Source organism: Nuphar pumila, chromosome 8, assembly GCF_984573655.1.
Source record: "Nuphar pumila chromosome 8, dmNupPumi1.hap1.1, whole genome shotgun sequence".
NCBI lineage: Eukaryota > Viridiplantae > Streptophyta > Magnoliopsida > Nymphaeales > Nymphaeaceae > Nuphar > Nuphar pumila.
The window spans coordinates 123194729-123325156 of record NC_143256.1 but is presented as its reverse complement, the minus strand read 5'-3'; the positions used below and the strand labels follow the sequence as shown (position 1 = coordinate 123325156).

At 38.2% G+C, this 130428-nt stretch overlaps 7 protein-coding genes and 1 long non-coding RNA gene across 10 annotated transcripts; 4 read left to right on the top strand and 4 right to left on the bottom strand.

The window, feature by feature from the left end:
- The first annotated feature begins 8793 nt into the window (after nt 1–8793).
- LOC149830544 (BEL1-like homeodomain protein 7) lies at nt 8794–15970 on the top strand. Of its 2 annotated transcripts, none has more exons than XM_090016593.1 (6): nt 8794–9210; nt 10068–10313; nt 10657–11915; nt 14407–14783; nt 14874–14934; nt 15011–15970. In XM_090016593.1, the coding sequence occupies exons 3-6, from the start codon at nt 10788–10790 to the stop codon at nt 15617–15619; spliced, it is 2175 nt and encodes a 724-aa protein (XP_089872719.1). In that variant the 5' UTR covers nt 8794–9210; nt 10068–10313; nt 10657–10787; the 3' UTR covers nt 15620–15970. The 2 variants fall into 2 exon arrangements, with proteins under 2 accessions (XP_089872719.1, XP_089872720.1); XM_090016594.1 differs by having other exon boundaries at nt 8799–8855.
- A 2545-nt stretch (nt 15971–18515) lies between these two features.
- On the top strand, nt 18516–25000 carry LOC149830543 (BEL1-like homeodomain protein 3). Its single transcript, XM_090015482.1, has 6 exons — nt 18516–18597; nt 20232–20257; nt 20958–21893; nt 24196–24569; nt 24658–24718; nt 24890–25000. The coding sequence occupies exons 1-6, from the start codon at nt 18516–18518 to the stop codon at nt 24998–25000; spliced, it is 1590 nt and encodes a 529-aa protein (XP_089871608.1).
- Nucleotides 25001–26932: 1932 nt separating this feature from the next.
- On the bottom strand, nt 26933–44638 carry LOC149830542 (protein CHROMATIN REMODELING 35-like). Of its 2 annotated transcripts, XR_016433886.1 has the most exons (9): nt 44566–44638; nt 43750–43826; nt 40661–41223; nt 40390–40560; nt 39252–39404; nt 33946–35711; nt 33820–33866; nt 27262–27642; nt 26933–27106 (listed from the first exon to the last, which is right to left on the bottom strand). XR_016433886.1 is itself a non-coding variant. In XM_090016592.1 (8 exons), exons 2-7 carry the CDS (start codon nt 43772–43774, stop codon nt 33863–33865), a joined length of 2682 nt encoding a protein of 893 aa, XP_089872718.1. In that variant the 5' UTR covers nt 43775–43826; nt 44566–44638; the 3' UTR covers nt 28530–29436; nt 33820–33862. The 2 variants fall into 2 exon arrangements, 1 of the variants encoding a protein (XP_089872718.1); XM_090016592.1 differs by lacking the exons at nt 26933–27106; nt 27262–27642 and adding an exon at nt 28530–29436.
- A 5377-nt stretch (nt 44639–50015) lies between these two features.
- LOC149830541 (SUMO-activating enzyme subunit 2-like) lies at nt 50016–71822 on the top strand. Its single transcript, XM_090015849.1, has 11 exons — nt 50016–50175; nt 50302–50391; nt 51054–51137; nt 51233–51451; nt 53063–53164; nt 58907–59359; nt 59474–59703; nt 69444–69537; nt 69631–69813; nt 69900–69997; nt 71051–71822. Exons 1-11 carry the CDS (start codon nt 50143–50145, stop codon nt 71439–71441), a joined length of 1977 nt encoding a protein of 658 aa, XP_089871975.1. The 5' UTR covers nt 50016–50142; the 3' UTR covers nt 71442–71822.
- Nucleotides 71823–72622: 800 nt separating this feature from the next.
- LOC149830540 (uncharacterized) lies at nt 72623–73383 on the bottom strand. Its single transcript, XR_016433680.1, has 2 exons — nt 73258–73383; nt 72623–73133 (listed from the first exon to the last, which is right to left on the bottom strand). It is a non-coding gene; the product is annotated as an uncharacterized LOC149830540 (long non-coding RNA).
- Nucleotides 73384–85305: 11922 nt separating this feature from the next.
- Nucleotides 85306–90700, bottom strand: LOC149830539 (putative protein phosphatase 2C 6). The gene is made up of 5 exons (XM_090015481.1): nt 90592–90700; nt 88978–89135; nt 87689–88009; nt 85971–86076; nt 85306–85631 (listed from the first exon to the last, which is right to left on the bottom strand). The coding sequence occupies exons 1-5, from the start codon at nt 90698–90700 to the stop codon at nt 85306–85308; spliced, it is 1020 nt and encodes a 339-aa protein (XP_089871607.1).
- Nucleotides 90701–96992: 6292 nt separating this feature from the next.
- LOC149830538 (uncharacterized) lies at nt 96993–98864 on the bottom strand. The gene is made up of 3 exons (XM_090015480.1): nt 98760–98864; nt 97325–97495; nt 96993–97244 (listed from the first exon to the last, which is right to left on the bottom strand). Exons 1-3 carry the CDS (start codon nt 98862–98864, stop codon nt 96993–96995), a joined length of 528 nt encoding a protein of 175 aa, XP_089871606.1.
- A 442-nt stretch (nt 98865–99306) lies between these two features.
- LOC149830537 (endoplasmic reticulum oxidoreductin-2-like) lies at nt 99307–119244 on the top strand. The gene is made up of 11 exons (XM_090015479.1): nt 99307–99382; nt 103690–103808; nt 103944–104048; nt 104576–104778; nt 104859–104982; nt 105115–105260; nt 106583–106761; nt 106868–106931; nt 116963–117074; nt 119013–119082; nt 119192–119244. The coding sequence occupies exons 1-11, from the start codon at nt 99307–99309 to the stop codon at nt 119242–119244; spliced, it is 1251 nt and encodes a 416-aa protein (XP_089871605.1).
- Nucleotides 119245–130428: the final 11184 nt, after the last annotated feature.

Genomic DNA, 130428 nt, shown 5'->3' with positions numbered 1-130428 from the left:
CGCCAAGCTTCGGCTTATGCAGGGGGTGATGCCCATCTGGTTTGAACCTAGAGTACCCGTCAAACTGTCTAGGCCCAATCCTGCCGCATCAAACCCCTTGGGTGTTACAAATTTTGATGTCTTGAGGAGAGTCCCTGCTCCGCAGAATAGAGATCCAAGTAACAACAACAACTACTACTACGCCTTATCCCAAAACAATTGGGGTTGGCGAATTTAAAGGAAATACAGTGACGATCCATGAGGACAATTCTTGGCTACGCTTCTTAGGACGACGAAATTGCAAATCTTTAGATTGCCCTATGTCGCGACAAAAGATAAATATATATAATTTATTTGGCTTTAATGGAAATATGTACCATTGTAAAAAGACAAACTAAGAAAGGTTCTGCCTCTAAGAATGGTGTCAAAAGGTACTTTCTTTGAGCTTTGCAAAAAGTGTTATTGAGCATATATTGGTGATTGTGTGGGGGATGGGTCCCACCTGTGGGACCACCATTACTCCATCCTTACAATCCTACTAAACCTGCTAAGTGGTTAGTCATGGGCCTAGGACTTTGTTTGAATTCTAATTCTTGTCCTTTCTCTTCCTTTCATGTCGGTTGGATCGGTCTGCATCGGGTCCCCATTTGAGGATGTAAACCATCCCGATTAGGCTCCGATGCTGCTCATACCAAATCAGGTTAATTGGGTTCAGAGCCGGATTTGGATTTGAATTTAGATGAAAAAAAGTTGATAACCACTTCAACTAATTACCTGTAACCCTGATTTAGAAATCCGTCGGAATCAGATATCCATCGGATTTGGTAGTAATGAATTTGAATCCAATTATTAATTGGATTTTATTTCAGTTACCAAATATCCAACTATTCATACTTGAATTTCGGTCCCATATTAGATAACATCTGACGTGTTGACATCTCTACCCTCATTTCGTCCCCCCCACATTTAAAAGCTTTTTAATTTTTTGCTACGCAATTACAAAAGTATCTGAATTTGATGGATATCCGAATCTGTTTACATGTAAAAAATGAATCTGGTATGCAAATTCAAATCCATTTAGCCAACATCCTATTAATCAAATATGGTACTAGCCGCATCCAATCCGATTACAGGCTAGCAAACAAATTGAGCCTCACATTTCAGCTTGCTTAGCACTTGTTCATTCTGGATGAGCGAGTTGCAAGCAGCTCATACGGGCTAAAAAGGAGCCAAGCATGAAGAAAGGGTGTTTAATTCTAAATCAGTTCCAATGTGTTTTGGGTTGTGTTTGATGACATCAAAAGTTTATTTTGAGGGAGGATTCAGAGAGCGGCTAAGGGCACATTTGGAAGCGAGAAAGATGCAGAAAAAGTGATGCAAAATGGAAAATTCTTATGAATTTTCTGACCTTTCCAAACTAGTGAGACTTTTTAGCTGAGAGAATTTTTTGTAAAAAGTACATTTTTGGTAGAAAACATTTATCCATGAGAGGTGGTGGAGAAATGCTTCCTACCAAAAGAAAATTTAATTCTACACTCCCCACCACCCATCTCACCACATTTCACCATCACCACCACCCACCACTATCACCCTCCTCTCTTTCATTTTTCACATTTTTCATTCTGTTTTTGGCATGCTACATAGGAAAAAAAAACTTTCTTTTTTTGAAAACTTCTCATATCAAAAACTCTCATAGGCAAAACTTTCTTTTTTTGAAAACTTCTCATATCAAAAACTCTCATAGGCAAAACTTTCTTTTCCATGAAAGTTTTTCTCTCTTCCAAAGGTGCCCTAAGTGTCATGGTTATTTGACACATCCAATGACAACATTTCATGTGGGCCCCATGCAATGCTGTCATGTGATTGGCTAGTTTCACAAAGCGGTATCAACTCCTTTTTTGGGTAGTTATTCTCTTTTCACTTTACATGAAGAAAAAATAGAACTTTTCTCCATGTAACCTCATTGAAAAGAGTTGAAAAGAGTGATCAATGATAAATTGCACCGAGGAATGAAAATGGGTTGGATCCAAGATGAAGATTTTGCAACTTTGGGCTGTTTCAGATCCGACTCCCATGTATTTAGCTGTTCCAGACCCGACCTGTTTACATCCCTACTACTTATATCGATAGTCAAACAAGCCCTTTATGTATATTTTTGTAAATAATGTAATTATTGGACAATTGGTCACTTGTCATGCTTTCAATTGGGAGGTGGTGGATTCCATTCTCATCTTTATATAATGCTTTGAATATTAGAAAAAAATAAATTTTGAATAGGTTAGTAATAAAGCAGACAGTGCATCCAAAAACATGATTTTTGCTAATAATCCAAGAACTGGATCTAGTTGGTGTTAGGCATAACGCTTGACTTCTAAGGTCAAGTCTGTTGGAAGCTTGTGCATGATTGGTGAATGATAGGGATCAAAGAAGTCACTATGAGACAAGTGGTCTTTATCACATAATAATAGGTCGAAGGAGTAACCCGTAACAGTGGACGAGCAATTCGTCCACTGTTATCACACAAAGATCAGCGGCAGAGCGTCATTTTTTTCCATCAAAAAATGCATTTAGCGGCGGTTGTGACCACCGCTAAGTGCGCTTCTTCCACCAAGAACATTAGCCCCTAATGCTCTGACTTTTGCGCAAATCGGGCACGCAAGGCGAGTCAGACTTTTGTTCCATGGAAAACCCATAAAAGTCCATCCACTTTTATGGGTTTTCCTAATCAAAGTTGGGAAAGTTCTAGCTGCTATAATTCCCTTGAGAAACAAACTTCTACACGTTTAGGCGAGGTTATAAATGCAATACTCATAGTGACAAATATCATAAACTTTTTTAAAATCTCTCATTTGTACTGCCAGATTTTCAAAAACTAGTACAATCTTTAAAAAAAACCGGGATGTTTTCAAAATATCATATTTTATTGCAATATTATGGCGTTATTAAAGTGATATTTTAGCTTTTATATCTTTTTATTGTCATTTTCTTCTTATATTTTTATATTTTTCAAAAGTTAAATATAAAGATTCTTTCTCTATATATTTTTTTAATTAAGAAAACTTTTAATTTATTGCAAGAGTTTCCTTTCTCGCAAGAAAATCCTGATAACGAGATTTGTGACCATGGCAATGCCTATCCCTTGTGGGGTTTATGTGATAGGATCCATTGTAGAGTCAGGAAATTAAATGTCTAAGTTGCCACCAGATAGGGATGGCAGTGGACCGGGGGAAAGCGAGGCCCTGCCCCGCCTCGCCCCGTTTGGACCGGGGATGAAGGGTATGAAACGGGGATGGAGGCGGGGACGAAGGTTAAAATCCATCTCCGTCCGGGGGTGGAGGCAGGGGTGGACGTGCACTTTTCCCCGCCCCGCCCCGTCCCCACCCCAACCCCGCCCCGACCACTTTTCCCCGCAATATCCCCGCCCTGCCCCGCCCCGCCTCATCCCCGTTTGAACCGGGGATGGAGGACATGAAACGGGGATGAAGGCGGGGGTGGAGGATAAAATTTTGAGGTGGGGCGGGGGTGGAGACCTTGTCCCCCGCCCCGCACCGCCCCACTGCCATCCCTACCACCAGAGGCCAAAGGCTTGCTAGATATTCAATAGTTTTGTTATCCCCATGACTATCAATGCTTTTTCAGCTGATCAGTGGCTCATCAATTAAATCAGTGTGTGACTTTAGCATTATCTCTTAGTGACAACTAATAGTTAGATATAAATGGAAACCGCCCTATTGCCAGTAGTCCATTGACTGACCTTTCAGTTTTTTTTTTTTGTTTTTGAAAGGCAAGTTGAGGTTAGGTAGACCGATCAGTTATTATTCAACCTACCAATGGGATTTGAACCTGCAATTTTGCACCACAAGAAACGTGCAATGACAGCTCCTACCAATCACGTGGAGCCTCCTAGGTGACCGGCCTCCGGTTGGTAAAACCCTTGAGTAGCGGTGGCAAAATCTGACACGACTCGTCAACCCACTTCTTAGCCGGGCGCTTCTTAGCCGGGTTCGGGTTTGGCTTAAATGGGTTCGTGTCGTAAACGGATCGACACGCCTAACCCGTTTATTAAACGGGTCGGGTTTGTGTTAGGGGTATGCCAACCCGCCAACCCAACTGACCCGTTTAATAAACGGGTTAAGCGGGCAGGTCAACCCATTTACCCGAACCTGACCCACCAACCCGTTTACCCGACCGCCAACCCGTTTACTCGAACCCGACCCGACCCGCCAACCCGCCAACCCGTTTGCCCGACCCGGCCCGTTTATTAAATGGGTTAACCATGTTGTGTCAGGTTACCCGTTTAATGAACGGGTCGGGTTCGTATTGAGGTATGCTGACCCGCCAACCCGATCCGATTGCCACCCCTACCCTTGAGGTTCCCTGTCTATTCAAAATGACACCCAACATCAACTCTACCGCAAGAGACAGTTTTGAACCATAAACATCTCATGTTAAGTGACAAACCACACCCCCAAAGGGGTTTGACGTAGTGGGATGGTGCCTAGGCCGCTAGGCAGACAGTACTCTAGGTTCAAATCCTATGGGCGTCATCTCCTGCTCAAGCAGAAGCATGACGACGATTGCCCCTAACCTAGAGAAGGCTCCTTGTGGGTTTGACAAGCTTCCTTTAAATAATAAGATCATTTCAAAGCAGTCGTCTTGTGTGTCAACCAGATGCCCCATTTGAAACAATTAAATCTCACCTTAAGCAAAATTAAATTACCATTTAAAAACTAAAAAAGATTAAATGCAACAAAGTAGCTTTGGAGAGAAAGGGCTTGTAGCCTTCTCTTTTTCCCTTTCAGCAAGAAAATTTAAAAATAAAAAAAGCCTTTTACTTTTTAGACAAGTGTTTGGAGCAAACAAGGGAACTGAAAATCTCACTCTTTGTTTGGCAATATTTAGGATATCAACGGATCAGATATACGCGATATCTGACCTGATTCTGAATCCGATTAATCGGATTTGCTTAAGAAAAACATTAATTAGTAATGGGATTCAGATTTCAGTATAGGATTTCGTAACCAAAACAGAAAGATATTTGAATTCGATTACATGTATTTTCCCATATTAGTTTTTCCCATCCAAATCCGAACACCTTTTCCTTGTACACGATTTTTCCTATCATCGCCAATGTCATATATATTATAGCAGCCAATCACATGGCAGTATTTGTGTGGGCCCCACAGCTGCTGGCAAAATCCGAACACCTTTATGAACCGTGTCATGAGAATAGTGACAAAACTATTTACACGGCAAATAAACGGCACCCAATATCTCGTGATAAATTAATCAGTTTTTATATCTCTCGTTTTAGAGCGGCAAATTATATATAGTCTACAATAAATACGTCTAAAAATTCAAAAAAAAAATATGTAAAAGAAATAATATAATGAGTGTATAATATAAAAATGACCTTTAAAAAAATACCTCTACGATTGAAACGCATTTCTAAAAGATTGTTATAAGACCTCCACAATTACATATGTCGAGTGTTGGGCAATTAAAAAGTGACAATAAGACAGAATGCATGCCGCGGAGATGTGAATGCAAAGATTGAGGTTACATGAAAGAATAATTAAAATTAAAAATAAATATATTAGAACACACATAAGAAAAAAACTAATAAAAAATAAAATAAGTGAATGTCATTTAAGATGAATTGGACATGTTGCACGAAGACCTCTCATGGATTATGCAAGAAACATTGAAGTGATACACAAAATTATGAATTAATAATGTTGTTTTATTTGTTATATAGGCAATGTGGGGGATATCTCCCTTGGGTTCAAACCTGAGACCCTTCGATTATGATAGTGCGACCTTGCCATCCAGCTATCTTGTTCGCTCCCAAGTACAAGCTAATACTATAAAAGTATTATAAGAACATTGCTGAAATATTAACAGATTAAAGACAATGTCTTAATATTTTAAATTTTCTAATTAAGAGCAATGAAATTAGGAATTAGCTAATTAATACAACACTTGCCTAATTGATTTTGTGATCTATACCAATGCATGATACACAATGATTTTGTGATCTATAACAACAGCTAAACATTTATGCATCTCTCGATCTCTCCCCCTCTCTCTCTATATATATATGTATAGAAAAATGTTTGCTACTAGTGAAGGTAAGGAACTAATGAGCTAGAAATTATAAGTGCAAGTTGTATTGACTCAATCTAACTACATAGATGTTTTCAACATAGTGTGTTTGCTAAGGATCAAGCCTTGGTTGGTGCTTTTTTTTTTATGTAAAATTATGATTGTTTGAGTTATGAAATTTTGACACATTGTACCCAGTTGATTTTTCAACCCCTTTAAAAACCTAATTACTTGTCATAATCACATGATTCAAAACAAGTTTCCTACTAAAGAAACTATGTAGATCACATATGTAACATTTGATCTACAAAAAAAAAAAAAAAAAATTGAAGAAAAGAGTGGTTTTTACTCATTAGTTTCTTACCTTCATTAGTAGCCAATATTATCAGGTAAATTTCATTATGAAGCCTGTTTTTCTGGCATGTTATACTGATGTATTTTCTGCGGCGTTCACTTTATGAAAAGTAGTTATAATAACTTATTGTCCATTCTCTAACCCTAAATAGTAAAATAGACTGTCTTAAATGTTCCCTAAGACCCTATTATCTGATTGGTTATGATCGTGCACATTAACTAATTGATTTTTAGTATATACCAAAGCCTAGTATTGTGGCGTGCTGGCTTTGGGGTTATAGGTCTCCATAACAGGATAGCATGTAAACCTATAATGATTTGTCTATTATGTGGACCATCTGTCCATAAAACTTTAACGATCTTGATTTATATGGGTTAAAGTTCACTCAAATATGATTTTTTATATTATTTTTAAATCACTTTTTATTTTCATTAATTAACAGCCATTGATTTTCACTGTCTCAAAAATGAAATCTTGTGGTGTAATAGACATGACAAAACCTTCTAATATAGTAAATAAATCATGCTAAATACATCTGTCCGGTTAGATTTACCATTTGACAGTTAGATCGATACAAACAAAAGTGTGGACCACCATATGGTACCATGGTACAAAACCATCACATATATATATATATATATATATATATATATATATAAATCTTATGAAAATCTCATTGCCTAAGACCATTTGTGATTTTAAAAGAAATTGGTGGTTTTCCTTTGATTCTTTCAGCCAATTATGAGATTTAAACTTGTAAGTCTAGATGCGGTTGGTATGCATTCATTGGCTCACCAGACTCAAAGTCAAGAGCAGGAGATTAGGTGCAAGGTCCCAAGGGCTTTGTTAAATCAGAATCAATTTGCAATTGTTGACTTGTTAGCTTGCAAATGAAGGCTACAATGTGAGCATAGTTTGAACTAAATCAGGTTGCATCTGAAGAAGGAAACATTGCCAAGAAATAAACACACCAGCTTATGACTATTGCCAAAAATATGCTGAATCTCAAAGATGCCAACTCTCATTTTCTTTTATTTTAAACCATTAGGCTCCCTCACCCACAATAGTTTAATGATTTAAGGGAGAGTTTAGGTCCACCAACTGGTTGTTAGAGGATTTTAACACCTTAACTAGACTTCAAGCACAAGGGTAGTAGCAACCTAAACCCTTAACCAAACACAAGAAAACTCAAGGACATTGATGGCCCTTGACTTTGTCAATTGACAAAAAGGCCCTCAAAACAACCATAGAATCCAACTCCTCCTCTTGGATTTAGAAACTCATAGGCTCAATATAATGATCCCCACATAGCCATGTTAATCTAGTGCTCATAGTCAACGGGTCGGGTTTTTGGTTTGGACTCAGGTGGATTCAGATCCAGTTTGAAATCATGGGATCTAAGATCTTAGGATTGTATCTGACAACTAAGGCAATCAAACACACCCTATAGGACTTGGGAACACAACTAAGTGTCTTTTTCATGCGAAGTCAAGCTATTAGATGACAAATTCTAGAAGTTCCATGATTTTCAAGATTTGTGATTTTGTGCTTTACCAGTAAAATATCCGATTTTGAGACATCATCCCAAGGTTAAGTCAATACCACTAAACATTCACAACCCTGCAAGACCTTAGCATTGTCATTAGTGTAGGAAATTCAAAAAATCCAGGAAAAATCTTGGAGTTTAATAGCATCCAAGCTTGTCATTATGACATTTCACAGTGGGGTTGAACTTAAAGATCCCTTCCAACCCCATTTGGCACATTGGTCCCACCAAGGCCTTGAGCCCCACAATAAATGGGGCAATTGACTTTAGTGAGTGGAGAGAGGACAAAAGCCAAGCCAGTAGGTGTTGTCAACGGATCGGGTTTGGTTCGGAACCAGGTGAAGCAGACCCAAACCTGATTTGAGATACTAGTATCCGGTTTGAACCCGGGTCCAATCAAACCTATCATAAGAACAACCATATACCCGAATCCAACAAGGATTAGATAAATCATACCCTGTAAAATAAATTTTTTTTTTATCCTTTTTACATTGAAAAATTACGGATCTTAGTTGAAACTCAAGTGGGACCCAGGTCTGGCATGAAATTTCACAAACCATACCTGGCTCCTTATATCAATAGGACCCTTTGGGTCCCACTCAGATTGTAATCAGACCTTTTTATTCGTCACCAAACCCTGACCCTATAGGGTTTGGTACGGATCAAGTCCGGGTCAAATCCGACCCATTGACACCCTACAAGCCTTGTGAAGACTCAAGACCCATAATGGTCACTTGAGAATTGAGGGTTTGGACTGTCCTAAACAGAGTAAAGGACCTTTTTTGAGGCGATACTTTAAGAAATTTGTGTTCATTTGGTACTTGTTGAGTTGAGGGAGGAGCATGGGGTGTCCTTTGGGAATCTCTAAGGGTAGGGAGCACTCATCTTTGATTTGGTGATTTTTTATATATTAATAAAAAGAAATTTGTTGCCAGGGTGAAGGGTGATTTGATTTTGATCGTTAAACAAACAAAAAAAGTCGAAAAGGGGGTAAAAATATGAGGAGAAAAATAATGTATTTAAAAGATTTGCGTGTCTTTGTATCTCCCCGATGATTACTCTGTTTCTTTGTGAGTTCTTTAATCTTTTTTTTTTTTTACGGTCTCGGGATCTGGTTGTCTCCGTTTAGGGGGTCGTCTCTCTTGCAGATCCTCTGCAAATTCCTCTCTTTTCTGCCTCCCATTAGATCCACATAACGCACAAAGACAGAGAGAGAGAGAGAGAGGTGTGTTTTTTATTTTCCTTTCTGGGCGTTTCTTTATCCATTACCTGAGCACCAACTTGATAAATTTTTGTTTTCTTTGTATGGTGATTCTTTTTTTTGTGCGAAATAGATTGAGTATTTGGGGTTTTGATCTTTTTTGTCTTTCATTTGAAAGATAGGATTTTTATCATCTTTTTTGTCTTTCTTTTGGGATTATCTGTTGATTTTGCGAATGCCCACGTGGTATGTTTGGTGTCAGTTGTTTAATGGAGACTTTATAATGGTGGATATTGTTGGATTTTTTAAAAAATGGGTTCATTTTTTTTTGTTTCTGAGTTCTCTGTGGATTTTATGACTACCAACTTGATATTTTTGGTTGTTATCCATGTTTGGTTATAGCTGTTTATTGGAGGATTTGAAATGATTGGTGTTCTTGTTGGGTTTTAGGTGCTGTGGTGTCTGGCTTTAGAAGAAGGGAATTTTTTTGGGTTTGTGTTCAATTGGAGAAAAGTTTGCTTATTTGAAACTTTGTTTTGGCTGGTTGGTTTTTGCTTTTTTCGTTCCTTTCTGTGAGAACTTGGTACAAAAGATGTGTTCTTTTCAATACCTTTTGTCACTGTGATTTAGGAAGCATCTTATATGATGATTTTATGGGTTTCTCTATGGTTGCATGTTGTGTCATATTATGGCCTTCAGCGTTGTTAGTAATAACTTATTAGTCCATCTTTCTTTCTTGTCTTTGTTAAGAAGCTGAATTTTGGTTTTGGTCTTCATGGTGCTGGATTTCTTTGGTCTTTTTGGTAGTCTCCTAGCACTCATGGTGCATGAAACTGTTGTTTGCTATTCGTAATGGATAAGTTGATTCATTTTATGAACAGTGTTCTGCTATCTTGGAGACTACCTTTCGAAAGGTTTTGAATATCAATCATCGTTTGAAAGCACAGATTTTGGCGAGTGGTAGGGAAAATGTTACAGTGGCTGCAGTTTGATTTTGCTGAAAGGAAGCGGTGTTGGAAGACTTGTGTTCTCTGAAGTTTGAATTTTTTGACTGCTGGAAATCCTTGCTCGAATTGGTGGTGGTTTTCTAGCTACCTTCGGTTTTGAAGTTCACTCCTTGCCTACAGGTATGATGGTGCACTTGATTGCTCTCGGTTGATCTCCTGGTTTGCTGAATGGTGTTAAACTTGCACGCTGACATGTCCGTGGTGCTATTATTTGCAGAATAAAAAGAATGAAAAAAGAAGAATAGACACCTTTGATACCGTTTTGATCATTCTTCTAAGCTATTGTTTATGCTAGGAATATGCCACTTGTAACTTTTGTTCATTGGTGTTTGATGCATATGCTTCTTGATGCATCTCATGGTGTTTTCGTGACAAAAACAAGACTCTGTGATGTGCATTGGCTCTTATATGTCTACTTATATCTCAGTCTGATGGATTATTTCTTGTATATGGCCTTTTGCAGCCAATGCTGTTCTTCACAAGGAAACACCCTGTATTTGGTGATTTAAATGGAACTTTAATTGGGGCAGTGTTATCAGTGCAAACTCATGTAATTGTTCTGGTGGCCAAAATTGAATCTTCCAAGCAAGATTCATGAAGCATATCATGGCTACGTACTACTCTGGTTCTAGTAGCCAACGAGAAGTTGTGCCTACTTTATATCTGAAGGATACTAGTCATTCTTTGTATCCAGAATCAACACTTCCTGGTAACATGACGTTTATGAACTATTCGACTGCCAACACATATTCAGAAAGCTTGGCAGGACATCCTCAGTCTCCACAAAATTGTGTTGAGCTTCCCGTTGCTGATGCTATGGTGTTACAAGATTCACCTGCCGAGGTTTCACGGCGAACTGCATCTCATCCAGGCATCCTCTCAAATTTAATTGCATCCCACCTTGGGGACAATGTTTTTAATGCTTGGAGAGATGGTAAAAATGAGATGTTAATGCAACAAAGAGTTACACTTACTGGTATGCAGGGTATTGAAGGACAAGTAAACAATAGCGATGATTTAGTATGCAGTGTTGTTAGCACAACTCCTGATGTCAACATGCGGACACAATTGGGCATTTTGCAAGGTGGAGAGAATTTGCAATTGCATCAGTCAGATGTCTCAGCTGTGCAAGGGCAAGGACTATCTTTGAGCCTTGGAACACAAATCCCATCAACCATTACACTGTCTTCTTTTCAGTTTCGACATGAAAACCCTGATGTTTCATTTATGGGTTCACAACATTCAAATTTAGAGCATGATCACCACAAGGATGATGGCTCCAGTGGTAAGCAATCAAGTAGCGATAAGTATCTGTCTGCCTTTGATGGAGCCGATCACATAATAAAAGGGCATGTCTTGAACAACTTTCGATCTCCACCTGTGATGAAGCAAATGCACATGAACCACTCCCCATATGGATTGTCAAACCTTTCAAGCACTATTCCAAATTCCAAGTATCTCAAGGCAGCACAGCAGTTGCTTGATGAAGTTGTGAATGTTCGGAAGGCATTGAAGCCTGAAACTAGCAAGAACCAGAGCTTTCGGAATTCCACAGAAGTAACTGGGTCCGAGAATATGGACACTGGAACAAATGCCTCTGAAAACCCATCCTCTGGAGGGGTTGCTCAGGAATCAACTGTGAACCCCTCCAGTGAGCTCTCTGCAGCTGAAAGACAGCAGCTCCAGATGAAGCTGACACAACTTTTATCTATGCTGGATGAGGTGCATCTCTTTCTCTCATGTATATGTGACGCCACATCTTGTTCTTTAACTTGATATAACCATATTAACATGTTTTTGCTTACCTTCTACAGTTATGAGATATTTGCATCTCAAGTAGGAGTTTTCTTTCCTTTTCTCATGTCATTGGTTATGGCATTTTGTGACAGATTTCGTAGAAGAATGGCATATTGCTTGTTCTCTGGGCTAATCTACTGAGCTTCACATTTCCTTTCCCCTTGTGTGGTGTCTTAACATAGTATATAGTGTATATTACTTAAAACAGAAATCACACCATCTATATGTGTTCATGCTTGCTAATGTTGTTGCTCACATGCATGTTCAGTTGTAAATTATTCACCAGTTTTGTGAGACGTGATTGTCAGTTTGAATTTTAAACCAAATTTATTGAAATGGTATCCCTTCAGAGCGCTGGTCTGCAATTTCAAAAACCAAGACCCTAGCTCCCATTAGAGGTCATGCACCTTAAAATGCAGCAATGGAACCTAAGGTCAAGCTTCTATTCAAAAGAAATACTGATGTGATGTCTGTTAAACACATGCACATAAGGGCATCTGATCATTCAATCTAGAGTGACATACTCCACCTTCCACAATTAGTTTGTCAACTTGAACCATACATTTTTCGCATAGTGATTCACTGATCAACATGTGCTTGTAATTAAAGATCAGTTGTCTAGGACTTTATCTTTCTTTTTTTTTCACCTGATCTTTTGTCTTTAAATTTTGACCTATAAAATATTCATGAAATTAAACCTCTTGAGAAACAATTTCATGCTTAAAATGAACTTCACATATTAGTTTTTGCTGCCTTTTTCATTTCCCTCTCATCAGTTTGCTTTTTCTATTTTCGAAACATGAGATTGCTCGCTGAAGAATGCAAGCTCCATGCCTAGTTTCAGTCAACTGCTGGCTAGAGTTTATGCATCTAGTTGGACGTGCAAGTTCCATGCTCCAAAATATCTTGCTAAAGCATGGCATGGAGCTGAGCATTCTATGTAGCACGTGTTTTGCCACACTAGTCATGCCAATATTTGTTCATATCAAATTCACGTACCTAATGAGTATACAGCAAGCAGAATAGCTCATATAACATACTGTTCTTGGGTTTGGCTTTCCATTGTAATGTGCTAAGCAATATGTTTGTGGATGTAACGCTTGAAGATAACAAGCCCACCAACCTGTCCTACATGCTTTGCACTCAAAGTTGCATACTGATAGCGTTTTGGTTGAGTGGCCCAACACCTATGAATTTATGTTTAGTTGTTAAATTGTGGATGAATATAGGATCAAAATAGTATGGCAAAAGCCATGGCATCTCATAGAGGGTCTTCGATTCAGATTACCCAGGAGTTAGCTACAACCTCTGTTTGACAAAAAGAAATTACATATAACTAGTTTTAGGCATTAAGTTGTATCATGAAGGTGTATGTACCTTCATTTCAATTTTCAAGATAAGGATGGTAGTGAAAAATTGTCTAATTTTTCCCATCAGCTGTTCCTGAATTTTAAAGGAATGGTCAGGTTGTGTATCTGATGGCATAAATGCTGCATTTTGTTATAATTCTTTCCTTCTAATAATGTTTGATGGTAGTTTTGATGTCTAGAACATAACAAGCTATGTCTGGACGTTTACAGAAAGCTACCTGTACCACAAACTCATATTGGAATCAGATAGAAAACATGAGGAATTATTTTCAGATTTAAAGTAGCTGTCATCTTTGAGTAATGTATTAAGCTAGAGGCCCAAAGAACACACCTTTTTTTTGCTCCAAAAGAAAAGAAGAAGTGCATCTTCTTTAAGCTGGATCAGGGTCCGGTCATCACTCATCCTTCTAATGTCCTTTTGTCCCCTGCTTAGTTGCACTTTTTTATTATCTGGAGTTTCATGCTGCTCTTCTGCTTGATGGTTTAAACTTTCATCTTTCAGATGGTCTGAACTCTTATCTTTCTAAGGTCAATAATGCATCTTTTTGTTACATATGCAAAACAACAAGCAAAACCAGCTTTATTTGGGCATGGAAACCTCTCTGCCTGTGAGCCGTTTTCAACCAGTTTGATGTATAGGACACTAATTAGCGTGGCTCTTGTGGTCTCTGTGTGTTGCAGGTGTTCGTTTCATAAAATTCTGAAACATAGAAATTCCTCTATCAAGTTAGCACATGTTCCCATCTGTTATAGGCCATTGTTCATATTTATATAGAAACATATATGTTAAAACCTGTTTAAATTGGTTAAGGAAAAAATTGTCATTTTTTACCACTTTGAGAACTTTCATGTTAATGTTCTCTAGCAAATATTCTAAATGGCTCTTTTATTAACCTCTCACTTCTTTAGGTACCAAGATTGGTAGGGACTTGATTCCTTGTAGCATAGCAATATTATCATTGATCCATAGGATCTATATCTTACATATCAGTCTGCATTGAAGAGTATAATACTTTTTAAGGTAGGACCATAATTTTTCTGTACAGGTTGACAGAAGATACAAACAATATTACCATCAAATGCAGATAGTTGTTTCATCCTTCGATGTAATTTCTGGATGCGGTGCTGCTAAGACATACACTGCAGTTTCCCTTCAAACTATTTCCAGGCACTTCCGTTGTTTGCGAGATGCAATCAGTGGCCAAATACGGGCAGCTAGAAGAAGTCTTGGTGAACAAGACCCATCAAATGGCAATGGTGACGGCATATCTCGACTTCGTTTTGTGGATCAGCAGCTTAGGCAACATAGAGCTCTGCAGCAGCTTGGAATGATTCAGCAGCATGCTTGGCGGCCACAGAGAGGCTTGCCAGAAAGTTCTACTTCAATTCTTCGTGCTTGGCTGTTTGAACATTTCCTTCATCCGTAAGACATTTCATGGTCACTGTGTTTCTTTTTCTTTGTTCATATATGTGATCATTTTCTTGGCCTAACATTTTAATATTTCATTGCCAGATATCCCAAAGACTCCGATAAACTGATGCTGGCACGACAGACAGGCTTGAGTAGAAGCCAGGTACCATCATAAGGGCTCTCTCTCTCTCTCTCTCTCTCTCTCTCTCTCTCTCTCATACTAAATGTCATCTGTTTAGGTCTCCAACTGGTTTATAAATGCACGTGTTCGGCTTTGGAAGCCAATGGTTGAGGAGATGTATAAAGAGGAAATTGTTGAGACCAAGCTGGATTCAAATTCTTCATCTGAAAATGCAGCTCGAGAAGGTGATTCAAAACAAGATTCGCGGGACCATGCCAGCCAACAGAGTGGAACAAAGTCAGATCTTGTATCAGATACGGGAATGGAGGGTGTGACTGGATTCAGTAGAGATTCACATGTTGAAGACAGCAATAACCATGGAAACACAGAATTCAGGGACCAGCAGTCCAGCACCGATGAATGCAATCTTCTCCAAGATTCTCTCTTGCATTCTGATGCTAATGAGAAGTTCATTTCATATCAAATGGCACGTTTAGGGAGGTTTGGGAATGATATCAGTGCTGCCAAGGCACGTGCAAACGGTGGTGTTTCACTCACTTTGGGTTTGCATCATAGTGAACAGCAAAATTTTATGTCAATTAGTGGGGAGGATGTCTGTAATCCAACTTCTGTTAGCACAAGCACTTCAAACTATGAGTACGTGAATCTGGGGAAGAGAAGACAAACTTTTGGCCCCTCCCATATGTTGCATGATTTTGTGGCTTGAATGAAGCTTTTTAGCAGTTTAATCTGATAATAATGACAATTAAAGTTGCTTCTCAGCATTCTTGTTCCATGTCTAATGGAGCCCCGCTATGAAGCAGTGTAATGTAGAAGAGGTTATAGATTGTATTGTCACACACTGTAAAGTATTTTGCACATTCCTGTATAATTGTGATGCTGGGTACATGTAAAAAGGAAAATTGCTTCTGCATTGTAGTGGAATGTTGTATGGAGAATGTTTAGTTGAAACAGAGATTCACATTGTGTCAGAGAAAGGAAGCATCATATGGAATTTGTAAATTGCAGTATGTGGTCGACTTAACCTTGTTCTGTTGCAATACCAAGTTGAAAAGCAGTGCTCTCTCTCTCTCTCTCTCTCTCTCTCTCTCTCTCTCTCTCTCAGCCAATGCAGGCTTTGAACCTGAGACCCCTCAGTTATGATAATGCAACCTGACCATCCAATTATCTCGTTCGACCCCAGCCAATGTCATGATCCGTAAGAAAATTGTGCAGACAATGTAAATCTTCAAATGATCAAAACTCCAAATGTTCTTTTGGTTTGCTTCTTATTTTAGTTCGAGTCACTGCATGCAGTCATAACCGAGAGGTCCCCGGTTCGAATCTTATGGGGGTCTAACCCCCCCCCCCCCCCCCCCCCCCCCCTCAGCTTGCCTCGGTCCACGTGCAGTTGCACCCCTAAAAACAAAATTGCTGCATGATATGTGCCAGTGGGCCCCCACAAAACGTGGTAAGGGCCGGTTAATGTTTATGGGGCCCACAAACTGAATCCAATTCAGTTAGCAATTTCAGCTTTGAATCAAGCAATTATCTCATGGAGCCATTTTTTGGAGTCCAGTGTCTCAAAGGCAGTCGCTTGTGATGGGCACCATAGTGTCTATCATTGAGAGTGAAAGGTTCAAATAATGGAGTTTCAGTTCATGATGCTACTTGCATATGCATTCGTACGAGAGAGAGAGAGAGAGAGACCTCCCACTAAGTTCTCTTATTGGTTTGCATGAACGGTTTGTACTTTGTACATCCAACCAATTCATAAGCAGCCTTTAATGACCATAGGGGGCCAATCATTAAACCAATAATTGTAATTTTGGTATTAGCCGTACAATGAACATATTATATTAGCTACCATCAATTGTATGTACTGGGATGCATTTGTCCTTTTTTTCTCCTAATTCTTTTAATAATTAAGCTGGGGTTAGGCTTCTTCTACCATTGAAACCCCATGTTCTGGAAGCTTTAGTCTTAGTTGTCTCGTGCTGGCAACCATGATAAAACCATGCCTTTTATGGATACGGTGGGTCCCACCAGAGCGAATGGTACACTAACAACTGGCACAATCCCAGCATGAAGAACCAACACCTTTTTTTTTAGGATAAAAAAAAATTCAGGATATGACACCAACATCATATTTAAACTGCACTGCTTTCAACTAAACAGGCTTGTTTTGTTCTTAATGGCAATACTTATAACCACGTGTTGGGATCAGGTGCAATCACATTGCACAAATGCAAATCGCCGCTGCAGCTGATCACCATCCATCTGCTGCTGAGCACACTCTAACAGAAGATGGAGGGTGATCAGGTGCAGGGGCACATTGCATTTGTGCGAAGTGATTGCACTGATCCTGTCTCTATAACTACTGAGCAGGTGCTAACGCATAATTTTTTAAAGTGGGAGTGGTAAATAATAAATATGGCTCATTTTTTTTTAGAAAAAAATAATGGGTGCAAGTGGGGCCCACTGACACAGGTTCAGCAGACTGGGCCAGGTTCTTAGCTCAAAGGAGCAATGATGATATTCTTGAAGAAAGCAAGGAATCTAACAGCGTTGGAACTTCAGATTCAGTGGGGGAGGGGGAATTAAGGGCAAAGACAAGCGTGCTTTTAATCACAGGATGGATGCTTTAGATACAAAAGTTAAGATTTTGGAAAAGGACAGTCCTACGTCCCATCCCTTTCCATCCTTGTTTCACGGCAGGCGCCCACTCTCACCCTCGGAAAAAGATATTTCCCTTTCCTTAAGACAAGCACATCACCTGCTTTTAACGTAGGGAGAGAATCATGCACCATCATTGGCCCCGCCTAACCCCCTGAAAGCAACAGCAAACAGTAATAAAAGCATTTTTTCTCTCTATTGGTCATGTGAATGTTAATTAAATGTTCATGTTATGCTTCATTATTAATTATTAAAGTCTTTGTTGCAATTTCAAGGCTTCGCCTAAATGAGAGTAAATGCGCTCTGATTTTACTTAATGCTGACTCTCTTCTACAATCGGCTGCTGCAAGAATCTTCAACTGTCCAATATTTGACCTTCCTGTCAATTTCTTGAGTTTATCGTTGTACTCACTGCAATCGGTGGAAACTTCATCTTGGATGTCTATTGTAGAGCGGGTGCAAGGGAGATTGCAGTCTTGGAAGGCCTGATATTTATCTTTTGCGAAATGAGTGACGCTAATTCGTTATGTTTTAGCCAGATTACCAGAGTTTCGTATAAGCATGTCTATTATACTGACGACAGTAGAACGAACGATTAACTGTTTATTTTCGCACTTCCTTTGGTCTGAGAATGTGTCTCACAAAAAGTACCCGCTTATTTCTTGACAACAGATCATTCTTCTGAGGCAGCAAGGCGACTTGAGATTCTGGCTCTAAGAAAGAGGAGCATTGTTTTAGTCTTGAAGTGAGCCTGGGTAGCTTTCACATCTCAATCTCCTTGGGCTACGTTTATTAGGCAAAAATGTGGTTGTTTACCTGACTCTATTCTTTCAATGCCAAGTTCAGTGTGTTATTCATCCCTCTGGCTGGAGTGGCGGAAGACACTTTGGTCTTTTAGTGGCAAGGATCTTAGGTCGGTCCATGGCCGCTCGTGGCTTCACTGGGCAATGGCGAGCGAAGATAGGTTCTCCATTAAGCAAGTTTACCATTCCTTGTTGCCATCTGGGATGAACTGGTTTCTCACTGATTGTATGCGGGGTAAGGGGCCCACTCCAAGGGCAAAAGCTTTGGCGTGGCTAGTGGCTCTGGATCGTGTTCAAACCCAGATTAATGTCAGGAAACGGGGGATTCAATTTCCCAGCATGTGTGTTCTTTGCGAGAAGGCAGTAGAGGACATGACTCACCTATTTTGGTTCTGCCCGATCGTTCTAGACTTATTTTTTCAAACTTGGGGTGCACCGTCTGTTCAAATTCGTCTGAGTTCCGTTATTCGAGACCTCTTACTTGGTCCCATGATTTCACGACAAAAAAAAATGAAGATTATTGTGGCGGGTATGGTTGTTTTCACCATGGTGGGTGATCTGGATTGAAAGAAATGATATCTTCTTCAAGGGGCATCAAATTCGATTTCGGAAGGCTTCACCAACGGGTATCTGACTCTTCAATTACATAGTAGAGAGGGGGGTTTGATCGGCTTATACTCTGATCTGTGCACAGTCACCATCTAGATTGTGGTTGTCTTACTCTTATGTTTCTCTCTCATCCAATATTTCGTTGGATGTATTTTGGTAACGGTCAGGGGCGTAGCTAGGGAGGGGCAGGACTGGGCTGTAGCCCAGTCCTGACTCCCGAAACAGTTAAATTTTTTTATTTTTTTTTTAAAAGCCCAGTCCTTGCTCAGCCCCGATTCCATATGAAATAGATTTTTATCCATTTTTGTAGCCCAGCCCTGACTGCAGCAAATAGTTTGATTTGTCCATATGAATTAGATTTTTATTAATAATTGTAGCCATTTTTTATTTTATCTCAAAAAAAAAATTTGGGGGGGCACTGCCCCCAACCCCGACTATAGCACAAATAAATTTTTTTTTGCTATACCCCTGTTTGCCCCCCCCCCACATGAATCCTAGCTACGCCCCTGGTAACGGTGAATGCTTTCTCTCTCTCTCTCTCTCTCTCTCTCTCTATATATATATATATATATATATATATATATATATAGAGAGAGAGAGAGAGAGAGAGGACTTTGGAACAAGCAATAAAAGCATTTCCTCTCTCTCTCTGAGAAAGTGATGGGTATGTGTCACTGAGCTAAAATTTTGGATCAAGCGATTTCATCTAGGAAAAGGAAAAAAACATCTCTGGTTCAGAAAAGACAGAGCTGCAGATCACCCAAGTGTGATTTCCTTCATAAGAGTTCTCTTTCAACTGCAATTTCATGCAGAGAGAACATAAAGACATGTTGCATGGTAGGGACCACTCCCTCGCCACCTTTTTTTCATGGTCTTTGGGTTTTCACCTCCTCGAAGGACATCTTCTTACCTGAAGGACAGTTTGGTAGGAAAGATTCCATAGAGGAGAGATTGTTTTGGTTCTTTAAGCCAGATTGTAATTTCGTGTAATGTGAGTAAGGTCGGTGTACACAAACTAGAATTTGAACTTGGTTTTTGTGGGGTTGTTTCTTCCTGTGATTTTTATCTTCCTTTTTGGTGTTCTGTTTTTAAATTTTAAATTTAAGAAGGTTGGGATGTTTTCTGTGTCCTCTCATATGGATTGTAGCACAGACTAAAAAGCAAAAAAGTTGTTCTTTTCATTTGATAGTTTCCTTCTTTTTGAAAAGTAGTTACTTTTTTGGTGATTCTGCAGATGCTGTGCTTGGTCAGTGTTCTATGTTTCTGCTTTTCCTGAGGTTGTAGTGATTGTTGTATACTAATCATGTTATGTGGGATACATGGTAACAGTAAAAAGAAGGGTTAATCTTTTCTTAATTTTTTGGGCTTTAGTCTTTCGAAAAAAGAAAATTTGTTGGCCTTTAGAAGATGTTTAGTTAATTTTTCTCTGTATCTTTGTCATTGAACTGCACCTGTTCTAGTGATACGCTTAGGGACCTTACAAGAGAGCAAAAGAAGTATTCTTTTATCTCTTATCTGTTTCCTATTACTTTCTTTTTTTTTATTAGTTATGAATGCTTTAAATGGGCATTAGAATGAAAAGTTGTGCAGATGAAATATTTTCACCACAACTGGGTTTTCATGTTACCTGTGTCGTTTATTTCTCTATTTTGATTTCCCACCAAGTCTTCATTCTAGTCAGCTCTGTTCATTAAAATTGGAGATTGTTTGGGAGGATTGACTGGTTATACCCAGAAAATTGTTCAAGTACGGTTTATTTCAACATGATTTCTTCTGTTGCTACTTTCGTTCTGCTTCCACTTCTTTAAGATTTGCTTGAAACTCGGCACAGAAAGAGGTTACAACTTATTAATCGCCCTTTCTTTATCTGTCCCTAACCCGTATGCGATTTTTTATGTAACAAAAGGAAAACTATACACTGCATCATTTCAATACTGTTGTGTATCCTTTCCTAAATATTGCAATCTTGATCAACAGTTCAATTTGCGGTCAACTTTCAGCTTGCCAAGTACTATTGAGATGATGTTGCAAGATTCACCCCAGGCATCCCCTTCATCTGTTCATGCTGAAAACAGTGAATATGATTTTCAGTGGGGTGAGATAAAGAGGATGACACGCGTTGAATCATGTATCTTGCCGAGTGTTCAGTCACTTGGCGAACACATCTCTAGCTCCGTAAATCTTCTTCATACTCCAATTGTTGAGAACACTGGGATGGACTTCGGTGAATGCATTTCTAGCTCCATCAATCTTCTTCATGGTCCAGTTATTCAGGGTGCTGAGATGAGCATGGGGAGACACTCAACTGCATTAGAAGTTGGAAGTGAGAGAGACTGTGGGAATTGCTCTTCTGAAGATAGACATGATTTATCATTAAGCCTTCACTATTGTCGTCCATTAATAACCACCATTCCCTCACAAAACAGGCAAAATGACTTGCACGTGAGTTTCTCAGTGTCGAACAATTTGACTGCAGAAGGCTCAAGGGGTGATCATCAAAGCCACCACATGAAAGAGATTGGGAGAAGTAACTTGTTTGGTGGGAAGAAATGCATTATGTATGCTTCAGCCTCATCAGCAGAAATGCAGATCCATTCTGGTTTCCCATCATGGGAACTAGCATTGTTCAAAGCAAACCTTAAGAATTCACAGTTTCTAGAGCCAACACAGTCCCTGCTTGATGAAGTTGTGAGCATCAGCAAGGATGCTGACTCTGGATCATGCATGCAGTGGTTCTTGCCTACACCTAGCAAGGCAACTGATAATCGGTCAGGAGGTCTTGCTATGAGCAACACGACAGGCCTGGTTGATAATCACAAACGAATCGTTGTAGATTGTCATCACGAATTCTCATCAACCAAAAGAAAGAATCTCCACATTAGAATTGAGAAACTCTTCAGCTTGTTGGATCAGGTTTGCAGTAGCTTACTTTAGTGTTTACTCCTCGTTTCGTCGCCTTATGCATTCCTTGTTGCATATTTTGTGCTTCATAATTTTAGACGCAGCTATACTACAGCTGCTGATCTCATGTATTTGTTCTATACAAAAAGCAGGACCATACCAACAAAGTCCAAGAGATTCTTGACAGTTCAACCCCAGGTTTTGCAGGGATTCTCCATAGTTTGACTATTAAAAAAAATGAAGTTGGTGACTGTGTTACTAAGATTAGAAATGGTAACTCATAAACAATAGTGAGTTCATTGGCAACTAGGGCTGACTTATGAACTACAGCAAGACTAGAATGGTTGTTGTTTGACTGCAGTATTACCTTTATGTTGAAACTCAAGTTTGAATAACAGCATTTTACACACTCATCTGCTTCTTCTCTTGCAAACACCCTTTGATTGTGATACTTTTAACAGATGAAAGGCATAAACCATCTTTTCTGTTCCACCATTAACTGTCACTTGAATTCGGTTTATTATTGCTAAATGGTTCTAACAGATGTATCATTCCTGGTTCAAAGAAACTAATAGAGTGTGTCTAGAAGAGTTTTCTTTGATACATGAAACGGTACTAAAAGGATCAAGAAAAAGGAGCTTTAACAGATGAAAAAGCATGAAAACATCCTCTGCTCCACCATGTCCTGAGCCACTTGAACTAGATTTATGGCTGAATTAGATGGCAATAGAAAAGGGGAAAAGAACAGAAATGCCAGGGAAGAGAATTAAATGTGCAGTAATTTATTCATTTCACCTCCAGATTAGAATACCAGCATGGTAGAGTTGAAATTCAGCAAGTGCTTTTATGTTCACAAAGGTCCTGCTATAGTGGTGCTAATGATATGAAATAGGATGTCACAAGCAAACAATGATGATACATTTGCTATAATATGATGGATTTTAGACAACTCAAGTGGGCCTTACTATAGGGGTAACTGGATAAAAATGGCCCAAAAAGTGTTCCTCCAAGTAGTCAGTTGAAACACAAATTATAATGTTAACAATGAAAGATGGACCAATTCATGCATTGTCATGAGTTGGCTCATCTTGCGTTTTCCTTGTAAAATATTTGGGAGTGAGATCATCAAATAAGTTTCACCCAAGATCAGACTGTTAAGTTAACGTATCATAAATAAGTATAAATAAGGGAAATATGCAAACAATTTACAGAGCTTTGAACAAACATGTCACTGATTTGGCTCCTTCTAAGTCATCAAACGCTAACGTCTTGCAAACTTCATTTGACAACAAATTTCAGCTTGTCTCAGAAGTTTTTTATTTGTCCAATTACTTTAATCATTAATACACCTCAAAAAACAAAGTGACAAAATGCTTCATTTTGAAACTTGGATATTTGCAATTTGCAATTTGAACCTCTTAGGCCAGGACTTGCACGGATCAGAAATTCTCATTTTTCACACCAACTTACAAGATCACAGCGACCTTGCCATGTGCCATCTGAAGCATCAAATTTCTGTAAACTTATTCATCATTTGGCATAGCTTCCTACTTGATTGTGTCAAGAGAAAGATATCCGAGGTGAATTATCAATATTTATCAAAATGACATGGATAACTATATTTTGTCACATTTGAAGACACGATGTTTAGTGTCTCTGTGTTACCAAAGTATAGATAATTTACCTTGTAAAAATAAGGACCATTCAGTAGCTAAAGTTGTCTTTTAGACTAAGTTGGTTCTTGAACTATAGCTCATGTTTGTTCTCACATGCTACCATATGTAAGAGTAGCTGCGCTTTCTACATAAGAAAGCTTAGGTTTCAAACTTTGAGATAATTGATCTATGCAAACTGATGAGCACAAGATGTGTATCATGTTAAGCTTAGGATTGCATGTTGCCTTTTTGTAAATTTTCGTAATACAATTTTGTGTCTGCACAAGTTACATTCATCTTAATATGCTACCGATGATCATTATTTTATTTTCCTTTTAACATCTGAATTATTCCCTTAGAAAAGAATTCCTGCACCACAGGTAACCCTTTTCACAGTATATGGATGTTTTTTTCATTCACCTGTTTTCGTTCTGCCGCCTTCTTTGTTTTCTCCTGTTCTTCATTGGGCATACATTTTCCTTGTCAGTGCATTGTTTGGCTCATATGTTTTGGTTTTCATTTTGATTAATTACGAGCTGAATCTATTAACAACAGTTCACATAAACTAATGATAGTGTGGTTCAATTTGACAATCCTCTGCTTTCATGGAAGACATGATTCTTCCATCTTTCTGAGATTTCATCACATATCTTTCGTAGGTTGAAAACAGATATCAACAATACAGTTGTCATATGAAAGAAGTTATAACACTGTTTGAGGATGCTGCAGGCAGTGCTGCTGCCAAATCATACACATCTCTTGCGCTGCATGCAATAATCAGATATTTTCAATGCTTGAGAGATGCTATACTCTCCCAAATCCATGCAACAAGAAAACGTCTAGCAGCAGACCCACAGAACTACAAAAACATGGCATCTGAATTTTGTCCAACTGACCTGCATATCGGACAGAGAAAAGCTCTTCCACATTTGGACATATCCCATGCCCAACAAGGTTGGCGACCACCTAGAGGATTGCCAGAAAACTCGGTTGCCGTTCTACGTGCTTGGCTCTTCGAGCACTTTCTTCATCCGTGCGTACAAAACTCATGACTCCTGTAACTTTCTTCCTTGATGCGAGATATGCTAGCAGTTGTCAGGTTCTTTTCTTTCCTTTTTCAGCTACCCTAATCATTCTGAGAAGCTTGCACTCGCAGCACAGACAGGCCTGACCAGAAACCAGGTAAATATCCTCCCTGCTTCTATGCCTACTTTATAATCCTGAACGTTCAATCTAACCTGGGATCTGGAGGTCCTTACTGTCCCAAGGTCCCAAGTAGGTTATCCTGAATCTGAACGTGATAGTAACATTAGAGCAGCAGTGACTTGGACTACGGTTTCTTCATTGGAACAGGTTTCCAACTGGTTCATAAATGCGCGCGTTCGTCTATGGAAGCCTATGATTGAAGAAATGTATAAAGAGGAGATTGAACAGGCTGAAGCAAATGCCAATCCGTCATTCTAAGTATGAATGTGGTGTATAATATTCAAAGCAAAGGTCATGGACCACCTCATTCCTGTTACAAACACTTTAACACATCTGCTGAGAAATCTACCAATTCTGAAATTTTGTTTTTGTAGTTATGAAAAAAGGCCCACTACCCCTTTTACCTATTTCATGCAGTGCAATGTGGAAAGGCTGTAATGGACACTAATTCTGCATGCTTCACCAAGACCCCTGTTTGATAAGAGAATGAGTCCTGCCCACTACCCTTTTCCCTATTTCATGCAGTGGGATATGGAAAGGCTGTAATGGACACTAATTCTGCATGCTTCACCAAGACCCCTGTTTGATAAGAGAATGAGTTCTGCCAATCAGAGCCTTTCCACCTAATTCTAAATACTTGATATTTTATCATTCATGGAATTACACGAGCAGTATGCGTTCAGCCAAACTTCGATCAGGCAGAAATCTGTGTTGCATCTAATAGATTAATACATATAATCAGTATGAATCCAGCCAAAACTATCCGTGGGCCCAAAATAGGAACTGCATTTGCATATGCATGATGAGCTCTTAAGCATCTGCAGTGCAAACCTTTTTTTTGGCATTAGCATCTTGAACCAACTAGGCCAAAATCATGAAGAATCCAAGGAACACATTTTCAGACCAGTTCGCTTGAACTTCCATATGTGTTTTGGACATGTGTTTGTGTGCATATATGTGTGTTGTGTGCACAAAACCATCAAAAAATGAATTATGGTCTCAAGAAGAATCCAAGCATGGGGCAAAATGAGATGGATGGCATGTAGCAAATTGCAGCAGGTGCGCAAGAACCGTCCATCACAAAAAATGCAGCTTAAACCAGGCCAGGCACCATTTTTTTATCCATCATAACATCCACTGCTCTTACTCGTGTTTGTCCCCAAAACTGAAACCTGAAAATGCCATGCCAGGAGTTTTCTGGTTCATTGGCACCAACATTTGAAACGATCACATGCTCCCATGTTGCAAGCTGGGTTAGAAGTCTTCAAACGTGATAAAACTTTACTAATTTAAAGAAAGAATCTGGAACATCTACATGCTTATAGGTTTCTCCATGACTGATTGTCTATGATTTGCATACATGTCTGCATGCTTAAAGAACCTCATGAAACCAGACATTGAGAAAGGCAAATGAAAACAGAAAGATCCAACGATGATACATAAGTACTTTCAAAGATCACTACTTGTACCTATATACCTGTAAGTGAGATCCCTAAGGAATTCTTAGACACATTCATGTTGACAGCATCCCATGCATTTACCACTCAAGGAAGGACCAGAGCTGGCCCAACTAAATTCCCACAGTACCTTTAACTGTGGATGTAAGGCAATCCTTGCAGCTTTATTCTACCATGACATGGAGGTGTCGCAAGTGGGGAAATGATTTCGTGACCAAGTTGTCGAGAGTTTGAAAATGAGCCCCAACAATGCTGCCACATGCAAACATCAAGATCAACTTCACCATTCAGTTAATTCCTAAAGCACTGTCCTGGTTAAGTGGCTGCATGACAGAGGGGCTTGTCTTTTATCTTCTATCTCAGATCACCTTATCAATGATCTTTCAAGTAGGGGAAGATTTGTTTGATTGATACATGAAGTTGCTGCAACTCCTCAGCTAACCATTTGCTGTGCCAAACTTTAGATGAGCTTAAAACTCCATGCGCTTACTAATACTGGAATAAATATCTTTTGGACTCCAGAATATACTAATTAGACAACACAGAGGTGAAAGGCCACCACAAACCAGCAAGCCAACTTTCAAGGCATTCCCTCATTCAACGATAATCCAGTTCATTTCATTTTTGAGATCACTAAACATTGTTCGCTAAATATCCTCATTCATAGATAATTCAGTTCATTTCATTTTTGAGATAACTAAACATTATTCTTCCGTTTGTGAAATTTGCAAACTGAGATCAATGGTATATATTTATATATATGGACATAGGAAACTTTTTACATTCGATACTTACAGATTTTGTTTATCAGATTAACAGTATATCTGATCCACCTGTACAATGGTGCACAGGAGACAACAGAGTGACAGGCCACTCAAGCATGCAACCAGACGAGTCCTCAAAGTTCCTGGAAAAGTGGAGTGAAACAAAGAAAATAAACTAACAATCACTGGAAAATGGGTCCCAATAAAATTGCAGAACTACATAATTTAATGCCAAAATGCTTGAAGCAATGAAAAAGAAAGAACCACAATTTGCAGAAAATCAGTTCAGAATGCTTACAGCGAATATGAACCGGATACTCCTAAACTTTGAGACAGGTTGTAAACCAAAATTTATCCCAGATGCCAGTTCTTGCATTAAGAGAAGCTGCATGTCCAGAGAGAACATCTGGCACAAGATGAAAGCCAAAATTGATCCCAAACGGCAGTTCTGACATTCAGAGAAGCTGCAAGCTGCATGCCCAGTGAGAATTTCTGCCACAAGGTGTAAGCTAAAATTGATTCCAGATGCCACGTCTTACATTCAGAAGCTGCCAGCTGCATGTCCAGAAAGAATATATGCCATTGGTGCACGCAACCCCTTCACTAACAAGGATTCTCCATTGCAAAATGTTGGAAAGGAAGATGAAAAATGTGAAAAAAAGAAGATACCACCTCAAGCCTGCATTAACCAATTCAAGTTTAATTCAGTAACAAAGTTTCCTGTGGTAGTGGTGGTGATGGTCATGGTGATAGTGGCTGTTGGTAGGGATGTAAACTGTTAGGATTCAGGTCGGATCTAGGCACTACCAAGTCCGACTTAATCGGGTTTGGCCTAATTGGGTTCAGAGTCAGATTTGGATTCGGATGAAAAAGATAAAACCAAACCCGGATCCGACTAGCCTAAAACCGGGTATTTACACTTAATCAGGTTGTTTTTTTAGTCGGATTTAGGTTTTAGTTAGATTCGGGTTTTAATGCAAAAATCAATACCAAAACCGGATCTGATTATTTTTTCGATCCAGATTTGGCTACCAAACCCGCTTAATGGACTCAGATTAGGGTTGGGCATCGGGTTCCACCCAAACTATTTATATCCCTAGCTGTTAGGAGGTGGAGGGTTAGTACTTTGGTTAGGGTTTGTGGTAAGCAGTAGTAGTAGCAGGGAAAAAGACAACCACATAAGCAAATCAACTCAAATTAGCTAAATCAGGCAGATTAACCTAGAAAGTAGCAAGTTAGACTAATTCTAGTAACATCTGGACAAACTAAACTAGTTACATCTATTGAGAATGTAATGAAAGAGTCCGATTCTAGACCCAAAATGATTCTTTTGTATTGTCTTTTCATGGTTGGTGTTATCGGGTCTGGGTTGACAGACCCGATCCAACTTGTATCATATATATAACATTGAATATAGGGCACGATCTCATATAGAGAATCGTGCCAGTCATTGCCACCTCTCCTTGCAAATCCTTCTCTCTTCTGCAGTGGATAAAGATCTGGTCGAAGGTATCAGAGCGGGCTGAGAAGTAAAAACCAGGTTGAGTTTTCTTCTTTCTTTTTTTCTTTTCTTCCTCTCTTCGATCCTAGATCTGATCTTATCAAATCAGATTCTATCCTCCTTCCATCCTGAAAATAGATCTTATCATATTGGGTTTAAAAAAAATCTCTTTATTCCTTAAAATTTTAGACATCTTTCTTCCTCTCTTAAGTTTTCGATCTTTTAAAACTGAATCTGGTCACGTCAAACAGTCTGATCACGTCAAACCAGATATGTTTTCTTAAATCTTGATTATTTGTTTCCTCTTTGACGCTGGATCATTCCAGATCTAGTGTTTTCGTTCCAAGCCAGACTAAATTAGATCTGGCCATAACATATCGATTCTTCAATTCAGCAGCGATTAAATCAAATCTGATTGTATCGGATCAGATTTGTGTTTTCATTTAAACCTAGATCTCTCTTATGTCTTTCAAGTCAAATCTTATTCTCCAAAATCTTTTGTTTAATCATTCCTTCTTGTTTATATCGTTGAATCAAATCTAAATCAGATTTCAACGTCTCAAAGTGAAATATGATCTGATCTCATCTCATTCTTTGCCCTAACGTGAAATCCATTTTCTTGTCTTCACGTTTGTCACTTCCAAAACCAAATCAAAGTTTCGGTCAACAAATTTTTTTTTTCATATCATTAATTTGCCGTGTTCTGCTGATTATTTCTGACCTTTTGCAGTAATATTATTTTCGCAGCAAAAAAAAAGGGTTTACATTGCTAGGAAACAAAACTGCGGGTCAGAGTGTTCTTTTGTTGTCCTTTCACATGGATTCTCCTTCCCTTCCCTCCAGTTTTCTTGGATAACTCATATCTGAGAAATTGAACAACTCAAACTCCTTGACCTGGAAGCGGCAAATTTTGCCTTTTATTAAGAGTCTGGATATCTTGATGAAACAATTCACGCACCACCAGAATTCGTCCTGCAAGAAGAGCGAGATGATAAAGGAGAGGTTTCCAACAAATTAATTTAAAATTCAGAGTTTGTAACATGGAGAAGAAAAGATCAGGCAGTTTTGGCTTACATTACCTCTACACTACTTTCACAAGAGGTATTAGTGGCCAGCACAGATGAATATTCAACCAAAGAGTTGTGGCAAATATTGGTGCAAACTTATTCACAGATTTCAGAAGCTAGGATTCTACATTTAAAGAAAGAATTTCATCTTTTGAAGAAAGAGAGTTTATCAGTTACAGAGTACATGAACAAGGTCAACAATATTACAGATCAACTAGCTATGGTGGGTTGCGTAATTTCAGACAAAGAAAAGGTTCAACACGCAGAGTCACCTCTCTTCTATGCCTCCCTTCATTGCCCAATTTTGAAAATCTATGGGCTAAGCTACTGCAATATGAAGTTACCATTAGGGGCGAGGAGATGGCCTTGAATTCCAACAACCATGAGGTACTTGTCACAGGAGTAGTGTCAGGGCGAGGACGTGCGGGCTTTCTAGGTGGTCGTGGATAGGGAAGAGGTAATCAAGGAGGTCGTGGGCTTCTTCCCACACCCAACATGTCACCTAATTCGTATCCGAGGAACCCTAGAAACATCCCAACATGTTTTCAGTATAATAAAAATGGGCACATTAAAACAAATAGATGGCATAATCCGCAAAACAAAGGCAAGTTTAATGGTGTTGGGCCTTCTACTAGGAGACAAGCAAGGGATGACCCTAAAGGCGATGAAAAAGAAAATGTGAAGAATCTTCTGGTTTTCGATCTTTCAGAATTGAGCTTCCAATAAACTGGGCAGGGGACTTGGTAAATTGACTTTGGGGCTGTTGCACACGTGACAGGTGATATTGGTAAGATTTCAAAACCCGTACCTTATCGTGGTAAATTTAGTATTAAAACCGAAGATGGTGCTCTTCATCCTATCTCTCATATTAGAAATATTTCCCTTCCACTCCCCAATTCCTCATTACCTTTATCTGATATTTACCATTCTCCTAGTATTGTTAAAAACATTGTTTATGTTTCTAAACTTGTCAATGATACTAATTCTTCTATTGAATTTACAACTTCTGTATGTGTCAAGAATCTTCTCATGAAGAAGACGCTCGTTGAAAGAGAACGACAGAGAAACATGTATGTCTTCAAGGAGTCTCTTCCAGCTCGTGATGCATCAATAAATTCACATACAGTTCGTCCAGTGTCATTCAAAGATTGTTTTAGTCTGTCTTAATGTAATAAGTCAAAGATTTGGCATCATCGTCTTGGTCATTGTAATCATTCATTTATTGAGAAGCTTGTGTCTAGTGGACTTGTGCCGCAGTCTAGTTTGAATGTTGAGGTTGATTTTCTTCTTTGTTCCAGTTGTCAATTATGAAAGAGTCATGTTCTTCTATTTCATCCAATAAATCAAAGAGCTTTTGTGCCTTTTGAAATTGTTTATTCTGATGTCTTGGGACCTGCCCCACAACCTTCTTTATCGGGCAATCGTTATTATGTTATCTTCGTTGATAGTTACTCCAGATACACCTGGATTTAACTTATGAAACATAAATCTGATGTCTTTAAGATTTTATACTCATTCTATACTTTAGTCTGTAATCAATTTTCAACTAAAATTCAATATTTTCATTATGACGGTGGAGGAGAGTATTTATCAAAGGAATTTACTAAATTTCTATAAGATAATGGAATAGGTCATCGAATATCTTGCCCACACACACCACAAAAAAATGGTGCGGCAAAAAGAAAACACAAACACATTGTAGAGAGTGCACTGAGTATCTTACATGACACTCATATTCCTTTAAACTTATGGTCGGAAGCTTTTCATTCAGTTGTCTATGTCATAAATCGACTGCCAATGAAATTACTATCAGATCAATCTACTTATTTCGCACTCTTTGGGGTTCAACCCGACTATAATGAGTTTCGAGTGTTTGGTTGCATATGTTATGTTCATATTGATAGTTCTCAACGTGATAAGTTTTAGAACAAAGCATGCAAGTGCAGGTTTGTTGGATATGTTGATCAATACAAAGGACATCGCTCCTATAACCCCACTATAAATCACATCAGTCTCACAAAATGTTATGTTTGATGAGACTCATACTGATGATTCAGGAAATGCAGAGGGACACAAAAAAGATGTTGAAAGTTTTCAGTCATGGCTCGTTGTTGAGGTGCTTGATCAAATGGGGACGCATGATGCACCCTCATGTCACACACTATCCGCAGAACGGAATAGTACAGATGTACACCCAGAAAAGGAAAGGTAAGCAAACACACAAGGTATAAATATTCACGTCATTACAGATGTTACAAAGTTTCAAGGGATTACTTATGTGCAGCGAAACAAAGACAATGTTCAGCGACCTATTGTATAATCTAGGAGGCCTGAGAGGATTCATCATCCTATTGAAAGATGGGTAAGTTATGACAACTTCTCTACAAACTTACAACTATTCATCTCCCAGATTGAAAAGCATGATGAACCCATCAATTTTTCACAAGCATCTATGTCAATCAAATGGGTTGAGGCCATGAACGAGAAAATGAAAGCCTTACATGAGTGTGGGACTTGGGAGATTGTTCCTAGGCCATCGAACAAGAATGGTGTAGGATCTAAGTAGGTCTATAAAATCAAGTATAAACCCGATGGATCCATTGGACACTATAATGTGAGGCTAGTAGCGAAAGGATTCACTCAAGAATATAAGCAAGATTATGACGAAACATTTAGTCTTGTGATCAAGATGGGAACTATTTGATTAATTTTGTCCTTATCAGTTCAGTATGGATGGACTCTAAGTCAACTTGATGTCAAAAATGCATTTTTGCATGGCAGTCTCAAAGAAAAAGTATATATGGAGCAGCCCTTTGGTTATACCGAACATAGCCCCAACACACATGTTTGCAAGCTACGAAGAGCCATCTACGGGCTAAAGCAGGCCTCCCGCTCATGGTTTGATAGTTTCTCTATTGAAGTTCAGAAACATGAGTTTGTTAGATCTCATCTTGATCATTCACTTTTTATTTTCCGAGATCATCAGGTACGCACCTTGATTCTTATATATGTGGACGATATTATTATTAATGGGAACTTTAATAAACACATAGAAGCTACCAAGATCTTATTGAGTCGACAGTTGGATGAAACACTTTCACTATCCCAGCACAAATATACTTTTGATTTGTTGGATAAGGCATGTATAAAGGATTGTAAACCTCTATCCACCCCTAGTGTCCTTAATCATAAACTCAGATCCCAGGATGGGGAAGCATATAAAGATTTCAAGCATTATCATAGTCTTGTGGGAATGCTCCAATATCTCACCTTCACTAAACTAGACATTGTGTATGCACTGAATCAAGTTTCACAATTCATGCATGACCTACGAACAGAGCATATGAACGTTGTTAAGAGAATCCTTCGATATTTAAAAAGAACTTTTGGAGATGATCTAGTTTATCATCAGTCCAAGACTAAAGGGGAGCAACATCGACTAGATGTATACACATGCAGATTGGGCTAGAGATCCAGATGACAGGCGGTCGGTTTCTGGATATTGTGTTTTTCTTGATGGAAACTTGATAGCGTGAAGTAGCAAGAAACAACGTGCAGTTGCACAATCTAGTACTGAAGTTGAGTATCGATCTATGACAACTGCTACAACAGAGGCTACATGGTTTAGACATCTTTCGACTGAAGTTGGACAATCTACGCTACCCACCTCTCTCTTGTGTGATACTCAAGGTGCCATACAAATTGCTTTTAATCCTATTCACCATAGTTGCACAAAACATATAGAGAATGATGAACACTTCATTCGGCAAAAGATTGAAGATAGAGAAGTTGAACCTGCTTATGTACGGCTCACCAAGTGGCAAATTTGTTCACTAAGGGCCTTACCAGCATGTGTTTTTGGTTCTTGAAGAACAAGTTGTCCATGTTGCAAAACCATGCACAACTTGAGGGAGGGTATTGAGAATGTAATGTACATGTCTGGTTCTAGACCCAAAAATGATTCTTTTGTATTGTCTTTACATGGTTGGTGTTATCGGGTCTGGGTTGACAGACCCGATCCAACTTGTATCATATATATAACATTGAATATAGGGCATGATCTCAGTCATTGCCGCCTCTCCATATTGCAAATCCTTCTCTCTTTTGCAGTGGATGAAGATCTGGTCGAAGGTACGTGACTTCTAACAACATCAAGAAAGCTTCTAATGGATCTAATTGTGGCTGGGTTACAAGTGATGGGCGCAAAATTTAAGTTGAACAAACAAAGACTAGACATAAAGTAAACCATAGTGAGTCTAGTGCAACAAGATTTGATAGCTTTACCCACCTTTTGCACTCTTCATATTTGCAAACCCGAATAGTTCAGTAGCTCACCTGCAAAAAGCCATATTTGTTATTATGATGAATAAAGAAATAAAGAACAAACATATGCAAGGCCAGACACAAACTTCACCTCTTATATAGTGCCTTTATATCGTCCTTCAGTAGAGTGCTTTCTAAAAATGCATCCTCACTATCAGATATGTCGATCTCGGTCATCTGGAATGCCTGAGGACCACAAAGCTCAGTCCACTCAAACCACACCTTAGCTATCAACTCCTTCCTAAAAGAAGTGATATGGTTTGCCTCTTCTGGGGAATCAGCAGCGACTAATCTATATACATAGACCTTCTTCTTCTGTCCTGGTCGAAATGCACGCCCAACTGCTTGACGGGTAACAGATGGATTCAGATGGACATCCAAAAATAATACACGTGATGCCCCAACCAAAGATATCCCTTCACCGCATGCTTTAATTGAACCAAAAAGCACCTTTGCATTTGGTGACTCGTTGAATTGCTCCTCTGTGATTGCTCTATCCCCAGACTTAGAGTCACCTGAAATCACAAAAATTTCCCTTCCTAGGGTCCATCCTTTTTTATGAATGAGAAGCCTCTTCAAAAATAGCAAAGGTCGAAGATACTGACTGAAAACAAGCAGCTTTTCTCCAGTGATCTCAGTTAAAGAAAGGATGTTCAGGAAAAACTTTGATTTGATCCCATCATTCACATCCATCTGTTTTATGAGTGCATCAAATGTCCTCCCATCAGTGATTTGTGGGATCTCTTTCAAGGATGGATGCATATATACAGAACTCTCTAACCAACTTTTCTTAAACTTGCCACCCTCCACTTTTTTCATCTCTTGAACTGATGCTTTTTGCTTAGGAGTTAAATTTAAAATGACTGTGAAATCTAGAAGCCCAGGAAGCTCTTCTAAAAAATCTCCCTTATAGTAATGAAGTATATCATTCGTCAGTTTCCTCAGTTCTTGTATAATGATGGCTTTTAGTTTTGGATCATCGCTCTGCAATGCCTCTTCAACCAAGTCAGAGAAGGAATTGTCTGTGTGGGTTTTATATGACCTTTTACCACCAAATGACATCTTTATTCTGCTTGAGAGATGTCGAATAACAGCACGAGAAGAGTCCAACTTGAAAAAGTTTGGTCTCACAAGTTTCACAATGTTGAAGACTTCCTTGACGTGGTTCTGAAATAAAGTCCCTGAAAGAACCACCTTGCGTGGTGTTAGAACTTTAGCAAGGGAGTGCAGCACATCTGTATCCTCATTCCTTGGGGTGTGACCTTCGTCCAGAATAAGAAGGCCAGGTACTTTCAACAGTATCTCCTGACAGGCAGCTGTAAGCTTATTAGGATTTCCATCACAGATAATGCTTGAGAATTGCTTGTATCCTGAAAGTAGGATGCTCTTTTGATCTTTCCAACTTCTTAAGATCTCCAACTGCTGGGACCGAGTCTCAGCCTTGTACATGGAGCATAAAGGTATGTCCTCAATTCTCCATTTCTGGAATTCTTTTCTCCATGTCTCTATAATCCCTTTAGGGAGGACAATTAGTGGCCTGGCGTTCGGATACTTCGTCAAGAAACTTTGGATAAAACTAATGACCAACATTGTCTTTCCTGACCCAGGTGCATGTGCCAGAATGCACCCACCTGGTTTATCTGTGAAGAGATTCTTCTGCAGGAAACTAAAGCCCTCCAGTTGATGGGCCCTCATTTGTTTAGCATGTCGTGGGTGTATTGGAAGTTCGTCCTCATTGAAATCATGTTTGGACTCCAGAGGATTAGATAATAAATCTGATTCAGTTCTGTCAGATCTGTTCCCAGTTGATAAGACGTAGTGAAAGCCAGACAAGGAAGTGTTTGGAATCTTTGAACTCTTCAATAGACAAAATGTTAAGGTGAAAGTCACAAATTCATAGTTTTTATGCACTCTAAAAATAATCCTAGGGTGTCAATGCAAAATAAACTACTGACAATTTACGGCAACAGGATATTTAACAGATTTTTGAAGCAAGAGATTTATTCATTTCAACAAAACCTTAAAGAGAGATCACCAATTCAAACAACATAAGGACTCAAGGAAACGATAGAAGACCAACAAATCTTGGGAAAAGTAACCAGTTCAAAATTACTGAATGGACCTCTTATGCAAACTCAACTTTTTATCAAGAAATTTACTAGATATACACAAGGATGGTGATTATAAATCCCTGCCACTTGAGTATATAAATTTGTCTTCACATTGTTTGAGGAGATCACTTTGCATGCCGGAAGCACACAAATTGATACTGTCACATGGACTCGCCTAATAGGCTGCCGCACTCGCGTCAACGTGACATGGGTGCAGGTGCAGTCAACCCGCACCCAGGGTTATTTTTGTTTAAAATGGACTGAATCAACTAAGCCCAACAGTCTAGTTGTTGAGAACTAGGCCCAACAGTTAAATTTGTGTTGGGAACTAAGCCCAACAGCTAGATTTCTAGTCCAATGGCTAGAGAGAACTTTCTCTCTCTTCTCTTTACTCTATCCCTTCCTTTCTCTCTCTCTATATATATGGGGGATGTGTGTGCCTATTGTGGGTGGGAGAGTGATGGGTAGTTTTAGGTTCTTTTGTGTGTGTTTTAGTGTATTGTAGTGAGGCCCTTATGTATTTATTTCTTTTATGTATATTTGTTCATTATGAATGAAATCATTTATTCATACTTGTATCAAGTTTTGCATATTGTTAGTATTCAAATACATTTTAAATGGAATTTGGACTATGATTTGGAATGTCTTGGGTTCCCTCAAAACTAGAACGTCCAGCTAAGTTAGCAATGTATAATCTAATAACTAATAATCTGAAGAAAAGAGATTCTGACACTTCACATGTAATATGCCATCATCAATCCCATAAAATATCCAATTTCAAGCAAACCAAACTTTTCATCTCGAGAGTAGTTTGCATCTGTTAAGTAATGTAGATTGCATGACATAAACTCCCTCAAAACTAGAATTGTACAATGACACGTCTAGCTAAGTTAGCAGTGTATAGAATCTAATAACTAATAATCTGAAGAAAAGAGATTCTGAAAATTCACATGTGATATGCCATCATCAATCCCATAAAATATCTCAATTTCAAGCAAACCAAACTCTTCATCTCAAAAGTAGTTTGCATCTGTTATGTAATGTAGATGGCATGAGAGTCACTGCCCATAATTACAGTCAACAGACTAGAAAAACATATATTTTCCATCTGATAACAATTGCACTGAGCAGACCATAAATCCTGCACTTACGGGCTTGGTCATTTTCCTGGCACTCATGATTGACCAACTCCCTTGAGCCTTCACTTGGAATATCATTCCTACACCAGGTGCCACTGTACTATTGGATACGGTTACTATAATCTATATATATGTACTCAGTTGAATGTTTCTATCAGACGAGCACTCCAAATAAGCAATGATGAATGATCTAGTCCGTGCATATTATCAATTTTTACATTAGTGATTTGCCTACTTATTCTAGTAAAAATGGTTCCTGGTCTCCATTGTAGGTCACAACCATTATCTACATTCCCGAATGTCTCATGATTTTTTGCAATTTTAAAAAGTTTTTTATATTTATTATTTTTTTAATATTTTCCCTTTATTCTCCATAGTTCTTACTTTACAAAGATTTTTGGATAATTACTTAAAGAAGAGTTAGGGGGCTGGACTACCAATTTTAATCCTAAGTGGTATGGCCATGTCTTATGCAGAAGTTAAGATCAATCATGTTTGGCATATAGCCAAGCCACCAGAAGAGCTTTCTCTCGATCTGAGACCGCTCCTGGTAGGTGTGACTCAGTCAGTCTCTCAGAAAATCAAATCACATAGCATAATAAATACCCAAGTGATCTAGTCTGTTTCGTGATACCTTACGTATACCTGTTATGGTTTAGTAAAAAGAGAAACATTAAAATAATTGTTCACTTTCCTTTTATGCATTCATTTATTTATTCATAATTGTTTTTTATGCATGCTTGGGATGATATATGGTTGATTATGGAATACTCGATGATATGTATTCCTCAATTTAATTATGTAGTTATTCAGTTGAATGTTTAGTGATATACCTTGTGCAATGTGATTGAGGCATGATTATGCAAGCTTAGTGTTTTGTACATATGCAATGCTTGTGTGAATTTTACTGAGTCTCAAAGTATCACACTTGTTTTCAAAATAAAAATTTTCAAGTAACGAATGATCAAGTTGGAGCAGATATCGAATGCTGCATGGGTGTTGTGTGAAGCCAATCGTTTGGGTCCTTTATTTAAACATTTTAATTGATTGTTTAAATTTTTAAGTTTAAGACAGAATATGTGAATGATTTATATTTTATGTGGAACCATTTAAACATTTAGATTAATTTTATATTGATGGTTGAACCTGATGTGTTTCGTGATTGTAACCCGCCCGAAATGTTTAACCGAATTTAAATTAGTATTTTTTGTTGCACCTACTAGAAATCATAGTTGTAGGTTGCATCTTATCAATCAAACCTTATAGATGTACTTAACTCAGTTTATTTGATAAGAATCACGTTTTCGATCATGTTTTTTGGACATCAAAATAGGTTTTTTTAAGTCATGAAATTTTGGCACGTTATGCCGTTGATTTTTGAAGATCATAAAAAAACCTACATGCACGCCATAATCACATGATCCAAGACTTGTTTTTCACTAAATAATGATTGTAGATCATATCTATAGAGTCCGATCAACAAAAAAAAACTCAAAATTTGAAAATTTGAAGCTTCTATTAGGTGGGAGTAGGTGCTCCGGGAGCACCCTATCATTACTAATATATATATATATATATATATATATACACTAGGGCAACCCATGATTGATGACCATATCAATCATGAATTGAAATATTGAATAGTTAATCAACCAAAAATTTGTCTGAATTGATGGTCATTGATCAGCATGGCAAACAACCAGCAAAGCAAGCTCTGCAATGCAGGAAATTTTGTTTATACAGGATAAATGAGTAGCACTGTCAAAGAATAAAAAATGATTGTGACTATTTTCAGTCATATGCAGTACAAAAAATTGCACAAAAGATGAAAAAAAAAACACCACCATACAAGATATAATGCAGAATGTCAACAGGAGACCAACTGTGCAAATTAGTCAGTAAATCCAGTAGCTTACATTCAAATCATGCGGCAGAAAATATCTAATTTTTCAGCTTAAAGATAAAAGAAGCATGATGTGCCCAATGTAACCTTTATTTTCAACAATATAGCAATAATATACCACGATAGGATCCAGTTTGCATTAGGAAATGCATGTTGCCTATCGTAAATGAATGGAACCAAAGGAAGATTTCAAAAAACAGCTTAAAAAAATTCAAAACTTGGTATTTTTCTAGATCTTCCATACCTTATTCCATTGAAATTCAAAAATCATATCAATACTTTTCAGAATAACACCACATGACTTGCAATATAGGCCCAGGTCATCTTCCAGAGTAACAGAATGCTCACAAGTCTTCTTTTCATTTTCCAAGACTGAGGCATCATCAGGAGCAGAAGTCTACCAAAATAACAAATTAAAGTGAGTGGAATTCCCTTAAGGAATGAAAATGCTAAGAAAACAACCAAAGTTGGAAGCTAAAACATACAAATTCAAAAGGAACAGAAAAGAAAAACATTATGAAACTTTAACATTCATGCACACAAAAAGTAAAATAACATGCTGCCCGCCCTTTTCAATCTGGAATTTTGGGAGATCATGTCCAATGTTTTGAAACTCAGTGACGGGGGACTCGACTCGGCAGAACCTGATTCGTGACCCAGTGATTCGGCCGAGTTGTGTTAAGTTTCAAATGTAATGAATCAAACAGATATATAAGTAATTACATATATAAATATATACGATGGACAGTAACATTAGTATACTTACACATACATTATGCAAAATAAATTATTATTACATTGTATCTCATACAATATATAAATAAATACACAAATAATGTACATATGCATATGACTCGGCTAAGTTATAAGTTGGCCCAACCAAGTCATAGCCGAGTCATATGAAAACACAGCTCACTCAGCCGAGTCTTGTAGAAAACCTGGTCAAACAAGGTTTTTGACCAGATGAATGCAAGTTTTTAAACATTGATCATGTCCTTGATGCCCCTATAGTCAATCGTAGAACCCCATTCTCATGGATCCTAATTCACTATGCACATAGTTTAACCAAACAAAGGCCACTTTTTGAAATGCAGGTAATTGTCTATGGATGCTATGAAATCTTGAAATTTCATGTCACTTGCTAACGCAGGGCATTATGTTACTTCTTAATTCTCACCAAAAATATGTCAAGGTCTACGTTCATGAACAAGTGCATTTGTATTCAAATCCAATAAGACAAAGGATACAAAAACATACCGAATGTGGAATGAAACCATCAGCATGAAGTTTAGTGATTACTCATATCAAAATTCCAATCTATAGAATGATAAATGTTAAAACCAGATTTAACAAATGAAGAATGCAATATAGAACAATCATACCATTGAACAACCCACAGCTATGTCCATATCAGCCCAAAGGTCGCCATTATCATCATCTTTGATATCATTTCCATGATGACTTTCCAAAAGCTCAGCTGGTATACCAATGTCCCTTTTGAAAGGATGCTCTGATTTCAGTGGTATATCTTTTCTCTTATGATTAACACCATCCTGTCAAAAAAGAAAGATCTACACAAGTGAATAGGCTCACCAAGGAATGTTTTAGAGATGAAGAATGGGAATGGACAATTTCAATGGTAAACATACTTACCACAAAAACTTCTGGTGCTTCATTCCCAAGAATCCCAACCTTTTCATTGAGGTTGCCTGGTGAAACTTCTAATCCATGATCTTGAAGATTATTGATATTTTGTTGATAATCCCCACACACAGGGTGTGACATGCCTCTATCACTTCCAAAATCATCCAAATCATGTTGTAATAGCAAGTCATATTTTTCATGCAATGAAGATACAGGTTGAACTTTTGGGGTACAGAACTTGTTCTCAAACACTGGAGTGCTCCTAATTTCAGTGGGACCTTCACAATCATCTTCATCAGAGTCAATAACTACTACAGGAATATCCAATTGTTTTTCCGTTGTCACCAACTTATTGGGTGTGTTGTGAACTGAAGCTGAATGGCGAGCACAGCTTAGAACATCTCTAAACTTGAGAGAACAAGCAAAAAGTTCATTCATGTCTTTTGTAACACTACCAAACTCTCCATCATCCAAATCAGCGAAAAGATTGTTTTGCGACATAGGATCAGGGGAGTCACAGAGATTCTTATCATACCATGCCCGCAACCTTTTGTTCTGACTTGAGCATGGTTCTAATCAAAATGAACAAACAGAGCAAGAATACATTAATCTTTAATAAATTAATATTATTTAAAAAATGACAAAATTCATATATAGAAAAATTAACTAATAGAAAAAGTTTCAAAGATAGCACGAAAGAAAATTGACATTAAAATATAGCAAAACTACAGTAGTTGAAGCCAAAATCTCTAACAAACTCAAGAAGTTTCAAGAGGGGATAAAGGCCCTCAAATAAAAATACAGACAGAAAACATGTTTACTAAGAAAACCAACTCATGACAACAGTTTCAAAATTAAGATTATTTCAACAGCAATATAACTTTCAATGAAAGTTATGATGTGCATCCAGCATTCAATAGCACAAGCAAATCTAATATTCTGGCAACAATATCATTTGCATTCATGATCAAAACCTTGAAGCATGACACAAAAATCTGAACCTCTGAGGAAGTGTTTTCTATGACCAAGAGATCATTCAACGAGTAAATCCAAGTATATGGTTATAGGTCCAAAAATCAATATATGGAATTTTAACATCGATAATGATGATACTGCTATAAAAACAAAAAACAAAGGTGTCATATTTATCTTAAAAGTAGGCATTTTTACATATCCCACAGGTTGGCCAGACTTCATAGGCTATGGAACAATATTCTTTTCTGACATGGCAGGCATACAATGAAATTTTGAAGACAATGAATAAGAATTACTACATGGGCTTTATAACATCACACTCAGATAATTAAATGATATGAACACATGAAATACAAGAAGAGCATTCAACACCACATGGAATACCTTTTTTCAAGTTTTAAAAGAACTCAACACTCTCTAGCCACTTTTGTGCCTTATACAGTACTTCCAATTTGTAAATGAACATACAGAACTTAACGGTCTTCTAAGAAAGTTTAATAGCCCACCATGGATAACTGTAATTGAGAAGATAATGTTCACTCTCCAAATGAATTGATCCATTTGCACATTTCATGCTCCGAAATTTTGAATTGATGATTCAATCAATCTTTTTTAGACAAAAGAGAGTATATTTTTATCAAGGCAAGGAATGGAGGAATGTCATAAGACCCAATACGCCCAACAAGCACTATATGTCAACCCAAACTGCATCTCCCTCGCCAAGACCCCCAAAAGGAATTTTTGGAACACCAATGCATTTACATTGAAGCAAACGAGGTTAAGTTCTATACTTCACTTTCAATAGGGAAATAGCAATGGCTTTATTGTCATCATGGGTCAATTGAGAGGAGATGAGCACAAACCACTAAGCATCACCCAGAAAAAAAGTTTTAGACAGAACCTATGTAACAAGGGTACATCCCTACATTGGTACATGTGTCAGTATTGTTTGGGTCGGGTCAAGCCCAATACCAAAGCTCCATTTCCTTTCTTTGTTTTATTTTGTTTGGCCAAAGGGTCCACCCTTGGCACGACACCATAAGGCATCCCCGACCCCCTTGCGACCACCGATAACCCTCCCCTCCACTAGTGAGTCAATGGCAGAGAGAGAGAGAGAGACCCCTTTTTCTCCTTTACCTAATTCCTTATAAAAAGGACAAAAGTGTCCACAAAGAACACTGATCCTGACCCGATCTGGACCCATAATATCGATCCAAATACATGCAAACTTGCATATGTGTATGTAGTTGTACTCTCGTACCCACATTTCAAAAATCCCTGTGTTGTATCCTTCGTACCTGAACCCATACCCATACTTATGTGAGATAGGATGGAACTTGTTTTTTTATACAATTTCCCACTCAAAATAAGAGCTCTTTCTCCATGAATACCAGCCAAAAGGTTGTAACATCCATCCAACTCAAATTTAGATTATAGAGTAATTGTACCCAGCAGGAAAAAGATCATTACACCTCAACTTCATGGATCAATCCAAAAGTTAGTGACAACAGGGAGCATATTTAGGGATCAATATGAAACATCACCAAGGAAATAAAGCATTAAGCCCATTAATCTTGCAAACAGCATGCCACAACCAACAACAGCCCAATAAAGTAATCCTACGATAAAATTAACTTTCATTGATACCAGCGTACTATATGCAGTCAGTGTAAATAATGAACTGCAATCAGGCATAGAGCACAAAACTCTAGCAAAGACAAGAGAAGATGATCAATGCTCAGGCATAAATGGGTAACAAAAAAATCACAGCGATGGGAACACACAAAGTGCAAAAATTATGTGTCGTTTACTTGATACAAAGAGCACATCTCGACAAAAATACAGGAAAGAGATCTAGCATAAGGCATAAAGGCGTATTTTTAATCTTCGACAAGTCAAACATCAATTAAGACCAAAAGCTCAGATTTCCATGCAGATCTATCCCAAGTTTTGAAATCTTTTAATAGACAATATATCCATTTTATCATAGCTTATTCCCAGAGAATTATTGGGAAAAAAAATCACTTGATAGAACAAAAGAGGGATGGGGGGAAGACAAATACAAATTATAAAAAAAAAGGAACATTTAGATCACCAGAATTCTTTTGAAGAAAACTAGATACCTTCATAACTGCATGAATCTGCCATCTCAGATTGAAGGGCAGAAAAGGAGCTAGACCTACTTAACCAAATCCAAAGCCTGCCACGGGATAAATGTCACTCCATTGGTTAACCACCAACAAAAATTTGGCATCAACACACACAAAGCAAGAATACACATACAATTAAAAAATATACAGAGACAATGTATTTAACGCGTAAAATACATTATCCACTCATCGCATACAATGAAGTTGAAGAGCTAAAACCCTTTTCCCTCTGAGGCAACAAAGAAATTTTCATGGGTAGCAAAGCAGGAAAAAATATATACTGCAGTGCAAGATGATGACGACGATGGCGACGCTGAGAAAGATTGAACAAGGGCAAATGCAGGGTCGTATAGAATGAAAAAGGACATTTCTCACATACTCGAGGAAAGGGACATGGCTCGTTAATTATTGCAATGGGAATGATCAGGCTGGGTCTAGATCAAGCTGACAATGACTCAATTCGGCTACGTTCCGCGTTCACTAAGATTATTTGTTTTTAGTTCATCATGGAGACAGAGAAATGAGTCTAACTTCCAGAATGTGACAATCTGGTTTGCGGTTTAAGAATTAAAGAATACTACCACAAAACTAATAAATCATTCCCACGGTATTACTCCCAGAGGATGAGGAACATTAGGTCTAACATTCTAAACAAGTTAATGTCGATAACCTAACAACTGAACTGTAAAATGCACAAAAAGCAAGATGAACTACACATCAAACCGAAATGGGTGTTCCTTATTCCCATAAAATTAGCAAAAAAACAACTTCCAACAAAGGAGAACGTACAAAAACACTGATGAAAGTCCCAAACAACTTCGCAAAAGAGAGAGAGAGAATTTGCTCTGATGAACGATGGTCGCGACTCTCGACCTTATCCCTCATGCCCCTTTTATCATCATTGTTCCTATGCAGCAAAAGCTTATGAAACCACTTGTACGGGTAGATCTTCAACACACGATGTGTGGATGGACGGTTGTAAGATCAGAGTTGTCCCAGCGTTGTGCTTTTTCACGATGAGGTGGGCCGCACCTAAGGGTTTGCAACCGACCAGGCGGTCCGATGGGCCAGGCCGACCGGGTTTGGGTCAAGGTTTTAGGCTCGGCCCGTTAGCTACCGGGTCAAAACCCGATCCGTCATATACACGGAGTGTAGGTTGGACCGGTCGGGCCGCCTGACAGGCCTTAGCTATTTATTATTTTTTAATAATATAAATATTTTAAAAAATAATTAACTACATAATAATTTGTTAACTATTATTATCTTAATTAGTTGCATTAAGTTTACGAAAACTAGAAAGATAATTAGTTGGGTACATGAAAACTTGTTAATTTTGACCCGATCCATTTTGCTGAGCATGATGACACCAAAAACCTGTACTCATGTTTTGTTGTGTTTGGGACTGGCCTGTCGTATTTTATTGCCTTTTTGTAGCACGATAATATATATTGGACATGGTGCAGAGATAAGTTTGGTTGGATTTTACCCATAAGGGCTTGACCCGATCCATTTTGCTGAGCATGATGACACCAAAACCAGTACTCCTGTTTTGTTGTGTTTGGAACTGGCCTGTCGTATTATGGGCATCCTATGTCCAAATATCTGAAACTCGGTTCATCTTGTTCTAATTTCATGTTTAATGGATTTGCTTTGCAATATCAGGAAGGTTTGATTATCCGGATAGGATTGTGTAAACCAATCTTCTTCTTCTTCTTCTTCTTTTTTAAAGGCAAGGCTGGGGTTAGGCAGACCCCTATCAGTTATCTATTAAGCCCCATGTGGCAGAGGGATTCGAACCTGGGCCTTCAGCTTGGCACAGGACCCAGCTTACCACATGGGATACCACCTCAGTGGATTGTGTAAACCAATCTTCTTTAGACATTGTTGACAGGACAGTGTTGTGAGAGACGTACGCCTCAAAGGCGAAGCGCAGGCTCAACGCCTCGCTTTGCCTCATCGCATTTACAGCCTTGTTTGAGAGTATCACGTTGTGAGAGGTGGCGAAGCGCAGGCTCAACGCCTCGCTTCGCCTCACCGCATTTAACAACCTTGGTCCTGAACAAGCCGAGTTGGAGTATGTTTATATCTTTTTCGGGATTTATAACCGGAATAAACAGCACTCTCTACACGAATACCTGGTTGAGCTTGTAACCACTGCCCTCAGAGCCTATGGTAGGCGTTGACTTGCACTGAGGAACAATGCCCACGAGAATCGAACCTTGACTGACTGTCTAGAAGCCAAGGCCCCACCCCACTACGCCAACCCCGCCTTGGTATGCTTACCGTTCTTTTCTGTTTAATTAGTGTCTTATGTGTTTCAGACATCACTGCTTTGAGTATAAGGGCACCACGTAGCGTAACACCTAAGGGTGTGTTTGATCGTCCGTGGAACGGTGAGCCCCTTGTTATGCTGAGAACAGGACGGGAGAAGCATCACTTAATAAACAAAAAAAATTATGCTGATGCATGTGTGGGATGCCGTCCATCATTTGCTTCCCATGACTGGGGCATAGACAGTAGTGATTTGTGGATGCGGCTGTTAATACAATCAAACACTACCACTAATAATTTATAAATAGAGTGTCCATCGGGCCACCTAAGCCCATTTGAAGCCTAGTCCTTCCAGCCTTGAGCATGAGCTGACCTAGAAATGAATTGGCTTTTTTAGTAATGGTCGGGATTTAGGCCTAGTTCTTAATGGGTTTGGGTTTGGAAAGCAACCATTACCAAGGCCATTGGCCCAATAGTTCAAAGTTAAGCTAGGGGGTCTAGCACGATTTAAACTTATTTGTTCGAGATGGATGCATGTGAAGAGAGAAAGACTTTCATAAGAAAAAATAAATTTTTGCTTGTTTGTGCAGCATAAAAAAAATAGTAGAAAATGTAAAAAGTTGAGAGAGAGGAGGAGGGCGGTGGTGAGAGTGAAATGTAGTAAGATGGGTAGGTAGAGAGTGTAAAAATAAATTTACTCTTTGTAGGAAACATTTCTCCAGCAAAAGTTTGAAAGGGTCAAAAAATCTCTACAATTTTTCTATTTTGCATCACTTTTACATTTTTCTGGCTTTCAAACGAGTTCATAAGAAAAAATTTTGCTTGTGACAAATTTTTATATGAGAAGTTATTCAAAATAAAGTTTTCAACTTGTTTGTGTAGCATGAGAAAAACAACGTGGAAAAATGTGAAAAAAATGAGAGAGAGGATGGTGGGTGGTGGATGGTGGTGGGGAGTGTAAAAATAAATTTTATCTTTGAAGGAAAGATTCATCCCCTACCTCCCATGGAGGAATGTTTTATATCAAAATGTGTACTCTTTAGAAAAACTAATTCTGCCAAAAAAGTCTCTCTTGCTTAAAAGGGTTAAAAAAAAATCCATACAATCTTTTTCATTTTGCATCACTTTTCCTACATGTTTCTCGCTTCCAAACGTGCCCTTAATGAGCAAAATTTTCAGTGTTTCCATTAAACACAGCGATGTAAATGGTAAACCAACAATCTCATGCACCGAATTATTTATCATTTTATTTTTCATAAATTTAATGTATCCAATTAGGTAAAATAATAATAATCAATAACTTATCATGCACCCAAATCATTATCTTTATAATTTTTATAAAGTTAGAAACATTGCTCCACCTTGAAGTTTTATGCATGAGATGGGTGGTGGAGAGTGAACCTCATAATTTTTTATTAGTATAAAACATTCTTTTGCCTCTCTCATTAAAGAATATTTCTTATAAAAAGTATACTTTTTAGAAAAACTTTGAGATATTTTCTCTGGTTTGCAAGGGTAAAAAAACAAAACTGTACTAATTTTTCTAATTTGTATCACTTTTCTCATATCTTTTCCACTTTCAAACGTGCTCTAAGAGGGGGGGTAGGGGCTTTCACTTCTCATAAGCACCACTCCTCTACACAAGTCGAAACCCAACATAGGCCTCGGGGAAGAGTTCTTGGTCTCAAAGTTTTATGCCGCCAAATTAACAACTATAGTTATGGTAGGTTGAGCCAGCATGATCGGGTCTTCATCTCAGGTTAAAAAAATAAGGATCCGAGACCCAGACCATTTCGACAAGCCCTTAGCCTTTGATAGACACTTGACATAAAATAGGTGTTCATGTACCAAGGGGACATTCTGTTTGTTTCCACGGAATCACTTTCTCAGGGAAACCTGAGCGATTCTAAAAGCCTGAAATCAGGAAGCTTGTGATTTTGAATCATTTTGATTAGAAATCATAGCAACCCGTGAGATTTCAAATCATTCCCATTCGAAATCCCGCCAAGTTGCGGCACCCGAACGTACCCTAAGTGTATTTATTCAAATGTATGTCACGCATATCACCCATATTAAAAAAAAGTCATGATTTTATCATGATATTTATAAATACAAGAATTTAACTATTTTTGCAAACTTTCCCGGCATTAATGCAATAAAAATGTTTTTGTGATATTTTATTTTTGTATTTTATTGTACTTCCATACATTATTTTTGCAGTCATTTTATTATTTGTAAATGGTTATACTTTCGTACATTCTTTATGCTTTACACTTTCATCATATACATTGACATGTTATCGCCTGGAGGAAAACTGGATTTTAAAAACATCACGAGATTTCCCGTTGCTGAGAATTTACCGAGGACGAGATTTGCGACATTGATTTTGCAAAAAAAAGAAAAACTATCAGATATTTTGAACATATAATGGTTTTATCGTCATGATATTTTCAAATCCGATATAATGCTGAATAAATACTATCACGTTTTATCATGATAACAATGCGATAAAATGATTTTTTTTATAACGTATATAGTAGGGGTGTCAACAGGCCTGGTTTAGGCAGACCGACCCGAACCAAACCCTATAGGGTCCAGGTATGGTGATAAATAGGAAGACCTGGGTCTGGACCCGAAGGCCTGATTAATAAAGAGAGTCCGGTATAGTTTTTAAAATTTTATACCAGACTCAGACCCGAACCAAGTTCTGATTAAGACCCACAAATTTTCAATGTAAAAATGATACAAATATGGTTTTACCGGCTATGCTCTGGGTTTGGTTCACGTAGTTCTCATCGGATCCGGGTATAGTTTTTCTTATAGTAGACTTGTGTTCAGACCTGATACCATACCCAAAAAACTGGTTTAAGTCTCGTTTTACCTATGTCCGAACCAAACCCGACCCTTTGATGCCCCTGAGTACCATACGGTCCATTAGGTCCGACTTCTTATTGAGGGGCTTTACCAGTCAATCAACACATCCTTTTTTTTCAAAATGGACATATCTAGTCTCCACATTTTATTCCATATTTACCCTCCTTCCTAATTGAAAAATTCAACATCGAGTTTATATATATATATATATATATATATATATATATATATATATATATATATATATATATATATATATATATATATATCCTCGCTCGATGAGCCGAGAAGAGCTTAAGCCCATGCTAAACAAGTGGGAGCACTAGCTTCAAAATCATGTCATCCATCTTTGGACGGGTTTTGATTTTAACTTTCATCTCTGCTTTCATCCCCATTTCATGTCCTCCATCCTTGGTCCAAATGAGATGAGGCGGAGTAGGGGGCTTGTTTTCCCTCGATCCATTGCCATCCCTAAAGAAAGATCGGAGATGAGGCAGAGCGGGACAAGAGAAAGCATAAGTCCATCCCTTCCTCAATTCCCGCATGGGTTTTGATTTTAACTGAAATCCCTATTTCATGTCCTCCATCCATGGTCCAAATGGGGCGAGGCGGGGTGGAACCCAGTTTCTCGTCATTCTACCGCCATCCCTAGTTGAGCCCGAGATAATTCATTTACTAAACAACAAAATTTCAAAGTAAAAAGTAATAAAATTTAATCTCTCAACATTTTGAGCCATTTCAAACTAATTAGGTTTCAAAATGAACAATTATTTCAAACACAAAAGCAATAAAATTTGAATTCTAAACTTGATTGGTTGCACGCTAAACACTTCAAGTCTTCAACCATCTACACTATGCTATAAAATAAATGTAAAACATATTTTTTTTATTAATTAACGAGTCTATACGAGCTAAGCCTAGTCAAATATCGGTTGTTCGTGTTAGGCTTGCCGAGCCTAGTTCACGAGCCTTTTACGAGCCGAGCATGAGCGACCAATCTGAGATATTTTCGTAATTTATCATGCCAAGAGGAGGTTTCATTTCGAACCATCACTTACCATTTGGTTGGTTTGCTTTTTGCACTCTCTCTGCAATTTGCGCAAAAAATTCCCTCTTCGCGCTCTTTCCACGAATTTCTCTCTCTCTCTCTCTCTCTGTGTGTGTGTGTGTGTGTGAGAAACCCTACCTTTCCAAATTTCCCCCAAATTTGCAGCTTCTGTGATGGCGCCGGTGAAGCAGTTGGAAGCAATCAAGGTTAGGTTTATGTTCTTTTGTTTGCTCCCCTTCGTAAATTTTCGGTTAGGGCTGAAGATTGATGGATTCCGGCTATGTTTCTGTTTCTGATTGTTTTTTTTTGTTGGTGATTTTCTTTTGGAAAAGGGAGCGAAGGTGCTTATGGTTGGTGCGGGAGGCATCGGTTGCGAGCTTCTCAAGACGCTTGCTCTCTCTGGCTTTCGAGATATTCACATAGTGAGTTTTCCTGGGTTTGGTTTTTCTACTTCTCATTGCTTCTTCTTTTGATTCTTGTGATTGTATTTACTAGTGTTCGATTGTTCACTCAGGGCGTTGATACGCCGTCCCTGAGCGTCCGCGGGTCGCCGGACTCGAAAAACAGCGTCCGCCGCTGTTCCGTGCGCCTCACGGAACAGCGGAGGACGGACAGTACCGGATGCACGAAAAAGGATTTTTATTGGGGGCGCGTGGACAGGGCGGGACAGTGTGTCCTGTCCAAGCGAGTCCGCCAATCAAACGCTTTGTCACACAAATCTAGTTCTTGGTAAAATATTGCTGAGGGAAAATATCGCGATATTTTGGAAAAGAACGTTTTTCAAGAATAACTGGTGTATATGAATATTTAGACTGTGTAAAACATGTACAACGTAAAAATAAAAAGCAGGAAAATTATATTTTATGGCGTCCATATTGGGAAAATCACGATATTTCAGAATGCGCGATATTTTGAAGATATGGTTTTTTCAGTATAGTATCATCTCTTGAAAATATCGCCATATGGTCGTGATATTTTTAGAAATACTGGCGATATTTGTGATTATGATTGTTCGATTCGGTTTTGCTTTACTTGATGGTTCAAGTCTTCTCTTTATTTGATTTTTATGACTTGGTTTTTGCAGATTGATATGGATACCATCGAAGTGAGTAACCTGAACAGACAGTTCCTGTTCCGGAAATGGCATGTGGGTCAGTCCAAGGCTAAAGTAAGTTGCAGATTTTACTGATCCCTTTGTTCTTGCTCGTTCTGCTAAATGTTTGCATGATGGGTCACGGCTTATCCTTTGGATATCTGAACCAGGTTGCGCGAGAAGCGGTTTTGAAATTTAAGCCCGACATAAATATTACGGCGTATCATGCTAATGTTAAGGATTCGCAGTTCAGTGTGGATTTCTTCAAGCAATTCAATGTAGTTTTGAATGGTCTCGACAACTTAGACGCTCGCCGTCATGTTAACAGACTGTGTTTGGCCGCTGATGTTCCTCTGGTTGAAAGCGGGACTACTGGATTTTTGGGACAGGTGATGGACTCTTTATGTAGTTGGATGTAGCTTAGTTGTCACTTTCCATAATTGAAGTTACATTTTCTCGTTGATACGAGGTTGTCATTCCATAAGTGCATTCTGTTTGTTAGTTTCCTTTTTTTTCTACAGCCTTGTGGCATTGCATTGCCCAACTTTTTGTTGGCAATAATTTTTTCTCGGCTTATTCAATGTCATGATTTGTTATCATACCACTTAATAGCATTTGCTTTATTATGCTATCTAGCTGACTTTTATCAAAAGTTTCTTGTTTCTTGTTCTTTTTCCTGTGAGAAATAAATTCATAATGATTCAGTTAGAAGATGATGCAGCAAGCCATGATAATGGTAGTCACTAGTCAGGTGTCAGGCACGTAAAACTTAAACTGTGTACTTGACCTGCTTGAGTACACCCTGATGTGAGATTGCCAACTGAAGTTTATTGTGCTTTTTTATTTGTAAAGTGTACTGGGCGGAAATTAACGTGATTTTGTAACCCATTGAATCTGTGATAAAATATATGCACTACGTGGTCAAGATATGGATGAGAGAGAGAGAGAGAGAGAGAGAGAGAGAGAGAGAGAGAGAGAGAGAGAGAGAGAGAGAGAGAGAGAGTTTGCTGTGTCATGTTATGTTGCATACATTTGCAAAACGGATATTTTAAAATGAGTTCACATGGCAAAGACATACTTATACAAGTAATGATATGCTGACCAAGATAGAATTAGAAAATGACGTGCCTGTTTTTTCATTTTGGCAGCCATATAGCAATCACAGGCACTTTTCCAGCTAACAGAAGAGGTGGAGGTATTGTGGGATAAAAATTTACTATGCTGTACATAGTCAAGCGTTATTTGTCTAAACATTCAGCTGGGTCAAGAAACCATTTCTGTATTTCTACTTCCATTATATGTCACATTCCCTTGATTGAAAATTTTAGTTGGTTAGGGATAGGCAGTGTTGTATTCATGGCTCACGGGTTCCCGTCGAGGTTTCTTTATTGCCATTTTTTTCAGAATACATATATGTTTCTTTTAGTTACTTGAGAGTCCATTCGACAAAATCCTTTTTGTCAGAAATTTTGGAAGCAGAATCTAGTTGACATGAAGAGCTGAGACTGACATAGTGACAAATGATCTCTGCTTCCCTTTTCCAAAAAAATCAACCGGTTATTCATGTCCGCAGACAGATGATGTTGCATGTCCGACTGGTTACTGCTTTAAGCCTTCCATGCTTCACTGACATATATACTGTATCCGTGGATTTTATGGATTTTTATATGTAAATCCATATTGCTATTCAGTTTTCTTGTCAGCTATTCACTTTTTTTGAGGTTTTTTTGCATGATATTCATGTTCAGGTGCTAACCTATTTTGTCGTTGCTGTTGCACCCCTAAACTGACTGGGCAAGCGCCTTTGGAGGAACTATTATTATCATACTTGTGATTCTGAAAGCATTCTACATGGTTATGATGTTCTTAACTGTTTTTTGTTATGGATTTATCATTTTAGTTGATTCATGTGCATGCACAGATCTTGGTTATTTGACAGCAGATCTAATTTTCTTTTCAATTTTCTGTGTTCTCTTTTATCCCCACATTCAAATAACCAGGTAACCGTTCATGCGAAGGGAAGAACAGAGTGCTATGAATGTCAACCAAAACCCACCCGAACGACCTATCCTGTTTGCACAATCACTAGCACTCCATCAAAGGTGATTGCTTTTGCAGCTTTGCTAAGGATCTGCATGGTGATTCTGTCTTTAAATTAATTTATTTATACTTCTATGCAAGTTGTTATAATTAATGACGGCAAGAAACTGTGAAATGTAGTAGATATGAAGAATGCAGAAAGGAACTTTTTCTTCACATGGTGATATTAGCCATATAGTTGTAAGAAAACATTGATTGCCTTCTTTGATATATGCAGAATGTGGAAAAGAACTTTTTCTTCACATGGTGAAATTAGCAATATAGCTGTTAGAAAACAATGATTGCCTTTTCTGATACTCTTCTTTTTTTTTGCTCAAAAGAAGAATGATACTGTCAAGTGTTTTATTGAATTTGTGCACGTTAAAATACCTTAGTTGTCAAAGGTGGCGCCTAGACACTGCCTAGGACCAGCCCCACCGCCTGGGCGACCAGGTTTGGGCAGTGGGGCCCTATATTACTGCCTAGGTCACCTAGGCTGGGAAGGAGAAGACGTGTTATTTGTCCATTACTTGTATTATGTCTATTGTTGAGAAGAAGAAGAAGAAGACATAATATTTTTCTATTGTTTGTATTATGTCTATTGTTGAGAAGAAGAAGACATTATTTGTCTATTGCTTGTATTATGTCTTTTGTTGTTGCTAATTTTTTTGTATACATGATTTTATTTGTTGTATATTGTTCATTAACATTGTTAGTTGTATGTAGGGATGGCAGTGGGGCGGGGAACAAGGTCTCCACCCCCGCCCCGCCTCAAGATTAGAAACTCCATCCCCGCCTCCATCCCCGGCGGGGATGGATTTTAACCTCCACCCCCGCCTTCATCCCCGTTTCATGTCCTCCATCCCCGGTTCAAATGGGGATGAGGCGGGGAAAAGTGGCAGGGACGGGACGGGGCGGGGATCATGGCGGGGACAGGGCGGGGCGGGGAAAAGGGTACGTCCATCCCCGCCTCCATCCCCGAACGGGGATGGATTTTAACCTTCATCCCCGCCTCCATCCCCGTTTCATACCCTTCATCCCCGGTCCAAACGGGGCGAGGCGGGGCCCCCCTTTCCCCCGGTCCACTGCCATCCCTAGTTGTATGGTTTGTTTATTCAATTGTTAATTTATTCTTAATTTGTTTGAGCAGGTTAAGGTTATGTAATATAATTGCTTTATAGTGTTCAACGACATTATTTGTCTATTGCTTATTGTTGATTGATTTTATGTTGTATACATGTTTTTAAATTTTTTTTTATTTGGGGTATCACCTAGGCCCCACCTAGGCATTTTTAGGGGCTCACCACCTAGGCTCTGCCTAACGCTTATGACAACTAAGTAAAATACAGAAAAATAGAATAATGTGACCAATTGACCCAGAGAAAGATGATTAATTGGTAACATTTTGTCTGGTGACATTAAAAAAGTAATACAAAAATCTACCTATGAGCTACTTATAGAAAGGCTCGTAATTTTTCTTTCCCTACATTTTGCTGCCTGCTGTTATTAATTATATTCCATAGGCAAGATTATCTTAAAATCAATCTGTTGACCTTTCTTTGGTTAAAAAAAAGTGGCTGAAATGTCCTCGTTGTTCATTTGTTTAAGAGAAGACCATATGATGACATAAGATGAATTGTTTTAATAAAAAGGACAAAAATGTCATTTTGTACCTTGTATTTGAAACACATTCAGCTAAAGTATGATTTTAAATGTAATAACTCAAATATTGGGCAGCTTTTGTAAGTAGCTGATAAGTTAGGCAGCTTCTTGTAAATCACTCCATTAAAATCCCATTGTCTAGTGTACACTTGATCTACTTGGATATCTTCAACCTAAAATATGAAATATGCACAATGAAAAAGACGATTAACAAAATTATAGATTGAAGGACCCTGCAGTGGGCATAGCTGATGTTAGGACACCGATCTTGGGATCGATGCCTTAATAGTTTTCTCAAAAATTGTGAAGGGTTAGGCCCTTGTTGATGCGCTCGTGTATCCCGATAAACCACAGATGTCATGATCAAAGGGAGAAACACGTTTTCGACGATCAGAGGTGGAGAACTTCAATCCTAATGATCCTCTTGAAAAACGTGAAAGGAGAAGAAATGAGAAAACGTGATCTCAGAGAGGAGAGTTCCAAAAAATGTCCAAGATACATTTATTTTGGGGCTAAGTCACCTTAAATAGTTCAAGGTCGGATCGGGTCCAGCGTTATTCTGATTTAGGACGAACCAAAACAAATACGAAAGCAAATACAGATCGGTTCAAGATGGATCCGATCTCAAACAACCCAAACCAAAGTAACAAGTCCAAAATCCAACCAAATACTTGACCCGGATACACACAAGCCCAAACGAGAAGAAATGGATCCGAACGATCCTAACCGAAAAAGAACGGGATTCAGGGCGGTCCTTAACAATTTTCTCCATTCATGTGTGTTGACGTAGATACAACAACAAACAACAACAACTACGCCTTCATCCCAAAACAATTGGGGTCGGCGATATGAACCAAAAAAGAAAATCATTCTGGGTCTTCCACGTGAATCCTTCTCCTCCAATCATTTCTATCCAATGCCATGTCCTCGGTGAGGTTCAAAGCATTCATATCTTTTTCTATCATCTCCATCCATGTCTTCCTAGGCCTACCCGACCTCTTTTAACTAATATATTTTCCCATTTCTCCAGCATCATTAGGCCTTCGTCGAATATGTCCAAACCACCGTAAACGATTCTCTCTCATCTTATTTTCAATGGGTGCAACGCCTACCTTCTTACGTATCTCCTCGTTTCGAATCTTATTTTTTATTGTATTTTCACACATCCATCTAAGCATGCACATCTCAGCTACACTCATTTTTTGAATATGATGTCTCTTGGCAGCCCAACATTCCGTACCATATAGTAAAGCGAGCCTAATAGTCGTCCTATAAAACTTTCTCTTCAACCGCAATGGCATTCTACGATCGCACAATACTCCAGTTGCAGTTTTTCATTTCATCCACCCAACCTTTCTCCTATGATTTATATCTCCATCAATTTCTCCATACTTTTGGATGATAGATCCCAAATATTTGAAACAATCATCCACCGATATTTCTTGCTCACCAAGCTTCACTACACTCCCACCACTACTTTGTTGCTTACTAAACCGACATTCCATATATTCTGTCTTACTCTTACTCAACTTAAAACCTCTTGCTTCTAATGTCTGTCTCCATAATTCTAACTTAGCATTAACCTCAGCTCTAGGCTCATCAATCAAAACAATAGCATCAGCAAACAACATACACCATGACACATTTTCTTGAATTGATCTCGTAAGCTCATCCATCACTATAGCAAATAGGAAAGGGCTTAAAGCAGATCTTTGATGTAACCCAACCGTTATAGGAAAATTGGTTGTCACCCCTCCACAAGTGCAGACATTGGTTACTACTCCTTCGTACATATCTTTAATTATACTAATGTACTTGAGAGAAACACCTTTCTTCATCATTGTCCACCAGAGAACGTTCCTAAGTACTCTAGCGTATGCCTTCTCCAAATCAATAAAAACCATATGCAAATCTTTGTTCCTCTCTCTATTTCTCTCAATAAGCTGTCTAAGAAGATGTATAGCTTCCATAGTTGATCTTCCAGGCATAAAACCAAATTGATTCTCCGATATCACGACAATCTTCCTCAACCTAGACTCAATCACCCTCTCCCAAAGTTTCATAGTATGACTCATGAGTTTTATACCACGATAGTTTGTGCAATCTTGTATATCACCCTTATTCTTATATAGAGGCACCAAAGTATTCTTCCTCCACTCATTAGGCATCTTATTTATCTGCCAAATCTTGTTAAAAAGATTTGTCAACCATTCTAAACCTTTCTCTCCCAAGCATTTTCAGGCCTCGATAGGTATACCATCTGGACCAACTGCTCTTCTTGATTTTATTTTCTTCAAAGCCTCTGCAATTTCATTCTTTTGAATCTTGTGCATGAAGTCACGATTCATCTCATGAAAAGGAATTGAGAAGTCTCCAAGATCCTGAGCATGACTTCCATTAAATAGCTTATCAAAATAATTTTTTCATCTCTCCTTAATCTCCTCATCTTTGACTAAAACCCTTTGCGTTTCGTCTTTGATAAATCTAACCATACCTAGATCCCTCGATTTCCTATCTCTCATCTTTGCAAGCCTATAAATATCCTTCTCGCCCTCTTTGGTATCCAATTTGTCATAAACCTCCTTATATACCTTATCCCTCGCGTTTTGAGCTACTTTTTTAGCTTCCTTCTTTGCTATCATATACTTCTCCAAATTCTCATTATCACGACTCTTACTTAAATTTCTATAACACTCTCTTTTAACCTTAATAGCTAATTTGACATCCTCGTTCTACCATGATGTATCCTTACCTAGTGGTGCATCGCCTTTAGACTCACCCAATACCTCCTTAGCCACCTTTCTTATGCCACCCGCTATCTTATTTCACATTGATTCTGAATCCTCCTCGAGACCCCAATCAACTTCCTTAACTACCTGCTCTACAAACATTCATTGTTTAGCTCCTTTCAGTGCCCACCACTTAATTCTAGGATCTATCCTATGCCTATCCTTTTTGCTGCATTGTGTGTTGACGTAGATATTATATTTTAATCTCTTTATGGCTGAAATACTTTTCAAATGTAATGTTTCGCTTTAAGGTTTCTTGCAAAGCAAAATGAGGTGCATCATGTGTTTCCATAGTGATTATTGCTCGACATTTCAGCTTATGCAGACTTGATGACTCTAAATTAACTAAGGGGCTGGATATTAACATATGATGGTTGAAGGGCGGTATTTATCCAACAATGTGAATGTGATAGAGATCATAGTTTATATTCATGGGCATGTTTCCATCATCTAAGAAAAGAAAGTAAACGACTACAATTCCTCTTTGTATAACAAGACCACTTAGCCCACATCCGTCTGGCATTATGTCCATGTTCCATTTGGCATTCTGTCTATGTTCTTATCTAGCAGGCACTGATATGCCTTGTTTGAAAATCATATCAGTTAGATCATAGGAAGGCTTGACATTGATTCATTATTTTCTACTCCATTGCGTTTATCTCTTTGTTTCTACTCATTTGCAACCATGAAAGACAATTCTATTTCGTGAAGATCTTTTCTAGTTTTCCCAATCTTATTTTACTAACAGGGAAACGATTGTGTCTTCCATTCAATATTAATTCCTAAATGGAAAGCAAAAGAAAATTAGTAGGATGCAAAATTATTTCTTTCTGGGAGGGAAAGCCTTGAAAATTCGCATGTGGGTTATGCCGTAGACTCATACTCCAAAGCTTTAAGTATACATCTTATGGTATTCAATTTTCAATGGCATTCTTATTGCAGTTCTGCTTTTCAACTCATGCTTTTATGACTGTCTATGCTGTAGTCCATAAACTTCATTTTATATGATGCATGCTGATTTACACGTACTATTTCATCTGGAAACTAGATAGGAGGAATACTTCCCATCGTGATTTTTTCATATTAGCATGTTATTATATGCTTCCGAAATGCTGTACTGAAAATTGATTACTTATGCTTTTAGAGCCTTTCCAAAAGGAAAAAAATCTTCTGGTTTCTGTTTTGTTTCTTTTATTTCTTGTGTCTTTTGGTCTTGCTGGGTTCTTTTTCTTCTCATTTCAGCATAACAGTCTGTAGCTTATATGGAAAGCTATGTGTCAAACTTCTTGAATTTTAAACTATTGAATTTTACAGTTTGTACACTGTATCGTATGGGCAAAAGATCTTCTCTTTGCAAAACTTTTTGGTGACAAGAGCCAAGACAATGATCTTAATGTGCACTCAAGTGATGCTACAAACCCCTCAAAGAATGTTGAAGATGTATTTGAACGTAATGCAGATGAAGATTCTGGCCACTATGCTAGAAGAATATTTGATCACGTCTTTGGATATAACATCGATCTTGCTCTTAGTAATGAAGAGACGTGGAAGAATAGGCAAAAGCCAAGTCCAATATATCTTAAGGATGTTTTGCCACTAGAGCACACTGACCAGAACGGGAAGGTGGACAGACAACACACCACTGATCCTGGTGCTCTATCTGCAATGTCTTCTCTGCGACTAAAGAACCCACAGGATGTTTGGAACCTTGAAGAAAATACTAAGATCTTCCTGGAGGCTATGAAACTCTTTATTGAGGAAAGAAAGGTCTTGCTATAATTCTTTGTGTTGCTAAAATGGCTGCTTTGCAGTTATTGTTTTCACTATCAGATGTCTCACCACTGCTGAAGAACTTTGTTCTTTTTTTGTCATTGTTTTTAGGATATTGTGAGCCTGACTTTTGATAAGGACGACCAATTAGCTGTAGAATTTGTTACTGCTGCAGCAAATATCAGAGCTTCTTCTTTTGGTATACCCATGCACAGTCTTTTTGAGGCAAAAGGCATCGCTGGTAACATTGTGCATGCTATTGCAACGACCAATGCAGTTATTGCTGGACTCATTGTCATTGAAGCTATTAAAGTGCTTCAAAATGATGCTGGCAACTATAGGTGACAGTTTTTAAATCCTTTTTCTCATGAGTATTATTTGCATGGGCTTTACAAACTTATTGTACTACAGAGTTATGCTTCCAATTGCCTTAGTGGCCAAAGCAGCGGTTTGAACAAATAAAGACAAAAATACTGGGATATATATCATCCTTCGGTGAACCTGCATTCTTAATAAACATATTCCAGGTCGGCTATATTTTAGAATTCTAAGCAACCTTTGAAGCAGGAAATATGTTCAAAAGTATGTCTCCATGGCTTCTCTTTCCTAGATTTCTATAAAGAATAATTGCATATCAAACCAGCAGGAGCATGCCAATGTTTTATTTCACTGCAGTGTTGTTAAAAGCGTTGAGGCGTAGCGAGGCGCTCCACCAAAATCTGAGGCTAGGCGCAAAGCGTAAGCCTCAAAAAAAATTTTAACTTAAAAAAAACTATAAAAATTATCTAAAATTATAAATAAATAAGAAATGCTTTATTGATGAAGCGCCAACCAACACGAAATAAAAAATCTCAAATAAATATGAAAAAAATATGAGATTAACATGTAAAAGTAACATTAATGCAACAACTTGATCTATATAAGTATCTAATTGCATAAATATGAGCATTCATTTAATAAAAAACTAACATTAACAACAAAATGCATATTAGCACTAACAACATCATGTCATAATTAAAAAATGCATGTTAACATTAACAACCAAATGTTAATGTATTTGTCCAGAATTCTTCAAAATGAGAGTGTTAACATTCACAATTACAACTGAAAGTCCCCAAAAACATATAAATGGCCAATAGCTCCATGATATGAATTAGGGCTTAGGCTCTTGTTGTGTTTCGTCATCATCAATATTTAAGTCTTCAATATCATCATCTGAAGAATCCATATAAATAGGTTCTTCTTCATCTTCATTCTCTGACTCTTCATCATCTACACTTTCTTCATCCACGTCCTCAATTACTTCTTTTGCTTTTCTTTTTCGTATTAAATATTTATGTTATGTAATTAAAAAAATACATTTATATTCATAGCTAGGTAAAAGGAATATAACTTAACCTCGATCTCTTGAAGACATGTCTGTAATGAAAAGAGGCGGAAGCACCAATAGAGCAAAAAGTGACTACAAGAGCCAAGAACACAAACACCAAATGTGCACACACAAAACTCACAAATATAGGAAATGACTTAAAGTCATAAGTTGGATTTATTGAAGAAAGGAAGAGAAGGGTGTAAAAACCCATACATTTACAAGGGGGAACCTCCTCTTTATATAGAGGAGGGAAGCACTAAAGAGGACCCATAAAGGGGGCTCCCTTCTAGTCGTTGGGAGCCCCAACGGTCATAAATATGACTGTTGGGGCCCCAACGACTAGATGGGTGGGGCCCCTTTATGATTCCAAAAAGCAAAAAGACAAAATAAAAAAGGAAAAGGAAAAAAGGGAAAACGAGAAAAATGTGAAAAAGAAAAAGGTACATTTGGGAATTACCAAAATACCCCTATCGGGTTTTTGGTTTATACAAAACAGAAAAAAATATAATTATGTATATATACATATATACGTATATATACTTATATATATATACTAATGTATATATATATATAAGTATATGTATATATATATTTATATATACATAATTTAACATGCCCCCTCAAACTTTACGGGGAGAAGACCGAAAGTTTGCCAAGAAGAAACATGAATCGTGGAGTTGGGAGCGCCTTGGTGAAGAAGTCAGCTAGTTGATACTCTGAAGTGACATATGGCAATGTGATGGTCCCTTTGAGATATTCGTCTCGAACATAATGGAAATCCATTTCGATATGCTTGGTCCGCTCATGAAAGGTGTGATTGCTGGCGATGTATATCACACTCTTGTTATCACAACAGAGCTTGGTGGGAGTGGAAATGTGAACGCCCATGTCACCAAGAAGGCTTCTGAGCCACACAATTTCCATAGTTGTCATCGCCATAGCCCGATATTCAGCTTCAGTAGATGATAAAGAGACCTTCTGCTGCTTCTTGCATCTCCACGAGATGAGAGATTCACCTAAAAAAATGCAAAGACCCGTAATTGAGATCCGATCATTGGGATTTCCTCCCCAGTCAGCATCAGTAAAAGCAGTCAATTCAAGAGATGAGGAAGAGGATAAGAAGAGTCCCTTGGAGATGGTATTTTTGATGTATCACACAATTCTCATTACGGCCGCCATATGAACCGTAGTAGGAGCGTGCTGAAATTGGCTCGCTGCATGAACCGCATGAGCTATGTCTGGATGTGTGATGGATAGATAGGTGAGGGATCCAATTAATTGGCGGTAGGGGGTTGGATCTTCAAGAAGAACACCATCTTCAAGTCTTAGTTTCACATTGATAACTTCAAGAGTCTCCACTTTCTTTTCATCAGATATTCCTGATTTGGTACAAATTTCTGCAGCTAACTTCATTTGAGATAAGATGTACCCACGCGCTGAATAAGCCACTTCAATTCCTAAAAAATATCTCAAATAACCAAGGTCAGACATATCAAAAGTATCTTTTAATATAGACTTAACATCATTTACTCCCTTTTTGTCATTTCTAGTGATGATCATATCATCAACATACAGCAAAAGCATAATAATGGAGTCACCTGTTCTTTTGACAAAAAGAGCAATGTCAGTATAACAAGAAGAAAAACCTGAATTGATTAATACATTACTAAACCTGTCATACCAAGCTTTAGGAGCTTGCTTAAGTCCATATAAAGCCTTTTTTAATTTTAAAACTTTTCCATTTAAAATCATACCTGGAGGTGGTTCCATATAAACTTCTTCATTTAAATTACCATTCAAGAAAGCATTTTTAACATCAAGTTGAAAGATGGGTCATTTTTTGACAGAAGCTATAGCACTAAGGGCTCGAACACTAGTCATTCGAGCAACTGGGGCAAAAGTTTCATCATAGTCTACCCCATACTCTTGGGCATAACCTTTGGCTACCAACCTAGCCTTATATTTTTCCAATGAACCATCACTCTTAGTTTTTACTTTAAACACCCATCTATATCCAATGGGTTTCTTGCCATTGGGAGGATCAATGATTTCCCAAGTTTATGCCTTTTTAAGGGCATTAAGTTCAAGCTCCATAGCTTCATTCCAATGATCATATTGTTTAGCATCATTGTAATGTGATGGTTCATGAAAGGAGTGAAGAGCAAGAAGACATGCTCGATAATTAGGGGAAAAAGAGTCATAAGAAACAAATCTATTTGGAATCTTAGGAATGCGATTTGATCTCCTTTGAGAGGTTTCTTCTATCGACTCATTTTGAAAAAATCTTTCAAGGGCACATGGAGGATTTCTTTCATTCCTTCTAGAGTAGACTTGTATTTGTCTTGAAGCATTTTCTTCTAAGTTTTGATCATTATTTGGATGTTCAACAAGATCTTCAAGAGGTTCATTAAGATCAATATGATCATCTATGATGTTTTCTTGAGGTAACAAGTCAAATAAAAAAGAATAGTCAATATTTTCATTTGGTTGATGCGAAAAACCATTTTCTTCTTCGAGGAATGTGACATCTTTTGAGATATAAAGTTTATTATTAAGGATGTCAAAACATCGATATCATTTTTGTTTTTCGCCATATCCCAAAAAAATACATTCAATAGCCCTAGGAGAAAGTTTATCATTTTTGCGAGTTAAAACAAAGCATTTACATCCAAAAATTCTTAATCTTTTATAATCGAGAGACATATTGTAGAGTTTTTCAAATGGAGAAAGATTTTGCAAAGAGGATGAAGGGATTCTATTGATGAGATATGTTGAAGTTAGAACCGCTTCGGCCCAAAAGGATTTTGGGATATTTTTTGAAATTAATAATGTTCTTGTAGTTTCTATTATGTGTCTATGCTTTCTTTCCGGAAGACTATTTTGTTGTGGAGTGTTGGGACAAGAACGTTGATGACAAATTCCATTTTCTTTTAAGTAATTTTGAAAATCATTAGACATATATTCACCTCCCGAATCGGACCTAAGAATAGATAGATTTCCTAAAAATTGATTTTTAACCATTGCATGAAATTCTTTAAAGAACGAGAAGACTTCAGATTTGCGACTTAAGAAGTATATCCACGTAAATCTAGTGAAGTCATCAATAAAGATCACATAATACGAAAAACCTCTTTTAGACAAAATTGGGGAAGGTCCCCACACATTGGAATGAACAAGTTCAAATGGCCGAGTGGCAAAATAACTTCTTTGAGGAAACGGAGTAGCTTTAGATTTCCCAAAAATGCAATCTTTACAAGTCATGTGATTGTCTTTACAAGTATTGTTCAAAAACGGGAAAAGAGACATTTTTACAAAATTTGGATGACCAAGTCTCTTATTCCAAATTCCAATACTTTTGTCTTTGACAAGATTGCAAGATGACTTAGATGGAAGCGTCAAAAAGTCCATAAAATAGAGATCACCCCTTCTATGGCCTTGCCCAATCAGCTTCCCTGACTGGAGATCCTGCACGATGCAATCTTTAGGTGAGAAAGAGACTTGGCATCCATGGTCGGTGATTTGGGAAACGAAAAAAAGATTTAAATTAATTTTTGGAACAACTCTTACTTTAGGAACAAAAAAGTTTTGAGAATTTTTGAAGTCAAGTGTTCCAATACTTTCAATTTTTAAAGACGTTCCATCGGCCGTTGAGACATAGGAGGACATAGGTTCAGAAAAAACATTGGAAAGGGAGTTTTTATGAGATGTCATATGGAAAGAAGCACCAGAGTCTAGTATCCACATACCTGGAGGCGATGAAGAGTAGGCGATGGCGGCTCCGGATGTTGAAGGAGAAGACTTGAGAAGGTGTTGGAGAACTTTGGAGATATGATTAAAAGTTTCTTTGATATCTTCTTCTTTGGTACTTTCTTCCTTCTTTGGAGAATTTTCTTCAACCGCGGCAACCTTTCCTTTAAGCTTAGGACAAACCGGTCTAATGTGTCCCGGTTCATTACAATAGTGGCATATGATTCCCTTTCTAGGCCCATTGATATTTTTGTTAAAGTGGGGAGGTCTATATGCTTTAACATTTGATCCGGGCCTATTAACGGCCAAAACCTCATTATTCCTAATGCTCAAGCCAAGTCGAGTTTCTTCTTGACATACCTCGGCAAGAGCATCTTCAATAGGTAGGGCTTTGCTTCTATGGAGAAGAGATGCCCTCACTTGTTCAAATTCCGGGCGAAGTCCATGAAGGAATTGAAAAAAGTGCTCATTTTCAATTTGTTCCCTTCTTAGTTCAATGTCTTGTGGAGCAACTCATTTGGGCTCAAGAAGGACAAGCTCATCCCAAAGAGGAGTTAGAGAGCTAAAATAGTCCCGGACACTCATATCCATTTGTTTGGTGGAACGAATTTTTTCTTGACAAAAGAATTGCCGAGCAAGATCCTTTTGGGTATACATACCCTTAAGGAAAAACCAAGCCTCATTGGCTCTTCTAAACTTGGCAATATTGGCACAATTTTTAAGATCTACATTGTTCATAAACCATGCCAAGATTTTGGCATGGTTACTTTCCCAATCCTCGATTTTGGATTGATGTTCATTAATGGTTTTGATGCGCTCATCGCCATCTAAAGCCTTTTCAACTTCATTTTCAATTTTGGTAAGAACAAGAGAGGGTTCGGGAGTAGTCCCCATAACAAAACCCCAAAGTTTCTTACCTCTTAGATGGTTTTCCATAGCGGAGGCCCACATGAGATAGTTGGACCCATTTAGCTTGAAAGAGAGCTCCACTTTAGAGTCACGTTCCATCGGCACCAAATATACTTTCTTTCTTCAAAACTTTGAGAGACACGCTTTCCAAGATGACAAAAGAGAAGCCCAATCACCAACCGAGCTCTGATACCATGTAATGAAAAGAGGCGGAAGCACCAATAGAGCAAAAAGTCACTCCTTAAGAGTGACTACAAGAGCCAAGAACATAAACACCAAATGTGCACACACAAAACTCACAAATATAGGAAATGACTTAAAGTCATAAGTTGGATTTATTGAAGAAAGGAAGAGAAGGGTGTAAAAACCCATACATTTACAAGGGGGAACCTCCTCTTTATATAGAGGAGGGAAGCACTAAAGAGGACCCATAAAGGGGGCTCCCTTCTAGTCGTTGGGAGCCCCAACGGTCATAAATATGACTGTTGGGGCCCCAACGACTAGATGGGTGGGGCCCCTTTATGATTCCAAAAAGCAAAAAGACAAAATAAAAAAGGAAAAGGAAAAAAGGGAAAAAGAGAAAAAGAAAAAGGTACATTTGGGAATTACCAAAATACCCCTATCGGGTTTTTGGTTTATACAAAACAGAAAAAAAATATAATTATGTATATATACATATATACGTATATATACTTATATATATACTAATGTATATATATATAAGTATATGTATATATATATATTTATATATACATAATTTAACAATGTCTTGCCTAGAACCACTTTGTGAAACATGAGGTGAAGTGACTTTTTCAATAGGCACATGCTCAATGACATTTATGTTGAAGTTCAGATCCAACTATGAATCCTCCAACCAATTGGGATCACTTGGCAACACTGGATCTTCCTTCTCCACAATCCACTCATCGTCTGAGTCTATATGATCTAGACATATAGGGTCTTTGGTAGCCCTCCTCTTCATATTTCTCTCTCTTAATTTCATATTGTACATTACAAAAACCAATGCATTCATCTTCTCTTGTTCAAGTCTATTCCTTCGTTTTGTATGCACCTATAATTTCAAATCATTGATAATCAAATATAAGATAATTAAATATATAAAAATGTATTTCAAAAATAAAATACAAAGTCACAAACCAATGAGAAATTTCTTTAATTCCTCTCACAGCCCGATGCATTGCATGTCAAACTTAAAATTCGAATTGCAAAATTCATCAACTCAGGATTTTCGTGCCCAAATGAACTCCACCAATCAACTGCATTCAAATAAAATAATAAAAAATTAATAAAAACATTAAGAATGCCATAATTAACAAAAAAACATAAAAAAACATTGACAAATAACAACATAATTGCAAACTTACCAGGACTTTTTAATTTCCTTGTTGTAACAGTTGCCTCTCTGTCAAACAAGCCCTTTGCCTTTTTAAATGCATCGATTTGTGTTGTAATTTTCAACCAAATATTTGCATCAGAAACTAATTTTTCAACACAATCATAAAAGTCACTCATAACTTCTCCATCAGGGTTGAAGTTGTCAGCATAATGAAAATGTGGATTTAAATAATAGGCAGCTGCATGCAAAGACTTATGAAGTTGCAAGTCCCATCGTTTATCAATGATATCCCAAATATATTTATATTTTCTTTCGACATTGTCAAGGTTTAAAGCAATTTCCTCCTTTGCTCTATCCATTGCCTCATACAAAAATCCCATAGCAGGTTCGTCTGCATCAATGAGTCGCAACACTTTCACGAGAGGTAGTGTAGCTTTAATTGCATATGATATGGCGGCCCAAAACTTATGATCATTAAGAACAATATAAGAAATGTTCTTAGCATCAGATTTTTTATAGTAATTAGATGTTCTAAAATTTGAAGATAAGAACATCGACTTTAACTCTTTCTTATAACACCCAATACTATGAAGTGTAAGATTTGTTGTGGCAAAAAGAGTGACGGCTGAACACAAAAGTTCTTTCTTCTTTGTGAATTTTTTCATTAAATTTAATACCCATGCATGACTATAAATGTATCTTGTATTTTTTTTTGCCTTTTCCACTGTATCTTTAAAAATTGATATCTTTCCAATATCTTCTAACATAAGATCCAAGTAGTGGGCTGCACATGGTGTCCAAAAATATGTTTTTCTTACTGTTAACATATTTCCAGCTGCCACATAATTTGGTGCATTATCTGTAATGAATTGCACCACATTACTTTCACTAACTTCTTTAACAACTTCTTCAAACAACGTACACAAATTTGCACCAATTTTTTCCATGTCGCTGATGTCAACGGATTTCAAAAATACTGTTCTAGATGAGCTGTTCACAAGAAAATTAATTAAGTTTCTTCCTTTTCCATCTGTCCAACCATCTGTCATAATACTGCAACCAACCTTTGGCCATTCTTTTTTGAACTCTTTCAAAATTTCATGAGTACAATCTACCTTGTCCTTCAAAATCCACGTTCTGATTTCATGATAAGAAGGCGGTTTGAACCCTCACCCATAATTTGCAATAGCTTCTACCATTGCACAAAAATATGGACTGTTGCAAAGATTAAATGATAAGGCATTTGCATAAAAAAAATCTACCAATGGCACGACATATATTTTGTCTTTCAGTGGTAGTGTTTGATTGTATTAACAGCAGCATCCACAAATGACTACTGTCTATGCCCCAGTCATGGGAAGCAAATGATGGACGGCATCCCACACATCCATCAGCATAATTGTTTTTGAAAGCAGTGTTTATTGTGGTTTGTCGTGCTTCTTTGTTCACAAAAAGATCCATAGGACCAGCTGTACTTGTTTTTGCATCACTACCTGATCCACTAGTTCTTTTGTTTCAAAATTAAGATAGAGGCTATGTAAACTCTATCTTGAAGGACAAAAAGATACGTTTGACCCTCTAATAAAAAATTATTTGCATGGAGATATATTGTGTCTATTACAAGATTATTGGCTGATAAATTTGTGTTTCCAAAAGTGATAAATCCTCTTTTTATTTTCTATTCTTTTATGTTATTGGTTTAGATAATCATTCCTGAAGAAGCTGATGTCCCAAGTTGATTTTGGCACCCTGGGACAACTGTGGTTTCCAAGACACCTCTTAGTAACTACTAATTGGTATCTTAATTTATGCATCAATGACAATAGATGCATGTGCAATAGTTGTGTTATCAAAAATGCACCTTGAGGCGCAAAAGGCGTGCCTCGTCTTGAGGCACAACCTCAAGGTGCAGGAAGAAGAAGAAGAAGAATTATATTTTTCAATTATATAATTAGTTTTTCAGTTATGTAATCAGTTTCTTAGTTACTTGTATATGTTAATCTCATGTTTTTTAGTACTTATTTGATATTTCTATTTTATTTGTATTTTTAGATATTTTTTAATAATTTTTTTAAAGTTTAAAAAAATTTGAGGCTTACGCTTTACGCCTCGCCTCGGTTTTTGGTGGAGTGCCTCACTACGCCTCAAAGCTTTTCACAACACTGGTTCCAGTAAAGATAACGGTTTCCCTTAATCTATCTGTTCTCTTTGCTTATAGACTGCAAAGAAGGAAACACATGAAGGAGATATCCTTGCTTCAGTCATCACACCTTACTCTAATTTATCTACCGTACAAGGAAAAAATTGAATAGCAGATGTATCTTTTATATTACTTATACTTAATTAACCTATGTAAACTATTTCTTAATGAAGCAAAATAATAGTTAACCAATACCTTGCCACAATCCATATATTATTTTTGTCAGGCATCAATGAAATCCTTCCACTGACATATTAGATTTTTTAAAGGAAAATGAACATGAAGAAGAAAATGTTGGCATGATCTTTTGCTGTCACCTGTAAAGGTTTAGCTGATCTTTCCGAAAAGTCTCCCCAAAATCTTATGTTAATTTCTTGACTGTCCCTATCATTATGTCACTGTATGCATGGAAGAACCATGATGTTTGTCTTTACTGGTGGCTGCTGCACGTTGTCAACTCTTATTTATATGTAATCTGCTCTTGCCATATGTACAGAATGACTTACTGCTTGGAACACCCATCAAGGAAGATGCTTCTAATGCCTGTTGAGCCATTTGAGCCTAACAAATCTTGCTATGTGTGTTCTGAGGTGAATTCTTAACTAGTTGTGCATCTCTTTGCATTAAGCCTCTGCTTTATATACTAAATATTCAAACTTTTGATCATTTGGTATTGGAAATAGACTCCCCTATCACTTGAGGTCAATACTTTTTCTACAAAGCTTAAGGATGTCGTGGAGAAAATTGTGAAAAGTAAACTTGGGATGAATTTACCAATGATCATGCTTGGCTCATCCCTTATTTTTGAAGTTGGTGATGATCTTGATGAAGATGAAGCTGCCAATTACGCTGCGAACCTTGAAAAGGTCCACAAGTTCTCTCACCCTTGTCTCTTTTTTGGTTTTGATGGGCGTTTCCTACTAATCTTGCTGGAGTTTTAAACTTCTTTCAGGTATTGGTTAAACTTCCCACTCCAGTTACTAGTGGGACAGTGCTCAAAGTTGAGGACCTTCAACAAGAGCTGTCATGCAACATCAATATCAAGCACAGGTTTCTTTTTAGCTTGCTTCTCCATGTTATGATTTTGTGTACTGATCTTGCTTTTAGTTTGACCTCGCTGTTGAAATCTCATTCATATAAAGATATTGGTTTTCACCACATAGTTTTTGTTTTTAGATATTAATTTTTTTCTGACCTGGTTGGTAGTTGGTACTAATCTACTACGACATTGTCATGGCTGGCAACTTCTAAATTTAGGCCCTCTTTATATTATCATTTTAAATCACAATAATGTCCACAAATGTAGCCATTTGTACGAGTAAGCGCAACATGCAAATGTTATTGGAGGAATACTGAGGTAGGTTAAATGTGAGGTGGAAAAGATCACAAGAGTTGATGCAGAACCATATTAGATAACATTTCTGAGACGCACACTGTTCAGTTACCACCTGTTTCTTCAAAAGAAACAGCCCTCCAGAAATTCTACCTCACTTTTTTTTTTGATGATGAAGATAAACTACCATTGTCGTTCGGACATCCCATTACGGGCTGAGAGGTGCTATGTTGACTGTGGCGCTGTTTTAGAGTCCATGGTGTAGAGCTCCACAAGGATTCCCCTCGATAGTCTTACCATTGGATTTGGCCTTGCAGCAAAGAACATGCATCATATGTACCGAATTCGCAACATCCTTCAACTTGAATGCCTTAAGCCGTCCTACCTGCCCAAGTGTGCAGAGCCCTGTGGTCTACAAAAGTGGACCCTGTTTATTTATAAAAATGTGGTCTGTCTAAAAAACTATTATTGAAAATGCGCTTGTGTGAGTCAGTTTTAAGTGCATGAACATTCTGAGCATGTTTTTCATCTCCAAATTTTGATTTTTGTATCATATTAGCAATTAGTGGGACTTTACATTCTTTCTGGATATGTTGCCTTGAACTCCAAGCAAAATTGAAATGAAACAGTGAGAAACACAGAACCAAGGAAAATTGCATATTTTCAATAAATTATTGGCTGATTTTCATGTCAACATATAACGTACTTTGGATTTATTATTTCAATAGGTGAGTTTTCGTTACATGTTCTTTTTGCAATTAATTGTGCAGGGATGAATTTGACGAGGAGAAAGAACCTGATGGAATGGTTCTTTCTGGATGGATGCCAACACCAATTGCGCAGCAAACCCAGGTCACCAACAATGGAGAAGCTATACCGGATTCTGTGGAAATTACATTGACGACTCCGAATGATTTTGATGAACTTGAAATGCTCCCAGCTGAACCAATTTCTCTTAGTGGGAGTAAGAGAAAGATGGCTGAGATATCAGAAGCAGAGGGCTCAGACCCTTTCTACAAATCATCTGCTAAAGCTAATTCGGTTATTGTTGATATAGATAATGAGAACGGGCAGCTTGGACAAGATGTTGACGATGATGATGATGTGGTAGTTGTGGCCGATGACCAGTCCAACTTTAGGAAGAAGGCAAGGTCACAGTAGCAACTATTTCACTGACCTGGTTGTGGGCTTTGCACACTATTTTTGTAACATGCCTGTAAAATTCTAGTTCTTGTCAGAGAGAGAGAGAGAGAGGGAGGGTATCGGATGCTCAAACCCTGTACCATAGTTGATCAAACTCGAATTCGGTCAGTGGATTAATTTTTTGGAATGGTAGAGGCGGAGGCGGACATATGGAAGAGATGGAGCCGTGGCAGCTTGATTAGAATTTGTATTAGTGCGTTAAGCAGCGCCAAATGGTGCTTCAAGTTGTTTTAACTTGTAATTTAGTTGGAAGTTTAACCCCCTGTTATGAGCAAATACTTATCAATTTTGAATTTCTTCTGTGGCACATATTTTATAAATTCATCTTTGGTTATGCACTATTTTTTTTGGGTTTCAATTTAGCTTGGGGAAACCATTGTTATGGTTTGGACGCCTCGTTGCAGGCTGAGAGGTGTCATGTTGACCGTGGACGTGTCTGCAATGTAAAACTCTTATCATTACCTTCCCTTGGCCCATCAAGGATAGTTTCTTGAGGCTTAGGCTTTGATAAGAGTAACGCATACTTCAGGTATCAAGTTATTGGCCTCCTCCAATTTGAAAGCCTTGAGCTAAAGTTCGGTTTCACTCATCCCCAATTTTCATACCCTTCTTAAGTTGCACGGAAATGACCGTACAAGTTGTTTTGAATAAATCTGACCCTATGGATGGATTCGGCATGGCTGATTTAATGAATCGACTCTTGGATCATATTTTTTTTTCATGAAAATATGACTTTTTTAATCACAAAATTGTGTTTTGTCAACTGTTGATTTTTGAATTACCAAAAAATGCAGCACAAGTTGGATTTTGGTGATTTAAATGTTGAGCTTCACTAAATGAATGTTGTAGATCACATTTATAGTGTCCGTTTTGAACAAAGCAACTTGCATAAATGAAATCACAAGGTATGAAGATAGACACTTGCATCAATGAAATCACAAGGGTATGAAGATAGAGACTACTTTGGGGATGAGCAGAACCGATTTGCTTATGCTAACCCATCTAACCAAGTGTGCGGAGCTCTTGGGGTCTATTTGTTTACCAGCATGTGTTCTTGAATTGACATTTGCATGCATGCAATTTCATTTGGAGCGAAGGTGACGTATTCTAAACTCATTTATAAGAGAGCAGAATGCATATTTACCCAAGAAGGTGATTTATTAATTGATCATTATCTCAAGTCTCAACTAGGAAGCAACCCTGTTCAGTAAAAATTATTGTTACAGATGTAATTAGATACAAAAGTAATGCTAACCAAAATTCCTTATTTCACTCCATTGCTTCTGCGCAAATTCTACTCTGATTATCAAAACCTGTGATAAAATCTCTCATAAACATTCAGGCAGGTTGGGATTAAGATAATGGGTTGTTTAGTCACCATGGTATGCCGCGACGGGCGCTACAAGATTTCACCGGCGCATTAAGAAATGTCTCTATCTATCTTCAATCTACACGCCTACGCAAGGCCTGCAAAGGGTGCTCAACACCAGCCTGCAAGAATCAGGAGGAAGGAACAGGCTTTGATCGTTGCTGTACTTCTTCCTCTTCACACAAGGATGCTCAGGCTTCTTAAGATCCTCAACACTCTTTACGTCCGAAATGCATGTAAAAGATTGTGATTTCCCCGAAAAACACTTCGACAGGCCTCTCCTGCACAAAATCAAGAACACCCAGAATCAAAAGCAAGAATTCAGCAACACCCACAATTAGAATCATGATCAAGATCACCAAGAAAAACAAAAAAAAAAAATCAGCGAGCACGCCCGGTTCTTACTTTCGGGGAAGATGGGTCTGCAGTGAGCTCATGTCGAAGGCATGTGACTCATCTTCATTAGAAATGTGAAGGTGGTCAGGTTCTGAATCAAGAGCCATGGATATGGGGGTCTTCTCTCAATGTGGAATATTAGCGAGGGGGGATTTTAAACTGGATGTGACTAACGGTCAAAAATAGTGGAGGCTTTGGATAGGTATACACACGTCATGGGTGTAGATAGGCAGTTTTTTGGCAGAAGAAGATATGTGGGTGCACTTGTTTTGCGAGTCCTCAATTGGCTGGCACCATCACTTGGAAAAGGACATGGTGTGGGTTCATCCACATCCTTATCTTAACCTACTCTTGTTCACTCGATTAGGCTCCTTTTCATCTTGTTTTCCTTCTTAAGCTTTACCCCTTTGGTAATCAGAGCAATCATACCATGAGGATGGCCTCATATGCACTTGTGTTGATGTGGCCAATGCCGTTGATTTATTAAAAATATATATAGAGGACCATTGATCTAATGATGGTGGATCTTGCCGATGGCAAACCATTTGGAGTTTGGTTTTCAAGATTCAATTTTGAAACTTGATGGGCCATAACCGAATTTGAGAGTTGCTTGGTAAAAATAAGTGTTTTATATATTAACATGCCAACCTTTTTTAATCAATTAAGTTTTTCTCATATGTTATTTTTTTATTTTTACTTGGAGTGACCATCCTAAGATCATAGACCTAGTTGCGCTAGTTCTGCCTGCCATACTAACCGTCGTTGTTCTTCCAGTGTAAAACTCAGAAAGCTTACCCCTCACCCTAGGGCTCATGCGCCATTTAAAAAAATTGTGAACTATGTCCTGAACTCTTCGAGTCAAGGTTCGTGTCCGTGTCTTTGTGACATTGGATACCAAGTTGACACCCTACCCTAGGGTTCCTCATCATTGATACCATGGGCTTTCGCCCCCCTAGTTTATAAAAACAAGGGGCCATAAGCGGCTCAACATTCAATAAGGACATTGACACATGGCCATAGTGACAAAGTTAAAAACTGCAAAATATCGTTTTTTTTAAAACTAGCAAGAATTTGAAAATTTTCATAAATCTTGTGCAAAATTTTGGCAATAAAAATAAATTTTATAAGAAAATATTAATAAAATTATTTAAAAATAAAAACACAGGTTTTTTATGATAAGTAAATATCACATTTAAATCACAGTATTTATGTTTTTTCATAAATCAGGAAAAGAATTACCGTTTTAAACTTTCAGGCAATTTCTCACTATATTATGGCGAGATTTTCATAAATCTTACGATATTTGTCACTATGCACATGGCATAAGACCTTCTAAATGACATCATTAATATAAAAGTAATCAAGGATTATTCATCAGGTAAGTTAACAATTTAGGTTAAACCTCATCTTTTTTTTTTTCAAACATAGAAAACAAGGGATTTTCCTCTGTTGATATGTGAGGTGGCTGAGAGGTAGAGCTGATGAGACATATCCAGACCCAGTTGGGTATTTGTAAGTGGTTGAGCCCTGATCCATTCCAAAACACATTTTACATCTCATAGACAAAGGAAAGTCCATAGCCTAACTGTAGAGTCTGGTCTAGAAAAGGGGGGAACTATCCTTGGGATTTCATTGATGCAAATTGTTTTGATCAAAATCAGACGCCACAGATGTGATGTACATCATTCATTTAGTGTAGATCAACAGTTAAATCGCCGAAACCCGACTTGTGTGCCGGTATTTTTTGGTGATTTAAAAATCAACGGTTAACAAAACACACAAATTTGTGATTTAAAAAAAATATTTTTCATTCAAAAAATACGATTCAAGGGTCAATTCTTATTAAATCTAATCTACCATGGTGAATCCATCTTGAGGGTCAGATTTGATCAAAACAACTTGCGTCATAAGATATAAGATGGGTATGAGGATGAAGGATGGCAAGGGGATGAGTGTAACAGACGGAGTACAGAATGACTGTTCCATGGGCTAGATTGGAAATCTATACTTCAGTAGACCCAGGCTCTAATAATACCATTGGGTTAGTTATTGGGTCTTGTTGGGCAAGACCATGCCATTGACAACCCTGAACCTGTGTGACAGGGATACTGAATTTATTCTCATATAGGGACGGCAGTGGGGCGGGGCGGGGGACAAGGTCTCCACCCCCGCCCCACCTCAAGATTTTATCCTCCACCCCCGCCCCGCCTCCCTGGCGGGGATGGATTTTATCCTCCACCCCCGCCTTCATCCCCGTTTCATGTCCTCCATCCCCGGTTCAAACGGGGATGAGGCGGGGCGGGGCTGGGATATTGCTGGGAAAAGTGGTCGGGCGGGGAAAAGTGCATGTCCATCCCCGCCTCCGCCCCCGGACGGGGATGGATTTTAACCTTCGTCCCCGCCTCCATCCCAGTTTCATACCCTTCATCCCCGGTCCAAACGGGGCGAGGTGGGGCGGAGCCCCGCTTTCCCCCGGTCCACTGCCATCCCTATTCTCATATGTTCTTAATGGAAAACTACACAAGAATAGCACTTTCTTGTGGCCCCTTATAGAACCACAAAATAGTAGCATTTCCCCCTTCAGCAAATTACACATTCAAATGGGCTGGTTTTCTTTATTAAAAAAGAGGTTTGATTGGGTAATAATGCAAAATACATGGCACTGTTAGGCCTTTGGAGAGAGAGAGAGAGAGAGAGAGAGAGAGAGAGAGAGAGAGAGGGGGGTCTTATGAGAACACAGCTAATAAAATTTGGATCTGTTTGAAAGTGAAACACAATTAGGAGATGGGATCGATTACCTATAGAGGTGGGCAATGGGCCGGGCTTGGCCTATAAATTAGGCCCCAGGTCAGCCCGACACAGGCTGGGACGTAGGCTGAGTGGGAGGGCCGTGGGCCAAGCTTTTGCGAATGTCCGGGCCCGAACTGGGTTTTGGCCTAGCCCGTCAATTGATGGGCCGGACTTTGACTGGGCCAGCCGGTTGCCCACCCCTCATGCCATATCATGCATGGTGATCTTGAGAATTCTCAGTGTGCTCCACAATTTCTTTCTTTGGGGCTTCTTTTATGGGAGCTGAACTTCATTAGGTTTAGAGATGTAAACAGTTTTGATTAAGATAAGATGCGGCTAATACCATGTTCATCTAACTAAAAATGATCTGTACGACGAAAATAACACATTTTAAAAAATTCTTCACAGTTTACAAAAATTTGTCAAATGAACAATTTTGCAGGTTCTCAATTTTTTTAGAACCTTTTTATCCTTCTCATGTGCGATCCTCAAGAATTTTGCAATCCCATGCAATTTTTCTCAAAAATCTGTAGAATAACCTTTATTCTCAGATCTTATATCTCAATCATCTGATACTGAAAAACCCATATTTTTATGTCCGTTGAAAAGCTCAGATGCAGATTTCAAACTTTCTTGTTTTGAGTTAGAACTAAAAACCTTTTTAGATATCGTTTCTGAGATCCAAAAATAAAACAAAAAACTGTTCTTCAGACTTTTACAATCGAACGGTATTTGTTTCAGAAAGTGTTTCTTTCCAACAGTTCATCAAATCAATGTGATCTTAGTGGCGCTGAAAAGTAACGTCATAATCTTTTTTTGTTATTTTTTCTATTTTCTGAATTCTCGGCATGGGTAATTGAAAAATAGTATATAATCATCGGGTTAGGCACAATTGCGCCTGTTTATCTCTTGTTTTAGGAACGTTCTTGGGGTTGTATTTCAACATTCATTTATCATTTTTCAGTGAATAAAATATCATTGAAAATATATTTTCGTCTAGAATCTTTATTTTTTTTTGTTTTTTTAGATTTCTTATTTTTTTTAGTAAAAAATCAATGTCAAAATTAATAAAGTACCACTGATGAAGTATCATTGATGTCTGTTTTACCGAAAATAAAATTTCGCATTTAATGTGGCAATAAATTTGCACGCTGAAAAGAAATTTTATGCAAAACTTTGTGAATTCCATAAATATTTCAGAAATTCCATAAGCTTTTTTAAAAATTTTGCAACCAATAATGCAAAACTCTTGACAAACTTTACAAGTGTTGTGATATTTGTACTATAGATATGAAAATCGTTTGGAATTTCACAACCCCTATGATAAATTCAGAATTTCGTATTGGGGTTGCAAAATTTCCCATGGATTTCATATGGGGGTTACGAAATTTCTTATTCACGTCCACCATTCACACAATATTCGCTTGAAAAATCATTGGAGGGAGGAGGGAGGGCAAAATTAGGGGTTTGCAAAAATTGGGCATCCAGATGAAAAAAAGGGATTGAGACAAAGGGTTATTTTTTCATAAAATAAAATCACTTATACATTGCATTCATTCTATTTTTTCACAAAATGAAAATTCTCATACATTTTATTCATTCTATTCTTTTACAAAACAAAGTCGCTCATACATTGCATTCATTCTATTTTTTTTCATAAAATAAAGTTGCTCATATATTACATTTATTTTATTCTTTCACAAAAATATTGTTTTTCACTATCTTTTTTATCGGAAGAACACAAAATATGTGCAAAGGTACCTCAATCTCATGGGCCTCAAGAATGTTATATATCACCGCTTCTTTGATAGAGAGAACACATAGTATACCATCATTGATTTTACATTCTGTGTTGTTCTCTTAATTTTTCTTATCCCACCCATACCATGTAATCGAAAGAATAATGACTGTGAGATACTTTGACTCTACATCATCATCGTCCAACAAATTTTTTTGGCTATTACAGTTTGCTAGAGCGAATACGTTTTGCATCATCATCCTTCATATTTTTTTTGATAAAGTGTCATTGATCTTCTCACCACCGATGTTTTTGCAGAAAAAACTCACTATCGAAGTGTTGCCCATGCTTTTATCGGGAAAACTTATTGTTGATGAGGTGCCACCCATGCTTTTATCGAAAAAACTCACCGTCGATGAAGTGTCACCCATACTTTCAAGGTTTACTAGTGTCGATGAACCGCCATAGATAAGAAAATTTTTCAATGCCTGAATGTTATCAAAATATTGTTAAAATGTTGTCGGAAGATCATTGGATGGATTGGAGACCACTTGTTAGGGACCAAAAGAATCCTAGGGTTGTAAAAATATGGCATCTGGATGCAAATAAAGGGTTGAGAATTGAAGCGTTATTTATATATACAAAAATTTTACAAGAAAAATGAATTTTACAATACCAGTGTGATACTCCTTGAGAATTTCACAATATAAGGCTTTCACAAGTTTTTAGTAATTTTGCAATACTTCATGCGATACTCTTTAAGAATTTTGTAAGGTAAAGGATTTTATTGGAATTTCGCAACCTCATATGCAATTTTGTTAATGAGTTTTGAAAGTTCATCAACTTTTAGTGTGGTGACCTGCGAAAATAAAAAAATTGCAGCTATGAAGGGTAAAGGCATCCATAAAAAATTGAAAACCTCTAGAATTGTCCATTTGGTGGATTTGAGAAAAAGAAGAAGATGAAAACTTATAAAAATCTTGGTGCATACTAATTTACATATTTTAGTTATTGTGGATTAAGGGAAACAAAAATATGTAAACTGGTATGAACTGAGATTTTCATAGTTGTTTTTGTAAATCTGACCTTGCAGATGCATTCGACGTGGTCCATTTGCTTAAAATCGATTATTGAATAATCACAATCATATAAAAAATGTGATTTTTTATGCTTACATATTTATGAAAATTCTAAGTCATTATTTTTAAGCCTTAAAAGATCCTTCTTATACATCGTAATCGGATGATCCAAGAGTCTGTTTCTATAAAACCATGCATCTAGATCGCATCTGCATGATGACATTTTAGAAAAAAAAAACCTATAAAAATCTCGGTGTATACCAATTTATATAGTTTAGTTATCCTGAATCAAAGGGAAATTGGAATATATAAACTAATAAAATATGTTAACTGGTATGAACTGAGATTTTCATAGTTTTTTTTTTCAAACCTAACATTTCATGTGCATTCAACATGGTACATTTGCTTGGAATAGACTATTAGATCATCGTAATCGGATCAAAGAAATGTGATTTTTTATACTTGCATATTTATGAAAATGTTGAGTTGTTGATTTTGAGGCCTTAAAAGATCCTTCTTATACATTGTAATTAGATGATCCAACAATCTGTTTCTATAAAACCATGTATCTAGGTCATATCTGTACGATGAAATTTTAGATAAAAATAAAGAAAACCTATAAAAATCTCGGTGTATACAAGTTTATATAGTTTAGTTATCCTGAATCAAGGAAAACTGGAATATGTAAACTAACAAAATATGTTAACTGGTATGAACTGTGATTTTCATAGTTTTTTTTCAAATATAACCCTGCAGATGCATTCGAAATGGTACATTTGCTTTGAATCGACTATTAGAACATCGTAATCAGATCAAGAAATAAGATTTTTTATACTTGCAAATTTATGAAAATGTTGAGTAGTTGATTTTGAAGCCTTAAAAGATCCTTTTTATACATTATAATAGGATGATCCAAAAGTCTATTTTTATAAAACCATGCATCTAGATTGCATATGTAGGGTAAGATTTTACAAATATTTTGGATCATTGATTTTTTGAACTATATAAAAATCCACCAATGTGTCGAAATAGAACGCTTCAAGAGTTGATCCCTATAAAATTAAGTACATAGATTACATCTCTACGGTCAGAATTTAAAAATAAAATGAAAAAAGACTGAGACACATTTAGCTCATTCATTTTGCACCTAACTTGTGAGCAGCTACCAATCATTCTATATATATATATATATATATATATATATATATATATATATATATATATATATATATATATATATATATATATATATATATATATATATATATATATACCCATTTAGCAAGTTCATTTCGCACATTTGTGAGAATTCACCTTCACCTAGTCAACCGTAAATCCAAACACTCCCTGGAAAGTTCTGTTTCAAAAATGGAAACAAAGGAATCAACATAAATCAGTTGTGGCTATGAAGTTGGAAAAAACCCCAATCATGTTTCTTCGGCCGACTCCAATAACCCATTGACATTGTTTTCCCTTAAGCCGACTTAAAGAATAATTGTAATTAAACAAGTCGGACATGGGTCTGATCTAGGCATCACCGAGTCCGACTTAATCAGGTCTGACCTAATCAGATTTGGATTCAGATGGAATCAGATAAAACCATATCCAAATCTGACTAACTTAAAACCCAATATTTACACTTAAGTGGGTCAGTTTCCTTGTCAGATTTGAGTTTTAGTTGGATTCGGGTTCGGGGTTGAATGTCAAATGCAACACCAAACCTAACTAATTGGATTTGGAATCAAGTCAGATGTTGGTTTATATCCGACCCGTTGACATCCCTAGAATGAATATGGATCCGACTAACTTAAAACCCAATATTTACACTTAATCAGGTGATCAATTTTTTAGTCAGATTCAAGTTTTACTTGTATTCGTGTTCGGGTTTGAATGTAAAACTCAATGTCAAACCTGAATCTGATTATTATTTGGATCCTGATTTGGCTACCGAACCTGACTAATCAGATTTGGAATCGAGTCAGTTGTACATCTGACCCGTTGACATCCATAGAATGAGTCCTACCACCAATCCCATCTTTCCCCTACACACACATGCAATCATGCAGGCATGCAAGCACTACATTCATTTAGAGAGGAGAAGAAAAAATTGCATCAAAGAGCATATGTTCTTATTCCTATGTTAATGAAACACTGGCATCTTTTATTACCACATATTCACAAATGCTTTAGAAGCATCTCTATTATTGTCAATGCTTTCCATGTGCAGGCAGCTAGCATAAAGTGTGTCAGATTTACAATGAAATTTTGTGCTCTTCAGTTGAGATTTTATGCTCAAATGAGTGAAAATTGAAATAATAAAGTGAGAGTATTTAGCATGGATGAAGAAATAAATCCAATTATGTAAGGCTAATTGATGGTTATGAAATAGGGAAATGTTTTATCATTTTTGAAAGGATTTGGGAGAAGTCAAAATTTTAAGAACATTCTTTGTTGTACAAATGCTTACATTTACATGTCGCCCACATGGCCAGCAGCAGGGTGGTTGTGAGGATGTTGAGATGAAGGTACCCGATGAAACCTCACTGATGCATGGGTGTATCTGTAGCTTTCAGAGGTAGGTCACATAAGGCAGAGTGGTCGTGGGGCCCAACCAGGGGTTTTCCTCGCTCCGGCGAGGTTCCTCGTCATAAAAAAGTGTTTACATTTACATCAAATTTAAGGATATGCAAATAATTATGAAAGAGACTCTAGTTTTATATCTTTTGGCTTACATATTCTTCAGGCTAGTTAATAATATAGTCACAAATATCACTGATATTTTGTGATTATTGCAATATTCATAAAATGATATTGTCAAAATAATACTTTGAAAGTTGATCACGGTCTTAATATGATAGACATTTTTTGTAAAGTTTATATATGCATATACTGGTATTTTTCCAATAGAAGCTAGATATCTCAAAATAGTGAGAGTTTTCCTCACGGATGTTTCTCAGTTTCTCGGAGAACGAGAATTTGAGTATGGTTGCTACATAAAATTCTTGGCAAAATGTTGTTTTCAAGTTGGTTTTAGTGAATACTATCCAAATTTCCAAGTTTCTTACAAGCTAGAAGGGGTTTGGCGTAGTGGGATGGAACCTAGGCCACTAAGCAGGTGGTCTATGTTCAAATTCTATGGGCATCACCCCTTGCGCAAGCTGAAGCATGGCGACTCCCTGGGGCCAAAGGGGTAAGGCCACGAAGTTTTACACTATCAGGTCAGCAACAGTAATCATGGCAGACAAAGCCAGCACTGCTAGGTCTCTGTTCCTGGGGGTGGTTTCTCCGTATAAAAAGATAAAAAGATTCATATTTTCATATTGGGCAACAATGTTTTGCAAATCACAACACCACTCTTGGAAGAAAATCCTTTAAGAAAATAGGAATACTTCAAGGTTTAGATGATGCTGGACAACACAAGAAGATGACTTTGGTGTTCTTCTGATTCCTTCTTTTTTAACAACCAAGGCGGCACCGGATCTTGATATCGACGGAAGTCGCAAATATCATTATTCTAATGACAAGATGGCACATCCAATCTTTACATTCCATCATATGATCCAATCTGAATGGATTATGCAGAATAAAGTTATCTAATTATACTTGTTTGCAATTTATTAATTTGGTAAGTTGATAGCATCTCATTTCCACTTGAGGGAAGAACCAAGTGATGCAGCAGCCAACATCATAATGTGGTCCCTCAGGTCCCAACAACATTTTGAATTAGATATTGTTTTCTTTTTATTGTTATTGTTTTATGTATTAAGAAATATTGATAATTGATTGTGATTATAAGTTTGGAGAATTCTGATGGACTTGAAAGATATTTCTCACAACTTCTTTTAATGCATAATAGCACTTTTAAATCAACCATAATGTCAAACATGCAGCAATCCTAGATGGTTAGAGATTGATGAATTGGAAATATTCATGTATAATCTTTTATTGCTCAGTTTAAAATTGTTTTTTAATCTTTCCCTTTAAAAGTTGCTGAAGTAAAATGGCCATTTGATTTCACAACCATCTTTCTGAAAAACCTTTATATTGAAATATTAGTTTTCTTTAATTGAAAAAATTGTTCCTTATGAATATACAAGAAAAATAAAAGGATTAAAGAAAACCAATTGAACAAATTTAGAGACATGAATTTTAGTCCTTTTTTCTCTCTTAAAATTAAGCAACACCTGAATTCAGATTAACTCAATTAGATTGAAGACATGTAACTTTAAAATGGGAATAATGCAATCAAGCTAGCAAACATAAACAAGCCATTAAAAAATAAAATGGTAAAAATGGCAATTTCTCATGAGGCTTTGGAGGAGCCAATTTTTTTTAATATATCTACACAGATAAACCACTCCCAGGATCCCTACCGTAATTACGATTGTTGTCCTAGCAACGTAAAACTCTGTGGGCTTACCCCTAACTTCCAAGGAGACACCATGCTTCGGCTTGCGCAAGGGGTGATGCCCATTATTTGAACCTAGCTAGACCACCTGGTTAGCGGCTTAGGGGCTTGGAGGCTTGGAGGAGCCCAAGGTGCCAAGATTCTAATTTATGATGGGCACAAATACAAAGTAAAAGGAAAAACAATTAATAACAATATATTTTTTTAGGAAAAAATACTAACAATATGTTTCGAAAAACCAAATCAAAACCCTGTTTTCTACAAACATCATAAATGGTTCATTTATGCTAGATAAAAAAACCTTAATATTCTAACTGAAATCAAATCACACAATATTCATGGATTCATGTAGAATGGTAATTAAAAAACACAAAAAAACCTGAAAATTTTAAACCAAACATTTATATTATTCTAAAAAAACTAATCACTACAAGCAACATAATTATGAGTTTATGCTAAGTGATAAAAAAACACTAATATTCTAACCAAAATCACATTTTGCAATATTTATACACCAATGCCTAATGATAATTGAAAAAAAGCATAGAAAAACCCTTAAACCACAACTAAACATTTATGTCATTAGAAAAAAAAAACAGCCAAAAACCCTAATCCCTAAAAATGTTATAAATTATGCATTTATGATTAACTAATAAAAAACCATTAATATTCTAGCCAAAATCAAACCACATAAAATTCATGGATTCATGCCTCATGGTAATTAAACACACACACACCTTAAAACCATAAAGTAAACATTTACTTCAGTATAAAAAAAAAAACAAATAAAAACCTTAGATCCTAACAAACATCACATTATAGATATGCTAATTGAAAAAAAAGAACACCTAATTAAATATTTATGTCATTTAAAAAACCAAAATAAAAGACAAATTCTAACAAAAATCATAGATTTAAGGGCTTGATAACCAAAATCAAATATTTATTAATGGAATCATCCGTAATGATAATTAAAAAGAAAATACTAGATAAAAAATCCAAAAACCTTCATTAAATATTCACATTATATGAAAAAATCCAAATCAATGCCCAAAATCCTAAAAGAAATCACATATTTATGCTATTGAAAAAGAATAAATAAAATCCCTAATATACTAACAAAAAATCAAGCATTCATTATTCATTCTTAATGCTAATGTTAAAAAAAGAACACACACATACAAAACCCTGATTAAACATTCTTGCTATTTCTAAAACTATTTAAATAAAACACCTATACCCTAACAATACATTATGCTAATTAAAAAAAAGTAAACCTCCTAAAATCAAGACCATATCAAACATCTTGAAAAGAAAAATGAAAAGGAGGCGGCCTAGAGGATAGGGCCAGGTGCCTGCGCCACAGAGTCTGCCGGATGGCGGATGATCAGTGCGAATCTCACAAAGTTTTTTGGCTGAGAGAGAGAGAGAGAGGGAGAGAGAGAGAGAGAGAGTTGGGGTCGTAGACTCGGGGATAGAAGAGGAAAGACATGGATTGGGTCAGAGTGTACCCACCCTAACCCAACCTTTTTGAGGGTGAGGACTGGCACTCACTGCCCACCCTGATCCTATACACACCCCCGTCAGTTATATAGTGCACGTCAGCTTGTGTTGGGACGTTGCAAGTTCGAATACCATCGGTATGGTTGTATAACTGGTAAGGGTCTGCCTAACCTCAGCTTTAATTCTGTCAAAAAAAAAACTATAACCACTTCTTTTTTTTTGAAAGGCAAACTGGGGTTAGGCAGACCCCTACCAGTTATACAATGATACCATTGGGATTCGAACTTGCAACGTAGTAACACAAGGTGACGTGCACTAACTGCTCCTACCAGACAAGGGGAGCCCCTATTGGTAACACAACCACATTGTTGGTGTCATATGCAAAACACAAAAAGTAGATTGAAAATGTTTCAACTGGATGTGCAATAATCTGTATTGCTTTAACAGGATGTTATTGGGAAGTGTCAATATTACAATATGAGACAATGTTAATCACTTCATCTTCAACATTTGATCGTTTTTTTGTCCTCAGGTATCATTCACATGCATGTTCGTTGCTTGGGGCTAGGCTTGAGGTCCACCACTATGACACTGATATTATCCCTACTGCCCCTGTGGAGAGCAAGCCTAGACAGGTACTTAGCTGCCACACTTGCAGCTGGGATCTGGCCTTCACCTCCTCTTCTGCTGCTGTTCCGTCGTTGGCATTGCCGGCAACATCTCCGGGCTACCTCACAAGCTTCGTCGTTATCAATTACATCCCATAAGCCATCACTAGCAAGGATGAGGCACTCATCTTCATCACTTCTCTTAGTAAGTGTCACTTCTGGCACTGGAACTATCCATGGCTTTAGATATGCATCACCTGACATGCATTCAGGCAGCATGAGCAGAGCAAATTACAATTAAAAAAAAAGAAGATAAAATCAAGTTACATGAAAGTTATAGCAGTGAAAACTATGTTTACATGATCCTAGTGACATGCAGAAATATGGATCAGCACGGGTTGATGGTACCGTGGGAATTTAAAACTGAGCATGGCTTAATGTGTCGTTTAAATGAGTGCTCCTAGCTAGGCAGGGGCTTCACCCTCAACAGAATGCAGGCCCAACTCAGAATGCTGTCATGTGATTGGACTAAGTTGTCCAGACCAACTTGCCGAAAAAAAAAATGATGTAAAAATACTGAAATAAGAGAATTATACCAATTGCCCTTGACATAGCAAGCACCCCAAAAACTCGAACTCCATTCCAATGTATGACCTTTCCTCCGGCTGCCTCGATCCTTGCTGCCTCATCTTCTCTATCAGGCTGGTAAATATGTGCAGTGTTAGAAGCAATTTTTGAACCCATATATGAAAAGAAATATAGATGATATATATATATATATATATATATATATATATATATATATATATATATATATATATATATATATATATATATATATATATATATATATATATATATATATATATATAAGTTGACCAATTAATTTCCCCAAAAAAATGGCTGATATAAGCGTGCATATCATGATAAAATCATGATATTTTTGTTTTGAAGGTAAACATCACGAAGATTTGGAAATCGCGTAATATTTTGGTCATTTAAAGCGACAATTAAAACGTGTTTTTGGGGTTGGAATACTTATATGCCACGTTTGGGCCTGACATGAAACAAAGCTAGCCAAGTTCGTGATCATCTTCGGTGGCGAGAGAGAATTGATTTCTGTTCGTAAACTTGGTCGTGTTTGAACCATGCCTAACACTATTCTTAAAAAGTTGCATCGTATATTAACTAGTGCACGACTGCATCAAGCATTAAAGGATACGTATATATAAGACATGCATATTTTAAGTCCAAAATATGAAAAAAGCAAACAAAAGTCGCATTAATAATATTGCGAGTTTCACATCCCTGGTCATCACGCTAGGTTCATGCTTTCAATATTGGTATTTGGTACATAACATATGGAGCTCATGAACTTGGTCAAGTTTCACATGTTGCCAAACATATGTCAAACTTTGCAAATAACCCGTTTGGTTTATAACCCCAAATCATGAATTTTCAATGTAACGAAATCCAATTTGCAATTCGCCAATTCTATTCATGGCTGTGAATAAAGAATTAAGGATAAAAACGAAATGTCAAAAGAAGAAAGCAGTAATTTCTGAGAGAATATGCTTTTTTTTACTCAGAGAAACCGCTCCAGGTACAGTGCGCTGGCTCAGCCTGCCATACTTACTGTCTCTGTCCATGTCAGTGTAAAACTCCGGGAGCTTACCCCTCGACCCCAGGGAGTCGCCAATCCCCTGTGCTTATGCAGGGGGTTGAAGCCCATGGAACTTGAACCTAGACTGCCCATCAAACGGTCTAGGCTCCATCCCACTATGCCAAATCCCTTGGGTCTTCTGAGAGAATATTAATCTTATTGGCAATGCTTATTAGTTCAATACCCTTTCTTCACATTCAAGTTTCCAAGTAGGGGTCAACGGGCCTGGTTTACCAGGACCCAACCCGAGTTCTGATTAAGACCCGCAAATTTTCAATGTAAAAATGATAAAAATTATGTTTTTACCTGGTATAATAGTCCGGGTTTGGTTCATGTAGTTCTTATCGGGTCCGGGTATGTTTTTTTTTTATAGTAGACCTGATTAAACCCACGTCTGGACCTAATACCGTACCCAAAAATCTGATCCAAGTCTGGTTCCACCTGGGTCCGAACCAAACCCGACCCATTGACACCCCTATTCCCAAGTGAACCATAAAGATCAGAAGCATATATATGAAAGCACCAATGATATTACTCTTTTTCATAAAATAATCTAAAATGCCCAAGTTTTTATGATAAAGGACATAACTCTCCTCACATAATTAAGTGTACCACAACTTTGGAATTAAGAATGAGGTCAACAAAACATACTTTATGGTCCACAGAGAGTGGCATAGACTTCCTTCCCCTGCATAGGACTGCCCTAGAGTCACCACAGTTTGCAACAACTATATGTGATGATGAAACTATGGCAACCACAGCAGTTGATCCAATGGTCTCCATTCCAACTCCCCCAAGGGCTCCTACTTCCTTGTCAACTTTGGTGAAACAGTTGGTTGCTGCTTCCTCCCATGCCTGCTGTGACTCCCTGTAACCTAGATCCATGGACCCAGATATTCTAGCATCACTCATTGTCTTCTCCAATTCCTCCGGCAGTACGACGTGGAGTCGCTCGCGGCAATAGTTAGCGACCTGACAGAACCAGCATCGATCGATTTAGCAAAGGTATATATACCCACATCCAAGAGGTCAGACTCAGGTTAGTTTCAGGTCCAGACTATGTATGTCAGGTCCAACTAGACTGATCCAAGATCCAAAGAATAGGAGTCCATATCCTGGATATCGAATCAGAATCCAGTAAGCTCCGACTGATGTATTTTATGGGTATATATCTTTGTTCTGGTATCTAATCTTAGTGACATATAATATGATCATTATGATTTGAGAAATGTAGAGCTGGTTGGAAAAGGCTTTCCTAGATTAGCCAAATTTGATGAGTCAACTTTTCCTACGGGACTTGAGGCTTGGACCACTGTTGGCTGGGTCAAGTCACCCTTAGCAAACGTAAATTTAGACCCAGTCTAAAGACTCTAAGCCACTGATCTTAACTACGTGGGCTCAACCAAGCTGGTGTTTTTTTTTGGCATGTGTATTATGGGCAGATTCATTTGGAGCAGTTATGCCCTTGACAAGAGAAGAGAAAAGATAAAAAAGAGAACAAAAAAAAGAAAAAGAAAAAGGAGGGTGACTAAGAAAAGTGTCCCAACTTTTTGGACAAAATCTTTCTTCTGTGATGAAAAATATTCTAGAGTATTGGTGAAGATTTCTCAACAATCTTTATCAATTCTGTTTTGAAAAATATATTCCAGTCTATTATATGTGAAGTTTTGCAGAAAAAAAAAAGACATTTTAAAAAAATGGATATAAGGTGAACTGTAGAGAAGTTCATGAACTACATTATTTCTATTGATGGTTAAGACAACTACTCTGGTTATGTTTCGTGTGATACCCAAAGTTTCTTTAGAACTTGGAAAACTTATTGTAAATGCCAAAAACTCATGAGAATCTAGTTTTAAACTCGGTCACAAGATGTTTTACAATTGAAAAAAAAAAGGGAAAAGATAAAGACAGATATGTTCTGTGATGATAATGATATATACCTGTGCACCACCGTGGCCATCATAGACACCATAGAAATGAGCTCCTGCCATAAAGTTAGGTAGAATAACAACAGTGTCCTCCATTTCTGGCCTCCTTCCCTTCAAAGAAACACAACCAACGTCCACTTCCAATTCTTCATCACTTTTCATAGGGTCTTCTGAAAAATAAATCATATTTTTATAATTATATTGTTCAAATGGTACTCCAAAGAATTGCCCAAATAGTTGTAAAAATAGTCCATGCTCACAAGATAGGCCTAATATGTTGCCTATTTTGGATGTTCATCCCAAGAGCTTAAAAAATGTGCACATGTGAAAAAAAATATATATATATATATATATATATATATATATATATATATATATATATATATATCATGAGAGAGAGTAGAGCGTAGGTGTTTGAACAGTAGGTGCTTGCAATACGTGCTTGTTGGGGTTTTCAGTTTTTTTTTTAAAATTCTGACGGTACAGATGTGATCTATGTACTTGATTTTATAGGGATTAGCTCTTGAAGTGTTCGATTCAGACACATTGGTGAGATTTTATATGGTTCAAAAAATCAACCGTCCAAAATCTTTATAAAATTTTTAGGCTCCAAATATCATTTTTTTTCATCGAAAACACAAGATCCAGGTGTCGATTCTTCGTAAATAGACCATACCCAATACATTTATGGGGTCCGAACTGCAAAAAACATACTGAAAAAGCAAAAAAACTCATTAAGCACGTATCAATGAGCATATTTCATTATGCACCTACCTTTATATATATATATATATATATATATATATATATATATATATATATATATATATATATATATATATATATAAAGGTATATATATATAGGGACTAAAGGAAGGTACAAACCAGACAAACTACTTTTAAAAAATGATATTTAATTAAAAGCCTTTTTGTTAAATCCGACAACGCAAATGTGGTCTTTATGATAAAAACCCCAAGAACGGACTCTTATTGCAAATTTTTTTATTCATAGATTGGATTGTTATGATTTAGAAAACTTCAAAAAAATTCAAACCATTGATTTTTAGCATATTATAAAATCTTATATACACATCAAACAAACATGCTACAAGAGCCCATTTTTAGGTTTTTAACCATGCAGATTGATCGATATGGTTATATTTGCCAAAAAAACACTTTTAAAATCGATTTTCTAAAGTAGTTTTTACTTTTGTACTTTCCTTTGGTTGAACGGTTTCTCTTATATGTATATAAACGTTTTAACGCATAGATTTGACTCTTATTGCAAACTTTTTTTAGGCATAGATTAGATTTTTATGATCTAAAAAGCTTAAAAAAATTTAAACCATTGACTTTTAGCACATTATAAAATCCTATATACACATCGAACACACATGCTACAAGAGCCGGTTTTTAGGTTTTTGACCATTCAGATTGCATCCTTATGGTCATATTTGCCAAAAAAGAACACTTTTAAAATCAATTTTAGTAGTTTTTATGGTTTGCACTTTTCTTTGGTTGGACGGTCTCTTATATATATATATATATATATATATATATATATATATATAGAGAGAGAGAGAGAGAGAGAGAGAGAGAGAGAGAGAGAGAGAGAGGTGTTCTTACTTGAAGGATCACTCTCACCGATTAAAGATTTTGTGATCAGTTTGAGACTTCCAATCTCTGATTTGCTACTTCTCACCACGTTAATAGTTGCTGCAGACGTCTCCTCCATACTGCCTCACAATTTCTTAGATTCCCCGCACCACCAGAAAGGCAACAGATCCTAGAAGTAAAAAAATGCTGACAATTAAAAAGGAAAACTAAGAGAGACAGTAAGAAAAGCCCAAACTTTATTGGAGACAGAGAAACTAAACATTCACCACAAGGAAACAAAGAAAGAAAGAAAACAGAACACACTTGTTACCTTAGAACCTCACAGTAGCCAAGAAAATTTAGATCAGTGGTGTTAGGAAGAGCTAGAAGTACTGTGGTTTGCACCAACTCTTGTGTATCAGAAGAGGGTGAAAGTGAGAAAACTCAGCTGAGCAGTGTAGCCATGTTGAAGGACATAGCTTTAAAAGAGACGAAGGGGAATTATGGAATGTTCTAATCTTGCTTGGGAAGGAGGTGGCGGTGTTTTCCGTTTGATTATAAATGTGGCATTGCTTCGCTTACGTTTTGCTTTCTTACGTAAGCATTTGAATTGTGTTAGAATATAAGGTGAAAAAGAAAGGAGGGCTGCTTGACCCATCAAGCATAAAGGGTTGTCTTTTTTCTCTTGTTCTTTTTTTTTTTTTTTTGGATTACACTTTGCTACCAAAACTTCGTTTTACGATGTTATCGGAAAAACCATAGTTACTAGGAAGCGAAATGGATAGGGAAAGTGAAGCGGACCCGAAGAAGCGAGTGTTAAAAAGTAGTATGAAGCGATTTTGAAGCGAGTGTGGAAGCATGCAAGAAGTGAAAAAGCAAACATGAAGGAAACAAGAGAAACGAGTGAGAAGAGAGAGAGAGAGAGAGGTGAAAAAAAAATTAGTATGAAAAGCACAAAAAATAAGAGAAAAGTGAGAGGGAAATGCGGAGGAAGCGATGGACAAATGAGAGAAACGAAAGGAAAGCGAGAAGAAAGCGGTTCCAGCTCAGGAAGCGCGGATCCTGTAAAAGAATGTGAGTCCCACTTGTACTGAGCTACAGTACAATGGGGTGGGTTTTGTGGTTGTAAACGCTGATCCGCTCTCTCCGGAAGCGTGCCCCCATCAGGGAGGCGGTTCTAGTAACTATGAGAAAAGTATAAAGAGAAGACGTGATACTGCAATGAAAATAGCAAGTGGGTCCTACTATACATGAGGTGTGTTCTGATTCTGTATCGGTTGTTCTACATTAAACGTTTTACTTGGTCGAGGGATCAGGTAAAACTATGTTTTTACAAGTTATCATAAGGAAATTAGGATCCAGTGCTTGTTTGACTGCCCCCTTATGTGACACACGCCAATCACATGACAGCTCCTTGGGTGGGGGGGTGTACATTCTGTTGCTGTGAGGCACATGGCATGCTCTCATGTGATTGAGTTGTGTCATATAGGCGGGCAGTTAACCGATCCTTGTATCGTTGCTCATTCTAATTAAAGCCCTAACACAAGGCTCTGGCACTTGTTTTCGCATCTAAAGTAGCTATTGGATCCCTCTACACATGACAGGTTAAACTGAGAGCAGTTACGGTCATATTGTATATAAAACCAAAGTTCGGTCATATTCAATCTCCGCCACTCATTTCACTTGAGAATTGTAAGATGCATGAAAATGTGACCCGTGCAACCTTCATCAACTCATGACATATGCAGTGCTGATGAAATATAACATCATATATAATGACTATAATGATTCTTGATTAAACTTCTGTTTGGTTGTTTTAAATAAAATGTTTTGCTTGATTGAACCCCTTACTATTGGATCAAGAGTCAAGAAATATTGTAACGTCCCAAAATTTCAAATTTATAAACCTTTTCAAAAGGTTAGAAAATTTTCTTTTCTTTTTAGAATTTTTAACAAATCAGCAAAAACATTTTTCTTTGAATAAAAGAAGCAAGTTGACAACCTTGGGCGCGTTAATGTAAAAATCCATATTCACCAAACAGAAATAATTTACAACCATTTTAATAAGCTATTTGTATTAGAAATAATTTAAGTTGTACAAAATTAAGATTTTTTGAGGAAACCCTTGCCCAAAAAACCCAAAAGCCCAGAATGCGAGCTGCTAGCAGAAACAGTGAGATCCTGAGATCATCGTCATCGCCTGTCTCGCAACCTATTCATCACCTGTGCCCACAAAATAGGTCAGTTTTGCAAAAAACTGGTAGGTGCACAAGTGAGATGGCAAAAAACTGAATTAAGTACATTTGATTCAACATGCTAAGCAGTTTAAAGCAGATAATAATACAACATAATGATTCATTCAATCGCAAGTTATGAACTACCAAACAACTAGCAAGTTCTATGACCCATCAACTAGTGTGAACAAATTTATGTTTCGATATTAACTGGCCTGCGGGTACACGCAGACGCAAATCGTAGAAATAACTCAGACTAGTTCGAGCGTCTATCATTCTATGTATTTTCAATAACCCGAATACCTAGTTGAGTCCACACCTAAGGGGATGACTTTTGGCCGAGAGAAGATTCTCCAACGACAGTTACTTGACAACGGATACATCCAAATTCTGCAAAAGTTCATGGGGTCTACTACCTAGAATAATGTCTGGTAGTCCCGTCCCCTAACTCCAATGACTGGAGAGGCCAGATCTTTGCCCGTGGAATGGTTGTTAACAACTTGTCCATTGGAGTTTTTGTACCGATCCATCCTCTCCCTTGACAGAAATAAAAGGCGAATGGGTGAGTCAGACATTGCTTAACTATCGACTCATTCTACATGCTTTGATCTTTCAACCATTCGAGCATCCTGCCTATGAAGGCAATCAATTAACATTTTATGTGATTACAACATTGTGCATTTAGCACTGTTCGAGTTCACATGATTGTTTTATCCGATCATCGTAGTACTAACGAGCAGTGCATGTGTACAAGTACTCTATGATGAAAGGGATATAGTTCCTTAACAGGAGCCTAAACAGAAGTGTTTCACAAAGATGTAATATTTCTCAAACTTTACTTTTGGCATTCTTTATCTTTCAAAATAGTCGACAACTCATGCCAACATATGGCATGCAATTTTCTAGAATCTCTCATTTGTTATTGTAGTATCTGTATGACTCGCATGGCTCAATTCTGGCCTTGATGAACGGGATACGAGTTTCTCAACAAAAACCCCGCCAAAAAGTTCGTTCAAGCCCCAATTCAAGGTTACCCGAGATGTGTCGAATGCACGAACTGAAATAGACAAACATCCCCTTTTCAAATACGTAGATTTGAGTAGTCTTTGATGTTTTAGCATAACTCTCAAAAATCATCAAGTCTACTTTGCATGACTGCTCACTCGAAAAGCCAGGATCCTTTCTAGGAATCCCTCTCCTTAGTCAAGGATGTATCGTTTAATGCCCCGACTCATCTATTATTGTAAGAGGGAGAGTGGTAAATGCTTGTGTGTACTCCATGAGGATGTATCTAATAGTACGTGCGATGAGCAAAAATATGAGCATCGTGTGTAGTGGCAAGGCGGTAACAAAACATTTGCAAAAGCAAGAGCCTGAGCGCAAAGCGCGATGACAAAGTAAAGACTGAAAGCAGGAGTGCAAACACAAAGCTTGTGCACAAAGTGCGACGACAAAGGAAAGACTAAAAGCAGAAATGTGTAAGCAAAGTCTAAGCGCAAAGCGCGACGACAAAGGAAAGACTGAAAGCAGAAATGCGTAAGCAAAGCCTATGCATAAAACGCGATGACAAAGGAAAGACATGACAGAAAGTAAAGGATAAGGATCATGAAACTGCGTTCTTAAGCTAAATGTATACTCATATAAATACACACACACACACACACACACACACACACACACACACACATATATATATATATATATATATATATATATATATATTTAATTATCTTGTTAATTAATTGAACTTAATTCAATTGGTGCAATCTTTCCCTACCTTGGGGAGTTGTGAGCTTGTAGTCATCGGTGAGTGTATGTGATCGACGGCTCAAGCCGCAGGACGTAAGATTGATCCATCGTACAAGCTGAAAAAGCAAGATGCCAACATGTTATCTTAATCAAAAAATAGAGAGGACATGGGCATTGTCGTTGTTCTGTCGTGAAAGAGGCAGAGTCAGAGGCATCGTGCCCCTGCAAACCTGCTTTAAGTGTAAGAAGCAAAGGCAGGGGTTGCAAGCCCCTGCTGACTTGCTGTCAGCGAAAAAACAGGGAGGCATGGGACTGCACCCCTGCCTTCCGAGAGATCGGATAGAGGCAGGAGTTGCGCCCCTGCCTTCCGAAAGCGAGAGTAGGCAGGGGTTGTGCCCCTGCCTAACAAGGTGGAAGAAAGGCATGGGTAAAGCCCCTGCCTAACAAAAACAACGAGGGAGGCAGGGGGCTTCACCCCTGTCTGTCGAAGGAGCAAAGAGGCAGGGGCGAGGCCCCTGCACATTGGTCACAAAGGGGGAGGTAGAGGGCTTCACCCCTGCTTACCGAAATTAGTGGAGGCAGGGGCGACACCCCTGCCTACTAGAAGAAGAAGGTGTAGGGAGGGGGCTCGGCCCCTCCCCTACCAAACTGAGGGTGCAGGGAGGGGGCTCAGCCTCTCCCCTGCCAAACGAGAGCACAGGGAGGGGCTTGGCCCCATCCCTGCCAAAGGGTACGCAGGGAAGGGGCTCGGCCTCTCCCTTGTACAGGGAGAGGGCTCGGCCACTTCCCTGTTGCTGGAGGGTGCAGGGAGCAGAGAAGGGGCTCGACCCCTCCCCCACCATCAAAGGGAGCACGGAGGGGCTCGACCCCTCCCCTACCGACTCAACGAGAAAGAAAGGGAAGAAAAGAAGAAGATGAAGGTGAAGAAGAGGCGGCGCATACCTGGAGGGGGTCGCCTGCGCCGATCCCAATAGCAGGAGAGAGCCGAGAGAGATGTAGGAAGGAAATAGGAAGGAAGCAGTGGCGAGGGTCACCGGGGTGGCCTCCAGCAAGTAGAAGAGAGAGGGTCGGGGGAGAGAGAGAGAGAAGATAGGGGACGAAGAGAGGAACAAGAGGGGATGGGTTTCGAATGTGAAACCTTTCCCCCCTCGCTGCCTTAAATAGGCACAAGGAAGGGTGGCCAGAGTATGGATCCGGGTCAAGTCCAGATCAGACTATTTGTTTTTTTTCATTGGATTTAACATTCTACCCTCCTTAAAATAATTTTATCCGTGAAATTTCTATTAGATTCATTGATCAAGGTACAAGTCAGGGTATTTCTTCCTGATATTAGCCTCAAGCTTCCAAGTGCATTCCTCTATTCCATAGTGCTACCAACGCACCTTAACAAGCGATATTGTCTTCGACCTAAGCACTTGGTCTTATTGATCAATGATTGCCATCGGTCTTTCTTCGAACGTCAAGTCATTTCGAATGTTCACATCTTCGTAATGAATGATGTACGACGGGTCATGAACATATCTTCTCAACATAGATACATGGAAAATATTATGCATCTGAGCATACTAAGGAGGTAGCGCTACATAGTAAGTCGCCTCACCGATCCGATCTGGGATCTCAAATGGTCCGCCAAATCGGGGACTAAGCTTTCCCTTTTTCTCGAACCTAAAGACGCTATTAGTCTTTTATAAAAACCATATCTCCTGTCGAGAAAGTAAGTTCTCGACGACGCCAATCAGCGTAACACTTTTGCCAACTCTGAGCAGAATGGAGACGTTCCCTAATTATCTGTACTTGATGAGTATAATGTTGTAGCACTATCGGTGAATCCAGCTTTCGTTCACCAACCTCATCCCAATAGACTGGTGATCGACAAGGTCTCTCGTACATGGCCTCATAAGGGGCCATCCTGATACTAGCATGATAATTGTTATTATACGCGAATTCTGCAAGACTGGTATGAGAATCTCATTCTCCCTTCCAATCCATCATGCAAGCTCGCAACATGTCCTCTAAAGTTTGAATCATGCGTTCATATTGTCCGTCAGTCTAAGGGTAGAAGGCAATGCTAAATTTTAACTTCGTGTCTAAGGCCAATTGCAGTTGCCCCCAAAACCTTGAGGTGAACCTCAGATCACGATCGAAGATGATTGACACTAGAACACCATGCAATCTTACAATCTTTCAGACATAGAGGTCTTCCAAACTATACAATGACTGACTAAGGTGGATAGGGAGGAAATGCGTCGATTTGGTGAGTCGATCTACAATCACCCAAATCGCATCATGTTTCCTCCTCGTCCTCGGCAACCCGACAATGAAGTCCATTGTGATCTCCTCCTACTTTTATTGTAGAATCTCCATCTGCTGCATCACTCCGCCTGGTCGTTGGTGCTCGATCTTAATCTGTTAGCAAGTCAAACACTTTGAGACATACTCAGCTACATCTCACTTCATTCTGCTCCACCAATATCTGTGCTGCAAATCCTTAAACATCTTTGTGCCTTCTGGGTGAATTGTGTATCTTGACTTGTGAGCCTCTACGAGTATTTCATCTTTTAGAATAGGATCTTTTGGAACCCAAAGGTGATCCTTACACCATACACTTTCTTCCTTATTCAGACGGAAAGGGGTATCGGCCTGCTGCACTAGAGCCTTCAACTTCTCGTACTGTGCATCGATCTTCTGCCCGACAAAGATCTTGGCCAATAGCACAAGATGAGCTACCATACTAATAGACTGATTGAATTTTGAATAACCGCAAACGATTCCCACGATACCAAATCCTCGATCAGCTTCCAACCAGTGAATAACAAGTTAATGAAAACACTGAGAATCTTGCGACTGAGGGCGTCGGCCATGACGTTCGCCTCTCCTGGGTGGTAGGACAGGGTGAAGTCGTATTCCTTGAGGAATTCCAGCAAACATCGTTGTCTAATATTTAGCTCCTTCTGCAAGAATAAGTACTTAAGGCTTTTGTGATCTGTAAATGCCTCGAACCGCTTCTCGTACAAGTAGTGCCACTATATCTTCAACATGAAGACCACCGCTGCTAACTCCAAATCATAAGTCAGATAATTCTTCTCAAGAATTTTAAGTTGGCGCGATGTATAGGCGATCACTCTATCATTCTGCATTAGGACACAATCTAAGTCTATCCCAGAAGCGTCGGTGTAGATCATGAAGCTGCCTTAACATGAAGGTAAGGCCAGAATAGGAGCAGTTGTAAGACGCTCTTTCAACATCTGGAAACTACTTTCGCACTTATCATCCCACATAAACTTAGCATCTTTCTTTAAGAGCTTCGTCATGGGTAGAGAGATCTTAAAAAAGTCCTGGATAAACCTTTGGTAATACCCAGCTAATCCGAGAAAACTCCTGATGCCACGAATGTTCCTCGACTGCTGCCAGCTTAGTACAACCTCCACCTTCGTTGGATCCACGAACACTCCTTCCTTGGAGATAACATGTCCCAAAAATATAATCTCCTTGAGCTAGAACTCGCACTTGGAGTACTTAGCGAACAAATGGTCATTTCGCAAAGTTTCTAAAATAATGCTTAAGTGCGCACGATGTTGCTCATGGATTTCAGAATAAACCAGGATGTCATCGATGAATACTATCATGAAGGTGTCCAAAAAGGGTTTGAACACCCTATTCATGAGGTCCACGAAGGCTGCAAGTGTGTCCAAAGAGCATGACCATAAACTCGTAGTGCCTGTATCTGGTCCGAAAGACCGTCTTGTAGATATCATCTCCCTTAATTCTGAGTTGATGGTACTCAGATCTAAGGTCGATTTTTGAAAAGATCCTGACCTTCTGCGGTTGATCGAACAAATCTTCGATGTGCGACAATGGGTACTTATTCTTTATTGTGGCCTAGTTGAGCATTCAGTAGTCGATGCACAACCGCAATGATCCGTTCTTCTTTTTCATGAACAAAACAAGCGCTCCTCAGGGCGAAATGTTGGGGCGAATGAATCCCTAATTTATTAACTTCTGCAACTGCTTCTTAAACTCCTCAAACTCAGCTGGCGCCATCCGGTAGGGTGCCTTAGAAATCGGTGTGGTACCTTGAAGCAATTCAATGTTGAATTCTACCTCTTAGGGCGGGGGAAGTCCTGACAACTCCTTCGGGAAAACATCTGAAAACTCATAAACCACATCCATATCTCTAATAGAGACTCGCATCGGTTCGGACTGGATGACACTAACCAAGAAGGCAGTGTATCCTTTCTTCAAGTAGTTTTGTGCCTTTAGCGACGAAATCAGCTTGCTCGCCCGAACGAGTTTCACGATCTTGAATTCCACCTTGGGCATTCCTGGTGAAGATAAGACAATTCTGCTATCTTGGCATGATACTTATGCAGTCAATCCATGCCTAGGATGACGTCAAATTCCGTCATATCTAGCAGGATAGCACAAGCCGGTAAATGCCAATCTGCTAAGACTACATCCAACTCTAGTACGTAGGCCACACAAATTATATATTTTTTTCAATCGAGTTATACACATCAATTCGGGCATTATACAAGGGTTTTATAGGTATGTGTAAAAACTCAGCAAAATTTACCAAAATAAAAGAGTGTGGCACCATAATAAAAAAGCATAAAGGTTGCTTGGTTAGCGACCAAAAGGGTACCTTGCACGAGCTTGCCCTTGGTCAACTGCTCGACCGTGGTGGTGTAGATGCATCTTGATGCCTTCTTCTGACCGCTAGACTGCAGCTGCTGTGACTGGTAGGAGGGTTGTTGTTGCGACTATGGTGGTCGTGGGAGTAGAGGTGCTTCGTTGTTCCTTCTGCGATCGTCGGCCACCTTTTTGTGGCATTCACGGAGGTAGTGGCCCATCTTGCCACAATACAGGCATCCACCTATCTCGAGTGGGCACGTCTGCCCAGTGTGAGATCATTGACATTTGGGGCAGACATCACCTGCTTGTTGTCTGGCTGGGGGGCTGCCCTGTGACCTTGGTTGCTTGGAAGAAGGAGCTTGCTTCCTACCTCCGTCCTTCCTGAAAAAGGGTGGTTGTTTGACTTGGCTGCCAGAGGGGATCTTCTTCTGGTCGCCACCCACAACATGTGGCTTCTTACTCTAGGTGCTCTTGGAGTGTTCCCAGTCTTCGCTCAGGAGTGTGGCTGCTGCCACTGTTGCAAAGAAGGTTGCTAGCATGCTGGTGAGGACCCTAGGTTGAAGTCCTTCCTTCAACCCTCAGACGATTTTTTTGGCCCTTTCATGCTTGTCATCGAATAGGCTGGGGCAGTAACACTTCATTCTCTGAAAGTTGGCGATGTAATCCGCCAGACTAGAGTTGCCCTATGAGAGCTTCAAAAATTTGACTTTTTTCTTCTCTCTTGCGTGAGGTAACAACTAAATTGGAGCATCGGGGTGTCGTTATGGAAATAGCAAGAGATCTTAGTTATTTCAGTATTTTATGTTTGAACTCTGATTAGTAGATTTATATTTCTGTTTTGAGATGTAATTAATAACATTAATGCTTTAATTAATGAATGATATGCTTGTGGTACTTCTCTGTTTTACCCTGTAATGCACCCAACTCTTGTTTTCATACTTTCACTATTTAAAAAAAAAAATTATCCAAATTTTTTTACTATAAAAAGTTGGGACGTTACAGAAGTAGTTCTCTAAGAAAGCTTTTATGAAAACTTCCCAAGGAATGTCTGAAATTCCCAGAAACAACATGTTTCGGGTCGTGTCCCACCAGTTTCGGGTGCCATTCTTCAGTCTGAAGGTCCTGAATAAAGTCTTCTTGTCATTGGAGACAACCAAAACTTAAAACACATGTTCCACTTCCTCAACCCAATTCTCGATCATGTCTGGGTCAGGCTTGCCGGTGAAAATTGGGGGATCGAACTTCAAGAACTTTTTATACGACACTATAGTATGCTGACTTGGCTCAGAAAAGGGTGCTTGACCCCCTTGCAAGCGAACCTGGCTCTGTATTGCCTCTATTAGGGCACTCAAGGAATCCATCATGAAACCTCGTTGATCTGACCATTCATTAGCAAAATCTTTATTCGAGTTTCTCGCCATCGTTGAAGTAAATAAGAGATATAAAAATTAGAATTTTGGAAGCTCAAGATAGAAGCTAAAAACATTCGTAATATACAGGCATAACTTGAGTAGTTTACAAAAACCCAGCAATGCTGGTACATAAGCAGAAGGGGAAAACATTATCCGCAAAACTTGGAATTCACAAACTCCAACTCAAAACAACAAGTACTAGTTCCCCTCAGGAACGACTAGTAATTTGTCTCAAGTATTCCCTCTTGTTGCGTGTGCGCTTGAACTTGCACCGAGAATAAGAGGAGTGTAGATCATCATTTGGGACCCCTGGCTAGTGGAGGTGTGTTGTGAGTGTGTATTTGGGAGAGGAGCCTGGTGTGTAGGTTGGTGAAGCTGAGGTGTAGAATGGAGAGTGAGGTGAAGGTGTGTATGTAGACGAAACATTGTCTGAAAGACCTGTAGAAGGAGGCAGTAGCTCATCAGTCCCAGGCAGTTCTGAAGCACCTTGAACTGAGAAAGTTGTGTCATTCAGATCTTGTGCTGCAGACACCCTTCTGTCATATAATTTCTTGAGTTAAGAGCCACTCATCGTGTGCCCTTCTTCACCACAAAAGACGCACTTTGTGTGGGCTTGCCAGGGAGACTCCGCCTCAGAGGATTCCAGCACGGCAGGCTGGCTAAGCAGTACATGCGATGGTATGTGACCATCCTCTCGAAAATGCACAGTTGCCCAAGTCGCAACTAGTGGTGCCTGATAAACTTCTGGAAGCGTGAAGCCCCAAGAATCAGTGAAGGTGGGTTGGGGTGGTCTCTTGGTCTAACATTCCGACCAAGTAGTTAGACGATTATGTCTTTCCACCACAGGGCCTCTACCCCTAACCGAGTGACAACGCATCCATCGTGCACCCCTGCTCAACCCACTTCTTGCACCGTCAAAAGGGTCCATATGGTTAGGCAAAAAACTTCAATAAAACATGGAAGGTTCTTTTAGCCCAACAATATAATCAAATTACAACCAAGAAAAAAGGTTTACTTACAGTGCGATGTAGATGCTTGATGGTCAAGAACCACTGTTTCTTCAAGCTCTGATACCGAGTTGTAACACCCCAAAATTTTAAACTTATAAACTTTTTCAAAAGCGTCAAAAGATTAGAAAATTATCTTTTCTTTTCAGATTTTTTAACAAATCAACGAAAACGTTTTTCTTTGAATAAAAGGGACAAGTTGACAACCTTGGGTGCGTTAGTATAAAAATTCACATTCACCAAATAGAAATAATTTGCAACCATTTTAATAATCCATTCATATTAGAAATACTTTAAGTTATACAAAATTAAGATTTTTTGAGGAAACCCTTGCCCAAAAAACCCAAAAGTCTAGAACGCGAGCTGCTAGCAGAAATAGTGGGATCCTGAGATCATCTTGCAATCGCGTCATCGTCTATCTCGCAACTATTCATCACATGTGCCCATAAAATAGGTCAGTTTCATGAAAAAATGGTAGGTGCACAAGTGAGACGACAGAAAACTGAATTAAGTACATTTGATTTAGCATGCTAAGCAGTTGGGCTCGATTTTGAGGCTTAAAGGTCAAAAAAAGGATGGGTAGGATGGAAATTGGTGAGATTTGAGGCAAATCACAGTTTTAGAGCTCGGATATAAAAAAAGGCCCAATTTTCATAGATAATTGTGCAAAATCACATAAAGCATAAACTATTTTGCAATATAGTCCATAAGACAGGGATTTGCAAAACCTCCCCCCAAAAACGCTCAGGCATCTTTTCTCTTTTTTTCCCTTTAAGTATCTTCACTTTTGTTACACTTTTGTTCTTGAAATAATTGATGCACCAATCTTTTCCTGGTTAGGTAATGTAAATTGTCCTGCCTGATGCATGGGTTGAGCTTGCGCTAAGCTATTACAACCCAGTTTAAGCTACTCAACTTGGTTTAGCTTGAGAAGGCAGGCACTGTACATTTTGTTTACATTTTTTACTTTTCCTTTTAGGGTATGTTTGGTTGTTCTTTTCAAAAAGTGAAAAGAAATCACATGAGAATCAGAATCTCACGAGACTCAAAATCATATGATTTGGAATCTCATGTGATTTTCATTTGCACAAGAATCCGAATCTCATGAGGCTCAACCAAACATCCCCTTAATGTTAGAATGATTGAGGGGTAGGATTTTAACTGTGTCCCTCTGCATTTAAATGAGCGTGCCTCTGTGTTTATTTCTTTACCTGTGTAGTATGTGCATTATTTCCTTTACAAACCTACCTGACCACAAGGTCAGTCCTGGCCCATGTAAGCTCGAGCCTGCCCCACCAGGCTTATTATATGGGCCAAAGAGTGGTTACATGTAATCAATCCTGGGACACTGCAGGTTCAGCTTGTTGCCTGCCCTAAATGGCTGCCATGTGGTGAAATAATTTGTGAAGGAAAGTGGGTTTGTAGCTCTAGGTGTCAAGAAAGTAGAAGACAATTGCATAAACAAGAAAACTCATTTCATATCCATCACTACAAACCTAATGTATAAAGGTTACTTAGGAAATCAAGGACTCATGGACTGTAATATCTTAAACTAGGCTCTTCCTAGAGATAGAATTGCCTATACTGAGAGCCCTCATCCTTTTCCGTATAAGAGGGGAAGTGTAGTATAACTCTAAATGGCCAATTTGGGACTAAACAAACTATAGTGAAGTAGTGAAGTGAAACTAATAAATATTGAATGTCTAACTGCATTTGCATATTCACACTTGTCATTTTCGTTTCCTCTTCCTTCAGGTATGGTTATCTTTATCATTTCTACTTTTCATGTTTAGGCTTGTATTTGTAATAATAAATGTCATTATCTTGAGAAAGGAAAGGCACCTTATAATCAACCATTACTACGTTTTAATGTACAGCACTGCATATGCAACCTTTCTGAGAATTTCATGCTTAAAGAAATTTCTGCAGATTGGACAATCTTCTTCTGTGTTGAAATTGTAGAATTAGCAATTGGATATTCTCTTAGATGCTTTTAGGAAATATCTACATGATCGTGTGACTGGCTAGATTTTTGCGGGTATCTTCTTCTTTATTCATCCCTTTTTTCCTTTTCAATTTCAAACTTCTCTACAGACTTGCCGTCGGATTCTTTTCAAGAGAGGAAGGTGCTGTACAAGTTGGTGTCTGGGTTGCATTCTTCCATTTCTGTTCATATTGCATCAGAATATCTCCTTGATGAAGCTACCAATATGGCATAAATTTTCAAAGTCCTGTTGGTTTTCCCCCCTGTTATGGCAGAAATTCTTGCTATCATTTTTTTGTGTTATGGTGCAGATTCTTGAGATGGTAACATTTTTGAGCATTTGGTTTGTTTTCATTGCATGTAGTGGGGACAAAACCTTGAATTGCTTTATAAACGTGTGCTAAGATACCCAGACCGGGTCAGGAATTTGTATTTTACTTTTCTCTTCGTCCTTCGGGCAGTAACAAAGGTAATAATTTTGTTTCTAAAGTGTTTATGTGCATTCTTGCGAAAAGAGAAACAAAAGAGGCTATTTGTTCTTTGTAAGGACATAAAGTAGAAATGCTTAAGATTTAGAAAGCATATGGAACAAAAGACGATTTCCTTTAATGTGGAAGTTCTTCAACCACATCAAGATATTCAAAAAAGGTTGTTGATATTCTCGAAAAGCATGTTAAAATTCTTTTAATTTTCATCATCTAGAATTTCCAAAAAATACTAAGGCCTCTATTACTTCACATCAAGCAGCCTCAAGATGTGTTCTATTTGCATGTGGATCCAAGAGAGAAGAACTAATAAGATTAGTTGCATCATCCTGAGATCGGCATGCTAGATTGTGCTATATCTGCGATCTCTTGTATAGTTGATTAAATCTGTGCTCTTTTTTTGTCGGTTAAGCCTCCTCTATATGAGTGTGATCGTATTTAATTAATGACTGAATTTGCTTCTTGAACGGCATTGCATTTATGACAATCATTTCTTCTCTGATTTTTATAGGCAGCAGAATATCTTGAGCAGGCTGAGTATGACACTGGTAACCCTGCCGATGATCTCAAGACACAGTCACTTGTACGGCAGCTGGTCTTCAATCCTAAGTTACAAGCTGCATGCCCGTTATCATTTGATGAAGCAAAATTATGGAAGGGTCAGAATGGCCATGAGCTAAAGCATCAGATTCAGAACCAGTTCAGGAATATAAGGTTTTGCTTGAAGCATTGTGATCATTGATGGCATATTATTATTGTTGTTATTGTTTCTCCTTACACTGATCTGTTGGCAGCTCAATTATGGATTGTGTTGGGTGTGAGAAATGCCGTCTTTGGGGGAAACTTCAAATTCTCGGTCTTGGTACAGCACTGAAGATCCTTTTCTCTGTTGATGGTCATGACCACTTGGATCAGCCTGTAAGATAATTGATCTACTATCACTCAGTTCTGGCTCTTATGGATTATTGTATACTAAAAATACCTTACAAGGCTTGTATTGTTTTATCGCTACATAAATTGATTCAGCATTCCTTTTACCTGCTAATGCAGTTGCAGCTTCAACGGAACGAAGTGATTGCTTTGACGAACCTTCTCAATAGATTGTCAGAGTCTGTACAGTCAGTGCAAGAGATGGGCCCTGCTTCTGAAAAAATCATGGAAGGACATCGTTCTTCAGCTAGTGGCATGAGCAGTTTGTAACAATTCTGCATGGTATGATTCATTGCGTTCCAAAAATCTCCCTACAATTTAATGGTTTCTGTTCTCGGATTGTTGCATCATGTTGGGGTTGTTTGTTACTCGTGCAGATTTTCAAAATATCACTAGAATTGAAAATATGTCACGAGAATTTCTCAAAACATCTTTTTTATATGTTTAAAGTTTCTTTTATATTTTAAAAACTTTTCTAATTGTTTCTTTATATTTTCAAAAAAAAAAAACTATCAAAACTGTTTCAAAATATAGTAAAATCTCATGTAGATCTCTTCACGTTACGTCCCCCACTCTTTTTACACAGCAAAGTTAGGGGATTGATTCACATAGGTCCAAAGTACCAGTGTTGTCAGGATAGAGTCGAATTGGCCCATCACTGATTTTTCTTGAGAATCCGCCTAAATCATTTTTTCTTTTGGTTTTAGTTTTTTTTATAATTATGATATTTAGTGGCTATTATATTGTTTGGGAATTGATGCATATTTTAAATTTTGAATGGACCCTATAAGGCATCATTTACTTTATTTCTGCATTTTCCTTGTTTTAGATCATTTTTTCCTGTTTTTTTTTTATTTTTGAACTTTTGTGTTTTTTAAGTCAAAGTTTTCAATAGACCGATTCAAAATTATTTGATTTGATTCGATTTGGGCCAATTTTCTGAATCGTTTTGAAAAGCAATCCAGTTCAGAAGCCGATTCTGACAACATTGGTCTAAACCATTACTGCTAGAGTGTTATTAAAAGTTCTATCGCTAGATCCAAGGGGGTTGGCGTAGTGGGATGGGGCCTAGACTGTTAGACGGGCAGTCTAGACTCAAATCCCTTGGGTGTCACCCCCCTGCGCAAGCCTAAGCTTGGCGACTCCCTGTGATCCAGGGGTAGGCCCTTAGAGTTTTACGCTGACATGGACAAAGACCGTAGTATGGCAGGCTAAGCCAGCGTGGCTAGGTCTCGGTGCCTGGGGAAAATTTTCTTATAAAAAGTTTTCAGAGCAGCTCTCACCCTAATCAAAACATTAACAATTTTCTTACCCGATTGAATCTGTGAGTTTGCGAACCATGTTTGTGCCACCATGACACTTTCTCACTATGATATTTAGATGTTTGTTTTACCCACGATAGAAAAAGGAAGGAAAAGGAGTTTCAGATCAGTAATTTTCCATTAAAACTACATAAAACAAACAGACCTAATTAAGGGCACGTTTAGAAGCGAGAAAAACTCTCATAAGAAAAAAAAGGTTTTGCCTATGAGAAGTTTTGATATGATAACTTTTCTAAATGAAAAGTCTTTTTCTCTTGTTTGTATAGCATGAGAGAATTTTTTGTCTCTCTTCCTTGCTCCCTCTTCCCTCTCTCACTCGCGGCGATCACCGGTGGCATAGTAGCCGACAAAGTGACTGGATCACATGCAGCGATATCCCTCACGCCAAGCTCAGCTGGGGGTGGAGGTGGTTTGGGTCGATCAGGAGGAAGGAGGTTTGCCTCAGGTGGGTGTCGCCGGATGAGATGAAGAGGAGGGCCAGCTGAGGGTGCTACTGGATCAGACAGGGGAAAGCGAGCAGTGGGTCACCATGCTGTTGATGTTACTGTCAGAGGCAGATGGTTTGGATCGCCAGATATTGTCAATGGGCGGTGGTGATGGTGGTGGTGAGATGATGTGATGGGAGTGTAAATCACCATTTTTTCTCTTGTTAGAAAATATTCTTTCACCTCTCTTGAATAATGTTTCTTATAAAAAAATGTACTTTTTAGAAAAACACAGTTTCTCTCGTTTGGAATCTGTTTTTCTCATTCCTACGGAAGGGAATGGTCTTTCATGGTAAAGGGCACAGAGTTCTAAAATTTCCTACCAACTCTGCTTTTCCATAAAAGTGTCCTTTTATATGAGAACGGTACTAAAATATTTGCTCATGAAAAGCGAAAAAGTGATGGGAAAAAAAACTAGGGCTTACTTGTTCTTACCAAGCACTTTGCCATCATAATATTTGTTTCATGAGGGTAGAAAAAGAAAGGAAAGAATGTCAGCTTAACAATTTCTCGTGAATACTACATGAAACAATGGGGCTCTCATATGGGTTCAGCCTTGAAATAAAAATATGAAACAACCAAGTCTCGTGATGTCTCCCACTTAGGGTTGTCAACGGGTCAGGTTTGGTTCGGACCCAGTTGCAACCAACGGATTGAACAAGACCCTTAACCTAAACAAGCTTTTAGCAATCCTATAATCACCTTGTCCTGGCTATTAAACTTGATGGAACACAACATAGCCGAGGGGTTCTCATTTATCGAAACTGCCAGAGAAATATATGAAAAAAAAAACACCTGGCTAGAACTTAGCAGCTACAGGAAGAAGTAGAAAACAGTAGGAAGGATGACAATCATCATTAAGGGGAGGATTGAGGAAGACAGAGATCTTCAAAAATGTTGGCTGGTCTCAACCAAGATTACAATGATATAAGGATGACAATCATTATTTGTTGTTGTATAAGAACTATTTTTGTCTTTTGGGGTATAATTTTCCATATTATGAAGAACTCAGCTCTGGTACAATGCTTGCTGGTTAGCTATTGTGATTCTATATAGGGTGTCCCTTGAGCGTGATAATTAAGGTCTCAAGGGGTCAATTCCCCTACTTCTGATGTGAGGGAGCATAGGAGATTGTGTGCATTGCCATGCGATGTGAAGTTCGGCGATTGCCTCCAAGGATATCTTCAAGATTACTTGAACAGCCATGTGAATTTCAACCTTGATCAGATATGTTGAAAGGCAAGAATGTGCATATCACAGTTTTCCTTTGCACTTATTTTGACAGGTTAGTGTGGAGAAGCCACTACTATATGGTTTGGATGTTCCATTACAGGCCGAGAGGTGTCGTGTTGATTATTGACTGGAGTAGGTGTGTCACGAGCCTATTTTCTTCAATGGGCCAGCGCGGCGCGACGGTCCTTCCTCACCGCCGCAAGCCTACTCGTCACCTCGCTTGCCGATCGCGGAAGCTTGTAATCAGAGTGCAAGAGAGCAAGAGAGAAAAGAGGGAGAGAAATTGCAATCACAAGAAGCAATCACAACGAGGGTGAACAAAAGAAAGCTCAACGCATTTATATCATTCACAATTTTGCCCGCAGGCTATTACAGTTCAAGTATACGGGCTGCCCCTTCGAGGTATTGATTCACCTGAACCGAGCAGCTTACATCAGACTCAACAAAAGCAAAATAGACTCTAAGCGCAACTGTACACTGTAAGTCGCAAGGGAACATGCTCCCCCCTTCAAATCATGCGCTGTCCTCAGCGCCATCTGTTTCATGGTAAGCCCTGACTTCAGCCGGGTAGCGGTTGTTCATTTGAAATGCAGGCTCCCACGTTGGTTCCGTTGTTTCCTCCCACTGCACAAAGTATTTCTTCGCTTGTCCCAAGTAGTTGACATTGTGGCGAAGGATCTGACTGAGGTGCTTCTCGGCCCGTTGTGTTGTCGGGGCCCTCTGCATGATGGGAGCGCATCATGGCATACTGTGTTATGGGTCTCCATCATCTGGATGGAACTGCTTGAGGTTGCACACGTGGAACACCAGGTGCACCTTGAAGTCTGAGGGCAACTCCAGCTTGTATGCCAGCTTGCCCACCTTCTTTGTGATGGTGAAGGGTCCCTCATACTTTCTGAGTAGTATGCGGTGCCGCCCGCGGAAGATGCCTGTGCGACCAGGATATAGCTTCAGCAACACTTGGTCCCCAACTTGGAACTCTGCGGGCCGACGGTGTTTGTCCACCCACTTCTTCATTCTCTTTGTCGTTTTGTGTAAGAATGCCTTCACCAACTCATTCTGCTTGTGCCAGTCGCGAACAAACTGATAGGCGAAAGATGGCCTTCCCTTTTCTTGTGCGGCAAGAGTGTGCGGGGTCAGTGGCTGCCGCCCCGTGGCTATTTTAAACGGGTTGTGGCCTAAAGACTCGCTCTTCTGCAGATTATAACAAAATTGTGCCACATCGAGGAGCTTCACCCAATTTTTCTGATTGGCACTAACAAAGTGCCTAAGGTACTGCTCCAGTATCCCGTTGATGCGCTCTGTTTGCCCATCTGTCTGTGGATGAAAGCTTGTTGAAAACAGCAAATCAGAGCCAAGTAGCTGAAATACTTCACGCCAGAACTTGCCCGTGAAGCGAGCATTGCGATCACTCACAATGCTCTTTGGTATGCTCGAGTGTTTCACCACATGCTTTACAAACAACTCTGCAGTCTTCTCTGCAGGGCACTCCTTGGAAGCTGGGATGAAGGTGGCATACTTTGAGAAACGATCCAGCACGACCAAAATAGAACTGAGGCCCTCTACCTTTGGCAGACTAACAATAAAGTCCATATAGATGCTTTCCAAAGGACGTTCTGGAATTGGTAGAGGCTCAAGGAGATCTGCAACCTTCTGGTTTGTCCCCTTATCTTGTTGGCAGATGAGGCATGTTCGCACATACCCCTCAACATCGTCCCTCATATGCGACCAATAGTAGCTGCGCTCAAGGAGTGCTAAGGTCCGCTCCTGACCAGGATGGCCGACCCATAGTGTATCATGGCATTCCTTAAGCAATTCTCGGCGAATGCTTCCCCACCGCGGTACGAAGATGCGTCCCCCTTTTGTTACGGGGAGGCCATCTTGTAGCCAGAATCGCCGAGTCTTCCATGCCTGCGCCAGAGAAACTAGGTGTTGTGTGATCGGATCTTGCTGTGTACCTTCACGGATGCGGCTCAGCAGTGCGCCCTCTAAGTGCACTTCAGAAGGCTCCGCGCGCACAGCTGCCAGTTCAGCCCTACGGCTCAAGGCATCTGCCACAACATTGGTCTTTTCAACCTTGTACTCTAAGGCAAAGTCAAACTCAGCCAAAAACATCTGTCATCGAGCTTGTTTAGGCGTTAACTTCTTCTACGTCTGAAAATAGCTCGTGGCCACATTGTCTGTCTTGACGACGAACTCAACACCCAAAAGGTAGTGCCGCCAGGTCCTGAGGCAATACACAATGGCAGTCATCTCACGTTCATGCACTGTGTAACGCTTCTCTGCATCTTTCAACTTGCGACTCTCATATGCGATCGGATGACCATCTTGCATAATAACTCCGCCAATGGCAAAGTCTGAGGCATCCGTGTGGACTTCAAAGGGTCTCAAATGATCAGGCAATCGCAGCACTGGCTCCTTCACTAAGGCTTTCTTCAAGCCATCGAAGGCATCTTGGCACGCTCCTGTCCAGAGCCATACCCGATTCTTCTTTAACAAATCTGTGACAGGCGCAACAATGAGGGAATAACCTTTGATGAAACGACGATAATAGTTTGCCAAACCGAGGAATGACCACAATTCTGTCACTTTGCTTGGCGGAACCCATTTCTGAATGACCCTTATCTTTTGCCCATCCATACGCAGCACACCATGCCCCACAACGTGGCCAAAGAAGTTGATCTCCTCCTGCACGAAGAGACACTTCTCTCATTTGACACAGAGGTCATTTTCCTTCAGCACCTAAAACACTGTTCGCAAGTGCCCGACATGTTCCTCCATGTTGCTATGGTAGATCACGATATCATCCAGGTAGACTATCACAAACTTGTCTAAGTAAGGGTAGAAGATCTGGTTCATTAAAGTTGTGAACGTGGCTGGAGCATTTGTCAACCCGAATGGCATTACTAGAAATTCGTAAGCACCATAGCGGGTGACGTAAGTTATTTTCGGCTCATCATCTTCGACAATCCTGACCTGCCAGTAACCCGATCACAGATCTAGCTTGGAAAATATACGACCACTGCCTAGCTGGTCGAACAAGTCTGCTATCAATGGCAATGGGTACTTGTTCTTCATCGTGACCATGTTCAGAGCACGATAATCCACACATAATCGTTTAGAGCCATCATGTTTCATCTGGAAAAGGACCGGGGCACCAAATGGGGCTTTTGATGGACGAATAATGCCTGCGTCCAACATCTCGTCTAGCTGCCTACGCAGCTCCTTCAGTTCAGCTGGCCTCATACGGTATGGAACCATTGTGGGAGGCTTCGCTCTTGGGGTCAACTCAATCTTGTGGTCGACCTCATGTCTTGGCGGAAGATGCTTTGGCAATTCCGATGGCATCACCCCCCGAAACTCCTCTAATAGTGGGGCTAGGGTCGGCGGCACTGCTGCTTCTACCTTCCCTTCATCTGCATGCACTGCAACTAAGAATGGCTGCTCTCCATGCTTGACACCCTTCTTCAGTTGCATTGCCGATAACACTGAAGAATTGTCTTTCTGCGTAAGGCACTGCACTATGTGTGACAGGTCTGACCCCATGATCGTCAACGTGTTAAACTTTGGCAGCATCATAACATTCTGGCTTCGCAGAAACTCCATACTCATAATCACCTTGAAATCGTCTAGGGGCACCACAGAGAAGTTGGCTTTGCTGGCCCAACTCCCCACTTGAGTAGCCACATCTCTTGCTTCACCAAGGATGGGCTTGGCCTCAGAGTTTACTGTTTTGATAGTCCTCTGCTTTGACCCAGTTTTCAAGCCCAACCGCTCTGCCTCTTCCCGCGAGACAAAGTTGTGTGTGGCCCGGAGTCGACCATTGCTGAAGTATACTTCCCATTCATAATGACTTCTACGTACATAAGTTCCTTACTGACCTGCATGTTCTTAGCTGCGTTAATCTATCGCATGGCTTCCATCCTTGGTTGCATGGTCTCAGTGTCACTGCATTCAGTATCGCTGCATTCTTCCTGTGCAGCATTGGCTTGCCCGTCGTCCTTTACAAGGCGCTTTGGGCACTGCCTGACGATATGTCTATCGCTGCAGAACCAACATGTCGCAACCGCACCCTTGTTGTTGTTGTTATGTTTCGTGATGTTCTGTTTTCTTTTCGGATTGATGGCGTGTCGATACCTCACCTTTATCATTGCACTGCTCATCCTTCTTGCCTCCGTGGTCAGGCTTCTTCCCAACTTTGGTTGATGGGGTGAAAGGCTTGCGCTGAGTGTCAACTAAGTGCTCAACCGCCACATATGCATCTTCCAAAATATGGGGGTTGCTCCTTTCCACTTCAAACTGTGCCCATGGCTGAAGTCTCACAATGAACCAGTTGAACATGTCGTCTTCTGGCATGTTAGGTATCTCCAGCATAAGCTTCTGGAACGTTCTGACATAGTCTTGCAACGAACCAGTATGTTTGAACTCACGAACCATCCGATAAGCCTGCCTCTGCGCATTTCTTGGCATGAAGTAGTTGCGCAACTTCATTTTGAAGTCATCAAAGGTGTCTATCACACATTGACCCATCTCCATGTCATTGCGCTTCCGCCTCCACCAAGCGATAGCATCTTCATCAAGTAAGGCCGCTACAGCCTTAATCATCAGATCTTCGAGGGTCACATTCTGGATATCCAAGTAGTCTTCTACTTGGAAGAAGAAGTTCTCAATGGCCTTACTGTCGCGAGAACCATTGAATTTTGCGGGTCTTGGTACGTCAATCCTTGATGGTCTCTCACCATTTTTGCCATTTAGGGTCACTGTCCTCTGCAACGTACAGTTTTTCAACTGAAGCTCCCCTACTTCAGTCTGCAAGTCGGTCACTGTAGTCGTCAACGAAGTGACCTGCCCCATTAATAAGGTTACCTGCTCTTGCAGGCTCGCCACCACATCATTTAGTCCATTGAATGATTCACATGCGCGTGAAATCGCTTCCTTATGCGAAGTCACCTCTTCCACCAGCTTGTTAACAGTTGCAGCCAACTCTTCTTGGCTCCGAGGTGAACCCATCTTCTCAGCTTCAGCAACTGCCTTGCCTTTGATGTTGCGCAAGTTTTGATAAGGCGCCACGATGTCTTGCTCACAAATCGCAGCTTGTCGGCGTGTCTGTCGACACCGACTCCGGAGTCCCTTCCCCAGCACAAGAATGGGCTCTGGTACCACTTGTCACGGGCCTATTTCCTTCAATGGGCCAGCGCGGCGTGATAGTCCTTCCTCACCGCCGCAAGCCTACTCGTCAGCTCGCTTGCCGATCGCGGAAGCTTGTAATCAGAGTGCAAGAGAGCAAGAGAGAATAGAGGGAGAGAAATTGCAATCACAACGAGGGTGAACAAAAGAAAGCTCAACGCATTTACTTTATTCACAATTTTTCCCGCAGGCCATTACAGTTCAAGTATACGGGCTGCCCCTTCGGGGTATTGATTCACCTAAACCGGGCAGCTTACATCAGACTCAACAAAAGCAAAACAGACTCTAAGCGCAACTGTACATTGTAAGTCGTAAGGGAACAAGGTGTCTGCAGTGTAAAACTCCAGGAGTACTCTCCCTTACCTAATGGAAATATATTCTCATTTGGCTTAGGCCTTACAGCAAAGGATGCACACTTCGAGGTATCGAACTCTAGACTTTTTTCAACTCGAAGGCTAGACCGACTCACCTAGTCAGGTGTGCGGAGCTCTTGTAGGCTGGTTTCCCTTGACACTTGCCAGCAAAAAATGACTGCTTTAAGTGAACTTGGTTGTTGATCTTGCTCTGTAGAGCAACAACTGATTCATGAAGGCCTGGTGATGATTTATGTCCTTGACATCCATGGTTGGGATATATTCAAATCTATGTCACATGGGTGAGGGTGAGGGTGCGGGTGCGGGGTGCGGCACTTTAAAAAAACTTGGGTGCGGGGGTGGGGGTGCGGCAAAAATATAAAAAATTATATATATATATATATATAGTCCAAAAGTTAGACATAAATAACCTTGGGTGCATTGACTGCACCCAGGGTTAGGTTGACCGCATCGAGTGTGGGTGCGGCACCTAGTTGAAGAGTCCCTGTGACATAGATTCAAACCCTAATTCAAAAGGTTGCATTATCATAACCTAGTGGTCATTTATTCTAATATGATATCTTTGTGTTTTCGAGGATATGATTTTTAAAGGCTTCAACATATACCTTTTTCTTTTTTTAAAGGCAAACTAGGGTTAGGCAGACCTCTACCAGTTATGCAACTATACCATTGGGTTTTGAACATGCAACGTCCCAACACAAGGTGACGTGCACTAGCTGCTCTTACCAGATAAGCGGAGCCCTTGTTAAAAATGTCTCTGAATTTATTCTCTAGTTTTCTTCCACAAAAGTAAGTCCAGGTATAATTAATAAAGCTGAATAACATCTCATGTTTTCTTGGCAAAAAATAGGGCATGTACTGCTTGTTTTTATGAACCCAAGGATCCTCAGTTAACCAACGGGGGCTTCTCATGGTTGGTAGGAGCTGTATGTGCACGTCTCCCTGTGGTGTGACGTTGCAGGTTCAAAACCCGTTGAATAATAACTGGTGGGGGTCTGCGGTCTGCCTAACCCTCACAACCACGCGGGCAACCCTGCAGTGGTTCATTTGTGTTAAAACAAAAACATGATATTTTCACCCCAAGCAATATTTTAAAAACATCATTTTTTTGGCATTAATCAGCTTTTTAGAATAACATGATAAAAATTAAGATATATAATGTTTTCACTGGAATCACTAGAATTTTTTTTTGTCTGGATTGCTAGAATATGTTTACTGAAGTGTGAAATAAGTATTTATGACACTTTTTTCGTGTGAATCTGACCCTTAAGATGCGTTCGGCATGGTTCGCTTTCTAGGAAACAATTGTCGGATCGTGTATTTTTTGACAAAAAAAAAATATGAGTTTTGGATACTCAAATACTTACGAGAATTCTAAGCGCGATTTTCAATTCTTAAAAGATAGTTTATATTTCAATAATATATTTTCAGTAAACATATTCTAGTGACTCTTTTCGAAATATCTGTGATCTTTGATTCATAGTTCATGTACCCATCAACATTAAAATTAGAAAATTATATTTCTAAGAATATCTAAAAATAAAAATCATGTACAAAATAAAAAATCACTCAATTTCACAACAATATTATCGTGATATTTAGATCTTAACGAAAATATTGCACTATCATTTTACCAATATTTGTCACAATGCTCGTGCCCTTGAATCCAAAAACTGCATGATAGTCCACAAAAGATCCAAATTTCGGAACTTGACAGATTCGGGATAACCAGCTGCCGAGTGTCAACGTGGGTTTGGACTTTGGTGTAGTGGGCTGCAAACTGATCAGATACTGTATCCTGTCTGATCCAAATCCAAATAACTTATTCGAGGACATAATAGTGAATCTGGATCCAAAAGATATGTATGGTGATGTTGGATCCCGTAAAAAAAACTGAAATCAAGGTTTTTACAAGTAAATATGCAAATAGATCGGATTATATCTGTATCTGAATCTGAACGTAGATCCAATGTAAATAATTGAAGTGAATACGATCCAAACTTGAAAATGATCCCAATGTGTAAATTCGAGGCGACTTGCATTAATGAGTGCAAGAGCCCTTGCTTAGCGATCGCAAGTATGACAGGCTCAGCCAGTGCATATCCGGAGGATGATATCCCCGTCCTTCATGAAAAAAAAAAATCATTTTAACATTGAGCTGTTATTTAGAAATAAAGGGTGTCTGGTTCGGGCCTAAGGTCCGACCAAACCCGATCTGTCTGCACACTGACTGGGGAATAAGACATTGCTTGCTCTTGCAGTCATGGATCACTTGAATGATGAATCGTGTCAAATGTCGGTTCGGTAGATTTAATTATGCAAGCATTCTACATATAATTAATTTTAATGGAATCACAAAAACAAAACCACACTGATGTGAGAGATGTCACACTCCATTGAGTCTCACTGGAATTTGCCCATTTACTTCACCGATCGATCTTCACTCAGTGCTCTCTCTCTCTCTCTCTCTGGATCTACCCATTTTTTCAGACCCGTAAGAGTAAGAGGGGGTGTATTTGAATCGGGTCAGGGGTCGGCCGTGTATTTGGCTGGTTCTAGTGTTTTTAAGACTGGTTCATTAATCTAATGTGTTGCTAGCATGAAATTATCATATTTTTTCAAATCATTTTCTTATCAATTTTTGTATCATTCTCATATTTGATACTATTCTTTCTTGTATCAAATTTGCATGATTAATCTTAATCGTATATATGTTTATGCATGCGTCATGTAATGGCTTATAATAAAACATGCATGTCAGCTATCTAATCAAGTATACATATGGGGGCAATATTGACATTTAAGAGCAACAAAGAACTCTAATCGATGTACATTTGAAACCACCAAAGTGGTCAAATGTATGTTTAACATGAGATTTTGGATTGCAAATTTTGAATAGTTCAATATTGAATTTGTACTTAAACTTATTGAAATAATGTTCGGCCTAAAGAAAGTTCATCGTGACAAAATATATGAAAGCACATGTGGCATATGTGCACCTAAAGGTGTCTTGCCAACTTGTCTCTGGTTGTATATTTTTTCTAGTTTTGTTAATTTTCATGAAATATGAAGTAAATTTCGTGTATTATGAGTTCTTTTCACCAAAGTGAGACTCTAATGACCCTCTGTGCCTAGTTTTGTTATTATTGATGGATCAAGCAGTATTCCTTTTCTTGATGGCTCGAATTTTAGTGATTGAAAAGAAATGATACTTTTTACTTTAAGGTACATGAACTTAGATCTAGTATTGCGTAAAGATTGAGGAAAAAGCAACTTATAATAAGTGGGAGTGTTTGAATCGTCTTAGCCTTTAGCTCTTGTAATCTAAGGTTGCTAAGAATATTTGATGTGCTATTCCTATTTGTAGAACATTGAAAGAATTCTTGAGGGCTATTGAAGAGCAATTCGTCAGTTCAAACAAGGCTAGAGCCAATACTCGTTATATGTATCTTTACCTTTTATTCACCACCTACAGATGTGTATGGTCCATTTATCCCATGTTACATGGGTGAAAAGTTTTTCGTCACCTTTATTGATGACTATTCTTGTTATCTATCTTTACATTTTATTTGAAAAATCTGAAGTCTACAAAGTTTTTAAAGACTTCAAGAAAGAGGTAGAAAAACAAAGTGAAAAAATTATTAAAATAGTCAGATCAGATAGAGGTGGTGAATATTATGAGTGATTTACAGAAATTGGTCAAATGAGAGGACTATTAACCATGTTTCTAGAGGGAGAAGACATAATACCTCAATACTCTATGTTTGGCAGTGCCTACCAAAATGGCATAGCCGAAAGAAGAAACCACATGCTTAAGAAAATAGTACGAGCAATGTTGAATTACTCGACTCTTCCCATAACCTTGTGTAGTGAAGCCTTGAGGACGACTGTGCATATTTTAAAGAAAGTTTTTACTAAAGCAGTTCAGAAAACTCCATATGAGTTATGGACGAATAGAAAACCATCTCTTTCATATATGCATGTATGGGTTGTCCTGCTGAGGCTAAATTGTATAATCCTCATATAAAATCTTTTGATCCCAGAACAACTAGCAGTTTTTTCATTGGTTATCTAGAAATATCAAAAGGTTATAGGTTTTATTATTCATCTTATATACCACAAATAGTAAAAACTGATAAAGCTAGATTCTTAGAAGATGGTTTTGTTGGTATGAGTGCATTACCAGACCTCAACCTTGCAGCTAACACACACACACACACACATATATATATATATATATATATATATATATATATATATATATATATATATATATATATATATATATATATATATATATATACCTGAAACCCCAATCATCACCCATCAGCTGCTGTAAGATATACATGGTATCTCTCTCTCTCTGATCCATGTAGATTCTAATTGAAGGTTGTATATGTTAGCTACTGGACAAATCTTGATACATGGTTCTCTATTGTGTTTTGATGCTCGCATATTGCACAATTTCTACATTGGGCATGGTAAAAAAAGTGAAACAGATTAGTGGATTCTGATAATGGTGATGGTTGTTGTAAATGGATTTCATTTTTTATGGTTTTTACTCTTAGAAAATTTGGTTTAGAGGGAAAATCTGTTGTCTTAAATTGAACGGTTAATGGGCATGGTGAGAAAAGTGAAAAAAGATCAGTTGGTGGCAGGGGCGTAGCTATGATTCATGGGGGGGGGGGCAAACAGGGGTGTAGCAAAAAAAATTTATTTGTGTGATAATCGGGGGTACTTCGGGGGCAGCGCCCCCGAAAAAAAAAATTGAGATAAAATAAAAAATGGCTACAATTATTAATAAAAATCTATTTCATATGGACAAATCAAACTATTTGCTGCAGTCAGGGCTGGGCTAGGACTGGACTGGACTACAAAAATGGATAAAAATCTATTTCATATGGAATCAGGGCTGGGCTAGGACTGGGCTTTTAAAACAAAAAAAAAGTTAACTGTTTCGGGAGGCAGGACTGGGCTCCCCCCCCCCCCCCAGCTACGCCCTTGGTTGGTGGTGATGGGTTTCGTTTTTTATGGTTGTTGTTCTCAGAAAATAATTGGTTTAAGAGGAAATTTGCCGTCTTAAAGTGTTCATGCCGAAGGAAGTCCTCCATGTCTTTGCAAGCAATTGTTATTGATTGGGCATATGGGTATCAAGTTTTTGTACTGTTTTTTCTGTTTCATTGTTCTCTTGCATTTCTTTGACTGGTTTTAAGTGTGTTCTTTCCTAGTTTTCTGGGGTACACAAGAAAGGGATGGTACGGATCTATTTGGCGAATTGTGCTTGAAGTCCTCTACTTTTCCATTATTGGTGTTGCTTGTCTTTTAATGTGGTCGCACACAGGCCATCGTGTTGTCTGTTGTGTACTGAGAATGCGTTATTAGGGTGATCCTTGTTTCATCTCCATCTTCTTTTGTAGGCAAAGGAAGAGAAAGAAGCATTTAGGAAATATCTGGAATCCAGTGGAGTTCTTGATGGTCTTACCAAAGGTAACTTGCAAGCTTTTGTGGCTCTTTAGACCGTGTGAAGTGTCTTTTAATGAATCAAATTAATTCCGTTACATAATTCATTAACCATGTGAAGTTGAATCCTTTGTAGTTCTTGTTGCTCTGTATGAGGAGAATGAGAAACCGCTATCTGCAATTGAGTAAGTTCAGTGACACATTGCCACGTCTTGTTAGTGTTTTGCTGTTATCATTACTTGATTCTGTTCCTTTGATATGATTTAAATCCTGTGCCCCTTTAAATTTGTAGCATTGTACTGAGCTGAGGCCAGTTTTATGTAACCTATTCTACCTATTTTAGAACACTATCGTGGACAAATTTGATGAATTAACGTAGATACGATGGTATTGCACTTACTAAACCTACTTTGTAAATTCCATATGGTTCTATCTTGTCAACCTTTTGAGTTATTTCATTAGCTTGATCAAAATGCATTTGTATGATCATTTTAAGCATTATGTTTTCATGTGGTGTTTTACCTACTTCTTAGTGAAAGTGTCACATGGAGAAGGCTGTTCTGCTTAATTAGTTTTTGGTTGAACTGTAACGAGCCCTAAACCAGTGCCAGGTTGTAAAAGCTATCTAAGCAAAAAGTTATCCATAAATCACTGTATATGGTGAGTGATATATGCATCTAAATATGAAAAAATATTTGAAGCTTTCAGGATCATTTGAACCAGTCAACTGAGCCAACTCCAGATATTTCCTATTAAAATTTTCTCGGATAATTGATTGTTACGACATTGACAGGTATTGAAATCTTTTGATTTGACGCCCATGCTGTGATTGATTGAATCGCAATCCAAAGAAAAATGAGGTGTGCAGTTTGCATTCTATATAGTTTGCTTTTCATATTTTACTTCATTCTAATCATAGCCATATAAGTCATGCATGAAAATAAAATAGACCACAATCAATGGTTGAAAGTGTTATATCCACGTGCTCTCTCTCTCTCTTTCACACTAGTAAAGGTCACCACTGTGCGAAAACACTTTTACTGACTGTGCACTGCACCGAGTTTCTTGTTATTATTCAAGGGTATAGTAATGTAAGTTGAAATACTGAATTTGAAGATTTCAAGTCTACGAGTGGTTGGGTTTTTACCATTGGTAGAGGAGCAGTTGTATGGTAGCCTAAGAAACAAACATGTATAACTTATTCTATAATTAAATCTGAGTTTATTGCTTTGGCATCTTCTTGTAGAGAAACTGAATGACTTAAGAATATGCTAGTGGATATTCTACTATGTGAGAAACTTATACCTGCTAATTCAATGTTTTGTGATAGCCAATCAACTATATGTAAAGCAGCAAATATGAAATACAATGAAAAGTCTAGACATATTAGTCTAAGCTACAGTTTTATAAGATAAATGATTGATGACAATATTATATTATTGAAATATGTGAAGTCGTATCAAAACTTGGCAAACTTATTTTCAAAAGTACTTTCGAGAGATGTCATCAATAAAACATCGAAGAGAATGAGAATTAAGCCAATTAACTCATCACCTAAGGATACCCAATCTAGAGCGTTGAAGATCTCACATGCCTAGGTTCAATGGGAAACGAATTGATGAATGACAAATATTAAGCATATTTATGTAAACCCATTATTGATGTGTGCTCATGAGCTGTAACTAATGTGAGGGTTGAGCTAATAGCACTTAATGAGTTTGTAGGCCTTAAGACTAGGGTGTGTGTTACAGTACACATAGACAAACTCACTTATGTGAGTATAGAAGTGTGAGCCACTTTTTATGAGAATTGACAATTCTCTAAAGCACTCATGAATCCAGTCAAGCATAAGGCTTAAAATGTGCCAATATAAAAATCCACAAAATTGAACTTTTGAAAACCCATGTGTGATTGAAAACTCTCTTAATAATATAAGGAGCTAAGTTCAAGGTAAGTCCACTTAGCACTTTGATTAATTTAGGTTTTCTTTCAATAAGTGGGGGGTTCAAGTCATGCAGATACTCTCACTGATGAATAAGTTTCTATGCAAGCCAAATATATTTTAAAATTAGTGTGAAATTGTTAGAAAAAGAGTTTTAAAATATAACATATCAGTAAAGTCTTGGTGATCTATTGTTTCCCACCAAAAGTGCTTTGAGAATGTTTAGTCCTATATGTAAGAGAGAAAAAAAATTGTGGTTTAAATAGAGTGTTTGTTCTCTATTCTTTACTTTGGTAAACCTTGTGTGTTAGGGTGGCTTGCGAACGTTGTTGCGCATCGTGCAGGAATGAACATTTGTGCACATGCACGCGTGTGTATGCGCAAGAGTGCTTGAGGCGCAATGTGTTATTTTGATGAAGATGCATATGAGGTGCAAAGGTCCGTTTTATACAAGCCATGTTCGGTTTATACAAACCTTGTGTGGGAGATGTCGCTTGATCTTGCGAAGCAGTGACTCTCTTGAGGTTCACAACTGTGTGAAAATACTTTTGTTGAGTGTCCATCACGCCTGCAATGTTCGTAAGTGATAATGCACCTACACACTACTCAATATATGGGTTTATATTTTGTACCATTGATTGTACCAGCAATCTAGTTTGAATCTCAGGAAGCGAGTTTTGACGCAATCTAAGTTCATAATTGTGTTCAGCATGTTCGGTTTAGTAGGAATCACCTCTTGGATCATGTTTTTTTTGACAAAAAATATGTTTTTGTGAGTGAAAATTTGATGCCTTCATAGCCATTATTTTTTTAGATCGGCAGAAGAACATGTATACAGGTTGGATTTCGGAGATGCAAAAGTTGGTTCTCACTAAACAAAACCTATAGATCATATCTATGGTGTTAGATGTAAGAAAAAACAAACAAACAAGGGGGTTCCACCACATTTACTAGGTTGTTTGCAATACAAACGACTGTAACAAATCTGAACCATATATATATATATATATATATATATATAGAGAGAGAGAGAGAGAGAGAGATGTGTTGATTATTCCCACTTTCTCATTTTGGCCCGTTCTTCTATTTTTTCTTACATCAAAACCCATAGATGTAATCTATCGGTTTTGTTTACTGGGAACAAGCTTTTGGATCACTGGAATCTGACTTCTATATAGGTTTTGTTGGTGATCAGTTTTTTTTTGGCTCATAAAAACATATTTTTTCATCAAAAAACATGATCCAAAAGTCGATTCTCCTTAAATGGAGCGAAAGAGAGAGGTCTGCCACTTTTTACTCTCTTGATCGTTTTTTCAGAGGAAATATAGAAAAAAAAATAAGAATTTTATTTTCTAGTTGGTTTACCTAGGGTGCGGCTCTAAGGGGACACGATACATGTGGACATGCCATCTATGAAAATATGTTATTATTGATTTTAATACCTTTAGGGGATTTTTTTATAAAAATAAAATTTGTATTAAAATATAAAAAGTATATATCATAATCATTAAAATCAAGAATGAATATAAGAATCAATGTGGTCAGGTAGTTAGTAGTATTAGAATAACTTTGTTTCTCTTGATTACACATTAGGGTATGCCAAAGGTGACATGGCTAAGAATACTATAATGTTTATTATGTCATTTGATTTATTTTTTTCATAGTACCTATCCAATTGGATTTCTACCACACGAGAGCGAAAGGTGACATCGTATCTGCTTAGATTCTCAGTGACCAAGAGAATCTCCCCAAGGATTAACTTACAAAAGTTTGTTTATCAAGTGACGATTGGTATTCATGTTTTTGTGAGATGGCAATAAAATGACAATGTGGTGTCATGTTTGTCATAAGATGACAAAAATGACACATTCACAACGAATTTATAATGTCAGCTATGGTAATCAAATTCTTCCAATAAGGTGGTGTTTCTTAATTCTTATCCAGAAAATTAAGATAAATCGAGTATCCAAACACCACTGAAGGAATTTATTTCCACAGGATTACTGTTGTTATGGGTGCATGCGGACTGGAAGTATGCAAACTTCCAAGTTGGGGTGTGAAAGGATCTGGTGTGACCCGATCCCATCCAGTATCAAATCCGGTAGGGTCAGGGTTCGGTAACAAAGGAAGGGTTCGATTAACTATCCAGATGGGACCAGAGAGGTGCGGTTAGCATATAGATCCGTGTATGATTTATGAAATTTCATATCGAACCCGGGTCACACACACACACACACACACACACACACATATATATATATATATATATATATATATATATATATATATATATATATATATATATATATATATGCAATTTGTCAATGTAAAAGTCATTAAAAAAATATATTATTTTCTGGGCATGGACCGGGTCTGTTATATGCAATTTTTATCAGACCCAGGCATGGCTTTTCCTTCGGTAGATCCAATTGAACTCAGGTCCCAATCCCATACTTGCACCTCTTAGTCGGGTCCAGGTTTGGAGACCCGCCCAATTCTGGCAAAGGTCCAACCCGTTGACGTTCATAGTTCTAAGTGTTCTCCTAGGCTGTGTTTGGATCTGTTGGAACTAGCATTATGCTGTGCATGGCTTCTCTAGAACTTCTAGTTGGTGGAAGATGGGTCTCATAGGCTCGATGGAACTGTGACCGGCACCTATTCAGGTGGCCACTTAATTTCCAGCTGACTCAGTGGAAAACAAGTTCCATGGAATTCATTTACCACTTATCCAAACACTTCCTCAATGGAGACCAAGAGATACATGAGAAGAATATAAAAAATTATAAGGTTTTCAAGGAAACACGTTAAATTAGCCGTACAGTATGATCATTTTCCCAATGTAAATTCACCAGGTATTACCAGTAACAGGGATATATGATAATTTCTAAATGGTTTTGAATAATATCTTCACTAGTAAACACTCAATTGTTAAACAATTAAAAAACATAAAAATTGAGTGTCTGTTATTTTTAAAAAAAATTGTGAACTTGCGTCCTGAACTGGTATAGGATCATGAATCGTGTCCGTGTCTTTGTGACATAGGGTATTACATGAATAGGTGATACTTCCGTGTTCATTCCACAGAGTTCAGTTTTTGTCCTGTTTCCAATAAAAGTTGCACTGCAGACAGGGGAAACAAACAAAGCTGTGGGGTCTGATGATTCTGATCCATTCTCAATTGTGCTTTTCGGGTTCACGTTATGGACCGTATGTTACTAGAGTCTGGACCTACTAAAGTGGGCCTCATTAGACTCAGAAAACCCTAGTGGTAGATGGGTCCTGGACTGTTTTAGAAGTTTACGCATCAGACATGAGTCTGACTTGGTAACCAATTAACATCCTGAAATTTACATGTAGAATGTAACAAAAAATTGTGGTTTTTATTGTCTTGTTCTTACCATTTAGACTGAATCTGGATCTGGATCTGGCCCTACCCAAGACAGGTCTGATTTGACCCAAACCAAATGTCAGCACCTCAAAGTTGGATCTGGATCTGGATCTGGATCCACCTTGGTCTTAACTTTAACCTGTAGACAGCCCTGATTCAACTGGTTGCTTCTAGTTGGGACTAGAAGGCCAAATAGACCAAGAGTATTACAGTTGATAAGGCCAAGTAGACTTGGATCAATTCCTGAGCCAAGTGGATCCAGATCCAGATACATAATCCACTGGTCTGGTACCTGATCTAGATCAGCTCCAAACCCATCCTGATGGACCTGGAATTATAACTGCAACCAAATTCACCCAGGTCTTACTTTTTCATAGGTTTCATATACAAAGAAGGGACCATGTTTGTGTTGGACCTGGACCTGGTTCCCATTCACAGCTGTGTGGCCCAGATCCCGTTGTCATCATGGTTAAATTAATTTGTCAGGCTCATAATCATAACCCATTTTTGTATTGACCCTGATTTTGGGACATGGGAACCCATTAGGGGTGGTCCGAGCCCAGGCTGCCCACCCTTTTCAGAGGGTAGGGCACAGGCCGAGCCCAGCTAGCTTGACACAAGTGCATTTCGGACCCAGCCACCCAGTCCATTCTGGTTGAGCAGCCCATGGCCCATATGGAGGGGCTAGACTGGGACCCTAAGAACCAGCCTGTAGGGGCGTAGGCGGTTTGGGCATGACCTGATCCTGACCTGTACCATATACCGTCGGTAGGATCCAGGTTTGGTAATATATAAGAAGGTCACATCAACAATTTTGTTCAAATTCACAAGGTACATGGAGTCAGGTATGGTTTTTGAAATTTCATATCAGGCCCGGGTCCAACCTGAGTTCCAATTAATATTCACAATTTTAGATGTAAAAAACAAAAAAAAAAATTATTTTACAGGGTATGGACCGAATCTAGTTTATGTTATCTTTACAAGATCTAGATATTGTTTTTCTATAATAGGTTCAATTGGACCCAGACCTGGACCAGTACCAACACCTCAAAGTTGAATCTCAGTTCAGACCCACTCAAGTCCAGGAAGGTCCGACCGTTTACACTCAGTGTGACAAATATCGTGATATTTATGAAAATATCACGAAAATACTGTGACAATACCTACAAGTTTTAAACGGTAATTTCTAGTGATATTTATCAAATTATTGCAGTTTTTTTGTAAAAACAAAAATATCACATTTTAAACATGATATTTATGTTTTTAACAGCTTTTTATCATGGAAAATGTGTGTGTTTTATTTGTATTTCTACATAAATTTTTATTTTTAAATTTTTTATTTGTTTATTATTTCCAAAAAAACAAAAGTTTTTGAAAAAAAATATTTCTCGCGACTTTTTGGCTGCCGATATTTTTGCCATTTTAAACTTTTGACACTATGTTGACACCAATATGACTTAGGCAGCTAAGCGAGGCCCAAAGCGGTAGGGCCATGGGTGGCTGTGTCCAACCCCATCAATTTGGTCTTAATATCATGCATAGAATTACAAATAATTTAGGGATGTAATAAGTTGTGCAGTTCATAGCCACAAATCTCATTATTGGAAAAATCTTGTCATATTTCAAACAATGTGGTTTTTTCTTGCAAAATCTTCGGAAATTAGTGGCACGTAATAAATATTGAAAACTACTTGGCAAACATATGACATAAAATATTTGAAAAAAGCACAATTTTAGTGTATTAACGTGTTAAAAATGTTATATTTTCAAAATTGTATTTTTTTAAATATTGTGTTTTTAATAGCAAAATAATGGTCATTGGAAATAACATGTTAAATTCACAAAAACAACAGTAATTGGAGAAAACGGCCTCCCTTTCTCTATATCTCAGTGACATGCCATGAGAGTTTGCTTTCCCTTTCTCACAAACTAAACAAGAAAAGGAAACATAGTTCGTGCCCATTAATATATTCAGAAAAATAATCATACTGAAAGATAAATTTGATGTGTTTTTCAAAAAAATCTACAATTTGTCAAAATCTGCCCGATGACCAATTTTGCAGGTTTTTGACTTTTTTAAGACCTTTTTACCTTTAGCACTCATGGAACTCCCCAATTTTTGCCTGTTATGTCGCAACACTCTCTCAGTCTCACTAAAAACAGAATTTGCATGATATTTCGTAGAAATCACGTATTTCACACAAATAGTACGAAAATCATGACACTTCTTGTGAAAATCTCTTGCAAATTTCAAGTTAGTTGTTGCGAAAGTTTACTTTCGATACGAAATTCATAAACTTTCGTATGGTGTCGACTTTAAGCGATGTGAGATTCTATTTTAGCGAGTGAATTTAACTATATATATATATATATATATATATATATATATATTTCGTCAAGAGTTTTATGTTGGTGGTTGCAAAGTATGCCCTTCGATGTAAAATTTATAAAAAGTTTACAAAATTCATGAACTTTTGCATGTTAACGACTTTAAGTGATGCTAAATTTTATTCTAGCATGCGAATTTACCTGCATATATAGGCGTTTATGTTCATTTTTTTATTTTTTATTTGTTTGTATATGGAAAGAGGGGTAACCCATTTCCCTCTAGAACCCTAACCCTTATCCCTATACCCTTACGGCGATTCTTGTGAAAGTTTTTTGCCTCATCCCGACACTCATCGACTTCCCTGATTAGTTAAAGAAGTTGTTGGTTACAAAGTTACTCAAAAAGCAGTCACAAGTGATACACAATAAGCAGTCAGAAGTGTTGTATAAGAAGTAGTTGATGAATGAAATGATGAAAATCTTGTAGATAATGTACATCTATCTTAGATAACATCTCATTGTCCCAAGCCGTTAACGATGACGGGATCACTGCAGAAGATGTGAAACCACGTGGGCAAACCAATGTTGGTGATCTTCATCATAGTACGTTAGATGACACCCAAACTTTCAATTCAAATGGTAAATTTAGGTAAAGCTTGTTGAACTTTCTAGTTTATGATTGAGCTGAAGGTGTTATTTTTATTATTAATCTTGATAGTTGAAAATGCAGGAATTTACATGCATTAAAATAAAGGAAGCTCAATAAATTTTGATTTAGTTTGTCCAATCGATTAGTCCATTTGGAGTAGTAGCGATGATGACCACAATAAAGAATCAAATAATAGTGATGATGATGACTATATCATGTCGGCTGAGCAAGAATAAAAAACGATAAGAGATGACCAAGACAATGATGATATGGGACAAATAATGTCAGGTGAGAACGATGCACAAATGACATTTGAGAAGTCAAACCCATGGTTCTCGTTCAATGATTTCTCATCTAATGAAGAGCAATTGAAAATCATTGAAGCGAAGACATCTGATTTGTATGACGAGTTGCACAATGAAAAACTCAACAATTGTAAACAATTTGAGTGACTAACAACATACTCAAATGATAAAGAAATTGCTTGCGATAAAATGTTTAATGATTTTGAGCATTGTCAAGATTGTTTGAGAGATTATGTATCATGTGGTCTAGAATAACTATAAAGCAAAATCTGTGATGAGTTATAGTAACAGAGTCACTATTTAATGCACGAGAAAGAACTCGCAGACTATTTTTGATTGCTCCTGAAACAAGTTTAACAATGTTTAATTCTACATTATCATTGTTCATGATGAGAACGGGTTTTCAGATGATCAACTTCATCACTCGTGAACAACTTGTGGACTTTTGGTTTTATATCTGTTTCGTAACAATTGTACCAAGTCCAACATTTGTTTGGACCGTACCCAGATGTTGTCTTTGAAAAGTTCGTTGTTTGATGAAGATGTGCAGACAACTTAGATAGTCATGGATAATGGGTCAGATTACTTTGTTTTGGATCATATGTCCCAATCCACCCAACCATACGAGTGTTTTAACATGTTTATTATGGATTTTAAGATATAGATATTAGATTGGATCTAAAATCTAAAAAATATTTAAAATATGGATAATTTGAAAAAAAATAAGAATTGATATTATATATATATAAATGTTTTAATTAGTGTCATATTAGATCTAATTATGAAAGTTTATCAAAAAATTATGGATTGCAGTTCCAAATATAGATCTTAAAATGGATCTAAGTGAGAAAAAATGTTTAAATTTTGGGTAATTTAAGAAAAATAAAAATTCATATTTTTTATATACAAATGCAAAAACCATAAATAAATCATAAAATTGTAAAATGCAAGAAAATAAATCATAAATAAACCAAAACCCTTAACTATAGGAAAAATAAATAATAAATAAACTATAAAATTAAATATAAAAAACCCTAATGAAAGAAGATAAAAGAAAAACATCCATGATCAAATACAAGAAAAGCCCTAATCAAAGTAAGTATAAGAAGCCCTAATTAATGAAAATCAAAGAAAAAAACCCTAATCAATAAAAGTCAAAGAAACCCCCCCTAATCAATGAAAATCAAAAAAAAAAATTATAATCAATGAAAACCAAAGAAAAAACCCTAATTATTTAGAAGATCTAACCTAATTAACAAAAATCAAAGAAAAAAACCCTAATTAATAAAAATCAAAGAAAATTTGTGGAATCAATGAAAAAAAAGCTTAATCAATGAAAATAAAAGAAAAAACCTAATTATTTAGAAGATCTAACCTAACCAACAAAAGTCAAAGAAAAAAAACCCTAATTAAGAAGAAGAACGAAGGAGGAGAGAGAGAGAGAGAGAGAGGAACGAAGAAGAAGGGGAAGAGAGAGCTCGCTGCCGACCTTGCCTCCGCCTCGTTGTCGACGTCGCCTCCGCCCCTTTGGCTGTTACATAGGAGAGAGAGAGAGATGGTTGCCCCCCTCTACCCGTTATTTTTTTTGGTTCCTCCCATCCTTGTCCCCTTTATAATAGTGGGTTGTGGAATGAAAATTTCACATTGTGCGTTCATCGCATCCAACGTTTGTTAGATTATATGTTATTTTTTTTGTTTTTCATCCTGCACAATGTCAAATGTGCCCTAAGAGAGTGTTTGGTTGCATGGACAACTTCTGATAGCCATTGTTATATACGCCCCATGTTCCGAGCACAAACAGCGGGTGCATGGGATGCCTAGAACATGATATTCCACATATCCGACAGGAGACCTTTTAGATGTCTTGTGGTATTCCATTCCTCTCCATAGAGCAATGGTGTTTGGGACACTTGGCACACAAAACCAAATAAAAAAAGAGTGGAACACTTTGGACAAAAACTCAACTTGTCTAAGATGACTCTCCACTTGGTTAGGATTGTCTAGACATGCCTAGCCTACGTGACCCCTCAAGTGACATTTTATTGCTTGGAGATACCATGTTTTTCTACTATGACCCTACCGCTACCCTTATAGGTCTAAAGCTATATAAAAACAAATTGAAATAGGTGGATTCAAATGTTTAAATTTTGAACTCAATTGATTTTGAGTACTTAGAGTTTAGGGATGGAAAACAAGATTAGAAGCTCGGGGCTCGGCTCATGTTTGGGTCATAAAGAGCTCATTTAAACTCGTGAAATATGCTTGGTAAGCTCTAATTGGTTAGTTCATCTCATTTATCAAGTATCCTTTGACCCAACATTGTATTTCCCTAACTTATGTCACAAAAAACAAAGAATATCCATTAACAAATGTTTCACATTCTAGTTCTCTTTAGTCTCAACTATGGGCTTGATGGTATATATAAAAAATGCTCTTATATATTAATAATAATAAAAAAAAAACTCATCCACTCGTGAACTCATTAGCATAAAACCCTTGGATCCTTCTTACCAAATAAGGAGTACACACAACTTCAACCGTGAGACATGGGGTGTGCATTCATAGATTTCAAATTTATGACATCCTTTTAGTTTAGTGATGTTAGACAGCCGCCCCTTACTAGATCTTTCCTTTTGGGAATATACCTCATATACTTATAAACGAATATGTAAGGTCTTGAGGCTAAAACATTAGCTCTGGGGATTTGTGATTCAGTGTTTATTTTGAATTTTAAGATGCGGTCTAGTGCAATTTTTCAAAC

What these genes read in the sequence shown, in the direction of transcription:
- LOC149830541 (XM_090015849.1), top strand. Translation starts at nt 50,143, where the DNA reads ATGGCGCCGGTGAAGCAGTTGGAAGCAATCAAG. An exon ending in TGGGTCAGTCCAAGGCTAAA is followed by an intron (nt 51,138 to 51,232) that starts GTAAGTTGCAGA and finishes TATCTGAACCAG; the next exon opens with GTTGCGCGAGAAGCGGTTTT. An exon ending in AACATCAATATCAAGCACAG is followed by an intron (nt 69,998 to 71,050) that starts GTTTCTTTTTAG and finishes TTAATTGTGCAG; the next exon opens with GGATGAATTTGACGAGGAGA.
- LOC149830537 (XM_090015479.1), top strand. Translation starts at nt 99,307, where the DNA reads ATGGTGGTCGTGGGAGTAGAGGTGCTTCGTTGTTCCTTCTGCGATCGT. An exon ending in AACCAGTTCAGGAATATAAG is followed by an intron (nt 104,779 to 104,858) that starts GTTTTGCTTGAA and finishes ATCTGTTGGCAG; the next exon opens with CTCAATTATGGATTGTGTTG. An exon ending in ATGACCACTTGGATCAGCCT is followed by an intron (nt 104,983 to 105,114) that starts GTAAGATAATTG and finishes CTGCTAATGCAG; the next exon opens with TTGCAGCTTCAACGGAACGA.
- LOC149830544 (XM_090016593.1), top strand. Translation starts at nt 10,788, where the DNA reads ATGAAGCATATCATGGCTACGTACTACTCTGGTTCTAGTAGCCAACGA. An exon ending in TTTGAACATTTCCTTCATCC is followed by an intron (nt 14,784 to 14,873) that starts GTAAGACATTTC and finishes TTTCATTGCCAG; the next exon opens with ATATCCCAAAGACTCCGATA. An exon ending in CAGGCTTGAGTAGAAGCCAG is followed by an intron (nt 14,935 to 15,010) that starts GTACCATCATAA and finishes TCATCTGTTTAG; the next exon opens with GTCTCCAACTGGTTTATAAA.
- LOC149830542 (XM_090016592.1), bottom strand. Translation starts at nt 43,774, where the DNA reads ATGGCAGATTCATGCAGTTATGAAG. An exon ending in AGATTCATGCAGTTATGAAG is followed by an intron (nt 41,224 to 43,749) that starts GTATCTAGTTTT and finishes CATTTTGATTAG; the next exon opens with AACCATGCTCAAGTCAGAAC. An exon ending in TTGAATTTCAATGGAATAAG is followed by an intron (nt 35,712 to 39,251) that starts GTATGGAAGATC and finishes TGTCTATTGAAG; the next exon opens with AGTTCAAAGATTCCAAACAC.
- LOC149830539 (XM_090015481.1), bottom strand. Translation starts at nt 90,700, where the DNA reads ATGGAGGAGACGTCTGCAGCAACTATTAACGTGGTGAGAAGTAGCAAA. An exon ending in ATGGCCACGGTGGTGCACAG is followed by an intron (nt 88,010 to 88,977) that starts GTATATATCATT and finishes TGGTTCTGTCAG; the next exon opens with GTCGCTAACTATTGCCGCGA. An exon ending in CACTCTCTGTGGACCATAAA is followed by an intron (nt 86,077 to 87,688) that starts GTATGTTTTGTT and finishes CATATTTACCAG; the next exon opens with CCTGATAGAGAAGATGAGGC.
- LOC149830538 (XM_090015480.1), bottom strand. Translation starts at nt 98,864, where the DNA reads ATGCCCAAGGTGGAATTCAAGATCGTGAAACTCGTTCGGGCGAGCAAG. An exon ending in AAGGATACACTGCCTTCTTG is followed by an intron (nt 97,496 to 98,759) that starts GTTAGTGTCATC and finishes TTATTCTTGCAG; the next exon opens with AAGGAGCTAAATATTAGACA. An exon ending in GGAAGCTGATCGAGGATTTG is followed by an intron (nt 97,245 to 97,324) that starts GTATCGTGGGAA and finishes CTATTGGCCAAG; the next exon opens with ATCTTTGTCGGGCAGAAGAT.
- LOC149830543 (XM_090015482.1), top strand. Translation starts at nt 18,516, where the DNA reads ATGGCGAGCGAAGATAGGTTCTCCATTAAGCAAGTTTACCATTCCTTG. An exon ending in ATGTTTCTGCTTTTCCTGAG is followed by an intron (nt 20,258 to 20,957) that starts GTTGTAGTGATT and finishes CTTGATCAACAG; the next exon opens with TTCAATTTGCGGTCAACTTT. An exon ending in TTCGAGCACTTTCTTCATCC is followed by an intron (nt 24,570 to 24,657) that starts GTGCGTACAAAA and finishes TTCCTTTTTCAG; the next exon opens with CTACCCTAATCATTCTGAGA.